Raw genomic sequence first — 143,781 nt, forward strand, 5'->3', positions numbered from 1 at the left:
TTTAGGTTCTATTGACTTTTTTTTCATTTTTTAAAACTAAATTACCCTTAAATAGTACTCTAGAAGGTAAATTTATACTACATTCAATCGTTTGGGGCGGCCACCCGATGGGGCTACATTGCAACTATCTAAAAATCATGGCGACCCAAAACCCGCCCGACTGCATTGCAATAGCCGCAGTTTTCTCCTCTTTTTTTTCTTTTTTCAAAAATTGTTTTAAATATCCCTATTTTATCTACTCCCCTATAGAAATATGTCATTTATGATTGACACGAGTTTTAATGCGTAATTGATAAAGTAAGAAAGAATGAAAAAAAGTAGTTGAAATTGAGCAGTGGATGATGGGGCCATAAATGATAAAGTCAAAGAAAAGAAAAAAAAAGGTTACCATAAATGGATATGGATTATTTCTATGGAACGGACAAAAAAAAGGAAAGATGGTCTATTTATATGGGACGGAGAGAGTATATACTAAAGTATATCTCAATTTCATCTATAAATACGTACTCCCTCCGTCCTTAAAAATAGACTGGTTTTACTATTTAGGGTCGTCTCCTAAAATTAGACAAAGTCTAAATATGGAAAGTTTTTAACCAATTACACACCACTAATAATATGGACTGCACAATCTGCTAACATACTTTCACTATATTTTCCTTTTCTCGTCTTTCTCTTACTCTACTAATTACATATTCCCTCCGTCCCCAAAGAGCATGCACTATTTCCTTTGTTCATCCGTCCCCAAAGAGTATGCACTTTCAATTTTGGAAACTTTTTTCTCTATAATGAGGTGAGACTCATTCTCCACTAACAATACTTAAAAAATTTCTCTATCTATCTTTCTCTTACTTTACAATAATGCATTAAAATCCGTGCCGAACCCAAAATGCACTCTTTGGGACAAAGATTATTAAAATCCGTGTAATTTACAAGTTAGTCTTTTTTTTATGATGTTTCGATCCATTTTTCGCACAAAAAGTTATACATTCATTTCTCTATTTTTTTTATTTTTTGGTATGTAATTTAGATTTTTTTGAAATGTTTGAAATTTTTTTTGCTATTTAAATTATAGCATTTTTATGGGTATTTATTTTCTTATTTAAGTTAACCTAGCTTTCAATTAAGATTCGGAGTATTATTTAAATGACTAAAAATCATGTTACAAGTTGTGGATTAATTTGGGTTCGGTTGCATTGCATCTTTTGGGGTTGGAATTAAGAAAACTAACGCGACAGTTGAAAAAGTGGTTAGTGGCTGGATTTTGAGATCTGCATTATGAATGTCCTTAAAAATTTAGACGCTATTTGATGCAAAGTTGAGTTTTACCTTGGCTAATTCCCATTTAGGTACCTTAGGGCTTAGAATGTATTTTTCATTTAAGTTTGTGTATGAAAAAAGATATTTGTTTGGTAATCATTCAATTAATATTCTATTTATTCGGTTTTTCATTAACTTCGAAGAGATGATTAAAAGAATAATTTATATAGTAATTTATAAATTTTATTTATTTATTACAATAAAAGAAATGCTTTCACTTTGTTCAAGTTCTTAATACCAAAATTCACATGGACATCAACTATTCTCTAACTTTCTTGTTAATAGAGACGTTTATTTTTTACGTAAAGTAAAAGAAAATAAAATAAAAGAAATGAAGAGGGAATAAAGTAAGAGAGGTGATTACTTTTTACCAAAAATAAAAATGGTTCAATTATTTTAAAATTTCTCAAAATAGAATCAATAGTGTTGTTATTACATGCAAGGTTTCCCAATTATCCCATTTTAACTATATTTTTTTCCTTCAAGAATAGTATCTTATTAAAAGCAAAAAAATATAATAACATAACACACATATATGAATTCGGTTCAGATAATTAACTTTTAGGTATTATTTAGACCTTACCCCAATTGTGTGTGCTTCTAAATATGTTGACTACATAACACATATATAAAAAAGTATTTACTACTGATAATCCTGCTGATATGTTCTTCAAGCTGATCCGGCATAACAAATTTCAACATTGTTTAGACTTGATCATGAGCTGTTATTTGCCCAAGGAGGGCAAATATGAGGTAAGAAAAGAGAAGTTTGTTTGTCTGGCATTGTAATGATGCATCTGCAAGGAGAATCTATACTAATCTAAAGTGCCAGAGTGGTGAAAAGACATTGATACCCTTTTTGGAGGGAAAATAGAAAGTGGTAGAAAAATGTGAGAAGAAAAATACATAGAGAAATGAATTGACTGTATTTGTGCAGAGCTAAAGTGGTTTTCTCAAAAAAAAAGTGGTCGTCCAAAAAATTTAGCTTAGAAGAAAAGCTTTGGAGCATTATCTATAAAAAAATGCACCATTGCTACAAAAGCTTAAGTTGTAGAGAGGGAGATCCAACTGCGAGAAACGACTATGGTCTTTTAATGTGCACATAGGTGGAGCAATGCGGCGAGGCAGACGGGTGGGTGAGCGTGGGGTGCTGGAGGAGGGTGGAGCAGCGAAGAAGACGTCGACGGCGGTGTGTTTAGGTGGGGCAGTGGCGGTAGTCAACCACCGTATGCAGCGGCGGCCACCACCGCCCGCAGCAACGGCGGAATGACGTACGATGTTGAGGTGGGGGTCGAGTTTGCGGGGACGACGAAGAGGCAGGCGGTGCTGTGGCTGACGGCGACCGGCGAGTGCAGGCAGCGGCGTTAGCTAGGGAATGGGAATGGAGGTAGAAGCCGAGAGAGAGATATATCCGGAAAAGAGAGATAACTAGAGAGGTTGAGAGAAATAAGATATTGAGAGAGAAGGATCGCTAGAGGAGGAGGCGTGGCGGGCAAAGGCAAAGACTGCGACAGGTTTAGAGAGAGGGAAGATCATCTCTCTCCAAAAGGTTGGGAATTGTTATGAAAAAAGATGAAGATAACTAGGTTGAGTATTTATATTTTGGGCCGGTGATTTATATTTCTCTTGGGCTGAAACCAATGCAAGAATTCAATTACAAAATTAATTAAAGAGTGTTTTCTTAAATTTTCGTAGTACTACTCTAAAATTTTATGTATGAATATGAGACCCAAATCGTGTTTCTTTTAATTGTTAAAAGATTTAAAAGAATTATATGAATTTTATATTACTGATTGTGATGAATTTTGAATATGGGATAGTTTGAAAATCATATATAAAATAAAATAGATTCATTTCATTGGATTTTGAAATGAAATTTAAGTAAATATTTTAATTTTTACATAAATCAACAATATTTAAATTTGTCTAATATTGTAGAGAAATAACTTTATTCTATCATCGGCTATCATCGGCTTTATTCTCTTCATCTCTATGTTTTGAATATTTTAATCTTAATGAAATAAGTAATTACTCCCTCTGTCCACTAAAAATATGACGCATTGTGAATGGCCGGGGTTATACACATGAGAGATAAATCATAAATGTTTTAAGTTGTGAGGTGCTATTAATCTAAATCTATATACCTTTTATAGGACAAATTAAGAACGTGAATAATCATAAAATTGAACAATCTATAAACCTAATGAAGCTTATAAAAAAAATTAAAAATCACAAGGTTTTGAATTAAATTTATAATTCAATCATATCAAATGAACTATATCTGTATGTGAAACTGCCGAAAATGACTTTAAACTGAAGCAATTTTTTTATATAAATTTAAATTAATATAATGCCATTCATGTATTTTTTATGAAAACTCTCCTTTTATATATGTATAAATAAATACATAGATAGATAGATAGATATAAATTATTAATGTACCAATTTATCATAAAATGGAAATTTGTGAAAAACAGAGTTCTGGTCTATTATTATTATTATTGTTGTTGTTGTTGTTGTTGTTGTTGTTGTTAATATTGTTGTTGTTGGGCGTAATAAAAAAGAGAAAAGAGAAATCCTAATTAAAGGAGAAGAAGCCCTAGAAAATTATCAATCCTTATTTCTCATCGCATTTACATATACTCCCTTCTCCCTCACGCCTGAACCCACCACCGGACTTCTCCAATGCCGGCAGCAGCCCGCCGAGTATCTTCCCTATATAATTTTTTTTCAAAACTTGTCTTTTATCTATTGATAGATGATATGAAGAGTTAATAGACAAATCTTACCAGTCTTCAGTCATGGACAGTTGTATGTTGCTATATCTAGAGTTACGAGTCGTGGAGGTCTCAAGATTTTAGTTTGTGGAGATGAAGATGATAATAGAAGCGATGCTATTGTTAATGTTGTTTACAAAGAAGTTTTTCAAAACTTATGAACTATTGGTTGGTTTGTTGTTGTTTTCTAATTTTTCTCTTTAACATCTACTCAAATAACATGTTCTTTATTTATGTATCTTATTCTAACTAACTCATACTCTTTGATTCATGTTATTTATATCTCTTATTTGTCATTTATTTATTCCACTTATATCATAAATTAAAATTGTATAAAATTAATTGCCAAATATGAAATATTTCATTTATAGTTGATGAGTAAGTTCTTCATTTATTATAAATGTTTTATTTATAATCACATTTATGTTTTTGTAAATCTTTATATTGTTTTTAATTCTTAGTTTCTATATTTCATTAAAATTTATATTCATTATTTAAAAATTATATGCCCCGTGCATAGCACGGGTGTAAATACTAGTTCAAGTAAAGGTGGAGATTTGTTAGTATACCTTGAATCTGTATTGTTTGCCGCTAGCCAAACGAGGGTCTCGCTATATTATATTTCTGTTTTGGTTTGTTATATTGGGCCTAGCTCATCTCGTGTGCCTATTTATATAGAAGTAGGACGCATAACTCTGTAATTCGGAGAGCAATCTGAATACAATCTGTTCTGAACACAACGTTGGTGCACCACTTAAATATGTGTCTCTTTACGGTTATGTTTGTCTCGATTACACAATTACTCTATTCTGTCACAGCAAAATAAATATCATATTTATTTCTATCCTCTCTTCCATTAAATAAATATGAAAACTGTCTAAGAACTAGTTCAGTGTGTTCGATAAAGCAAGATATGCACTAAAATCTTGGCATTAATTATTGTTCAGTGTATTAGATTAAAATATGTCCAGCCCTGAAATTAAAGCAAGCCAGCATTATTCAACAATGTGATGGCTCGAATTGAATTCCGCTGAAAATGGTACTACATCCGTTTCATAATAGTGATATCATTTTTCCCTTTTGGTACGTTGTATAGTAGTGGAGTCATTGCCCTTTTTAATAATGAAGTGGGCCATATTCATTGGCCTCCTATGGACGAGGCATCATTGTAAAAACAACTCATCCTTCTGTACACTGCCTGTTTCAGCCCGAACAAAAGGATGACTATTGCACGCCTTTTGAATCATGCGGAGGACGGGATTTCAGATCATTGAGCCCAGTTGTCCTTGAACACCTCGGTCTCATGGATGAAATCGTTCCAAAATCTGCTTGACCAGAACTCCCAAGGCGACTCGAACTCATCCGTTGTGATCCCATGTATGGCCTTGAGATCCCCCATGGGCAGCTCATACTCCTCGTTCCTCAGTCGGAACTTGATGGATGCCATCGTCGTTCTGTGCATCACCACCTTTAATGTGGTCAAGAATTTAAGTGTAAGGCGATGGTAGGAAACGATCTCCATAGTAAATATCCCGGTGAGCTGCCCCACCTCAAATAGCTCATCAAAGCATTGGAGTAGACCCATAGGTCCCTCTCCTTGGTACTTCTACGGTTGACCCCGCATGCACGTGCCGAAAGAGCCATTTTTGTACCTACAAATAGAAAGCATTAGATAGCAATGTGTTACAGACTCAATTCCCACATCGGTTGTGAACAACTGGTATGGGGTATATAGAATAAATGGGCTCTCTCCTAACAGACTAGTCTTTTAGGGCTGAGTTCTCTTGTTTGGTCTGTATCAATTGGTGCTTTCGTTGAGAGCCCAAACGGCTCGGAGTGGTGGTCGGGCAATAAACTCACCGTGACCAACGAGTACGTTTGAGGCCGACTCAGAGTGGTGACCCACGGAGTGGTGGCCGGGCAAAGAATCTGTCATGACTAACAAGAACTCGGAGTGGTGGTCTGGCAAAGAACCAGCCGTGACCAACGAGGACGTTAGCCCTTAAAGGGGGGTTGAATGTTACTGACTCAATTTCCACATCGGTTGTGAGAACAACTGGTGTGGGGTATATAGACTAAATGGACTCTCTCTCCTAACAAACTAGTCTTTTGGGGCTGAGTTCTCCTGTTTGGTCTGTATCACAATGTAACCAAAACCTAATAAATCAAACAACAATAACCAAGTGAAAGTACTCCCCCAAACTTAGCTCAAAGTCTAGCATATGAACAAGTTAGCCTCATCGAGTACAATTCACTATTCTCTATCATCAAACTACTAACTTTAATAACAATTGTAGATATCACCCCCACCCTCCCCCCCAAATATGTGCTTATACATCAACAATCAAAGTATACACCAATAAACTAAACACAAAATCCTAATGCGAAGCTCAAGTGATGCACAAATTTATCCTAGAACTTGGTCTAACATGTAAAGATCATATCTTTCACTCCAAAACATACCCAATACAACACTAATCCACATGTGTGTAGTTAAAATCTCTCCAAATGTCCTATTAATAGCAAGATATAACAATTCAAACCACAATCAACCACAATCTCACAACTTTTTCCAATAAATCAACTCTCCACAGTCTCAATTCTCTACGAAAATGAAGAATGTACATTATCCACAAAGACCACATATAAACTCATCCAAGTTCACATCATACAATGAATGCAAGAATTAACACCAACCCAAACCAAACAATCAACATATCCTAAAAAATCCTCAAATACCCCCAACTAAGCATAAAATTCACATATTCTTCCATAAATAACTCAATAGTCAACAATAATCCATGGGTAAAGAATAATAGAGGGAGAAATTCATACCTTTAGGGTTTAATTTGGTGGAACTTGAAAATTAACTCATTTCCTCGTTCTTGAAATTTCACCGATTAATCGGTTTAAAACGTGAAAAAGAGAGAGAGTAGAAGAGAGGTTAGAGTGTAGAAGTGAGATTGGAAGGGAGAAAGTCGTCGGAATTCGGATTCGGGAGCTAGGGCTCACGATTTGGGAGTGGTCAGGTGAAAATGACGCTGAGATGCACACCCAGCATATATATACGCGCCAACACACCTGGTCGGACGATCTGAAAGTTGGAAAACGGTCAGCCGCGCCAAAACTTTCCATGCATCCCAATGAGGCCAAGATTTGTTTGCGCATGTACCTCACAGTGTTGTATAGTGTTGTCATTCTAATCAACATCAGTAGATATAAATCGGGCAAATACAAACATGATAATACATAATAAAATGATAATCCTTAATGTCATGAAGAAGCAACTATGAAGCCCCTCAAACTACTGCATGATAATACTTAATGCCATGTTGGAATCAACCATATACGCACGTGCATAATCTGTTACCACTACTATTCATCGTAACAAACTATTTAGAAAATCATTGTGTACATTGAAACGCACTTTGCTCTGATCAAGGAGGCTAGAAAGTGAGTAATAGTTCTTCTTCCAAGCGGTGATCTTCAAGAGAATGTTGGGATTAACCTTTAGGTCGATGTTTGGAAATTCACGTTTCAAGGCTTCCTCCACTCATGTTAAATACCCCGCTCTAAAGGCATAATCAGATTTCTACCAATTTGCACCCAAGTCCTTAAGTGCAGCTAATAGCGTAGCCTCCTCAGCCTGATCAACATAGCCTAGACATATCTCTTTTCACACTTACTTTCTTCATAAGTTACACCAACAAAAACAATTTAATTCATCAAATTGAAATACACTAAACCTTCAGTGGTGGGACTCCCATCAAAATCATTGCTACAAAACTGAGAGTAAGCCATAGGTCCAACTAAAATTGAACAGTCGTCATAGCCTCCGTTCCCTAAAAAAGAAACATTTGAAACGAAATGAGTTTTAATGCAAAAATGATAAAGTAGAAGAATGATAAGAAAGAAAAGTGTGTTTGTAGAAAATGGGTCCCGCCTCATTAGAGAAAAAGAAATTTTCTAAAAATAAAAGTTTTTATTTTTATGAGACAAACCAAAAAGGAAAGAATTTCTATTTTTAAGGGACGAAGGGAGTACAAGTTTTAACCTAATTTCAAAATTTGTTCCTGATTTGCAAATTAGTTCCAACGATTAACACTAAACAAAACAAAAATGAGTCGAGAGAATCTATTTAGACGCTTATATATATACTTTGACTTAGGTAGAATCTCCTTCCCCCAAATCTTGTGCATTCAATTAAAAATCCATCATCCTTCCCTCCGAATCCCCTTTCCCCAAAATCCAAATCTTGCATTCGCTCCAAATTCAATTATCTTTGAACTGTGGATCCGATCGAGCCAATGGTGCAGAATGTCACAGATCTGAGGGAAACAAAAGCATAATTCGTGCGCAAAGTCAAAAGAGCTAATGAAACAGAGCTGGCAGTCGCCAATCGCAAGAAGTAAATCAGCTCTCTGTAGAGGCTTCTGAAAGAAGATGAGAAGATGATGAAGGACGCTGAAAGAGCAGGTTTGTGCAGGCTTGTGTATTCAACTGATCAGGAGGTGATTCCCAACCTAGTCGTGTCGCTGGCACGATGACCTTTCCTGCACACTTATGTAACTTTTTTTTTAAAGTGCACACTTATGTAACTTTTCTTGCAGAATATGCACATTAAGCTCATCATAATGACCAGTAACCAAGGCCTAGAATACAACTTATCAGACGCACATAAAAAAGTAGAGTTGGTTTCGAGAAAGCGAACTGCTCCCCGAAAGAGAATCGAGGCACATGGCGGAAATGTCTTCGCAAAATCCATTGCGGATGTTAATTTCATCGCAAAAGAGGTCAATACCTATGGAGAGGTCAATACCTACGCATTCGACTGCTTTGTACTAACTCCCAACAAAATAATTCTTCAGATGGCTTGTAACAACCCAAAAATGAGTTTAGACAGAATTCGATAATGTAATTAGAAACTTTGTGAATTTGAAATTTTACATGAATAATTTGGTATAAAAAAGGATGATGATTAAAATTTATATTTATATTTTAGTAATATTAATATACGAATTAATTAGAAGGGATATATTAGTAAATTCACATGAAATAAATTATAGTATACTCTTAATTAAATAGTGTCAAACTTACCAAATATCAAAGGAGCAATTGGAGGAATCAGTGAAGATTGCTTTACCAAAATCAGAGGAAGCATTAAAGGGAAAATATACATAATTGATATGGCATTCATTGTCCTAGAATAAAATTATCTTCTGCCTAAAATACGTTGTACTCCTATCTATATAAAGGAGAAGAATTAGTGTATTATACACACTGAAATAAACACAATCATCTTCTCCTAACACTTACAATATGCATAGCCCTTTCAATTCTCTCGATTACCATCGTTAAGATGGTATCAGAGCAGGTTTCCTCGGGATTGAGACTCAGAAAAATGTCATCATAGTCTCAAATACCTTTCCCGACCTTTTTTTTTTTACCTGCAAAACCAAACCGAAAACCATGTCAGATTCTGAAGACCCACCACAAACCAACCAACCGGTAACCCTTTCAGCCGAACAGTTCGCTGAGTTCATGAGACTAAGTATGTCTCAGAAAAACCAAACCCAACAGCCTCAATCCATTGAATCACTAGGCGAAGTGCGCCTGGCCGAAAAGCTCAATGGAGACAACTACCCATTGTGGGCAAAATTGATGAGACGAGGAATCCGCGGGAATGGTCTGACATCTCACATAACTGGAGTTACAGACCCTCCCCTACCGACGGACCCGAGCTACAACCGATGGCAGCAGCGTGATGACTGCTGCTTCAACTGGATTATAAGCAACATCGACGCCAGCCTCGTAAACGAGGTCTCCCAATACGAAACGGCTTTCGACCTATGGGATAGTCTAGCCACGACGTATGGGAGCGGCGCCGACCAATTCCAGATTTCAGATCTGCACAGGCAAGCATACACCATCAAACAAGGCGAACAGTCATTAGAGAATTTATGGCAGAAACTTCAAGATCTTTGGATATCGATCGACACCAGAGATCCAAACCCGATGGACTCGCCATCAAGCATTGAAAAATACAACCAAAACACACAGAGACACAGGTTGTATCAATTTGTATGGGCATTGGACGACCACAGATATAGCAAAATCAAGAGGGAAATCCTAAATATGGACCCAATCCCGTCGGCTAGAAAAGCATACGGACTGGTGAGACGGGAATCCGTAAACGAAAAGCTATTAAATCCAGAACCTGGAATCGGCGTAGGTCTTGCGGTGTTCGACCGCTTCCGAACACCCACGAGTCAACATCACCAACCGCAGCCACAGAGGAATCCCAAAGATGAAGATAAAAGTAAATTGGTGTGCAGCCACTGTGGGGGAAAGAAGCATACCAAGGAGACGTGCTTCCACATTCACGGCTTCCCGGAATGGTGGGAAGAGATGAAACGAGCGAGACAAGCCCGAAATGCTGGTCGGAACGGTGGAGGCAGAGGAAGTGGAAGAGCCTCATCGGCCGTTGCTCTCGAACACGCCACCTACACCGAGTTACCGGCGGGCGGCAGTGGAGGCAGCGGCGGAGGCGGAATCAACCCCAGGAGCGGCGAAACCCGAGCGGCAGAAAATCCCCAAATCACGTCCGTCGCGATAGCGAGGACATGGTCAGAAGGTAACGATTCACAAATCGGAGCCGCCATCGGTGGTGGCGACGCAGATGGGGCAGCAATGGACGCTAGGGTTCGGATGGGCCAAATGGGGGAGACGACGAGAGTGTGGGAGACGGCTAGGGTTCCAAAACCGTGTTTTAACAATCAACCTCCTCATTTTTCCGAAATCGCAAATCCACCCCCGAATTCCCCTTTATTCGGTCAAACACCCCATAACCCACCCATTTCAATTAATAGCCCCCATCCTGAAAATATCCACCAAATACCACCCCAGAACTCTCAAAAATTCCAAAATCACCCCAGCCGAGTGCCCATATCCCAGAAACAGCCCCAAACTTTCACCAAAGTTCAAACTAGACCCTTACTTGCAAAAACCTTACAAATTATACCCCAAGAGTCCACACTCGTCCACCATCAGCCCAACATACCGTGTCGAAACTCCTTCGACGCCTTAGCCTGCTCCTCTACTTCCACTTCCGGCCCAAAAGACCCACACTGGATTTTTGACTGTGGAGCGACCGACACAATTTCGTTCGAAGCCTCAGACTTTGTGTCCATCACCACTTCAAAAAAATCCTATGTCCAAACTGCCAGTGGGGACCTAGCACGTGTTATGGGGGCGGGCACTATACACATATCACCCACTCTTTGTCTCTCTAATTGTCTTTTTGTTCCGTCCTTGTCTCATAAGCTATTATCCATTAGTCACGTGACTAAAGAACTGAACTGTAAATTACTAATGCAACCTCGATTTTGTATGTTGCAGGATATCAAGACGGGGACGATAGTTGGGCGTGGCACTGAGCGAAGCGGACTGTACTATGTGGATGAGATAGCCCAACAAAGTGCTGCAATGATGCTGACTCCCGGACCGACAGACAGGCAGGCTTGGCTTTGGCATCGTCGGTTAGGGCATCCATCCTTAGGATATTTTCGCCTTCTTTTTCCAGAATTAGCTAGATCGTTGAACTCTTTTCATTGTGATACTTGTGTGTTGGCCAAAAACCATAGACACTCTTTTAAGTTAAACAATACGAGAGTCAAAACTCCTTTTGCATTAGTACATTCCGATGTTTGGGGTCCTGCTCCTATCACTGGGGGGCAAGGTTTTCGTTATTTTGTGCTTTTTATTGATGACTATTCCCGCATGACTTGGATCTATTTTCTGAAAAACAAGCATGATGTGTTTGATAAGTTCGTAGATTTCTATAACCTTATTCAAACTCAATACAACCATACCATTCAGACCCTTAGATCCGATAATGGGGGAGAATTTGTCAACAACAAAATGCAAGAATTTTTTAGGATAAAGGGCCTAATACACCAAACCTCGTGTGCTTACAATCCGGAACAGAATGGGGTAGCAGAAAGGAAAAACCGTTACATCCTCGAGATTACCCGAGCCCTCTTAATTGAATCAAAAATACCCAAGTCTTTTTGGCCAGAAGCCATATCCACTGCCGTATACCTCATAAATCGTCTTCCCACCGGTATTCTTGGCTTTAAGACTCCATTAGACATTTTTTCTCAACATTTTGAAATCCCATCATCCCTATCTCTTGAACCTAGAGTTTTCGGATGCTCAGTTTTTGTTCACATACCCAAACATGAACGCACCAAATTTGACCCTTGCGCCCTCAAGTGTGTCTTCCTCGGCTATGGAAAAAATCAAAAAGGATACCGCTGCTATGACCCAAAAACTCGTCGAATCCACACCACCATGAATTGTGATTTTGTGGAAGGAGAATATTTCTACGACCAATCTAGTAGTCAGGGGGAGACGTCAGACAATAGTCCAAAAGATGACCACCTAGATTGGCTACCAGACATAGGAAACCACTATTTAGAGGGAGAGTCACAGACAGGGGAAGAGTCACAGCCAGGCCCTGTCACAGACGTTGGTCCACCTGAGGAAGTTAGCAACACCGCCGGGCCGTCGAGTCCTGTAGTACAGAACGAAGACCAAAGTAGCAATGACCAATCATCAGCCCCGTCTTCGATTCCTGAGGTAAGCAGTTCAGATTTTGATAATACACCCTCAGAATGCACTAATCTTGATAGGGGCACTAATGAGGAATGTGGAGTTAGTGGAGAGACAAACGGCTCCTACGAGTTACCCCCAAGAAGAACAAGAGGAGTCCCTCCACGACGGTACTCACCGGAATGGAAAGGAAGAAAGACAAAGTATGCAGTATCTAATATCGCTCACAGCCACCTTTCAGAAATGGCTAAGGCATTCGAAACTGCCTTGTATGAGGAAGAAGATATTCCACAGTCCTTTGAAGAGGCCAGCAGACATAAACACTGGAGAGAAGCCATGAAAAAGGAGATAGATGCCCTAATGAAAAATGACACATGGGAGAAATGCGCACTACCAGTAGGAAAGAAGCCAGTTGGATGTCGGTGGATATTCACCATAAAGAGAAGAGCAGATGGTTCAATCGAGAGATACAAGGCAAGACTCGTGGCAAAAGGGTACACCCAAGTATATGGAGTAGACTACGACGAGACATTCTCCCCAGTAGCAAAGATGGAAACAGTGCGAACACTACTATCAGTAGCAGCATGTAAAGATTGGACACTACACCAGTTTGATGTGACCAACGCCTTTCTCCATGGAGAGCTAGAACAGAACAAGGAAGTATACATGGAGGTCCCACCAGGATTCTCCGAAGAGTTTGGAGGAGGAGAGGTATGCCGATTACGAAAAACTCTGTACGGGTTGAAGCAGTCTCCACGAATTTGGTTCGGAAGATTCTGCCAAGCTATGACTAAGCATGGATTCCAACAAAGTCATTCAGATCACACGCTCTTCACAAAAAGGAGAAACAACAAGGTAACATGTTTGATTATCTATGTTGACGACATGATTATCACTGGAGATGATGTAGAAGAAATCCAGAGGTTGAAGGAAAACCTGTTCAGAGAATTTGAGATGAAGGATCTGGGTGCACTGAAATACTTCTTGGGGATAGAAGTGTTGAGATCTCGACACGGAATATTCCTAAGGCAAAAAAAGTATGTCTTGGACCTGTTGGCAGAAACAGATCTCCTCGAAAGCAAGCCTGCAGATACCCCAATGGTTCCAAACCATGGTCTGAAGATAGAGGAAGGAGCAGAACTAGCAGACAGAGAAAGATACCAACGACTTGTCGGGAAACTCATCTATCTCTCACATACTAGACCAGACATCGCATATGCAGTGGGCATTGTGAGTCAGTTCATGCACCAACCTCAAGTTAATCACATGGAGGCCGCTTTGAGGATCGTACGCTACCTGAAAGGCACCGTAGGCTTCGGAATATTTCTAGCAAAGAGAGAAGACTTAGAAGTTGATGGCTACACGGATGCTGACTGGGCAAGCAATCCAGTGGATAGGAAATCTACAGGAGGTTACTTTACGTTCATTGGGGGAAACTTGGTCACTTGGAGGAGCAAGAAACAAAAGGTTGTAGCTCTATCTAGCGCTGAAGCCGAGTTCCGAGGAATGAAAAGTGGACTCATGGAAATCCTATGGCTTAGAAGATTGCTCACTGAGATTGGTTTCCCACCTACTCGGAAGAGTCAGTTGTTCTGTGATAACAAGGCGGTCATTAGCATCTCAGAGAATCCAGTGCAACATGACAGAACAAAACATGTGGAAGTGGACCGGCACTTTATCAAAGAAAAGTTGGAAGGAGGCATTATCGAATTTCCTTTCGTCCGATCTGAAGAACAACTTGCGGACATATTGACCAAGGCAGTTCACCCAAGGATCTTCAAAGAAGTATTGGACAAGTTAAGCATCGGAGATACCATTGCTCAACTTGAGGGGGAGTGTCAAACTTACCAAATATCAAAGGAGCAATTGGAGGAATCAGTGAAGATTGCTTTACCAAAATCAGAGGAAGCATTAAAGGGAAAATATACATAATTGATATGGCATTCATTGTCCTAGAATAAAATTATCTTCTGCCTAAAATACGTTGTACTCCTATCTATATAAAGGAGAAGAATTAGTGTATTATACACACTGAAATAAACACAATCATCTTCTCCTAACACTTACAATATGCATAGCCCTTTCAATTCTCTCGATTACCATCGTTGAGAAATAGTAGGGTAATTTCGATGGTTATTTAATCCAAATGATGTCTGGACTAAATAGAAAAACCTAAAGAGTTTGATATAGATTAATATTATAATGCCTTTGAGAGGAGTAGCATATATATATATAGAGAGATTAAAATCTAGAAGGATGGAGAAAGGGACGAAAATTGCTAAGGAATAAAATGAGGTATTCTTGTCTTCACTCTTATAGAATAACCTAGAAAAAGAAATTAAATAGAGATTAATAAAGAATTATAAAATAGAATTTTCTAGAATAGGAATTATGGGGGCTTTGGCACCCACTCCTTTCTTAGCATGGTTGGCTTGGCCACCTTAAAGAATGTTATTTAAGTTAATTTGGTAAGTTTAATTATTAAATTATGATTAAGAAATTAATGTTAGCCATGTGATAGAATATGAATGCGATATTGAAAAAGGTTTTAGATCCCTAGTCCTAAATTCGCATGGGAGGGGGCTCCCTTAGTCTAATTTAGGAGTGTTATTATAGTTTAATTCATGTTTTTAGTAAATCATGCTTGAATAATTAATTATGTTATAGAGTTTTATTATGATAATTATAAAGGACGTCGGCTCCCACTCATTTCTTAGCATGGCGGCTCGGCCCTCTTCGTCTAATTAAGAGATTATGGATAAATAACTAATATGCTTAAGTTCTACCACTACAAAAAAGTTTAAATTAGTGGCGAATATTAGTGGCGGAAATAATCCGCCTGTTTAGTGGTGGATAATCCGCTGTAAAATTTAGTGGCAGAATTCCCACATATCAGTGGCGGATTAATTCCGCCACTACAAATTATTTTTACAATAAAATATATAAATATTATAAAAAATAAATATTAGTGGCGGATTATTTTCCACCACTATTTACCGAATCTGAATTAAATTAGGGCACAGATTTTCGCTCTTCATTCTATTCACTCTAGCGCGAATTCTTCCCGCCGTTTCCTTCGCCACTCCAGCCCGTCGCTGCCGTTTGCCGCTCCTCGCCGCCGCTTTGCAGTTTGCAATTATTGGTCTCAGTAATTTGGCCGAACTGGATAACAAGGATCTAATTGAACCAATGAAAGTTTGAGAATTCTAGTTCTCTCATGGATCATCATATTATACACGTCACTTTGTGGCAAATGGTTGAGATGGTTACTGGAAAACATACGTTATAGAAACATGCATGGCTCGTTGCAAAAGCCAACATGTTTGTGGTTATCCACGTTACTGGAAGTTATGGTCCACATTTCATTGCTAATTTGGCAATCTTTTATCTTTTTCAACCACTTCTAGACTTATAATTTTAACTGTTCATGTTTTCTCCAGAAAGTACTATGTTCATTGCTATAAGTATAACATTCTCATTCCCATCAGCAACACTAGTTACTCATTAACAAGTCATATACATATGTTTCTGATTTTCACCATCAAGAGGGATATTTCTAATTGATATGGAATATGTGTGGTATTACTTATTAGGTGAACAAATAACAAATAATAGTGAAGAAAGGAAAATGGTGCGTGGCTGAAAGAAATAGCAAATCAAGGCTTTTGGACGTTATGGGGTAGAGTATCATGCATTAAAACTCATTTTCCTTACTTAGGTTAATGGTTATGTGTATATAAACAAATTTTATAATAATATGCCCATTGATGTAATAACTAGGCTTATGAAACTCACACCCTTTCATATTTGTTTTTGCAGATCTAGTTTTTAACTTATCTTGTCATACGCGCAGCTGCTGACGGATCAAGTCATCGTCGGTCTTCTAAGCAAGTTTTTAAACGGTTAGTTGTGGCATGTCAAAATTCCTATCAGGCGAATACTGAAGTGCTTTTTAAATATTGCCTTTGTTGTATGTTGGTAGAATTGTTATAAAATACAAAAAATTAGATCACACCTTTCAAAATAGAAAATTGTTGGAAGTGGCATCATTTGTTCGATTATTTTTCTGAATTGAATAGTGTTACATTTCTTGTGTGAACCAAGAAGATATGTTAGACCTATATATTATGCATTGCAAACCTGAGACTGAGAACTTTTTTGGTTTCTTTCCGACTCAAGAGATGAATAGAGACGAGTTCATGAGACTGAGAAGGAACAAGATATGTGTAGATGATGAATTTGCCAACAACAGTCATACTAGACATGAGACTGAAAAGGAACATGAATCGTTATTTGTAATTCACTATGTTTTAGAATTTGGACCGATTCTCAATATTATTAAACTTTGGTCTTATGAGTAATTAACGAGTATTCGTGTATCTATTGTTACTTTTACCATTAAAAATGTATTGCTTTATTGAAAAATTATCGTAACAAGGTGGGTAAATAATAAAATAAATAAAATTAAAATCTGAATAAAAATATAGTGGCGGATTCATTCCGCTACTAAATAGCATTATACGTTAGTGGCGGATATTCTGACACTAATAAGGGTGTCCCAAATCCGCCACTATTTTCAATTTTTAGTGGAGGAATTTCAGTGGCAAACTATTTTCTGTGGGTAATCCGCCACTACATTTCTGTGGCGGAAAATATTCCGCCAGTGATATTTTAGCGGCGAATATATTTTCCGCCACTGATATTTTAGCAGCGAATATATTGCTGCGGTTCTGTTCCGCCACTAACTCGTTTACTGGCGGAAAAATGAGATTTAGTGGAGGATATTTCCGCCACTAATTAGCGATTTTTTTGTAGTGTACGATTTGATCATGGAGTATAAGTGCGGTTGGAAATATATGGAAATTATCTGAATAAGATTAATGGTTTTAATACAATTAATCTACCTAAATATATACATTGTGAATAATAACCATAAGGTTAATGAATTTATGAGGAAAATTAATAAATTGATAATAATGAAATCTTGGAGGGAGAATGAAATAAGGACTCATGAGATTTACACAATTAATCTTGGAACTAATTATGGACATTTTCTATTAAAACGAGTCTAGATGGAAGCGGTGAATAGTAATTGAGTGTATTGATGATGGAAAAGAGTACAATATTAAGTTTGGAGTTATTAGAAATCATTTGATTATGATATTGAGATGATTTAAATCGATAAAAATATGTTGTGAATAGTAGTAGAATAGATGTGAGAAGTGACAATAATTATGAACATGTTAAGAAAATACTGTGTTAAAAGGGTAATAAAAATTGTGATTTTGTGAAATATGTATATGTGATACGAGATGATGTATGGGAAATACGCTATATATGATATAAGTGGTATATGACAATTGGAAGTGGTATCTAAACTAAATAAGTTAAAGTAAACATATAATGAAGGGTAATGAGAAAGTTTAGTAAGTACGAATGGCACACCAATAGGCTGATTGTACACCATGGTGTATGGCCCGAGTTCTTCTCGGACCCGATCGGTCTCCACGCGGGAGAAATAAGTAGGGCATCATGATGCAGGCTCGAGTTTTATACTCAAGTCCGATAGGTCCACACACGGTGAAAATATTTGTGTACCATGGTACATGCCCAAGACTCTCTCTACTGCCCGTATAGGGAATTAGATTTTTGTGTATATCTCGGTTAATAAGACCGAGCAAAATTAGTGATGCATACGATGCTAAACGGTATCCTCTGATGGTTAAGTGGTATTGTTTAATGTTTCTTGAAGTTACCTAAGGATATATGATATTGTCTGATGAGATATGACGCGATTATATGATATAAAGTGTTAAAGTGATAGTGAGTGACATAATATGACATTTTAGTGTAAAGATGATGATGTGTGAAAATTATGTGCTTATGCGAAACATATTCGATGAATGAATTATATCAGAACTAAGATAGGAATAACAATAGTCACTTGAAATCATCTCAATCACATGGATAAGAATGGCTCTACAAATAGATATTTAATACTACTTCATGATATCAAATTGTGGTATCTCCTATTCGGTCAATCGCTGGGCAAGTAGGGGGTGTTACAGGGCACAAGCTGCAGGGCTCCGATGCAATATTGTGGGGGATGATTGAAGGTGATGTGAAATTCGTATGCAGATAAGAATTCCATTTTTTTCCTTTTTTTTGTGGCAAGAAATATAAACCAAGATTTTAATACTTGGATTGTGAATATACTGTTTTCTTGCTATCAATGACATGTTCGAGTGGATGTGAGTGATCTTACTGAAAAATATTTTTTTTTTTTTTTGGTTTCTTGTTGTAAAATGGTGTTGTCTTACCATGTGATTGTTAATGCCATCTCTTAGAATCATGATGGAAGAATCGAAGAAGAATGATTCGGCTGGACGATACCAAATATCAATATCAACAACTCGGATAGTAATGGAGTGTTGGACGAGAATGACTCAACTATGAGGGAACTTCCCGAAATGAAAAAATGACTCAACTACGAGGGAACGGAGGGAATATCTTTTGGTGAACTGAATAAAATAATCGCCTTTGCACAATTGCCAATTTGCAGTCCTTTTGAAAAAAATATCATTACTCTCAACTGTGAATCCTTCCATTTTTTTAACTTGAGAAAGCCCTCAAATATCTAATGAACTAGAGAAAAAAATGCCAAATTGCAACTTTGGTTATTAGTACAGTAGAAAAACATTGATATTGATAATATGAAAAGTAAAGTTAATGGAAGTTTGCTAGATTGGATTAAATCGAAAAGAACCCTCTGATATCCAAGTGAAAATGTTTATTGGTGAAATGGGAACAATAGTCTTATGTTTCGAAGCGGATAAAGCATACTACACTATCAATACAATCGATAAGGATCACCTAAAACATCTCCTACGCGGGAGGTTTAGTGGATCTAGCTCGAGCTTCGTCTCCGTCTCTAAGAGTAAGAGGGGCAGGTTTAGTGGATCTAGCCCGAGCTTCGTCTCCGTCTCTAAGAGTAAGTGGGGCGAACGAGACCGAGCTAGTGAGCCTTCTGAAGAGACTAGGCTGCGCTCTCGGCACAGCCTTGGCCGTCTTCACTTTAGCTATGTGGAAACCAATCGCATCTACATACCAACCACACTTGCCTTTGAATCCCACAATCTGCCCTCCTTCCATCGGCAGACTGAATGGCGTCCCTTCTTCCACTCCAAACGCCCCCAATGTTCTGCGGTTTGTCCTGAACGTCAGCGACCGGATCACCGGGCTCCCCCCGTGCACCACCGGGGCGTAGTGCCCCCACACCGCAGTCAGGTACTCCTCTGGAAACTGCAGCTTCACCTATGCACCCAATAAGTATGGAGTCTTACTTCAATACCTTTAATACTACTATGTTGGAATAATTGGATGATGCAAATAATATTTATACCTCTGCAGTTTTGGTGCCTCCGCTACCTCCACGCTTCTCCGCTGCAATGGGCCTTCCGTTTCTATCATACACGACGCGTATTGAATCGATGCAACGACCATACATGAGCTTGATCTCCCTCACTCCATTGAAGCTCCCATCATCCCAATTGCTCCCTCCGTTTCCTCCCCATGGCCCAACCACGATCTCCTTTCCATCGCTCGCCTCGTCCTTTTCCCCTTGCTACAAGATCAAGATCACACCATAAATTTCATATGTTTTGACAAGATTATAGTAGTAGGACAAGCATGAAAATAGTAGCGTACCATGTTTAACCTGGGAGTACTTGCAAGAAAAGTAAAGAGCAAATATGCTAATTGCAATGCTTAAACACATACTACTATATATATATATATATACACATCAGCTAGAGTAGAAGAATGTTCCACTTTTGCTCCAGTATCTAATTCCAATACAGGCAAAGGGAATAAAGATTACCTTTTTAGTTTAGGGTACAACATTAGCGGTTTAGATTCAATATGATTGCTTTGAATCTGTGCTGAGATGATTAAATGGGGATATATTCCTTGTACTGTTCATCTTCGTGATAAAAGGTAGATGAGCTGCATCAATTTGATGATAATGAGTATATATTCTCACTATGTCAGACTGTTCATATATTCAAAGTTATGTGCAGCCACAGCAACAGAGCTGGCAAAAATAATTTTAGTTTTACCAAAAAATAAGTCGGACTCCAATTCTATGCACAGACACAATCCTTATGTCATTCAACTCTGGACTTCTTTATCTTAGGCGTCCATGTGAAGTCGTATAATGTCTTCCTCCGTACACACTCCTTGCTTGAAACTTTAACATCTTCAATGTAATGTCTCCAACATTTGTTGGAGTAGAATCCGCAGCAGCTCGGGCTATCTTCTCTGTCCATTATCAGCGTATTTATCAACTGCAACCACAGCCAAAACGATGAGCGTGCATATTACAGAAGAACATCGTTTATCATTTGCAGGGCACTAAATATCTGAACAAAAGATCAAATTACAAGACCATAGTTCCTCTATAGACAATTTCCATGGTTTCCATTCCTTCTCAAGGAATTGAAAGAGGTTTGTTTTGCGGAATTAAGCTCGAATAAATTGCAAGAGCAAGAAAAACACACTCGGATTGGTTACATAGTTTGCCTCTATGAGACTACATCTTGGGAGCACTGCCAAGACCGAGATTTTACATTATTTTTTTGAATTCAATTACGGGTCATTTCTAAGAGACAACAGCTTTAAATCTGCCCTAATTATGATTGTGCCCACAATGACAAGAACACTCTTACTGAGCGACAAAAGCCTTAAACCTGCACTAATTATGATTGTGCCCAAATGACACCCTTACTAACAAAGGGTAGGTTGAGTAATTTTAGGCTCCTCCATAACTAAATGCAGAAAACAACTACAAAACCCTTACTAACAAGTAACAACACATGTACGTTAAGACTCCATAGTTCAATAGTTCAACTAGAAAACATTCTTACGAAAATGAGACATTTATGCACAACTTGAGTGGAAGCATTGGCGTGAGTCTCCTATTTAACTCCAACTACCAAGTATTCATTCAATTTTGATGTTGTATATATATTATGTTCTTTCTCTTAATGTTCCAACCAAAGGGTAAATTTGATGCTTTGACAAGTTCATTCTTTTGCACATTAACTGTAATTATGACAAGCAACAACCATAAAAGAGACGGTATAGAGCATTAGAACTACATCTTATATACACAAGTCAATGAGAAAAACACTAGGGGCTCATTTGGTTGACAGTATAGAACTACATCTTATACACTACACACACAATTAACTACTATAATGCATTGCACAGTCGCAAGTTTTTACCTCGAGTAGCTCACCCTCGGCCGATGATACTAAAGCCAGACTCTTTCCATGGATCTCCCTCAACCAATTATCAACATTCTTCACAACTTTCGACGCTGATGCAATCAATTCTATCCTGCTAGCCTTAGCTTGCCAAAGATCCTTCTTTCTTGCTTCTTCGAAAATCTTCATAGTCTGCAAACAAAATTCAACATATAAATTGACGACAGACAAGGCATTACGATAAAACTCCATGTGCTGAACAACAAACAAGAAAATGCAGAACCTTCTTGGTGTATATGATCAATTTAAGCCCTGCTTTGGATCCATCCAAGTCCCAAGAGAAGCGGTCACACGAATCATCTGGTCTCTTGTTACATGAACTGGGAGAGAGCTTCACGTGAGATAAACGCGGAGCATTGAGAAGGGGGAAAAACCTCCCCTGGCCTTGGTATTCGAATGAGTGGAGATAAGGAGCAATTACATCGACTTCATTCAGCATGTAGCATTTGATCAAGGTCAAGCTCTTCAATGTTTGGCTACACATCCTAATCTTCTCTATTCTGGTGCAGTTTCGAAGCTCCAATTTCTCAAGCAACGGAGACATGGAAATGTGATTTTCAAAGGCAGAGTCTGTCATCCCACTGCCCATCAACGTCAAATTCCTCAGCTTTTCCGTGCAATTGAGGCGGATTTTGTACTTGAAGTTATTCTGCCCATGGAACCAAAATGTTTCAAGGTTAGGGGCCGTGATTTCAATGCGTTTCGTCAATGGGCAGTTGTGCACCTCGACTCTCTTAAGCTTAACGAGGGAGGAGATCTGCAAATAGTGCAGATGTGAGCAGCCAACAATCCTCAAATCCTCCAGCAACGGGCAGTTTTCTTCGAGTTTCTTCACCAACTTGGCATCAAGATACACAGCCTCTCTAATCAAAATCCCTTTCAAATTACACATCTTCAACGAAGCCAAGCCATACAATGAACTGCCCGTCAGTTTCAAGAAAGTAATCGAACTCGATTTAGCCAAACCAATTGGCATCTCGTGATATGTCCCGGCACAAACCTCAAGTTCTTTCACATTCTTAGCAATGGCGGCTCGAATCCATTCCGCCATTGACTGCACAGGCTGCTGCATAAATGGATCGATATCATTCGCGAACAATCTGAATTTATCCACGCATTCGAGGCGATCGAGCCTCGTAGCCAACGCATTCGTCACAAATCCCTTGAAACTATCCCAGTCCTCGCGTCTCTTCCTCTCGAAAATCCCTATCTCTCTCTGCGTCTTGAACCACCGATGGTCGAAGTGAAACGACTGGTACGAATCGAACACGCGCTTCCAATTCTTCGAGAGGACCGTGATCCGAGCCACGTCTTTGGGGCAGCGGAGGAAATTGAGGATGTGGTGGGCGATCGACTCCGGCAGCTCCGAAATACGATCCGAGACTTGGTCTTCTCCAGCGACCTTTCGCCTCTTTCCGGCTTTATCGCTAATCGAGTCCATATTTCGTTGCCTCTTTCTCGTCTTCTTCTTCTTCCCCAATTCGCGATCGTCAGAAACCCTAGGATGACGCGAGTGGAAAAGCATTTTTTTCTGATAAAATTCGATTTTTTTCCTCTATGCTGGAGGTATTACAAATCCAATACTACTATAAAATGAGAAAAAGAAGACAATCTAACAATATTAGAGAATTTTTCTACTACCATTTTGGCGGGAAAATTATGATATTTTTATCGTTATTTGATTTCACTGTTTTTCAATTTAATCATCCGAGCTGAACTTACTCACTATTTGAATCGAATGATGGCTAGATTCGCATGATTATGTCATCTGCAACGCTGTCTCTTAGGCCATCTGCAATAGGGCGGACGATGGCACGCCCGATGGCGCGCATCGTCCGCGCCCGCCATTATCTGCCCCATTACGGGTGCGTGACATAGGCCGCGGACGATCGTCGCGCCCTATACTAAGGGCGCGGAGTATATCGCGGACGATGTCCATCGTCCGCGCCATCGTCCGCCTCATTGCGGCCTACGCGGACGATGGCCGCGGACGATAGGCCATCGGCCATGCCATCGTCCGCCCCACTCTGGGCTACGCGGACGATGGTCGCAGACGATGGCATGCGTTTTTTATTTTCTATTTAAATCTCGTTTCTCATTCATTTGTACATACGAACATATCGACTATCTCTTTACATATTATCTCTCAACATCCAACCAAAATGAATCTCGGCGACGACACCAATAGTTCTAGTTCGTCTGAGTCCGATAGTTCGACGTCAGAAGTATTAGATGCAGCCGTTGAAGAGGCCATGGCGGCATGCTATGCGGCAATGCAGCGCGAGGAGGAGGCGGCGGCAGTGGCGGCTGAGCAAGTCCATAGGCCTATTCGACATAGGACGTATATCGGACGCGACCACCCGGAAGCTCATAGACGTCTGGTTGAAGACTATTTTGCCGATCAACCACGATGGGGCCCGACTGTTTTCCACCGCCGGTTTAGAATGTCGCGGTACCTTTTTCTCAGCATTGTTCGGACATTGTCTTCACGTGATGAATACTTCACGTTTCGGGAGGACGGCATCGGCAAACCCGGCCTTACACCATTGCAAAAGTGCACGACTGCTATTCGTCAGTTGGCATACGGCACCACGGCGGACCTTTTTGACGAGTACCTCCATTGAGGGGATTCTACAGGCCGCGAGTGTCTGAAGCGCTTTTGTCGAGGGATAGTAGAGGCATATGGCGACACATATTTGCGCAAGCCGACTGCCACTGATTGCCAGGGTCTGATGCAGATGCACGAGACGGCGCACGGGTTTCCTGGGATGCTCGGGAGCATCGACTGTATGCACTGGCAGTGGAAGAATTGTCCGACGGCGTGAAGAGACCAATTCACAAGTGGATACAAGGGCAGCCACCCGACGATGAACCTCGAAGCCGTCGCTGACCATCGACTCTGGATCTAGCATGCTTACTTCGGCGTAGCCGGGTCGAACAACGACATTAACTTCCTCAACTCGTCCACCCTCTTCATCGAGCAATGTAACGGCAACGGCCCGGCCATCGAGTTTACTGCCAGCAGACGCCAATACCATATGGGGTACTACTTGGCCGATGGCATCTACCCACGGTGGCCAGTTTTCCTAAAGACGATCAGCTGTCCAATTGGTGAGAAGAGGGTTTTATTTGCGCAAAAGCAGGAGTCGGCGCGGAAGGATGTCGAGCGGGCATTTGGTGTGCTCCAATCACGGTGGGCAATTGTGAAAGGGCCGGCTCGTTCCTGGTACAAGGAAGTCATCACCGATGTCATATATGCGTGCATAATCATGCACAACATGATAGTCGAGAATGAAGGCGGAAGCATCACCGATTGGAATGAAGATGACCGTGCATCTAGCTTGTCCGGTACGTCGACCGAGACACCCGATAGAGGGTTACCGTTAGGCTTCAATGAGGTTCTTTCTAGACAGGCCTCAATGCGCAACCAACATGATCATGCGCTGCTCATGAGGGACATGATTGAAAAAGTGTGGGCTCGTAACCGCCGTCGCTGAGTTTGCGTTTTTTTAATTCGCATTGTAATGTATTAATTTTTATTAAATGAAATGAAGTTTTTGAAATTCGTATTTTAATTTATTAGTTTTTTTAAATTCGTATGGATTTTGTAATTATTGAAAAAATGATGATGTGGCGCGCCTTAGGGCGCCCCACTGCAGGTGGGGAGGTAGGAGGATAAAACTGATGACGTGGCGCGCCTTAGGGCGCCCCACTGCTGATGCCCTTATCCGTCCCTTAAATTACTATTCATGGGCTTCACTGTACATTTTTACTTCATCTCTTAACTAAGAGACGGAATCTGCAACTCTCCATCTCTTATCCGTCCCTTAATCGTCTCTTAAATTACTATTCATTAAATTTCATTTTTTATTTTTATTTCCAACCAAATTCAATTAATAAAAACACACTTCATTAAATAAAATAAAATTACAACATAAAATAAAAATACAACTTAAAATTAAAAAAAATAAAAAAACACATAATTAAAATCCTAAAAAAATAAAAATTACATAATTTAAAATACAATTTTATAGAACCCGCTAGAGCCGCCACGGGCAGAGTTTCCGTCGCCGGACATTTTGTGATGAGAGGTTAGATGAAAATTGGAGATGAAATGAAGATGATTTGGTAAGAATAGATGCGTGTTTGTGTGTGAAATGAGGATGAATTAGGAGTATTTATCGAGTAAAAAAATAAAAAATAAAAAAGAAAGAAAAACTGTAATATTAACGGTAATATTACCATTTTTCTTTTTTTAATTTTTTTAATTCAATTTTTTCTAAAAAAATGATTTATTGCCTCAGCGTGACGATGCCCACTCGCAGGCCGGCGAGTGAGCGTCACGCATGGCGCCGGCGCGTGGCGAGACGTCTTGCCATCCGTCTCGGCGGGACGGAACGCTCGGCGGGCTAGGGACGAGATGGGGCGCTGCAACGCGTCACGCCGCCTTCTCGTCCCAGCGTGACGAATTACGGGCCACCCGCGTGACGCGTTGCGGGTAGCCTTAGAGGTCTTGATTGTTGGTTGACTCACATGACTTGTACGATTGGTGTCCCTAAGTGTGATGGAATGTATCTCTTGTGGTGGTTATCAAAGGTAAGTGACTATTATGAATTTTTTGACATCCCCCGGATGATCGTCAAAGTGTAGTTGCATTGATGTAAGAAGTTTCAGTTGTTGATTGGTTCCATTTGCGTATGACCAACGGCTTGATCGATGGCTTGGATGATTTTGTCAATACATTCAAAAATCGATTCGCTCCTCTTCGTTGGATGGTGGATGCGGAAGGATCACAGGACCCAAGCCATGAATCTTAGAGCATCCACAACCGTGCTCTTGCCAGCGGCACGGTTGTGGGCCCGGGCGGTACTATTCATGCATGCTCTCTGGCAAGAGCACAACACCCACAACTGTGCTCTTCCGCAAGGACGAGCACAATTAATATAAAATTCAATTACACAAAAACATTTCCATAATATTAAAATTCATTTAAAACCCACAATAAATATTACAAATGACAAATAAAATTAAACATTGCATAATTAAAATCCTAAAAATTAAAAATTACATAATTAAAATCCTAAAAATTAAAAATTACATAATTAAAATCCTAAAAATAAGATTTTGAGTGGGGGATGAATGTGTTGATAGTTTGTATGATAATTATGAATGAGAGATGAATGAGAGATGATTTGATGTGATAAATGGATGATGAATGTGTGTATTTATAGATGATTTTGGGGAAAAAAAAATAAAAAAAAATCAAAAAAATTCAGAAAAAACGGGAAAAAACGGCCATATTTTTGGGATTTGGAAAATATTTTTTTTTTATTTTTTAGCATTATTTATAATTAAATACCGATTTTTAAAAATAAAAAATAAAAAAAGTTTAAACACAACGGCTATGCCGTTGACGAATGGGAGCGCGCCACGTGTGCGTCCGCTGGCACGGACGTGCTCGATACATCGAGCAGCGCCGTGCCAGCGGCGCGGCTGCAGCGGCGGCGGTCCTGCGCCTTGCCAACGGCGCGGACGGCGGTGGCGTCTTTCGCCACCGCTGCGGATGCTCTTACGTGCAGTTGCATATGAAAAAAAAAAGAATCCAAAATGTAATGAACAAAACTTCGAATCTGAAAGTCTGAAATGGGAACCGGTAAATCTGAAATTGCATAAAAATAAATAAATTATTTAAAAATTATAATTCATGAATAAAAATAAATCTAAAATCTAAATTTATTTAACGGCAAATCAACAATGTATGCACTAGGTGCTTTATATTGTTAACTTTTGAAGTTGCTAACTCATCAATTTAGTAGTGTATTAAAAATGTCAACATGATAACATTAAAATATCAATACATTATGCCAACACAATATATTGAAATGTCAACAAAATTATATGTTGACATATTAATGTCATTGTGTTGACATTTTTAAACCTCGCCTGGAATATGACAATACTTTTTTATTTATCCACTCTGAGTAGAGTAGCTTCCAAGTTCCAACAAATAATAGAGATTAATTAATTTGTAAAGCTTACAATGAGAGTTAATTGGCAACACTAAACTCAAACGCATAAAACTTTTATATTAACAGATAAATACCTCACTTTGTTTATCTCTTTGCTTTTGGATCGTTTCTTCTTTTACTTAAAGTTAAAGCCCAAAACAACACTTGTGTAGTGTAGGATGTACAATACTTTTTATAAGAGTGCTGAATTAAAGATCACACCATCTACACATGATTAGTTTGTTATCTTAGGCACATAAACACACTATTACCCTTTATTTAAATTAATGTGAAAAAAGCTCCACTCTCATAGTCTCATTACACAACCAACATGATGCCATATTTCTCCTCAATTTCATCAAGAACACATCCAAAAATCATTTCAAGTACATCAAAATCCCAAAAACTTGAAAGAATTAGCCAACAAATGATCCACAGCAGTAGGAGCAAACTTCCTTGCAAACAGAAAACACACATTGGTAGCCTGGCCATTGTACAAGCATGATCCCTCAGCACCACCAACAGCCTCCTTGAAGAACTTCTCCGTCAGCTCCCCCTCGTCGTACGAGGCCGGGTGGGGCCCGCCCCTCGACCAGTCGACCCACGTGAGAGTCCGGTTGGCCAGGAGATGGGGCGACTGCAGGGTCATCATCGTGGGCAGGTAGTGCTCGTCCCCGTAGCATGTGTGGGGCCTACAGAACTGCTCAAACTTGGGGTGGTACAGGGTGTCCTGCACCACGTCGACCGCCAGCTTCCTGCTGAGCTCGAACCACTGGGACCCCTTGCGCCAGTCGGAGAGGTTCACCTCGGGGGCCATGCCCTCGTTGTAGCGCCCCCGGCCATAGGGGCCATCCTCATCAAAGGCGCCAAGGAAGCTGAATTGGGATTGGGATATGTAGGTGTAGATGTTGGTGAAGTTGTGGAGAGGGATGCAGGCCTCAGAGACGAGCACGAACCACTCGTTGGAGAAGTCCAGCAGCGCGTTCGCGAGGAGGCGCCTCTCTGCGTCGCACATGTTCATCCTCCCCCACTCAGCAACCTTATAAAAACAACAAGAAGAATAAGCCATTGTTACCAAAACTATGACATTTTAGACAACATTTTGTTAGGAAACATACCATTTAGATCAATGTAATAAGATCATTGTTACAAAAACTAAGACATTTTAGATAACATTCCATCTAAACATACAACTAATGAGGCAATGTGTAGATCACTTTGTTAGGAAACATACCATTTATATCAATGTAAATAGATCACAAAAATAATTCATTTCCACAAACATATATCATAACACAAAAATGTGGAATACCTGGCTAGGAATCTGCCTGCCATAGAAGGGTGAAGAAGGCTTGAATTCAGGGTCATAGCCAGGCGAGGAGTGAATGTAGATCGAGTAAAGCCTCTCGTTCCCGCTGAAAAACCTCTCCCACAGAGGTGCAAGGGGCAGAGGCCCCCTTGTCAAGAACATGAATGCAATCTTGGGAGTCCTCTTGAAAGGGTACTTGTCGATCTCAGGCACCACCGAGGCGCGCCAAAAGAGCTCCGTGTCATTCATCGCGTGCAAGAGGCTCGATGGGGGCCTAATCCAGCTCTCCAAGCCCTCGGATTCTTGGACACAGCCGTCGTGGGGAGTCTGGATCCTCGTGGCAGCAGTCGAGGAGGCAACGTTGTGGATGTTAATGTACCGGTACGAATACATACTGATGTAGATAAACACTAGACCTACCCCTAACAAGAGGAAGAGAAGCAGCAGCCTAAGAGGTAGTAGATGTTTGCTGTATTGGTGCATCATCCTTAGAGGAATTTGGCCTTCCTCTAATGAACTAAAGCTTCCCACCCTAGCTTGCATCTTCCTCTTGAAACTCCCTAACTATACTAACAAAAGTGTTTTTTTTTTAATTTCAAGATTCTTGCTCCCAATTCAGACATGAACAGAGCAACCACAAGAGTATTTAAGGATTACTGGGTGAAAAGATGCAGCATTTCAACCTCTCACTTCACCAATAAATCAAGAGTACTTAACAGCTCCAAGAATGATTTACTAAACAAGAATAAAGAGGAAATCCTAACTTTTGAGGGTATGGGCATTGAAGAAAACCAGTAAAAATTGAATCTTTACAGCAATAATTGAACAATCACAACAACCAAGAACATGCCTAGTTCCTCACCATATGGGAAACCTTGGAAAGTGCTGCAAAACATGTCATGAGAGATAAAAACCTAAAATGGTATAAATTAGAATTTATACTCCTACTACTTAAATTGAGGTGCAATTGAGGAATGATTGTACATAAACAACCACAAAATGACAACAACAAGAAGGAAAATTTTGAAATTTATTGATGCATCAAGAAATGAGAAATTCCGTTTGGGTTTGGAGAATGAAACTGATTCTGAGTTTTATTAATGCCTTAAATTTGTGGTTTTCATAACGTTGGAAGCACTTGTAATCGAGGATGCTGTAGTGTTGGGGCATTAAAATCGACATTGATGAGAGATGGCACGGTGATGATGCAATACAGAGATTCATGATTGGATTTGGGAAATATTTATGTGCTGATTTGAGAGAATGAAATTGAGAAAAATCTGGCCTAATTTATTAAGCGATCGTGTGTAATTACAACAGATTATCCTGTAGTAACTGATTTTTCGTGGTCAAATCAAAATCATGTTGCAAAGATTTAGCAAGGATTTTGAGGATGAAGCTCAATTCAACTATAGAAATGTTTTCCTTCTAATCGAAATATTTGGGATTCGAGTAATCATAAGAGTAGATGAAGATTTATTGTTTTATAATAGGAGATAAAAGTCATAAAACTATAATAATATGAGATTTTATTTGTCTTATATTTGATGTGTATTAAATTTACTTTCTTTTACTACCTCCATCTCATCACATTTTACATCTTACTTTGTTTCATAAAAAATGTCATACAGTATTTTTTTTATAAAACTCTCACATTAATAGAAATAAATATTGTTTTCTCTCTACATTTAACACACAAAATAACATCTTATAAAATCATGTGTCATTCTTTAAGTGTTACATCTATTATGGGACGGAATGAGTAATATTTTTGTTCGTCCCATAAACCTACATTCAAATTTTGAAAATATTCCACAACCATACACTAATAACAATATCGACTTCCCGATCCAATATCACTATTTTCAATCACTTATCTCATTTTTTTACTTTAGCACTTTTAATTTTCTTTTATCTATTTAGGGAATATATGGAGTATGGGACTATGGGCTATGTAATACTCTTGTTAAGTTAGTTGAATTGTATTTCATTATAGGTTGTCTAAAGTTTATTAGTTTTTAGGCAAAAGTTTTATTCTTTCTTTCTCTTTCTAATTTATCCTTTTTTCAATTATATTTCCTCTCCACTTTACCTTTAAATATAAATTATATTCCTCTTCACTTAACTTGTATTCCAAAAGAAATATCTCAATTAACTTATGGCGGAAGAAGTAGTATTTATTTGATGATATTATAATTTTATTTAGAGAGACATATTATAGTTATATAAAATATAGAACACTAATATTGCAATATTGTGAATAAGATCCTCTAATCCATATAATCCGGCTTCAGTGGAAACAAGTTTGAACTTTGAAGTGATGAGATTATTTTGGATATAGACAAATTAGACTGACTATATTTCCTCCCTTCCGGAAAAAAATAGATTTTGTTCTATTTATGTTATCTCCAAGATTATAGTAGTTGATTTCGCAATAAATTTATTTTCCTTAATAAACCCCTACTATATAGTAGCAGTTGACTTTCCTTAAAGAATTTTACTTTGACTAATAACCCCTGTTGATTTTTAGTTAGATCCCCCTAATATTGGATGACATTAACCTTATGAAAGATAAAGTCTAAGAACAAATTTAAATCTAACCACAACCAATTTAGTAGCTAACCACAACACATTGTCTTCAATCTTTGGCAAACTCCAATGCCATTAAATATATTGCATACTTTAACTCGGACTCATCAATTCGGTCCATTGGGACTTCATGATAATCTCACCGGCAACATTCGATAAAGACAGGACTGGTGATATTTTGGCTTTGTGCACACCTCCAAGCCTATGTTACTACATCGCACTCAAACTACAAGATCTTGTAGATCCGTGGCTTTGACATCATTTTTCTTAAATATGTATATGCTAGTTTATACTCCCTCAGTCCATGAAAATTTCTCATCTATTTTCATTTTCGCCCGTGCCTAAAAATTTGTCGGCGTTCACTTTTACCATTTGTGGCATTCCCCTAATCCATTCTCCCTCACATTTTATTATAAAACTAATATATAAAATTTTTTATTTTTCACAACCAAATAAAAAAATTATAAAAATTCTAACAAAATCCTAATTGCATTCATTTTAAGAATTTTGCTATGTAGTTTGGGGCAAAAAAAATTAATCAAGAAAGTAAGGCAAAGTTTCAAATTTCAAAATTTGAGAGAGAATGTGATAAATTTTTAAATCTAAAGAAAAAGATGATGCAAAGTTATTATGTGTTTGATTATACTCCCTCCGTCCCATTTTAGGAGTCTCATTTGAGTTCGACACAGATTTTAAAAATGTGAAAGAAAGTTGGTGAAAAAAAGATAGTGTAATGTGTGTTCTATTTTAACAAATTAGTTTTATAATAAAATGTGAGAGGAAAAAAGTTAGGAGAATGTTGGCCTATATCATTTACGGAATATTCCAATCGGGACTCCTAAAGTGGGACACCTAATAATGGTAAATCGGGTCTCCAAAAGTGGGACGGAGGGAGTACTATTTATATTTTTGACAAATTTTGGTCATCCAATTTTGAATCTAATACTCCTTCCGTCCACCAATACAAGGCGAATTTTGATCGGGCATAGATTTTAAGAAATATAGAAAAGTGTAAAAATGGTAGTAGAAGGTGGGTCCTACTTTTATATATTAGTTTTATATTGAAATGTGAATGAAATAAAGTTAGTGAAATATGAAGTCCATTAGAGCATCCACAATGATTTTCGCCCAGCCATAGCCTAGCCACAAACTCCTCCTGCCACATCATCAGCACTAAAAATCCTCCTGCCACATCATCAAAACAAGCAAATAGCCCAGCCATAGCCCAGCTACATCACTCAAAATTATATAAAACAAATAATGAACAATCACACAAAATACGGAATTAAATTTACGCCACAGATACGGGAAAATGCAACAATTTTATTTAAATTTTAAAAAAATTACATTTTAAAAATTACATAAATAAGATAGAGAGAGTACTCGTTAATACAAGTGGTGCGAATGAAAATGAAGTGCAAATCGCGTATATATAGTGTTTCGAAAATAAAAATAAAAAAACCGCTGGGCTATGCGCTGGGCGATCCGGGCGCTGCAATGGCGCCGAGCGGATCGCCCAGTGCATAGCCCAGCGGATTTTGACCGCCTAGCGCTAGACGAAATTCATTTCCAAAAAACCGCTCGGCGGTTTTCGGCTCCTGCAATGGTTCGCCTAGCGACCGCCTAACGCCGACGCTCGGCTAGGCGGTGCGCTAGGCGCCATTGTGGATGCTCTTATCAAAAATAGCAAAAAAGCAAATGGAACACTTATCGGTAGATGGAGAAAATAGAAAATGAAATACTTATTAGTGGACACAGGGAGTAATTTACATTTGATGATATCCAACATTTTAATGGATGATTTCACAATGTTACAATTTAAATTTTGGTTGAATCTGCTCGAGCCTGAATCGAAGGCTAAAACAAAAAAATACCATCAAAATTATTCATACACCTTAATACCTTATTAAAATTGTCAAATGAGTCGAGTCAACTCAGTCCAGCATGTACAACCCATCAGTGAACTGAAGCGGCATGAGTTGGACTCATAAATTGAATTAGCTCTAATTGGGCCTTTTTCAAACCCAACCCCAGGACATTTAAAAAACCAAGACCCACACCTACAAATCATAGTATGATTATTTTTCTCATAATCTTAACATAATTTTAATTATATTCACACTGAATTTTATATTACTTCTTCCGTCCTATTTTAGGTGTCATGATTAACCATATTTGGGTGTCTCAATTTAGGAGTCTCGATTGAAATATTTTATAAATGGTAAGAGCATTAGCAATGGGGCGGCGCCCTAAGGCGCGCCCTATGGCGCGCCACGTCAGCAGTTTTATCCTCCTACCTCCCCACCTGCAGTGGGGCGCCCTAAGGTGCGCTCTATGGCGCGCCACATCATCATTTTATTATTTTGTTTAATTAATTTAACTGTTTTCAAATAACAAGTAACGAGTAAATAAAAAACGGTCTAAATAACAAACAGCGAAGTTTTAATAAAAAAAAGTTACATCATTGAACTAATACTAATAAAAAAAACTAAGTCGGACCAATTCCCAACTTCCGACGCAGCTCATCGAGTAACGCCCGGAGATATTCGGCTTCGTCGGGGTCGGTACACTTCTTGAGGGCCCTGTGCGTCTGCAACATCGTCCTTGCCATCGACGCTGTTGCTAACGACTCAAACGCGGTGGCCGTCTGGGTCGAGAGCTCTACGGGGACCGGAGCTTGGGTTGCAGCGGTCGACGATGAGGTCGCGGTCGCCTTCCCCTTGGCCTTCGCAGCCTTGACGCCGGGAGGACGCCGGAAGGACACCGGTGTGCCGGAACTCCCTTCATCCACGTACGTCCGGTTGAGGTCAACCGGGTGACTACCGCTGCCGCTGCTTGTGTAGTCACCAACTTCGGTGACCTTCGTCCTCTTCGGCGCACCAGTGTGCAGAATTCCACCTTGGAACTTCTGCTTCTCCCTCAAGAGCGCCCAGATGGCCCCGTGCTTGAAATCACCGAACATCGACCGGTACGACAACATCGCTTTAGTGCGCACGTCGCTCGCGCTCTCGCCGCTCACCTGTGACCGCGTGAACTTCTCGAACTCCGCCGCGTACAAGTTCACTTGCTTCTTGACTTGATCCCAGTGCTTGCGGAGTTGCTCATGCTTGCGCTTGTACGCGGTCGGCGGCTTGACCGAATTGTAGAGGTCCGCGATGCGTTCCCATTACGCGATCTGTCGCTGGTTGTTCGCGAATATCGGATCTTCCGGTATATCTACCCAACACCGGGCCAAAGTGAGAGTTTCGTCGTCGTTGTAGTTCGTACGGCCGGGGGCGTACTCATCGCAATCACCGGGAGGCGGCAACTTCTGCGCCCGCTGCCGGTTCCGCTTCTTTCTAGCTGGGGCGGAAGCGGTCGCAACGGGGTCGGGATCGGCCGCTGCGGTTGGGCGGTGCGGAGACGGCTCCATGTCAGACAACCCATATGATTCCGTACTGAAATCGGGATCGTAATGGGTGTTGGTGTCGAACGAACGATAATCGCCGGGTTCTGTACCCGGCCAATGCGCCCCTGCGCTAAACGTAGGACTATTGGGGCTTGAATCCATTTCGTAGTAATTATGTAAATGTAAGTTTCGAAAATGAAATCGTGTGAAATGAAATGTTACAAATGAACGGTATTTATAAAAAAACGAAACCGCGTGCCATCGTCCGTGGTCGATCGTCCGCGACCTCCACAATGGGGCGGACGATGGCCATCGTCCGCGGCCATCATCCACGACAGCCGCAATGGGGCGGACGATGGCGCGGACGATGACCATCGTCCGCGCTATCCTCCGCGACCGAAGTATAGGGCGCAACTATCGTCCGCGCCCTATGGCGCACACCCGCAATGGGTGCGGACGATGGATGGTGCGGACGATGCGCGCCATCGGGCGTGCCATCGTCCGCCCATTGCGGATGCTCTAACATACCTCACATTCCACTAATCTTTTTCCACTCACATTTTATTATAAAATTAATATACTCCTGCCATCTCATGTCACATTTTGTCGTTTCGGTCTGACCCACAATAAGAGTCACATTTTACTTTTACAATAAATAGTAAGTAGACCCACATTCAACTGACTTATTACACTTACTATGCAACTAATATGTATAAGTGTGACTCATAGTCTACTAACTTATTCAAATCCACTTTTCTTTACATTTGTTAAAACTCGTGCACACATCAAATGTGACTTATGTTATGGGACGGGAGGGCTGGCTAAATATACGAAATACCGCACTTATCTTACCGAAAATATACCGGAAATACCGAATTTGCGGTATACCGCAAGTTGCGGTACGTTATGATACCTTACCGATAGATTTCAGTACGGTAAAGGCATAGATTTTCCTATACCGCAGTATACCGTAATATACTGCATTTACGATATTTACCAAAAATTCAATATATATGTTGTATTTAAAATTTATATAAATATAGTTAATATGTTAACATCCCTAACCCTGCTTTCATATTTTAGTTTAGCCGCCCCCATCCCCAAACACACTCATGCAGAGATGCAAATCAAGACTACTGTATAGATTTGATTGTGGTGTAGTTTTAATCTTTTGGACATTATTTAAATAAGTGAAATATTATTTTAAATATTTGGCTATAATAGAATTTTTTAGCATAAAACACAAGTATAACGGTATGCCATTCCTTATTTTGGTATACCGTACTCGGTATGCCATACCTTATTTCGGTATAACGTAAAAGTACGGTATACCGCATAGACGGAAGGTATGATAACGTATCAGAAATAATCATACCGAATTTTCGGTATACCGCAATGCGGTACAGCGAAAAATTCGATAAGGTATAGGTATGACATTTTCCCATACCGCAATTTGCGGTACGGTATGCGGTATGATATTCTCGATGCTGTATACCGCAACGTGTCACTCCTAGGATGGGGGTAGTATAAAAGAAGGACTTGCATTCCACTAACTTTCTGTTATATTTCATAAAACTGTGTCCAACACAAATGTCTTTCCTAAAGTGAAACGGAGAGAATTTTATAGTACGGAGAAGTTTTTTAAAATTCATTACATTTGATTTTTCTAAAATAAAATTGCAATAAGATAAGTATAAATGTAAATTTTTATTTTAGAGAAGTTTTTTAAAATTCATTACATTTGATTTTTCTAAAATAAAATTGCAATAAGATAAGTATAAATGTAAATTTTTATTTCATGCAATTTATTGAGTTATCGATGTCCAGGCAAACATCGTCGACATTATTGACTTAGGTAGCTCAAAACAGTCACATAAAAATATGTTTCCCGAAAAATAAGACCGATTTTTTTGGTGCCCAAGATCGAAATTTCGACGCCGGAAAATTTGGTCTTTCCAATTTATATTCATCTCTCTTCTAATTTGTAGGTGATGCAGTCTTTTTAGATCGTGAGGTGACCCGTGACCCTCTCTCTCCTTTCTGCAACAACCTGTTTTTACCTCTCTCTCCTCTTCTTCTTCTCTCTTATATATCCTCTTCTCTCTGTTTCTTGCTCCTGGATTTCACTCCCACTGTGTTTTCATATTTAAATTTTGTTGATTCGATTCTCTAATTCACGTTCGTTTTGTCGAATTTGCCATTGCTTATTATAGTTGGATTCTTTTAATTCCAGTGATTGTGCTGCATTTTCATGCATGTGATTATGTTAGCACTCTCTGTCTAAAGATCAGATTTTTACACATTTTGGGTGGAATATTTCATAAATTTCAAGAATTCATAGATTGTTGAAATGAAGGGGGCTTGTGATGGTTGGAGTAGGTTTTCAGTGTTTTCATTTGGGGGGAGGATTTTTTATGGAGCTTGTGATTTCACCTTTGGTTAATTTATATGTGATGGTGTGGAATAAGTGGGATTTTGTTATTTTGTTTGAGGGAGAGTGGAATGAAAGGTGAAAGTGATGAAGGGAAGCAAATGGTTCCTCTGTTTCCTTCCGGCCTTCGTATTGGTGATGGAGATAGAGGAGGGCCTAGTGCACCTCCTAGAAAAACGATGGCTCTTTTCGAAGAGTATAGAGTGAACACACAAGGTCCGAAGCTCAAATACGGACCTAGATTGCTTCCTGTGCAATCGGGCCATGGCTCTACTAACTTCGTGTCACAAACATCTTCGAACAATGTGAGTTGAGGAATATGTTTGTTTGGTTGTGCATTTTTATAGAAACATAATCTGACGTTTATGTGTGGAGTACAGTCGTGTATAGCAGAGTCATTAGTTGGATTTGAATTGTATTTCCCCCGCTCACAAGCATCTTCGAGCAATGTGAGTTGGGGAACTGGTTGTTTGTGCATTTATTTATCACGAAGCATGATCTTGCTTTTGTGAGTGGAGTAGAATTGTATGTAGTAGGCTCGTGTTTGTGCATTTATTTATCTCGAATCACATGCAAGAGAGTCATTAGTTGGATTTTGCAATTGCTGCTCATTGTTTTTGTTGAGAATATGGGCTTCTCTCACTGAGCTAGTTGCACTTGCACATTCCGAATTACATGATCCATCATCCGTTCTCAGATTAGGTTGAGTTCATTCTAATCAGCTCCGGCAAGAAGACTCTGGCATGAATTATGTGTTGAGGGGTCATTTGTTGGAGTTTCAGTTCTTGATTTTGTTTAATGTTAAAACTAGTTGAATTTCTCTACCACTTTTAGTAGAGTAGCATGCAGAAGATTTTTCGTTGGCGTTTTCTAAGTAGCTTCATAGAGAAGATCATACTAGTATAAATTAGGAACATGAAGATGGGGAGCATCTAGTTATCCATTTACTCAATCATGACAAAGAAATGAAAATTGAGTAAGTAGTCTTAATGTTTGTTTCACATGTTTTATGCATACTTACTACTTTACTAGTTTGTGTGATGAATAGGATCTAAAATGACTTGTTACTTTAAAATTAGAGTTCATATGCCCTCTCAAATTCGTGAATTTTTGAACCGTTGTAGGTTGCTGGTGTCAAACGAAAAGTACGGCCTGGATTGGCTTCTAACGAGTGTCCTAACTCGCCAGAGTGGTACTACTCTCACTGTTCTGCTGGGGCGTCGGTACCAGAAAACTATCCAGACCCAAGTTCCTCATCTAGTCTAATGATGAAATCCAAGTGTATCTCGGTCCAACCACCGCCTGTCTTGTCCAGCTATAGTAATTGTTGCACTAACGAAAAGGATTTTGGAGTTTTGCCATTTCTTCAGCCTGAGAAGATTCACAACTATGGAAATCCTCAGCTGCACGTGAAAAAAGAGAAGCTCGATACCATCATTTCAAGACTGTCGAAGGAAACAAAAACCAGAGATCATGAAAACAGCAAACTATCTCTGAATAACGGTGGAAATAGAATTTCCCATCCGAGCATTGCAGCCCTTCAACACGATCACCTAAAGAAAACCAGCACGGGAGATGATGAGATGAGCAGATTAGATTTCCCTCAAGCGATGAAGCTATGTCTAGAGTACAAGAATCTGCCCAAGAACAAGACTGTTTCTGCTGATTTGTCTGCTTTATCTAGCGTTGCCTCAAGAAAAAGCAGCTCTGCGATGGATGATAAGGCTCGTTCATCTCTCCTAGCTGGGGACTGCAACCTACAAGCCAACATCGACAGCGATTCTCTGTCGTTGAAAATAGGAGATGGTGTCAAAAGGGAGGAAACCTCAGATACTTTCGCCGGGAACTCTATCTTAGGTCTGGATATAGCTTCTGATGAAGTTGTGAGAGTTATTGGCCAGAGGCTGTTCTTGAAAGCAAGGAAAACAATGATCCAGTAAGCATTTTGACTAGTTTAAAATATCGATCTTTTTCTCATATGATGATCTGGATACTAACGCAGATAATTTTCCCATGCAGTCAACAGAAGGTATTTTCTTTGCAGAAGTTTGAGCTGCACAGATTGATAACTGTAAGCTCGTAGGCCTTTGAAGCCAGGAGGCCGTGTTAGAATGGGTAAATATCTCTTTCTAGCCCAAAGTATGCCCAATTTTTAACAAGTATCTGGTTCTTTGATAGTGATGACATATTAGTTCCTAAAATATTTGTCATTGGGTACAAATATGTCATTGTCAACACATTAATAATGGAATGTGTATACTTTGGGCTGGAAAGCGACGTTTGCCCGGTTAGTATATCCTAATCTTTGTCCGGTGCTGTGAAATAGGTGCAGAGACATATAGCGCGATCTCCGGACATTTTGCACGAAACCACCTTCGACCCATCCATCAAGTTTCCTCCTATCAACAAGTTGCTCTATGTCTCCCCACTCGATCCATCCCTGGCTACTGCTAAAGCGAAAATCGACCTTCCCAAGTCCAGTCTTGGATCGGAGGCAATATGTGGACTGCTTCCGTTGCCTCCAACTGATCTCGAGAAAAGGCTTCTCCCTCAGCAAACACCTCTCCCAAATCCTGCATCCATCCCCCTTGATCCTAAACTGGCACCATGGTGCTTGCCGGTTCCAACGGGGAATCAGTGGCTAGTCCCGGTGAGATCTCCCTCGGAGGGGCTCATATACAAACCTTACCCCGGGCCATGTTTCCCAGCCGTTCGTTTTATGGCCCCCGTCTACGGAAACTGCCCCCCGGTGAGCTTAGCCTCGTTGGGAGGGGGAACTTATGGCGGCATCCCCCCTCCCAACGAGGAAGGAAACGAAGGCTTCTGCAGGACCGAGCCCGGCCATGGTTACTTGCAACCGTATCCAATGCCTTTGGCGGGCGATATTGATAAAAGCTTGTCCTCTAACTTGTTCGTGCCACCTCCAATCCCGTGCAAAGTGTCAAGCCAGAGTGTGGCAGTGTCGGAGTGTGGTGGGAACCTGCATAGATCCAATGGAAGTGAAATGCAGGGCGGCACGGAGACGAGCGACCCCAAGAGATTGGAAGGAGACGTGCTCCCGCTCTTCCCCACCACGCCTTCGCTGCCGAGAAATGAGCAGAAGGTGCAGGCGATCAGGGTCGTCCCGCACAACCGTACGTCGGCATCAGCATCGGCAGCACGGATTTTTAAGTCGATACAAGAAGAGAGGAGGAACCATGAGTAACCACTCATTCACCTTTCCTTCATATGCACTTCATAAGTAGTCTTGATCATCAGTTTTGATCGAGTTTGTTAACCAACTGTATTTGTACGGATACACACACAAAGAGAGAGAGAGAGAGAGAGAGAGAGTATAATAGGAGATAGACGAAGCATTCATTCAAACTATACATACATTCAAATTTGTTTCGAGGTTTCAATAATGTTCCTCATGATAATTTTGATCGTATTCAAATGTACTATTGCATGAGAAATTTCAAATGCGACAGCATTAATTCTCTGTGGTCTGTGTTTTATTATACTCCACATATTATCATGTTAGAGCATCCGCAATAGCGGGCGGACGTCCTAGCGGACGAGCGACCGCCTAGCGGTTCGTCCGTCACGGACGTCCACTATTGCAACCGCCTAGCGGGTGACGGACGTCCGGGGCAGATGAGAGGTTGTCCGCGCCTAAACCGGATGTCCCGATTATTTAATTTGTTTTATTGGCTAGGACGTCAGCAAGTCCTAGTGCTAGACTATTATTGTGCAGTGGGATGTCCTAGTGACATGACATGAGGTATTTTTTGGATGTCCCAGTGCTAGGCTATTGGGACGTCTGTCCTATTGTGGATGCTCTTATGCCATTCGCAATAAGATCCGATTTTGTTGGCGGAAATCGCGGCCTTATTGTAGAGCACCGCAAATGGAGGCCATCGGAAAATCAGCCGCAGCTGCAGTAGTCTGTCGGGTTTTGCCGCTGATTTTCCGACCTTATTGTGGCGCTTTTCAGCCACAAAATGCGGCTGAAGTTAAATTTTTTATATTTAATACTATTCTATCTTTAATTATCTCCATTCTTCTTTTATTTAGGTTGTGTAACAACTGAATACTACTCTCTTTGTCCCTAAAATATCGATAATATTTGAAACAATACGAGTTTTAATGCATAATTGATGAGGTAAGAGAAATAGAAAAAAAATGATTGCAGTATTGTTATCCAGATTGAGACTCGCTTGAGAGGGAAAAAGTTTGCTTAAATAGAATTGGTGTATTTTTAAGGGACATCCACAAATGTGGTCTACTTATAAGGAAAGGAGGGAGTATTAATCTAGAAATTTTAAACTAATAAAAATATTATCATTATCATTATAGTGTTTTTTAAATCGTGTTGGTATTTTAATCTATATTATTTGTTTTATAAATTAAAAATTGGTATAAGAAAAAGACATGAAAAATGGTTAAATAAGTTGTCGCTGAAAGAGAGACCCTCTTATTACATGTGTTCAGATAACCTCTCGGACTTTCGATTCATCATGCATATTAATGAACCCTTATGTTTCAATTTTGAGAGCCTCTTCCATATGAACATATCATAAATAATACTTCCTCCGTCCTATAAGAAGATACATTTTGAGTTGGGCAAGAGTTTTAACGCACAAATGATAAGGTAAGAGAGATAGAAAGAAAAATAATTAAAGTATTGTTAGTGAATAATGAGTCTCACCTTAATAGAGAGTAAAGAGTTTCCATAATTGGAAATTGAATATTCTTGTGGAACGGGCAAGAAAGGAAATGGTGTATATTCTTATGTATTGATAGTATAGAATTGATCTTTGCTCTTGACCAAATGTTCTTCACAATGCATCGTATTACAATATACCATCTTCTGAAAAAGATCATGGACTTCAACCCGTGATATAATCGGAACTTTAGTTGAATTCAAATTATTTACTAGTATTTTTGTTCACCAATTGACCAAATTTCTAAATCGCACCAATTGATTTGCATCGTTATCAGATTTTTAAAATATTATTCGAAACCAACAAAGTCGACGAAACTTGATAAAATCTCCACGACTTAATATCCACACCCGAAAATACTCAAGTTCATTCATCCAAAAAAAATGACAAAACATGAACTCAAATGTTTTCAATATATTTTCCTAAAAGGGAAACCCTAAACATCCCTCACTCAATCTTCCAAGCATAGAGGAAGAGGCAAAACTCCACCCCGGCCTTTGCGTGACCATCCACCGAGAAATACCTACTGTTGCCACTACACTCACTTCCGTCGCACAAGCTCTCACTCAAGCTCGAATCGTTTTCATCGTCGTTACCCTCCAACTCGCACGATGACTTAAATATAAACAGCCCGTGGTGGGTCCCAGGCGCGCAGAATAGCCATGCGTGCACGTCCCAGAACACCTCCACGGGATGTTTATTCACCATCACCGTTTGGTTTCCCCTGAATTTCCATTGCAAATTCTGAATGTGGACCAAGATAATCCCATCTATGCTTATCCACATCTCCGGATCCTTCCCCCCTGTCGTCGCGCTCTCCACCACGATGTCGTGATCGCGCTTTCTTTGGTCAAACCGAGCTCGGGTCGAGAAAGACTTTTTTCCAAACACATTCTCTTTCTTGTAAAAAATAACCGGTTCGGCCAGGGGTGGTCTGGCTTTTGTCCTTTTATAGGCCTTCTTTTTGTTGTCCCCTAGTAGCAGGACAACTTCGTTGTCTGCCACTAGGGCAACATAATAATCTGAAACGGGCTCTGGGCTGCCCAAAAATTTAGCTGACTTGAGATCCCAATATGCCTCGAGTTGGCTACCATCCACCTCGAGACACTTGTACCCCTTCTTGGCCCAAAAGTGCCACGGCTTTATATCAATCTTGCATGTGTAAACGATGTTGTTCTGGTCCACACTGTCGACCGTTATACCTAATGAGTAATTCATGGCATTCTTGCCCCACGTGACGGTCACGTTGCGCCAATAGCCCGCAATGTGCGTTTGGTAAATGCTCGTGACCGAGGTTTGTGCAGTCTTCTGGGTCACTGGGTCTTTGCTATGGACAAAAGGCGGATCGGACGGGTACGAGGCCCACGATTGGGGCTTCCCGACATTGTATGCCATCTAATGGTGCCGGATTTTGACCCCAATCCAATCAAGGAGCAAATTGTTTTCTCGATCTTTTGTATTTGAAATATGATCTACGATACGAATAACTTCGAATCCGTGATCATGTCGGGAGGATTGAGAGAGTTGGTGAAGGATGCCAACGTTATCAAACCTGGGATCAAGACCAGGTTGAAATTGATGAAGATGTTTATGGAAAATGATGAAATATGGCATGAAAAAAGGGAAACTTTTTGGATGATACAAATTAGTATGTGTATTGCAAGAATGATGGAAATAATTCCATGTTAGATAATATTTGAGGAAAAAGTCAACGGAAAGGGATACTAGGTTAATTTCTGTGGAGGAAATACATAATTTTGTTCTTGTCCTAAAATCAAGGATCCAAAATTAGAAAGTGTTTCTCGGATTTCTGATCTCCTTCCATTTTATAATACAGTATGGTTTAAACTTTCATTATGCTGCATTCCCAAGTATTAGTAGCCAAATTAATGCATGTATAGTCAAAATTAATGTGTCTTAGGTTTTCTACATTAATAGTAGTACCTTTTTTCAACTGTAGTCTAGTCTCAAAATTTACTCAAAAATACAAATGATGTACATGTACGAATATCTTATTTTTCTTTTTTATATAGATAAATAAACATAATTTTTTCTCTTTTTGTAATTTTGTGGGAAAGATCAATGATAGCCCTACTTGTTCAAGATGTTAATATGGCCCAATAATAAAATTAAATTTGGGCACTACATACATGGCCCATTGCATATATACTTGCAATTTATCAAATAGATATAATAGCCCATTACCTATTTGTGTTAAAAAAATGGATGCTATAATAAGTTAATAAACACATATTTCATTGTTTATCATTTAATAATTTTTAAATTAACTCTCAAATAATTGAATATTCCAGAATCTCGACTTAGAATACAAAATTTTCGAAATGTAGATTTTGAGTATTAGATTGATTAGTTTAATAATCTAAATTCTCAACAGATGCCCCATATATTAATTTAAATTTTTAAAATCGGTAAATAAAATCTAGTTTTGAGCCTTAAAATTATAAATATTTTTCTTACATAAATATCAAAAAAAGTTATAAATGTTGAGCCTATGATGATAAAGAACTATCGTTTTTGGTCGCACCATTGCCACTAGCTTGAATCGATTGAGATTGACATCGATGTTTTAGACTTCACATCAACCTTGCGTAGAAAAACTTATAATCTTATTAAATGTAATATTTATTGAGATACGTAGAGTTCTAGAGAGATAAGATTTGGTGGTTTTATGCGTCTTGAAATATATAGGAATTGGCCCTATTCATAATATGGCCCCATTTTAAGGGCCCTAATGTTTAAGGTAGGAATATATATCTATCTTAATATGTGTCAAATATATCATTTTGCAAATGATAATGATAAGGGATAAGTAGCCTTGGCCAACTCTTTTTCTCTTATCTTTTCTCAATATTCATTTCTCCTCCACAATGATATCATAAGGGAAAAGCACACACGTTAAGACCATTCTATAGTATTTTAGATTTATTAAATGGTTGAAGAATAATTTTATATTCATCCAAGGGTTTATTAAGACAGACTTGGTACGATGGTATCAATTTAAGAAAATATAAAACATAGAAAATACAGTACATATTTTGAGTTTTAATTATTATTTTTAATTGATAAATGAGCATAAATTAGAGATCACATCAATGTGAATACGAATGCAAGACCTTTGGTGTCAGAGATTGACCACTCGACCACTGGCCCAACACATACACACGTGAGATCTTTGGCCTTAGACATTAATTTACTCTGTCTCTGACCGGCCTTTAAAACACACACACAACCATGTAAATCTGCAATGGTAATTTGAGCTATAGTTTTAGTACAACATTAGTTTGTTTTAGAAGCAATAATATGAGCATCTTGGATCAACTTTACACATGAATTATGGTATTGGTTAGAATCAAAGCCCATGATAGGGATGTGGGTGATAACTAAAGCCAGAGACAATAAACATAAAATAAAAATAAAATTAAATCCTAGTAGTTTGTAAAATGACTAGGATGATAAGATCAAAATGGCTGCTATATGATTATATATATTATAAATGCAAGTATTATCCTTATTCATATGGAGTATTATGTTAAGCATCCAATAATTCAAAAGTGCATGCCCCATTATTTATTAATTTTTGTGAATTGAGGAATGGATGGGTACACGATATTGAATTTTTTTTAACTAAAAGAAAATTAAAATTAATTTATAATTTATTTTAAATCTTAGTCACTCGCATTACATATATATCAAAATTAATGAGAGGAACATCCTTTCAATTTGATTTATCGTCCTTGCATTTTAGACATTTGTTTTTTTTCATAAATTCATTACTACTACGAACATACATTGTACTTGTAGTCAACAAATCTAACCCTCGTTTTTTTAACAAATTTATTAATACACACATACATGGTATTACCATAAAAACTATATGGCCCCATAGAAATTGAGCGATTTGACCAAAAGGAACAAGTTAAATATAACATGTAGGTTACACAATATGTAACTTCAAATTATTTATTATGGTTGTAAATAAGTAAGATTGGTTGGTTGGATCCAATTATATTCGATCTAGCTAGTTTATATTTTAATATAGTAATACTAAAGTTACTACATCTTTTTTCTTAAACATAAAATTTGTGTGATTTTCTTATGAATATGCATTTATATTTGTTCTTCAATTATCACTTCGATATGTTGATACTATTTAATTTTTGCAAATTGTTTGTTTGCATTGAAAGGAAACTATGTGGTCCTTTGCATTAGTTAGGTACTAATAAACGAAAGAAAGAAGGATTTTCCAAACTTGTATTTGGACTTTTCAATAATCCAATTATTGGAAACGGGTGAATTATTTGGTGAGTTCTAATTAAGAACAATTCCCACCTAATCTATTAGATTTCCTTTGAAATCAGTTAGTTAGGGAATAATATATGATCATTGGCATGGGAAAAATATTAGTTCTGGTAAGTAGCATCAAATATTGATTCTTTAAAAATAAGCTACTTAATTTTAAAGTCAAGTATTTTGTATCCATTTCAAGACGCGAGAATTAATATTACAAGTATTATAAAGAATTTTAAGTCCATTAATGAATATGAATTTTTGGCTATTTGTTGTCACACAAGATTTTACTAGTATAATTTTGTGTGGGCTATGAATCACATTTGCATGATTTTTTCTTAATTTTATGTACTTTCAAATATTTTATACTCATTATGGTGTAAGTTTGTTCTTGTAGATAATGGCTCAAGGCAAAATGAATAAATGATAAAGTTCAAGGTGTAAAGAAAGAGTTTTAGATGAGTTCCAATCTCTTTCTCTCTCTCAAGGAAACCATAGTATTCATCTTCCATAATAGAATTTTGCTTGAATCTTGATCACCTCAATCGAAGTCATGTAGATAAAATTTTGCTTGAATCTTGATCACCTCAATCGAAGTCATGTAGATAAAGTTATGGTTATATTACGAAAATGTTAATGAGTAGAGTCTAGGATATGTGTTCCACTTATGTTGGGTATATACAATTGTCTTTTTTGTACTTAACAGATAAAAAGCGTAAAACAAACACGATCTATAAACACAGATAATTAATTTGGGAAGAAATGTGATGACAAATTGAAGCATTTATAAATCATGTTAGGAGCATCCCTATTTTTATGAACTTTCTATTTAAACCGTCTTTCTATTGATTTGATCTCTAATTACTAATCTAATTTTTTTACTTTATTCTCTTACGGTATTTTACAATTTAAAATACACACCAGCGTGCAATATAATATTCCTTATTACATAAATAAATTAAAAGAACGCAATAAAGTAATACTCCTCAATTATGAATTAGAATATGTGCTTATTAGAGCATCTGCAACGGTGAGCACAAGCTCACCGTCCGTCCTTGCCGCTGGCAAGGACACGCTTGTCCTTCGCTGCGCCTTGCCGCTGGCACGGACGTGCTCTATGCATAGAGCACGTCCGTGCCAGCGAGCAGGGCGATGTGGCGTGTTTCTATTGGCCGTTGGCATTTTCTTTTTTTCTTTTTTAAAAAAAAAATCGAAAATAATACCAAAAATTAAAAAAAAATATATTTTCGGATTCCCAAAAATATAGCCGTTTTATTACCATTTTTTGAATTTTTTTGCAATTTTTTTAAAAAAATTTAATCCCGAAACCATCTATAAATACACACATTCATCATCCATTTGGACGAAATTCGGTCACTTATGAATTTAATTATGTAATTTTTAATTTTTAGAATTTTAATTATGTAATTTTTAATTTTTAAGATTTTAATTATGTAATTTTATTTTTTAGGATTTTAATTATGTAATTTTTTATTTTATTTGTAATTTTTAATAATATTTCAGTTTTTTTTAATGAATTTTAATATTATGAAAATATTTTTATTTAAATTGAATAATAGAATGGTGGAACCCTTGTGCTCGTCCTTGCGGAAGAGCACGACTGTGGGTGTTAAGAGCATCCACAACCGTGCTCTTGCCAGCGGCACGGTTGTGGGCCCGGGCGGTACTATTCATGCCTGCTCTCTGGCAAGAGCACAACACCCACAACTGTGCTCTTCCGCAAGGACGAGCACAATTAATTTAAAATTCAATTAAACAATAACATTTCCATAATATTAAAATTCATTTAAAGACCACAATAAATATTACAAATGACAAATAAAATTAAACATTACATAATTAAAATCCTAAAAATAAAAAATTACATAATTAAAATCCTAAAAATTAAAAATTACATAATTAAAATCCTAAAAATTAAAAAAACCACTACTCGTTGCCGAATTTCGCCCACATGTGGTTGATTAGGTCTTCTTGTAGTTGATTGTGGATTCGAGTATCGCGCATTGTGTGTCTTGTCTCGATCCTCTGGCCAACCGTCGTATGCTCGCCTCGGCGTGGGGGAGACCTCGCTGTTGAGCTTCCGGCTTCGTCCTCATCGTAGAAGCTAGCCGCCCTCGGCCCTTCGTCGGCTACAATCATGTTGTGTAATATAATACACGTGAACATGATGTCGGCGATATTATTCACGTACCACAGCCGAGCCGGGGCCTTCACAATGTTGAATCGAGCTTGAAGGACCCCGAAGGCTCTTTCGACGTCCTTCCGCGCTGACTCTTGACGCTGCGCAAAAAGAACCCGTCTCGGGTCGTGCGGGTTGTGGAGCGTCTTCACGAACGTCGACCACCTTAGGTAGATACCATCGGCGAGATAGTAACCCATGCGGTATGTATTTCCGTTGATGGTGAAGTCGATCGCCGGTGCTACACCATTCATCACATCATTGAAGAGTGGTGAAGAATAGAGCACGTTCAAGTCGTTGTTGGATCCGGCAACGCCGAAATATGCATGCCAAATCCATAGGCGATAGTCGGCGACCGCCTTAAGGATAAGTGTTGGGCCGCCGCCTTTGTGACCGCTTAAGTGTTGCCCCCTCCAAGCAGTCGGGCAATTCTTCCACCTCCAATGCATGCAGTCAATGCTGCCAAGCATTCCGGGAAAGCCATGGACTGATTCGTGAAGACGAAGCAACCGTTGGCAATCATCGGTGGTGGGTGCCCGAAGGAATTCATCCCCAAAAGCAGAACGAACGCCCTCGCAAAAATTCTTTAAACATAGGATTCCAGTGGACTCACCGATATGCAAATACTCGTCGAAGATGTCGGCCGTTTGCCCAGTAGCGAGTTGTCGGATGGCACACGTACACTTCTGCAACGCCGTGATACTTTGCCGGCCGGCGGCATCTACACCTGTTTGAAAGTATTTAACACGTGCGGACAATGTGTTGACAATTCGCATGAACAAGCGCTTTGACATGCGAAAACGGCGCCTGAAGTAATCTGCCGGAAACCGCGGATGGTCGGCAAAGTAGTCGGCAACGAGCCTTTCGTGGGCTCCCTCCCGGTCACGATGGATGTAGCGGCGATTTGATCTAGTGCGTTGAGGAGGATGAGCGGGGGTATTCGCCGCGACATATGCTTCGTAAGCGGCACGATGTTGTTCGCAGTATTCTTGTTCTTCGCGCTCCGCTTCCGCCATGAGATGAGTGAAATCCATTTGATGTTTTGAGTGAAGGTTGAATGTGTTGATAGTTTGTATAAGAATTATGAATGAGAGATGAATGAGAGATGAATTGATGTGATAAATGAGTGATGAATGTGTGTATTTATAGATGATTTTGGGAAAAAAAATCAAAAAAATTCAGAAAAACGGGAAAAAAACGGCCATATTTTTGGGATTTGGAAAATATTTTTTTAGCATTATTTATAATTAAATACCGATTTTTAAAAAACAAAAAATAAAAAATGTTTAAACACAACGGCTATGCCGTTGACGAATGGGAGCGCGCCACGTGTGCGTCCGCTGGCACGGACGTGCTCGATACATCGAGCAGCGCCGTGCCAGCGGCGCGGACGGCGGTGGCGACGGACGCCACCGCTGCGCATGCTCTTATGCTCTTGCCTAAGAGGAGACAGAAAAAGTGTGACTGGGCCCACAACCGTACTTGTTGGCAAGAGTAAGGTTGTGGGTGCTCTTATATGTAAGAAAGTGATAGGATAAGCATTTAATTTTGCTGACGTCATTTCAATGTGACAATGATAGAAACCTCCTCAATTTTGCATCTTTAACTGGCCAATTACACCAGGTATAAAAAAATATTCGTGCACTTCAAAATAAAAATTATTTTGTTTAGAGTAGTTGATTCGTGAATTGAACTTATCCATAATTTTTATTAATTAAATTGTATTATATATTCTTGCAATCTTGATGTTGCTTTCAGAACACCACATAATGACCACCCTCTACGCAATTTGTGCGACAAATATGAATTATTAGTTTGAAATTCTTTCAAATGGGAAAGGCGAACCAGCTAAGTTTAACTTGATATACCTATTAAATTGCTCATTTTCCCAATGTTTTTTTCAGAAAAAAAGGATTTCATAAAATTAGTCTAATTTTTTAAAAAGAAAACTCTATAGCTCATTACACTTACTACTAAGATGGAGTCCTATTATCTACTTATATTATTTTAACTACATTTTATATTTTATTATTTTATATTAAAACTCGCATATCTCTAAAATCTCATTGATGGAGTGAGCGTATGATTCTATTTTATTATGAATTATGATTATGGCTAATAAAATAGTTAAAAGTAATTCTAAAAACGTGTGCTGCTAGGGCCCAAAAATGGGCCAGTTAAGCCCATTTAGTAATTCACAAACGGAGGGCCCAACCAAATCCATGCATGCAGAGATAATTTAATTTATTTATTTTTCTATTATTTGCTTCCAGTATTTCGATGTCTATTTTCGTCTATTATGAATTTATGATAAAAACAATTGCAGCCACTTTTTTTATTTGGATAATATTTAGCCACACGCATGATACTCAAATTTATCGACTTTCATTGGATGTGATTTTGTCCACGATTCAACTGGGTCCCACTTTTTTGATGACGTGTGATCCCAATCTTTGATTGCAAATTAGCTTAAATTCTGAAAATGATCAAATTTTCAAGATTATAGGAACGGAAAATGAATTAAAATATCATATAATTATAGTGATTTTATGCATAAAGACAACTACATTCGATCTGACTGAAATATAAAAAAGTGCTCCTCAATAAATTGTTTTCAAACTGGTATGGTACATAATTCATTTAGGGATAGAATTTCATGAACAAAAATGACAAATTTGTTCATAAAATTTCATACCTAGATGAGTTACATACCCTATCAAATATAGTACTCCTATATAGTATATCAAGAACACGATATAAATTAAATATAAATAATTCAGAAATAAACAAATACTAAGAGATTATAAAAATTGCATAACTTCTTTGCTTCATGGAAAGAAATTTGGATAGCTCCATAATGATTAGGTCTGTTACGTGCGTAAATCAAACATGGGAAAATTAATGCTTTTGCTTATGAGATGGTTCTATAATATCGTGATGATCCTCAACAAGAAGATAGCTTTCATTTCATGTCACTATAAATAAATAGTTTGTTGAACAACTGTAAAATAAAAGGTCCGTAGCTAACTAGCTATAAAGTTTTTTGATGTGGGGACTCACCAATACTAGTTGCAACCAAGAATTTAATTTATCAATATTTTTTTGAATAATTTAATTAAATAGTACTTTGTTTTATCGACAATCAATATATGGTATTTTTATTTATTTGGTAATATAAATTTCGGAAGTGGATATAAACCGAAATATGGATTTTGTAATTGTTGCTTAACTTGGATGTCAAAAATCATCTCAATTTTCAGTGTGAAAGCAACATATAATGCGCGTCACAAGTTTGTTGGGGCAACAGCTTGATTCCATTAAATCCAGCTGAAATAAAGTATTTTAATTGTATTGTCAGAATTTGGCAATGAATTATTTCATTAATTGTTGAACTGTAATATGGGTTTATGTTGAAACTCTTAACATTTATTTATTGAATTGTCTCATGCGGAGTATGAGATATTTACCAATATAAAAAATTAAATAAGATCTTATAACAGTTTCATAAACCTTTTGGAATACAAGAGTAGTGAGGTTTTCAATTCACATACTAAAAAAACTTACTATTTTTTTAAGACACAAAATTAGAGACACAATTTTAGAAAATGACTACAATTTATGGTGCAAAAAAATGTTTATAAGTTGAAGATAAATTAGTTTAATCTTTCAAACTCCATTTTAAAGATACTTCCATTTATATCTCTTACTTTGGGACACTAAAAATGAAGACTAATTTTTAATCATTGGTAGCATTTTAAAAACATTGCATTATAAGATATTCTTACCCTTTTTTAGTGCAAAACAATTTGCGTCAATCTAAAACATACACAGTTTACTTATTAGTATTAAAAGATAAGCTTTTGTAAAGTATTGATAGAATAGTATTTTTAAAGAGAATTAATAGAAGAAACTATCTCTAGCTTATTCTAGATTGCAAATGGTAGGATTGTTAGCTTATATATTACACTAAAACATACTAAGGCATTTTATTTACTTATTTAAATTAAGTCATAATAATGTGTACTAACTTTATGCCTAATTTCAATAATACTTGAATCACACTGTCTCATTTCAAAGACGAGTATGTACAATTTTTTATAAATTCTAATTAGCCATATTTTATAAAATTAAGAGCTAACATGCATGTTGACTTTGATCTCATAATGCACCAACGTTGCTGCATGAAAATTAAATTAATCAACAACTCTGCACTTAACACTCACTATAAATTTCTGTACGGATATCCAAATCTACAAAAAAATGAACTAAAATCAATAGACATAATTTCTTATTATTTTATGATGTTTCTTGGAAGCTCGAGTCAATAATACTCACTCTGTCTCAATAAATATGAAACGTTTGCTTTTTAGCACGAAATTTTATGTAGTGTTGTTTTGTGAGTTAAAGAGGAGAGGGTAAAGTAAGAGAGAAAGAGAAAAATAGAGATAAAATTATTTCTATTTTAGGAAATATTTCATTTTTAATGGGATAACCCAAAAAGGAAAACGTTTCATTTTTAATGGATAGAGAGAATATATATAAATAAAATCCTCTCTCCAGCCCCATGCTCTAAGGTCAAATCAATTCAATAATATTCATGTTTTTTTATCATATCAATTCAATAATATTCATGTTTTTTTATCATAATTATAATTAATACGATATGTGTGTAATGTCTTCTATATAGTCTACATGCATGATTGGATTTATAGGATTAGCCGATTTTCCTATTAATATCTAAGAAAATAGTGCAAAGTAGTTGCCTGTAATCATGGAAACAATTAGCTAGTGGCATTAGGTGGCGGTCTGAAACCAAAGAAATAAAATTCGTGAGTTTTTTATTTTAATTAATTTATAATTATCATGTTATTGAATTGCATAGTATGGAAGTCGAAATCTTCTAGATTTATGATATGATGATTTTTTTGTTATTTATAAAATGTATGCAAGTGTCAATATTTTCCTTGACGCAAATAATTAGATTAAAATTTTAAACACTCTTACCATCCCTTTCCGGTAAGGATAGGTGGCGTGGGTCGGCCGGCGCACTATAGCCAACCCCCATTGCTTTTGTTTGTTGGAATTGCTTTATATATATACGCAACACATTTCAGATTATAGGCAACACATGTCATATTTATATTTAATTTATGTTTGATTGAAATTTTAAATTATTAATTAAAATACAAGACTAAATTTTATGTAGAATAAAATAATCTTAATAATATGTATGCACAAATTGAAAGTAAGAAAGATATAGGGTAATTTAAAAATTCTATTCTATTATCTTGGTTGCCAAATTATGATTTTCTAGATTTAAATATAAATTTAAGGCGGGCTTTCCCAGCCATAAAATAAATACCAGCTATCTAGTAATATTAATATGAGTACAAACGTCCACCAATGTTTGTAATTTGAATTTTATTTAGTTACAAAGTTATATGTATACTCGGTATGTTAAAAGTGATTGATTATGTCGTAATCCATTTCAAAATTTTCAATTTTAAATTTACTTGAGATTAAGTGTCCAACTCAATGTGTGTGAAATGAGAGATCAAATTTATACCCTGATTAAGTCAAGTATTTAAATTTTATGGGCATTAAATAGTACTTATACCCCAAAAATTTGATATAAAGTTTTAAATTAATAATGTGTTTTGGGGCAAGCAAACCACCATCGTAAATTAGAAAATATGTTAGGGTAATTAGTTCTAATCCAAAACTTTTGAAAAAAACAAAATTTATATTTACAATGCAAACACAATCCAAATAACAAAATTTAAAATACGATATAAAACAAATTTGAATTAAGTTTGTCAGAATTTGAGTAATCGTTTATTTGTTTATGGATTTGACGTTGGACTGATTAACTACAAACTATTCTTTTCCACATATCAACGCGTCGATATTGAGAAATAGAATCAAAGAATATAATTATGCACATATCTTTTATAGTATAATAAATTGCGATACAAAAATTAAAGCAGTCATGATGTTTGGATCTGAACGTGTCACTCCTAATTCAAATCATAAAAGTTAAATTGAAACATTAAGATCCATATTTAATTTCAAGAATCTTGACTAGTAACGCTTTATAATAATCAGTTTAATTGGTGCGTGATGATATCGTGATTATGACTCTTAAACTAATAGTAATGTTCTCCCATAATAATTAACTAAATAGAGGAGTAACAAAAAGACAATTACCATTACATGGCCTAATCCATTTCAAAATTATTTGTACCAATAATTTTATCTAAAGTTGCATTGAAGTTTTATAAAGATGAGCAATCCAAATAATTTGAAATCTGAGGAGAAACTTTTTGTTCAAAAATTTCAATAATCAATAATTTTTCTTGACGGAATTAAAGAAAAAAAAGTGAAGCGATGAAGAGAAGAAGCTCTATTGAGTTTGATGTCGTAAGTTGTTCGTCTTGTAGAATTGTAGTCTCATCATAATTAAAGTGTTGTGAATTCGAATCTTATTATTGCTTTTAGATCTTTTATTTATGCATTTCAAAGAATGTAGATATTAGTATAAGTAGAAAAAATAAGAATATTTTGCAATAATTTTTTTCCCTTTTAGAATATCTTCGAGATGTCTAAAAAAACACACTTATAAATAGATATTGCAGTTTACTATTCAGTGTCTGATTCTCATTTTCTTAAAGTAGGCTAATGAAGGGTGATATTTAAACTAACCCATGAGGCCGTGACACATGATTTTAAATATTATGGCAAGCTGATTTATTATTATACACTAACAAACCAACAAAAGAATGCACTAGTGTGTTCATTGCTTCTGTCAGAGCATCCTCAATCATTTAAACTTAACTAAAATTCATTTTAATGAAATTATCACATCAATATAATTTTACTTCAATTTATACTAAATTTAAATTTAAAAGAATAGTCTCTAGATTTATTCTTTTTTTTTAATTTACAAAATTTAAAAAAAATTGGGTTTGTGTTTAGTGTAAAACGTAAAGATATGTATTTTTTCCCTAAAAACCGAAAAAGAGATTGGTTTTATTTATCCTATTTTAAGTTTTAGTTTGCCCTTGGATATGGTCTTAAGTACGCATATGTGTGCTCCAGCGAGTCATTGAGCACGTCATACTAACACGTCTATTCATTCATGTTAAAAGCACAAGTTTTGTGCTAATTCTGAATACGTTAACCATTTTACTTTTTTATAATTTGAAAAAATCATAATACTATTTAATATTTTAAATCTTAATTCTCATTTAAATGGCCTATCGTCAATTTTTCACAACTCCATTAAAATTAGAGAAAAAAAGATCAAATCTATTAATGCAGAGTGAAGGTAGTACTACCAAACATAATCATGGATCAAATGGATCAAATGCTTAGAATCAGAAATGAACTTTACTCCAGATAAATTAACAGTTTAACTAGACCAAATTCCTCACACCCCAAATTTGAAATCGAAACAAAAAGTGATGATAAAAAAAGTTACCTACATATAATAAAATTTGCTAATATGGTCTGAATTGAATTTGGTACATTGGGGCCCATCTCGTTTCGATCTTTAACATTTTTCAAGTCTATAAAAGCAGAGGAGGCAGATGCCAGTTTCAAAATCCCACATTTACTGCAACAAAACAACAATACAACCACAACATACAAATATACACTCTGCCTAATTTCTCACTCATTCTTTATGACTCCTGCTTGAGAGGGAATCTAAGAAAAAGATAAAATCAAAGGGAGGCCAAGTTGATGCCTGCCATATTTTTCATGGTTTTTAAAGATTGAATTTTTTTTGTTCCATTTCGTCCAAAGGGAAGAATATAGGAAGAAAAAAAGTGGGTGTTGAGAAAAAGGGACATTTTTTAGTAAAGTTTCAAATTTGTGAAGGGCATTATGATTTTAAAGATTGCATTTTTATTTGGTGTGTTGGTTTTGCTGAGCTCTTGTGGCAAAGCTTCTGTTTCGTATGATCATAAGGCCATTTCCATTAATGGGCAGAGAAAGATTCTCATCTCTGGCTCCATTCACTATCCAAGAAGCACACCTGAGGTATTTTCTTTTGAATTTCTTCACTCTCTCTCTCACACTCACACACTCACTTTAAAATTTTAGTATTAACCTTTTTTATTGGGAAGTGTAGATGTGGCCGGATCTTATTCGGAAGGCTAAAGAAGGTGGCTTGGATGTAATTGAGACTTATGTTTTCTGGAATGGGCATGAGCCTGAGCCAGGAAAGGTCAGTTTTGTCTTTCCATCTTTTTGGAAAGTTTGTTAGTGAAGTATTGGTTTCAATTATGTTTGCTTTTTGTAGTATTATTTTGGAGGAAGATATGATTTAGTGAAGTTTGTTAAGCTGGTGCAACAAGCAGGCCTTTATGTTAATCTCAGAATTGGACCCTATGCCTGTGCTGAATGGAACTTTGGGTAAAAGTGCAATTGCAATTTCACAGATTCTTTTTCTTCTTTTATAAGCATAATAATACTGTATTTATTGTTTATATTGTTTGGTTCAACTTCAGTGGCTTTCCAGTTTGGCTTAAGTATGTCAAAGGCATTAGTTTCAGAACTGACAATGGGCCTTTTAAGGTTTGTATACCAAATATTTTGACATGTGAACTTTTACTTTTGTTATGATGAAATCATTAATTTATTCTTGTGTGATTTGTGTTCCCATCTTGAAAGGCTGCAATGCAAAAGTTCACTACCAAGATTGTTAATATGATGAAGGCTGAGAGGTTGTATCAAACTCAAGGTGGTCCAATTATACTGTCGCAGGTTGTCCAGCTGCTCTGTTGTACTTTTCCATTTTCTTGTTTTTATGCACCAGTTTATTCACAGTACTCAAAAAGTTGAAAGATTTGTTTTTTATGTTGCTGTGATAGATTGAAAATGAGTACGGACCAATGGAGTATGAGCTCGGTGCACCTGGCCGTGCTTATGCGCAGTGGGCAGCCAAAATGGCAGTGGGTCTTGGCACTGGTGTTCCATGGATCATGTGCAAGCAAGACGATGCCCCCGACCCTGTTGTAAGCATTTGACCTTTATTTGACATAATTTAACTAGATATTGACATCTCAACATTACCTTTGAATAAACTATTATGCATAGATATTCTGTGTTTCTTCTATTGGACTTAGATACTCGATAATAGTTTTATTGCACATGTATTACCTGAATCTGTGTTTGATGTTATCTTTCGACATGCAGATCAATACGTGTAACGGTTTCTACTGTGACTATTTCTCTCCAAATAAGGCCTATAAGCCCAAGATATGGACTGAAGCATGGACTGGATGGTAGGTTTCGAGCTAGTCTTGTGACGAGATGTTACAATCTTACGAAATTTCATTTAGTTCAAAATATCACTATTTTTGTAGTCACTTGAAATAATTTATTGGTGACATGTTTTGTACAGGTTTACTGAATTTGGCGGTGCAGTTCCATACCGACCAGCTGAAGATTTGGCGTTCTCGGTTGCAAGATTTATTCAGAAGGGGGGCTCCCTCATTAACTATTACATGGTAAATCGATCGCAGAAGAAATTTTGTGGTTAATTGCAATAAATCATGGATATGGCTATATATATCTGACAATTTTCGATTTTTATCAGTATCATGGAGGAACGAACTTTGGCAGGACAGCCGGTGGTCCATTTATTGCCACCAGTTATGACTACGATGCACCACTTGATGAGTACGGTATGCATTCAAAATCAGATCCACCCTTTTATTTATTTGGTTATGAGTGAATATTTATTTTAATGGTGCATGCAGCCATGCCTGATGTCTCCTAATATTCTGCTGACAGTGACCATCTAATTTGAAATGAATAAAGTGGGAGTTGACTAAACCTCTACTTAAATATTACTTCTGCATCTTTCTTACTGCCAATTCTATTTAGTTACCTGCAATATAATTAGTCTGTGATTTTTCTAACAAATAGATCCGATATATACGACAAAAATATTGGATTTTGTTTTCCATTCGTGATGACAAAGTAACGTAAGCAACCTTAACAGAGACATGGATGTCTTGTTTAAAACTTACGGACAAAAGTTGATTAGGACGTGTATCCATACAATATTCGTTTCCCTCAAGGTAGCCGGTTGTATCTGCTTCGTATCCAAAAGCCCCTGTCTCTTAGCTTTTGTCTATACTCTATCGTAAGATGTTGGATTTTTCAATGATTTTTTGCTGTCACTATCATAAAATTGCTGCGCTTCGTTTGACATGCTATCTTTCCAAAATGACGCGCAAAGCTAAAATTATGTATCGTTTTTGTGTAGGGTTACTGAGGCAGCCGAAATGGGGTCATCTAAGAGATCTGCACAGGGCAATTAAACTCTGTGAGCCAGCTCTGATTTCCGGGGATCCGACTGTCATGTCACTCGGACACAACCAAGAGGTTTGATGTTGTTTCCTTTTCTTAATCTGACTGAAATCTTGATGGTAAATCCTGACACGAACATCCATTATTTTTATGCAGGCTCATGTTTTCAGGTCGAAAAATGGAGCTTGTGCAGCTTTTCTTGCAAACTACGACCAACATTCATATGCAACTGTCTCCCTCTGGAATAGGCATTACAACTTACCTCCTTGGTCCATCAGCATCCTTCCCGACTGCAAGAACACTGTTTACAACACGGCGAGGGTAAGGATAAAGATCATTTGTATGTTTATTCGCATTTTTTTATGCTTTAAGGTGAATTTTAATAATCATACCGTTTTGAATTTTCCACGTCAAGATTGGTGCTCAAAGTGCACAAATGAAGATGACCCCTATCAATAGAGGATTTAACTGGCAATCATATATTGAAGATACGGCATCATCGTATGATGAGCGTTCGTTTACACTGGTTGGATTAAGGGAGCAGATCAATACAACCTGGGATAAATCTGATTATCTGTGGTATACTACAGAGTAAGTGCACATGTAGCTTTTGTTAAAATGGAGTTCGATTTCTTTCTTGACTTCTTGTACTTAACTTTCCTCGCTTGTTGCTAATAACCAGTGTGAGGGTCGATTCTCATGAAGGGTTTCTGAAAGGCGGCAAGTGGCCTGTTCTTACTGTCAATTCTGCTGGCCATGCCTTGCATGTATTCATCAATGGTCAATTATCAGGCAAGTTATCCAACTTGCAATAAACTCGACAATCTTTATCTATTGAATTTTGGTTAAAATTGATGCCTAAGGATCGGAACAAGTGAATGCTCGACTGAAGTTAATATCTCCATTTACCCCAAGCATTTTCTTCACACCCATCCAATTAGATTTTAAATCAATGCTTATGATTCCGATCAGGTTTCTCCATTTCATGTTCAGACTCTTGTATTTCATGAAGCCTAACACCTGCCATTTCGGCTTTTGAGGCTTCATTTTGGTTGATTTTAGCTCTAAGAAACATCTAAAAGGATAATTATGAATACATATTTACTCGCCACATATTTGTAAGTTCTTGCAGGAACTACCTATGGAAGTCAAGATAGGCCTAAGTTAACTTTCAGTAAAGGTGTGAATCTAAGAGCAGGTGTTAACAAAATCTCTCTCCTGAGCATTGCGGTTGGGCTCCCGGTTCGTCTCCTATTCCCTTTCTCAACTACATCCAAACATATACACTATGATATATTGTTGAAGAAAATGGGTTTTTTGGATTATTTGTTCATACTTCATAGTCTTGATATTCTTATCTTTCAATGTTTTTCTCAGAACGTGGGGCCTCATTTCGAGACGTGGAATGCTGGCGTCCTAGGCCCTGTTTCACTCAGTGGCCTTAACGGAGGGAGAAGAGACTTGACATGGCAGAAATGGACTTACAAGGTGATATTTTTATCATTTCAACACCCTCTTTTCATCATTTAGTTCTTTCTCCCCCTCATTTGCTTCGTGGCTTTGGTGGACAGGTTGGTCTGAAGGGGGAATCTCTAAGTCTTAATTCTCTCAGTGGAATCTCGAACGTTGAGTGGGTTGAAGGATCCTATGTTGCACAAAGGCAGCCATTAACATGGTACAAGGTGAGTAAATTTTGCTTAGAGAACTTTGGTGCTTTGCTCAGGTTCGTGTTAGGTAGGTTCATCTAAGCATGTTTGGCTGTTGACAGACGACTTTCAATGCTCCGGGAGGAAACGAGCCCTTGGCTTTAGATTTGAACACGATGAGTAAAGGTCAGATATGGATCAATGGTGAGAGCATCGGGCGCTACTGGAATCAGTACAAAGCATCCGGCAGCTGTGGTGAATGCAACTATGCCGGTTGGTTCAATGAAAAGAAATGCCTAAGAAACTGCGGCGAAGCTTCTCAAAGATGGTAATTCAAAAATCTTTGTGCAACATCTGCTTGTTCGTCTAGTTTTAGATTCGTCGATCAAACCGAGATTCCTAACTCTAGCTTACAGGTACCATGTTCCTCGCTCGTGGCTCCGTCCAACTGGCAATCTTCTCGTTGTCTTTGAGGAATGGGGAGGTAATCCAAGCGGCATCACTCTAACGAAACGAGAAGTAGCAAGCGTATGCTCGGACATATACGAGTGGCAGCCAACCCTAGTGAACTATCAGCTACAAGCATCAGGAAAAGTGGACAAACCGTTGAGGCCCAAAGCTCACCTCTCTTGTGATGCAGGGCAGAAGATCTCATCCATCAAATTTGCTAGCTTCGGAACGCCTCAGGGCTCTTGTGGCAACTTTCGACAAGGAAGCTGCCACGCGTTCCATTCCTACGACGTTTTTGAGAAGGTACTCTTAAATCTCCTCTCTATGTCATTACTACTAGATCTTATTGAGATGTTTCTTGAACTAATTTTCAACTTCTCCTTACCCTAACCGGGTTTTGCAGTACTGCATCGGCCAAACTTCTTGCACGGTGCCCGTGACACCCCAGATCTTTGGAGGTGACCCATGTCCAAGTGTGATGAAAAAGCTCTCCGTGGAGGTCGTCTGCAGTTGAGTGATTATGAGACGCGCTAGCTGCCGTGGTGCAGGTGTTCGTCGTGCTTTAGATGTGATTGTTTTTTCTTGGGGGCTTTGGTGAGTGAAGTTGTGCATACATACAACACACTGTCAAGTCCAGAGCCTCTGAAGATTTTCTAGGTAATCATTTGTATGTATATAGCTATACTTTGATTTTTCTGCAAATGTAATCACGGAGATGGGATGGAGTGTGCGTCGAGACGACAAAGTGAGTCCGCGCACACGTTCATCTCTTCGTGCTTCGACCAAGATGCAAGCTACCTTTGCTTTGCAAGATTTGGAGATTTGTATGTTTGAATGTGAATGGAGCAATTATTCATTGCTTCACTTCTCTATAAAATATTTTATGGAAGATACAACTTCTAGTTGATAAAATGCTCTCTTGTAGCTTTGAATTAGAACTATTACAAACAAATCTTGACTAAATTTCATATTTTATTTGGGCAATTTGCAATTCCTAGAAGTAGATTACATTCAAAACTACAGAAGTCACATTTTGGAAAATATAACATAATTCCACTTCACTCAATCTTCACGGATGAATAGATCATCCTGACAAACCATAAGCAGGCGTAGAAGCCGGCTGAGCTAGTCACAACGTAGAAAGCGCACAACACGATAAATATATAACCTGCGTACCATATCCCACATACCCGCATTACGATCTACACTTAGCGAAGAAGTAGAAAACTGAATACACAAGAAGGTAGAATGCAGAGGAGACACCATTCAAGAAGGCTCTCCACCACCACTTGTAGTCTTCACTGCACAACTGCAGATAGCAGAAGACCACTGCTATTTCCGCGCACAATATCATCAAGACAACAAAGATTACTAAGAGGAAGCCGAACAGAAAACCCAACTGGTTCATCCATAGGTAGGTCTGGATGAACTGAAGCTCAATGAGAACCGATACAAACGGAATAATGCCTCCCACTAGTATAGAAATGACAGGTCTGAGGTACCATGGCTGTTTAGGAATCTTTCTTGGGATTTTACAGGTTTCCAAAATAGCCACCAAGAAACACTAATGGACCTGAAACTCCAAACCACAGGATAGAAAGTGCAAGCACTGTTTCAAAGGGTACGCCCGAAGATAACATTTCACCCCAAATGAGAGTTCTTACTGCAAAAGAACACTCAGAGAACAATAACGGGGAGGAGGAGGGCTGTTTTCAAGGCACCCCTCTTCCAGTCTGTGGTCTTGAACATTTTGTGGAGATGAGAAGAGGAATAGCCACCAAAGAAGCTCATGAGAAGCCATGGCAGTCATGAGCCATCCATGGTTGAAATAGGAGAAGCAGCCTAGCAACACAAAGATCATTGTCGCAAGTGTCGTCCCAAGCGTCTGAAGTTCGGATCCTGCACAGACGCACACCACTTCCACATTCAAAGGTGGTCTGAAAACATCGCTATGGACCAGCTTCCACCCCGTTTCTTCATGAGCTTCGTCTTTGCTTTCCAGTTGATCATAGCTTGCAATGCCCTTGCGCAGAGTCCGTATCATGATCATTGCCACTGTGCCACAGAGGAAGAGCATGATCAACAAGGAGTTGGCAATTGAGAACCAGTGGATTTGTCCATCATTGACCAAGAGGTAGGCATCCCACCTTGATGCCCACTTGATATCACTCTCCTACACCGGAGATTTGCTGAAGGATGATTCATATGGAAAAATAAAACCATTCCAAAAATCAAGAAAAGAAAAGGAGATACCTTGTAGGCAACATCATATGAAAATATGATATCTGCGCCTGCATAAATTTCCTGTAGAGAAACACCACCACCCTTTTCAAACATGTATCTGTTGCTATTGTTGCATGTCGACACATTCAATCTATTAGTATTATCCCACTGGACCTCGTGCTTAATGCTGAAGGAAAAAAGCAATGCATCAAATCCTGAAGGAATGAAATAATAACAGTCTTTGAACAAGTCCAACAACACAATTAAAAAGGTAAACTGTTAGGAGTAACTTCAAACCCCACAATTCTAACAGAATTCACTTCTTCATCTCTATGATACATCACTTTGAAGCTTAAGTGATTATTGATATAATATGGATACACTTCATCAGTCTGCAAAAGAAGGTACACTCATACACACATTTGGTAGTTGCATGATATCACGAATACATGAGTCTTCAAGAAAAGTAACAAATTAAGATACTAACCCTGATTGTTGACGGCCTGCAGTTTTTCAAGTAGTAATAGTCATATGGAAGAAGTGTCTTTGCAGATAACAGCTTGTTCACTTTCACTTGAAGTCCATCACCCTGTTGAGAATGCACAAACTTACAAACACAAAAGTTGCATAAAGCTGATTAAGTGAATTCATTAAGCAAAAACCACTAGAAGAAAAAATTAATGACAAATCAGCCAATTTTACAATTAGCTGATCACACATGTATGAGATCATTGCATCTGCCATATCCCCTTGCTCTTACTTTTCTAGTTTGCTTTAGTAGGATTTGCACCTTTATACAGTACTATATAATTAAACTACCAATCAAATGATAAAACAGATTTAATAGGTAAAACCATACATATAAAAGGAAACTGCTGCCCACGATCAATTCACATAACAATTTAACAGTAACTAAAATTTATATATGTGAAATATATATTGATTAGTAATTATTTTTCTTTTTGATCCTTTGTTGCATATTTTTCTTTATTTGTACTTCATCTGTCATTGTGGTAGAAGCGTTTCATTTTAAACACTCGTTTTGCAAAAATAATAATAAATAATTAAAGTGAAGATAAAGTAAATTAAGAGAGATAATAAAGTAGAAAAGACTCTTATCTATATCAATATCTCTCTTACTTTATTTTCTTTTCACTTTAACTACTCCCTCTGTCCCGGCTAAGATGATACGTTTCTTAGTCGACACAAGATTTTAGGAGTTGTTAGTTAATGTATTTAATTGAAGATATAAAAGGTGGGTGTAAGTATTAAATGAAAAGGGAAAGAAAGTTGAATATTTTAACTATGGTGAGAAACTGTGATTGTGTATATTAATTGGAGAGAGAAAATCACCAAAAATAGAAATGTGTTATCTTATTTGGGACAAACTAAAAAAGAAAATGTGTTATCTTAGCTGGGACAGAGGGAATATTTATTATTATTTTCTAAAACGAGTGCTCAAAATGAAACGCATCTACTATAGTGGGACGGAGTGAGTATTTCTTATTGTAATGTACACCTATATGTAAGCATACAATTTATTTATTCCATTCATAACCGAATTTAGAACTGTATGAAATTTTTTGTCGATGGTAAAATGCTTCATTTAGAATAATATGAAAAAACGCATAAAAGATATAACGTTTTATATCTTTTATTAAACATTTTTTTTCTGAAATATAAATATAATTATACAATCTTTATTATCTGAATTAATTATACAATCTTTATTATCTAAATTTTTTTAATTCATTTTTCTCAAGAGTTACATGAAATAACATGGCAAGTGCATAGCAATAATAGTTGGAAAAATGCAAGACTAAGTCCAAGTCAACTTCATATACTACTGTGAATCTCTCTTTCTTGCCTGATTAATTTCTCTTTCACTTCCTCCTTTTTGCACCACACATTCAAACATCTTGTGATTTTCTCTTTCTAGATCTACAAATCTATTCAATTTTAATCTCAGCTCAGACGTTCACATCTCTCAGGTAACAATTCTCATACTTAATTTACATCTCTGCTTTTATTTGTTCGTTTAGAATTTAACAAGATCTTGCTAATATTCCCGGAAATGAAAGTTTTAATTTCTTGAACATGTAAAATGAAGGAAATTTTGAATAATTATCGTAAACTCTAACAATCATGCTTGTAGATTGCTAGTGCTTACTATCATGCTTAACATCGTGCTTGTAGATTAATAGTGCTTAGCATCATTTTGAATAATTATGGTAAACTCTGAAATCTTGCTTTGTTCATTACTTGCAAATTCATTTTCGGACTGGATAGATGCTTGCTAGAAAAATGAGTTGTAGCTATTTTTCTCATATAATAATTCTTGTTTTTGGTTTATGTTTACTCAAGGAAAAGCAAAGTGGTGAAAATGTTAAGCCGGGTTTTAGAGTCGATTTTGACAAAGCTGGGAGAGTCATTTTTGTCAAAGTTGGTGGATCAAACGGCGGATAATGCACACAACAATGTGAAAAGTATAAAGGACTTTGAGCTCATTTTAAAGGCTCTGCAGAAAAAGTTGGAGTCATTGTGTGCTAAGGCATCTGATGTTGAGGAGGAAATCAAGAACTCAGAGCGTTCTGGTCGAAAGAAAAGGAAGCGCGAAGTTGAGGAGTGGTTGGAAGAAGTGAGGTCCGTTAAAAATCAAGTTGTTGAGTTGGGGACTAAAGTGGAATCTGAAGGATTTATTGTGAGATTGATTGATGGAGGGTTGCCAGCTAAACTAAATGAAAAGGTTGACTTGCTTGTTGAGCAAAGTCAGAATTTTGGTGAACTTGCCCATGATGTTTGTGGAAGTGGGGGAGATTCTTGACAAATGAGATGGTTGGTGAAGCTTTTAATGAAAATTTGGAAACGATTTTGAAACATTTGGAGAGTGGGCAAGTGTCGAGCATTGGTATTCATGGTATGGGTGGTGTGGGCAAAACGACACTGGCAAAGCACATTCACAATCAACTCCTCCAAGACCCTCAGGGACGTGTGATTTGGGTTACAGTCTCTCCAGAATTTAGTGTTACGAAGTTACAAGATAAAATAGCTCGTTTCATAGGTCTGGACTTTGGGGGTGAGGATAATGAAGACATAAGGGCAGCGAGACTCCATACAACTTTGTCTGAGATGAAGAATTCAGTGCTGATATTAGATGATGTGTGGGAAAATATTGATTTTTTAAAGGTTGGATGTCCCGTTTCTGTCGAGTGTTGTAGGCTGATTGTAACCACTCGCTCCTTAGAAGTGTGTCGTCAAATTTGTTGCCAAAAAGTGATTCCAGTGCAAACTCTACATCATCTTGAGGGGCGAGAGAGCAGTGGCGTATCCGGGGCGTAATTTGGGAGTTTTTTTCATCTGAATTGGTACTTATGTTTTTGCTGAATAATTTGTACGACTGAATAATTTGTCAACTCTTTCTTCTTTCTATCCTATTATCTTTTGATATAAATATAAGGGTAAATTGCTTCAAATGTAGTCAACTTTGCAAATAGTTTGGTATTTCCCGTAAACTTTAAAAGTTGCATGAAAAGTCATGAACTTTACCAGGTGTTGCAAATTTCCCGTACGACCCGACCCGGTACATTTCTGGCAAAAACTAATCCTACGTGGCTCGCCGGAGGCGTGACATGGCAAAATCTCCGGCAGAACAATAAAACGACGTCGTTTTTTAGTTTCAATTAAATTAAAATGTATATCAATTTAGGGTTTATGTCTCTTCTCAATTCCCGTAGAGATTTCAACTCTTTCTTCTCCATTGCGCATGTAACTGGTCACGATTCGTCAATCTACAATCCCATCGTGTTTCCTCCACAGGTAGGGTGGCGATTCCTCCATCTACCGTCGCGATTCCTCACGATTTCTCCTTCAATCAAATACGAGGTTAGATTTAATCAAACCAATGAATTTGATTTACGAAATCTGGATGTATGTCTATTCGAAATCGATTGTTGGATCTAGGGTTCGATTTCTGGTTGGGTTTTCGAATATAGGGTAGGGTTCGATTCCGATTCCGATTCGATTCAAACTCGAATTGAAGCATGAATTCGAAATCGATTTGTCTATTTGTTTGCAGATTTGTTTACTTGTTTATTCGAACTCGAATTGAGGCATAAAATAGATTGTTTGCAGATTTGTTTATTTGTTGTGGGTTGAATTTAGGTTTGCAGATTGTTTGAAATCAGATTTGCAGGTTGAATTTAGGTTTGCAGATTCAAAAATCAGATTGTTGCAGATTGGGTTTTGGTTGAATTTAGTGGTTGAACAAGTTGAATTAATGTTCAGATTTGCAGCTTTGCATTGACGATTTGAACATAATGTTGAGTCTCTTTGATGATTTGTTGTTTGCCACTGTCCAACAGCTATAATTTGAGCGTAATTTTGATTTGATTTAGAATGTCCACATCGTCGCATAATTCGAGCCATAGAAGTTGGCCAAGGCTAGAAGTCGTGGTTTGTAATCACGAAATTGAAGCTGAAGTTGTTACATCTAAGATGGATGCCAATCCAGGACGACGTTTTTATCGGTGTAGCACTTGGAAGCATGATGACTGCAAGTGAATTTGAGTTTTTTGAGCAGTGAGTTTAGTTAGTAAATTAGGGGAAGGGAAACGAAAATTAAAAAGAAAGAAAAAGTCATTTAATGCATAGTCAACATCCTAATCATCCGCCACTTCAGCATAAAATTTACACGTCAGCACCCGGATGGCCGGGATACCCGACACGGGAAATCGGCACCCAAATGTAAAGTTCATGACTTTTCATGCAACTTTTAAAGTTTACGGGAAATACCAGACTATTTGCAAAGTTACGACTTTTGAAGCAATTTACCCTAAATATAATTTAGATAAACAATATAGGATTATATCACATTGAATAATTATTGTAACATAAATTGCTAAATAAATTGCATTACACGTGTTATTTATTGTAGAGTTTTATTTTAAAGATTATTTAAGGAGTACTAAATATAATTATCACAATTTATATATTCACATCGCATGAATTTGTCGTAAAATTGTTAGTTTAACTTTATTATAAAAAGTGTTATTTGTACGTTAAAACATGCAATTTAAAAATCGAATAGTATTTAAAGATGTACTAGTATTATTTAATGAGTTATATAATTTTGTCTTATATTTCGCACACCCCTGAATCAAATATTCTGGATACGCCACTGCAAGAGAGCCAATTATACATGGAGAAATGCTTATGCAGAGCTGAATGAACGTGTTTCACTGAATGATGGCATGGGATACGGAGATGTTTATAAAGTATTGAAATATAGTAGCGAGTAAGTAGTAACAATAGTATAATTACTTTTTTTATCTCTCTCTTACTTTATTAATTATATATTAATTTTCGTGTCATTTTAAATATTTATATTTTTATGGGACGAAGAGAATTAAAATCATGATACTTCGCAATTGATAATGGAAAATCAAATACAAACACAAGGCATGGAACTTTTGAGAGGTGGGACAAATATACGGGATTCCTTCAATCCCTCGTCCACATTTCAATTTAATATATTATGTCATAGGAGTATGTGTTGGGACTCCATTTACTCTTTACTATCATAGTGTACAAAATATGAACTAATTATGAAATTTTTGTGCCAATATAAGATAATGATATACTTTCTGTACCAATATAAGTAACAAACTTTTTTGTACTTTAGATAGGTAAAGAATGGAAAATATTAAGATGCATTGTGTATAATTTTTTTTATATGATTTGTGCAAACTTCAAATTTTTTATATTAATATAAAAATAAGGTAAAATATTTTATACTCTTTCCATTTCATAAAAAAATATTTGGAGCGACATGAGTTTTAATGCATAATCGATAAATAATACGAGGTATATAAAGAAAAAGTTATTGAAATATCGTAATGGAGAATGAAGTCCACCTCATTAGTGAGAAAGAAGTTAGCATAAAAAAAACTATTTTTTTTTATTAAATTTACCAAAATTGAATACCTCTCTATTTTTATCGAACATAGGAAATACTATTATTTATGTAATTACCCTAATAATGTAACATTACTTTTGGAGAATTGCAAAATTGCTAGACATAGTCAAGTCAACTTCATATATACTATTGTACTCCTTCCGTCCCTAATAATTTGTTACCACTTGATCTAGCATGTGTTTTAAGAAATGTAATAGAAAGTTAGTTCGAAAAAATTAGTAACATATGTGCCCTACTTTTATATATTAGTTTTATAATAAAATATAGGTAAAAATGAGTTAGTAGAATATGAGGTTTATTACCAAAAATGGTAAAAATAAAAAGTGACATAATTTTTAGAGAGAGACAAAAATGAAAATAAGTGATAAATTTTAAGAGATGGAGAGAGTAGTAATTTGTTAATCTCTCTTTCCTGCATTCGAGTCAAGTCAAGTCAACTCTCCTTTTTGCTCGATCATATCTTTACATATTGGAATTATCTCTTTCTAGATTAACAAATCCATTTGACTCAACTTATTTTAACACAGTGATCATCTAAATTTGAAATGAATAAAGTGAGAGTTGACTAAACCTGTATTTAAATACTACTCCATCTTTCTTACTGCCAATTCTATTTAGTTACCTGCAATATAATTAGACTGATTTTTCTAACAAATAGATCCGATATATACGACAAAAATATTGGATTTTGTTTTCCATTCGTGATGACAAAGTAACGTAAGCAACCTTAACAGAGACATGGATGTCTTGTTTAAAACTTACGGACAAAAGTTGATTAGGACGTGTATCCATACAATATTCGTTTCCCTCAAGGTAGCCGGTTGTATCTGCTTCGTATCCAAAAGCCCCTGTCTCTTAGCTTTTGTCTATACTCTATCGTAAGATGTTGGATTTTTCAATGGTTTTTGCTGTCACTATCATAAAATTGCTGCGCTTCGTTTGACATGCTATCTTTCCAAAATGATACGCGAAGCTAAAATTATGTATCGTTTTTTGTGTAGGGTTACTGAGGCAGCCGAAATGGGGTCATCTAAGAGATCTGCACAGGGCAATTAAACTCTGTGAACCAGCTCTGATTTCCGGGGATCCGACTGTCATGCCACTCGGACACAACCAAGAGGTTTGATGTTGTTTCCTTTTCTTTCTCTGACTGAAATCTTGATGGTAAATCCTGACACGAACATCCATTATTTTTATGCAGGCTCATGTTTTCAGGTCGAAAAATGGAGCTTGTGCAGCTTTTCTTGCAAACTACGACCAACATTCATATGCAACTGTCTCCCTCTGGAATAGGCATTACAACTTGCCTCCCTGGTCCATCAGCATCCTTCCCGACTGCAAGAACACTGTTTACAACACGGCTAGGGTAAGGAAAAAGATCATTTGTATGTTTATTCGCATTTTTTATGCTTTAAGGTGAATTTTAATAATCATACCGTTTTGAATTTTCCACGTCAAGATTGGTGCTCAAAGTGCACAAATGAAGATGACCCCTATCAATAGAGGATTTAACTGGCAATCATATATTGAAGATACGGCATCATCGCACGATGAGCGTTCGTTTACACTGGTTGGATTGAGGGAGCAGATCAATACAACCTGGGATAAATCTGATTATCTGTGGTATACTACAGAGTAAGTGCACATGTAGCTTTTGTTAAAATGGAGTTCGATTTCTTTCTTGACTTCTTGTACTTAACTTTCCTCGCTTGTTGCTAATAACCAGTGTGAGGGTCGATTCTCATGAAGGGTTTCTGAAAGGCGGCAAGTGGCCTGTTCTTACTGTCAATTCTGCTGGCCATGCCTTGCATGTATTCATCAATGGTCAATTATCAGGCAAGTTATCCAACTTGCAATAAACTCGACAATCTTTATCTATTGAATTTTGGTTAAATTTGATACCTAAGGATCGGAACAAGTGAATGCTCGACTGAACTTAATATCTCCATTTACCCAAAGCATTTTCTTCACACCCATCCAATTAGATTTTAAAATCAATGCTTATGATTCTGATCAGGTTTCTCCATTTCATGTTCAGACTCTTGTATTTCATGAAGCCTAACACCTGCCATTTCGGCTTTTGAGGCTTCATTTGGGTTGATTTTAGCTCGAAGTAACATCTAAAAGGATAATTATGAATACATATTTACTCGCCACATATTTGTAATTTCTTGCAGGAACTACCTATGGAAGTCAAGATAGGCCTAAGTTAACTTTCAGTAAAGGTATGAATCTAAGAGCAGGTGTTAACAAAATCTCTCAGCTGAGCATTGCGGTTGGGCTCCCGGTTCGTCTCCTATTTCCTTTCTCAACTACATCCAAACATACACACTATGATATATTGTTGAAGAAAATGGGTTTTTTGGATTATTTGTTCATACTTCATAGTCTTGATATTCTTATCTTTCAATGTTTTTCTCAGAACGTGGGGCCTCATTTCGAGACGTGGAATGCTGGCGTCCTAGGCCCTGTTTCACTCAGTGGCCTTAACGGAGGGAGAAGAGACTTGACATGGCAGAAATGGACTTACAAGGTGATATTTTTATCATTTCAACACCCTCTTTTCATCATTTAGTTCTTTCTCCCCCTCATTTGCGTCGTGGTTTTGGTGGACAGGTTGGTCTGAAGGGGGAATCTCTAAGTCTTAATTCTCTCAGTGGAATCTCGAACGTTGAGTGGGTTGAAGGATCCTATGTTGCACAAAGGCAGCCATTAACATGGTACAAGGTGAGTATATTTTGCTTAGAGAACTTTGGTGCTTTGCTCAGGTTCATGTTAGGTAGGTTCATCTAAGCATGTTTGGCTGTTGACAGACTACTTTCAATGCTCCGGGAGGAAACGAGCCGTTGGCTTTAGATTTGAACACGATGAGTAAAGGTCAGATATGGATCAATGGTGAGAGCATCGGGCGCTACTGGAATCAGTACAAAGCATCCGGCAGCTGTGGTGAATGCAACTATGCCGGTTGGTTCAATGAAAAGAAATGCCTAAGAAACTGCGGCGAAGCTTCTCAAAGATGGTAATTCAAAAATCTTTGTGCAACATCTGCTTGTTCGTCTAGTTTTAGATTCGTCGATCAAACCGAGATTCCTAACTCTAGCTTACAGGTACCATGTTCCTCGCTCGTGGCTCCGTCCAACTGGCAATCTTCTCGTTGTCTTTGAGGAATGGGGAGGTAATCCAAGCGGCATCACTCTAACGAAACGAGAAGTAGCAAGCGTATGCTCGGACATATACGAGTGGCAGCCAACCCTAGTGAACTATCAGCTACAAGCATCAGGAAAAGTGGACAAACCATTGAGGCCCAAAGCTCACCTCTCTTGTGATGCAGGGCAGAAGATCTCATCCATCAAATTTGCTAGCTTCGGAACGCCTCAGGGCTCTTGTGGTAACTTTCGACAAGGAAGCTGCCACGCGTTCCATTCCTACGACGTTTTTGAGAAGGTACACTTATATCTCCTCTCTATATCACTACTACTAGATCTTGTTGAGATGTTTCTTGAACTAATTTTCGACTTCTCATTACCATAACCGGGTTTTGCAGTACTGCATCGGCCAAACTTCTTGCACGGTGCCCGTGACACCCCAGATCTTTGGAGGTGACCCATGTCCAAGTGTGATGAAAAAGCTCTCCGTGGAGGTCGTCTGCAGTTGAGTGATTATGAGACGCGCTAGCTGCCGTGGTGCAGGTGTTCGTCGTGCTTTAGATGTGATTGTTTTTTCTTGGGGGCTTTGGTGAGTGAAGTTGTGCATACATACAACACACTGTCAAGTCCAGAGCCTCTGAAGATTTTCTAGGTAATCATTTGTATGTATATAGCTATACTTTGATTTTTCTGCAAATGTAATCACGGAGATGGGATGGAGTGTGCGTCGAGACGACAAAGTGAGTCCGCGCATACGTTCATCTCTTCGTGCTTCGACCAAGATGCAAGCTACCTTTGCTTTGCAAGATTTGGAGATTTGTATGTTTGAATGTGAATGGAGCAATTATTCATTGCTTCACTTCTCTATAAAATATTTTATGCAAGATGCAACTTAGTTGATAAAATGCTCTCTCGTAGCTTTGAATTATAACTATTCAATGTGTGTGGGCATATGTTAGCACTAAGTCAGAGTTGAGGAAATCCTTTCTTGTTACAAACAAATCATGACTAAATTTAATATTTTTTGGGCAATTTGCAGTTCCTAGAAATAAAGTAGATTACATTCAAAATTACAGAAGTAACAGTCAGCCACCACAAAGAAAGCACACACCACGATAAATATACACCCTGCGTACCAAATCCCACACACCCGCATTACAATGAGTGATATATAAAAATCTAAATTTGAATGTAGAGAAACATAAAGTCGACGACATGATTAAATAAGAAAAAAAATATATTAGTAGAAGTCTTTGGTATAGTACTGTGACAGTGAGTTTCTCGGTTGGTTCTTCGCTCCTTCCTTTGTTAATTACTTGCAAATTCATATTCTGACTTGGTAGAATAAATGCTTCCTAGAAAAATGAGACTGTAGCTATATTGACTATATTGTCATTTTGAGGGGTCAATGAAAAATATATAAAATAAGAAAAAAATATATAAAAAATAATAAATATATTGCTTTGTTTAAAAAATACTCCTCTTTCCATGAAAATTATTGACTATATTGTCATTTTGAGGTGTCTATGAAAAATAGTCTCATTTTTAATATTGAAACTTTCTTTTATATTTTGTCTAATTTTTCTTCTTTCTCTTTTCTTCCTCTTCTACTTTCTCAACTCCTCTTTACTCCTCCATATTTCTTTGTTGAGTAAATTATTTATAAGTAGAAGTCTTTGGTATACTACTGTGACAGTGAGTTTCTCGGTTGGATCTTCGCTCCTTCCTTTTTGTAAGATCATATTTACATCTTGTGATTGTCTCTTTGTAGATCTACAAATCTATTCAATCTCAAGGTAACCCTTTCACATCTCTCAAGTAACAATTCACATACTCATTTACATCTTGTGAATCAGTCCTTCACTCATATTTACATGTGACTCTCTCTTTGTAGATCTACAATTCTATTCAACTCTGCCTTTCACATTTCTCAGGTGACAATTTCATACTAATTTTGACATCTCTGCTTTTATTTGTTTGCTTAGAATTTTACATGATCTTGCAAATATTACCACAAGCCTTCGGGAAATGGAAGTTTTTATCTCATTAAAAATAAAATATTCTTCTTTTTAGATTGCTTTATTAAAAATAAAACGTTTCTAAAGTGAAAATATCTCTATATTTTTTCAATCTCTCCTACTTTATTATTTTTTCATTAACTTATAAAACAACACTGAATAAAAATCCGTGCCGATTCTCAAATATTACATATTTAATGGAACAAAGGGAATACTATATTATTATTTGATTAAAAAAGGGAATGATAACGAGACTTAGAAGTCTAAGTCAACCTAACTTTTTATGTCGGTTCTTCGTTCTTGCCTGATCAATTTACATCACGTGACTCAATCTTTTGTTACAAGAAAATATTTACATCTTGTGATTCTTCTCTCTTTTCAGATCTACAAATCTATTCAATCTCAGTTCAGCACTTCACTATGCCTCTGGTAACTATTCTCATAATAATGTACATCTCTGCTTTTATTTGTTTGTTTAGAATTTTACAACATCTTGCTAATATTACCACAAGGCTTGGGAAAATGTATGTTTAAATTTCTTGTATATGTAAAAGTGTCAAAACATTCCTTAAATGAAATACACAATTATAGGAGAAAGATTTGTAATTGATTGAGAATTAATATTCATTACATTGTCCTAGAATAGGTTGATGCTTTACCTAAAATACTTTGTACTGCTCTCCTACTTAAGGGGGTAGAAACCGTGACATACATACACAGAAATAATACAATCTTCTTCTCCTATAGCCTATCTTCTCATACACTATGAACTACTCCATAACTCTCGATGATTAGCTTTAAGATGGTATCAGAGCAGGGGTGAGACTCAGAGTAGTCTCATCACTGTCTCGGACCAATCTCGAACCAAGAAGCCAAAACCGGCAGACCCTGAAACAAACAACCAACAACCATGTCAGATTCACCGAAAAACAACCCACCAATTACTCTCTCAGCCGAACAATTCGCTGAGTTCATGAGACTAAGCTTGTCTCAGAAAAGCCAAAACCAACAGCCTTCATCCACTGAATCACTAGGCGAAGTCCGCCTAGCCGAAAAGCTCAACTGTGAGAACTACCCACTATGGGCGAAACTGATGAGTCGGGGGATACGAGGGAAAGGCCTGGCATCTCACATCACTGGAGTTCCAGACCCTCCCCCTCCGACAGATCCGAGCCACAGTTGATGGCAACAAAGGGACGACTGCTGCTTTAATTGGATCATAAACAACATCGAAAACAGCCTCGTTAATGAGGTTTCTCAATACGAAACAGCCTACGACTTATGGGACAGTCTGGCTACAACGTATGGAAGCGGAGCCGATCAATTTCAGATTTCGGACCTGCATAGGCAAGCATACAGCATCAAGCAAGGAAATCTGTCATTAGAACAACTATGGCAGAAACTACAAGATCTCTGGATATCTATCGATACCAGGGACCCAAATCCGATGGATACCCCATCAAGCATCGACAAGTATAATCAACATATACAGAGACACCGATTATATCAATTCATGTGGGCACTCGACGACAACCAACATAGCAAGATCAAGAGGGAGATCCTAAACATGGATCCTATTCCAAACGCAAGGAAGGCGTACAGTTTAGTCAGAAGGGAGTCCGTAAATGAAAAATTACTCAACCCGGCAATGAAGGAACCTGGAATCGGAATGGGTCTCGCAGTATATGATCGAAACCGAGCACCCACGCCGCAACATCACCCCCATCCATCCAGAAACCCTAATTATCAGAAAGACGAAGACAAGAGCAAGTTAATATGCAATCACTGTGGAGGAAAGAAACACACCAAAGAGACGTGTTTCCACATCCATGGGTTCCCGGAATGGTGGGATGAGATGAAGAAGGCGAGGCAAGCCAGAAACGGAGGTCGACCCGGCGGCGGAAGGGGAGGCGGTAGAGCCTCAGCCGCTGTCGCTCTCGACCACGCCTCCTACGCCGGCAATGCGACGGGTGGCAGCGGCGGTAGCGGCATCGCTGGAAGCGACGGAGAAATCAAAAAGGAGGACAAGCCCCCAATCGCCTCCGTCTCCATAGCAAGATCGTGGTCAGAAGGTAATAAGTCACCAAATGGAGACCGCGCCGGCTATCTCGCCAGCGGAAGTGGCGGAACAAGTGGAGAGGAGGCGGCTAGGGTTCCCACAGACGAAGGGGGGAGGCGGCTAGGGCTCGATCAAAAAGCCCCAAATGAGCCAAAACCCACTAAATTCGAACACCCCCCCACTCCCATAATTTGTTCCCAATTTCAACCCCCAAACTTCTCTAAATCCCACATTGACCCCCGCCCCAAAAGATTACCTCACATTGACCCCAAATCTTCCGTAAAACTCCCATTCGACCCCCACCGAACCAAGTATTCACAAAATCCGCCCCAAACTCTTACACTTCACAAAATTGACCCCCAACTTGCAAAAACTCTTCAAATTACACCCACACCTTCCGAAAACATCACACATCAGCCCATGATACCCTGTCAAAACTCCTTCGATGCCTTAGCCTCCGCCTGTTCCTCCATATCCACCTCCGGCCCTAAGGATCCTCACAGGATTTTTTACTGTGGGGCCACCGACACTATTTCATTCGAGGCCTCAGACTTTGTATCCATTACCCCACCAACGAAATCATATGTCCAAACCGCCAGTGGGGACCTAGCCAGAGTAATGGGGGCAGGCACAATCAATATTTCGCCAACTCTCTGTCTCTCTAATTGTCTTTTTGTCCCGTCTTTGTCTCATAAGTTGTTATCCATTAGCCATGTGACCAAGGAACTGCACTGCAAGTTACTAATGCAGCCCCGTTTTTGCATGTTACAGGATATCAAGACGGGGACGATAGTTGGGCGTGGCACTGAGCGAGGCGGACTGTATTACGTGGACGAGATTGCCCAACAGAGTGCTGCGATGATGCTAACTCCAGGACCGACAGACAGACAGGCTTGGCTTTGGCATCGTCGGTTAGGGCATCCATCCTTGGGATATTTTCGTCTTCTTTATCCAAACCTAGCTAGATCTTTGAACTTTTTTCAGTGTGATACATGTGTTTTGGCTAAAAACCATAGACATTCTTTTAAGTTGAACAATACGAGAGTAAAATCTCCTTTTTCTTTAGTACACTATGATGTTTGGGGTCCTGCTCCTATCACTGGGGGTCAAGGTTTTCGGTATTTTGTACTTTTTATTGATGACTATTTCCGTATGACTTGGATCTATTTTCTGAAAAATAAGAATGATGTGTTTGATAAGTTCGTAGATTTTTACAACCTTATTCAAACCCAATACAAAACCACCATCCAGATCCTTAGATCCGACAACGGAGGAGAGTTTGTCAATAATAAAATGCAAGAGTTTTTTAGGACTAAAGGCCTAATCCACCAAACCTCATGTGCTTATAATCCAGAGCAAAATGGGGTAGCCGAACGAAAGAACCGATACATCCTCGAAATTACTCGAGCCCTCTTGATTGAATCCAAAGTACCCAAATTCTTTTGGCCAGAAGCCATAGCCACCGCTGTCTATCTCCTTAATCGCCTACCCACCGGCATACTTAACTTTAAGACACCCTTAGATACTTTCTCCCAGCATTTCGAAATCCCATCCTCCCTATCCCTTGAACCCAGAATCTTTGGATGCTCAGTCTTTGTCCACATTCCCAAACACGAACGTACCAAATTTGACCCATGCGCCCTGAAATGTGTTTTCCTAGGATATGGAAAGAATCAAAAAGGTTACCGATGTTATGACCCAAAGACCCGAAGGATCCACACCACCATGAACTGTGATTTTGTAGAAGGGGAATACTTCTACGCCCAATCTAGCGGTCAGGGGGAGACACAATCTTCAGACAGTAGTACACAATATGACCTTCTAGATTGGCTACCCGATATTCAAAACCATCACCTAGGGGGAGAAGCACATGGGGAACCACAGACAGGGGGAGAGTTACATCCAAGCCCTGTCACAGACGTTGGTCCACCTGAGGAAGCTAGCACCACCGCCGGGCAATCAGATCCGGTAATACAGAATGTCGAGCAAGGTGTAACGAACCAACCGTCAGACCCGTCTTCGATCCATGAGGTAACTAATTCAGTTCCAAGTGATAATGTACAATTGGATGATACTAACATTGATAGGGACAACAATGAGGAAAGTGAACCTACTGGAAGAAATGATGACTCATACGAGTTGCCTCCGAGGAGGACAAGAGGAGTACCCCCTCGACGATACTCTCCAGACTGGAAGGGTAGAAAGGCAAAGTACGCGGTATCCAATATTGCGCAAAGCCACCTATCAGAAATGGCCCGGGCCTTCGAGTCTGCCCTGTATGAGGAAGAAGACATTCCACAGACATTTCTTGAGGCAAATAAACATAAACACTGGAGAGAAGCCATGAAGAAAGAGATTGATGCCCTAGTCAAGAATGGCACATGGGAGAAATGTTCGTTGCCAAAAGGAAAAAAACCAGTTGGATGTCGGTGGATTTATACCATAAAACGAAGAGCTGATGGATCAATAGAGAGATATAAAGCTAGACTCGTGGCGAAAGGGTACACCCAAGTGTATGGGGTAGACTATGAAGAGACATTCTCTCCTGTGGCTAAAATGGAGACTGTGCGAACACTGCTATCTGTTGCAGCATGCAAAGACTGGAATCTACACCAATTCGATGTGACTAACGCCTCCCTTCATGGAGAGCTCGAAGAAAACAAAAAAGTATACATGGAGGTCCCACCAGGTCTTTCTGAAGAATTTGGAGACGGAGAAGTATGTCGACTGCGGAAAACTCTGTATGGGTTGAAGCAGTCCCCACGAGTCGGTTTGGAAGGTTCTGCCAAGCTATGCTCAAGCATGGATTTCAACAAAGCCAGTCCGATCATACTCTTTTCACAAAAAAAAGAGGCAACCAGGTAACTTGTCTGCTTATCTACGTTGACGATATGATTATCACAGGAGATGACGTAGAGGAAATCCAGAGGTTGAAGGAGAATTTGTTCAAAGAATTCGCAATGAAAGATCTAGGAGCACTGAAATACTTCTTGGGGATAGAAGTGTTGCGATCCCGACACGGAATATTCCTAAGGCAGAAAAAGTATGTTCTAGATCTGTTGGCTGAAACAGGTCTCCTAGACTGTAAACCAGCAGACACTCCAATGGTTCCTAACCATGGTTTGAAGATAGAAGAAGGAGCAGAGCTTGCAGACAGAGAAAGATACCAACGGCTTGTGGGAAAACTCATCTATCTCTCACACACCAGACCCGACATTGCCTACGCCGTGGGTATTGTAAGCCAGTTCATGCACCTACCCCAGGCTAATCACATAGAAGCTGCGTTGAGGATTGTACGTTATTTAAAAGGAACTATAGGATATGGGGTGTTCCTAGCAAAGAGAGAAGACTTGGAGATCGATGGATACACCGATGCCGACTGGGCAAGCAACCCGGTGGACAGAAAATCTACGGGAGGCTACTTTACCTTCATAGGGGGGGAACTTGGTGACATGGAGAAGTAAGAAACAAAAGGTTGTGGCACTATCTAGTGCCGAAGCTGAGTTCCGTGGAATGAAGAGTGGACTCATGGAAATTCTCTGGCTAAGAAGACTGCTCACAGAAATAGGGTTCCCACCTACCCGAAAGAGTCAGTTGTTTTGTGACAACAAGGCTGCCATAAGCATATCAGAAAACCCAGTGCAACACGACCGAACAAAGCACGTGGAGGTAGATCGGCACTTCATCAAAGAAAAACTAGACGGTGGTATCATTGAGTTTCCATTTGTCCGTTCTGAAGAACAACTCGCGGACATACTCACCAAAGCAGTTCTGCCAAAAGTCTTCAAGGAAACATTGGCCAAGTTAAGCATTGGAGATACCATTGCTCAACTTGAGGGGGAGTGTCAAAACATTCCTTAAATGAAATACACAATTATAGGAGAAAGATTTGTAATTGATTGAGAATTAATATTCATTACATTGTCCTAGAATAGGTTGATGCTTTACCTAAAATACTTTGTACTGCTCTCCTACTTAAGGGGGTAGAAACCGTGACATACATACACAGAAATAATACAATCTTCTTCTCCTATAGCTTATCTTCTCATACACTATGAACTACTCCATAACTCTCGATGATTAGCTTTAAGAAAAAGGAAGGAAATTTTGAATAATCTGTAAGCCATATCCTAAATGTTATTATAATTTTGATAATAAAATCTTAGTCTAGATTTGAATTAATTCAAATCCATAACAATAGCTACTTGAGAAGATAGAATCACCAACCTTTATTCATACGTTTTTTTCTTTTGATGTAGAGGTTGAATCCATCAATTAATTTTTGTCATCTCTTTAATTTCAGAACTTTAATAATTTTTTTGAAGGATAAAGAATAGAGAAATTTAATAGCAATATAACACTCCATATATATATATATATATATATTTTCCTATATATATATATAGATATGGGTCATGATAAACTACAAACCCTCTATAATACAAACTATACAAACTTTAATCCTACTCACTTAATACAATTAATCAACGGTTAATATAAGAAAATTTTCTAATGTCAACATTTCCTACAAATCTGTACACTCCGTTGACATCGAACAATCAGAATTTGTACACCCCCATTGACAGAATTTGTACACTCCATTGACATTAGCCCCCGTTGACAGAATTTGTACACTCCGTTGACATCAGCCCCCCATTGACAGAATTTGTACACTCCGTTGACATCAGCCCATGTTGACATCAGCCCCCGTTGACAGAATTTGTACACTCCGTTGACATCAGTTTGTAGTTTGTATTATAGATAGGAGTTTGTATTTGATCACACCTCATATAGGGTGGTGATAATATACAAACTCCCTAAGATACAAACTATGCAAACTATAATCTCATCCATTAAGTATATTTAATCGACGGTTCTAATTTATGGGCTCTCAACATGTCAACATAGCTTATAAAAGATGTCACCAAGGGTTATTTTTTGGACAAAAATTATAAGCTAAAATCACAAAATCCGTTTAGATTAAGGAATCCCAATAATATCGGCTATTCATCGCACCTCTCATTTCTCACGTCTTCCCCTCTCTCTTCCATTCCATCAATTAAGCATGTTCAACGCTCCACCCATTAAACACGTCTCACCTCTCCAATTTCCTCCATTCCACCGTTTCGAATCTGTACTCCACACAATCGCCGTTCTTCAAGGATCGCGTTAACATGAGTTCTGCGAGGCGAGCGGGTCAAGCGGCTGGAGCGTCAGCCGGAGGTGAGGTTTCCGTTGAAAACCCCAATGTTCATCAACAATGTCAAAAATGTCAACAACAATGGAAAATCATACATTTCCAATAATGTTAACACCAAATGTCAACAGCAAACTAATAATGTCAGCAACCCACCTTCAGCAATGTCAACAACAAAAATAACAGGAGGAGCAACAACAAAATCAAAGCAGAATGTGATCAACACACCATCAACGATGTCAACAACAATGTAAACAACAACTCTAAAATAATTCGTTTGGCAACAATGACAACACCAACTCTAAAAATGTGCATTTCCAATAATGTTAACACCAAATGTCAACATCAAATTAATAATGTCATCAACACACCTTCAGCAATGTCAACAACAAAAATAACTGGAGGATCAACAACAAAATCAAAGCAGAATTGGAGTGAAATGAGGATGTATGTAACTGCCGGCAAAAAATATTTCCATATACACCCCCCGCTGACATAAATTGTACTGCCCGGTGACATCGAATTTGTAACCTCCTAACAGCCGTAGATTAGCTACAATGATGGTGTGTGATTAGAGTTTGTAGTTTGCATGATAAATGAGAGTTTGTATTTGATCACACCTATATATATATATATATATATATATGGGGATGTATTCATTTCCTTTTTGTGTCTTTTGTTCTTTGTTCTTTTTAATCTCAGCCCCACGATTTTATCATCCGACGGTTAGATTGATGCCACGTGTCATTTAACAATGCAGATTTTCTGTTGAATAATGCACACCAACTAATAATGCACCATTATAGTGTAATAATGCAGATTTTCAGTTGAATAATGCACAACGACTAATAATGCAAATTTTACGTCAAATAATGCAGATCATCACAACCATCCAATTCAAGGATCCAAATATATATATATATATATATATATATATATATATATATATATATATATATATATATATATATATATATATATATATATATATATATATATATATATATATATATATATATATATATATATATATATATATATATATATATAGGGTAGTGATCAATGTATAACTAATCTTAAGTGTATAACTAGAGAACAAATCTCAGCCACACATCTTAATGGAACAAATATTATTTATTTTAATTATAGAAAATATGCTGAGGGTAATTTTGGAAATCACTTTCTGAATTAACACATGCGATCAAATTACACGAAATCTTTCAAATCTGCGATCCTTTCTTCTTCCAAATCGTAATTCTGAGCTGGGGGTGGCGCCGGAGAGGATACTGGCGGCGGTGGGGAAGCTGGCAAAGGCGATCGGGGCGGAGGGGCTGTTGGCGGATTCAATCGTCGCGCCAATGCTGAAAAAACCCCAAATCAAAACCTACATCTACGTCGGACTCACCGGAATCAGCGTCGGCGGGTAAGGAGACGCAACGATGAGCTGCCGTAGAAGAGAAGCGGAGTTTCGGAACAAGAGCGGGGCGCGGTGGCTGTAGGCTCTAAGATTCGTCTTCGATATAGTTAGTTTCCGTCTACGTTTAATGTTACTGATGTATCTTGTGATTTTACTTCACTCTTATTTACAAAACATCACTCTTGTTCTGATTTTACTTCACTCTTGTTCACAAAACACATCACTCTTGTTCTGATTTCACTTCACTCTTGTTCACAAAACACATCACTCTTGTTCTGATTTCACTTCACTCTTGTTCACAAAACACATCACTCTTGTTCTGATTTCACTTCACTCTTGTTCTGATTTTACTTCACTCTTGTTCACAAAACACATCACTCTTGTTCTGATTTCACTTCACTCTTGTTCACAAAACACATCACTCTTGTTCTGATTTCACTTCACTCTTGTTCTGATTTTACTTCACTCTTGTTCACAAAACACATCACTCTTGTTCTGATTTCACTTCACTCTTGTTCACAAAACACATCACTCTTGTTCTGATTTCACTTCACTCTTGTTCACAAAACACATCACTCTTGTTCTGATTTTACTTCACTCTTGTTCTGATTTTACTTCACTCTTGTTCACAAAACACATCACTCTTGTTCTGATTTCACTTCACTCTTGTTCTGATTTTACTTCACTCTTGTTCACAAAACACATCACTCTTGTTCTGATTTCACTTCACTCTTGTTCACAAAACACTTCACTCTTGTTCTGATTTCACTTCACTCTTGTTCACAAAACACATCACTCTTGTTCTGATTTCACTTCACTCTTGTTCTGATTTTACTTCACTCTTGTTCACAAAACACATCACTCTTGTTCTGATTTCACTTCACTCTTGTTCACAAAACACATCACTCTTGTTCTGATTTCACTTCACTCTTGTTCACAAAACACATCACTCTTGTTCTGATTTCACTTCACTCTTGTTCTGATTTTACTTCACTCTTGTTCACAAAACACATCACTCTTGTTCTGATTTTACTTCACTCTTGTTTACAAAACACATCATTCTTAGCATGATTTTACTTCACTCTTCACTCTTAGCATGATTATTTTTGGGACAATTCAACATTGATATTATAATTAGATCAGAGCAAGAAGAAACAGAAAGGGGCTACATCTGAAATGCATAGCTAAAATCTCACAAAATTCAAATACTACACTACATCCCATCATAAAAATTGCAACGATAGCTTATCACCTAATGTTAATTCCCTAATTAAAGGAAATCAAAACTAAGAAAAACAGAAGATAAATTGGGAAATGCAGGCTAAATTATATCATAGATCTGTGTGTTTCCGCTCGGGGTCAGATGCCACGATCATGTGCGACAAGATGTCGTAGAGCGGCCCGCCCTTGGCCATCGCCTCCTTCTTCTCCTTGATCACCGCGATGAGCTCCTTCCGGAGCGCCGCCGCCGCCTTGTTGACGGTGGCGGTGTTGTTGGCCGCTGGAAGAGTGATGATTGGAGACACCGATGCAGATTCCTTCGTCGGGGAAAGAGAGTCACTTGAATCGCGAAAATATTGATAATTTCCAATCGAATTCCTCTTCAATCGGACGAATCGGCGGTAGGAGAGCTGAGAACTATTTTGCAGAAGAAGGAAGATGAGGAGAAGAGAAGAATGCGGTTTCTTTTTCAAATGCCAATGATGTAATCTAATTTTGGATGTGCAATGACCATTATACCCCTGACTTGTTATTATGGAGTAAATTTGTGATTGAGGGAGCTAATATCCCATTAAATTCGAAAATTAATATTAGCCCTTGATTTTTTTGATCTTGTGGCTATTATTTGTTCTCTAGTTATATATATATATATATATATATATATATATATATATATATATATATATATATATATAGGGTCATGATCTATGGCAAACACCTCTTAACTATATATATATATATATATATATATATATATATATAGGGAGATGATCAAAATAAGTATGTGTTTAAATCCAGAAATGCAGACCAAATCTTGGCCCTAGGATTAGATGATCTAATTGTCAATAATTAACCAAAAACACGGAAGGTCATAATTAAGCAATTTTAGGTCATATTATAATATTTGGGTTTAATGTCATGCTAAGATCGTTTTAGGTCATGCTTTGTTAGCATGACCTAAAAATTACCTAATTATGACCTAAAAGTGACCTAATTATGATATTGTTCTGCGTTTCTGTATTTAAATCTAGTTTTGCATAGATCAAAACCCTATATATATATATATATATATATATATATATATATATATATATATATATATATATATATATATATAGGGTCATGATCTATGGCAAACACCTCTTAACCATATAACTAGAGAACAAATAATAGCCACAAGATCAAAAAAATCAAGGGCTAATATTAATTTTCGAATTTAATGGGATATTAGCTCCCTCAATCACAAATTTACTCCATAATAACAAGTCAGGGGTATTATGGTCATTGTACAGCGAATTAAATCCAATTTTGAAAATTGAATTCAATTAGCGTCTCGTCTTCTTCTCTCCTCCTCTCTTCTCCTCCTCTCGTTGGCGTCGCCATCGCAGTAGCAGGAATCGGACGCTGAATTGGGGAAAAAGGCGTCGCTGAAGGTGGAATTGGATGCTAGAGATGAGCGAATCCAGGTTTTGGAAAGGATTGTGGAGAAATTAGAATGAGAAGATTTGGCGGAGGAGGAAATGCATAGGTGCTTTGATGAGAAGGAGATGGTGATTAGGGAGATCGGCGGAATCACGGTTGATCACCTGTATCTCCTTGGATACGAATTAAATGTATAGGTGCTTTGATGATAGGTGCTTTGATGCATAGGTGCAGTTGATGATATGAAATGCATAGGTGCTTTGATGATAGGAATTAAATGTATTTGTGTGAATAGTAAGCAGGCTGCAGTTGTTGGTTTAATGGATTTGTATTCAATGAATTCGGCAAATTGATTTTTCTGCGAATGTGTGTAGAGAGAGAATCAGTGAACTGAATAGTTGATGTGTGTGTTGGTTTCCCACATTAGTGAAGTAAAATTAGAAGTAAAAAACTGAATCATTCTAATAGTGATGATATTTTAAACAATAGTGAAGTAAAATGAGAATAAGAGTGATGTGTTTTGTAAACAAGAGTGAAGTAAAATCAGAACAAGAGTGATGTGTTTTGTGAACAGCAGTGAAATAAAATCAGAATAAGAGTGATGTGTTTTGTGAACAAGAGTGAAGTAAACTCATAATAAGAGTGATGTGTTTTGTGAACAAGAGTGAAGTAAAATCAGAATAAGAGTGATGTGTTTTGTGAACAAGAGTGAAGTGAAATCAGAACAAGAGTGATGTGTTTTGTGAACAAGAGTGAAGTAAAATCATACTAAGAGTGATGTGTTTTGTGAACAAGAGTGAAGTGAAATCAGAACAAGAGTGATGTGTTTTGTGAACAAGAGTGAAGTAAAAACATACTAAGAGTGATGTGTTTTGTAAATAACAGTGAAGTAAAATCGTAATAAGAGTGATGTGTTTTGTAAACAAGAGTGAAGTAAAATCAGAATAAGAGTGATGTGTTTTGTGAACAAGATTGAAGTGAAATCAGAACAAGAGTGATGTGTTTTGTGAACAAGAGTGAAGTAAAATCATACTAAGAGTGATGTGTTTTGTGAACAAGAGTGAAGTAAAATCATAATAAGAGTGATGTATTTTGTAAACAAGAGTGAATTAAATCATGCTAAGAGTGATGTGTTTTGTAAAACTAAAACCCCCCAAATTCCATCAAATAATGAACTCACTGTGACATTTCATCAAACACATACTGTGCTCATATTAATATACATCTATTCTTCTTTGTCTTACAATGAATCTAACCGAAAGATTTATAGGAAACAAAAAAACAATAACAAAATTTACGAATAATCAAAAATACCAACTCTCATTTCTCGATCAATGTGCATTTACAACATTCATTCCCTTAATCTACATTGACACACCAATATTCATTTCATACTTTTTGTATATATTACAAAAGCATAGCCATGAGCAATATTCAACGTAATTGCTGTGTAGTGACAATATTCGACGCCGGCAGCGACACATCCATCCGCGCCTTGAAATGCAGCACCACCGTCGGCACCTTCACCCCCGTCTTTACGGATAGATCGAAGCACGTGTCGAAGAGCGAGAACTCCGAATCACGCTTCAGATGATGAGTTAACCGTCCAGGCGGCGATCGCCGGATGTTCCTCACCTCCCTCGCCGCACTTGGTCGCAGTTCCATAAAATTAACCGTCCAGGCAGCGATCGCCGGATGTTCCTCACCTCGCTCACTTGGTCGCAGATTTGGAAATATAAGGAACGAAAATGCTTAACTGATTTTAATCTCATAATGAATTTCCAAAAATACCCTTGGGCTATTTTATATTATTAAAATAAATAATATTTGTTCCATTAAGATGTGTGGCTGAGATTTGTTCTCTAGTTATACACTTAAGATTAGTTATACCTTGATCACTACCCTATATATATATATATATATATATATATATATATATATATATATATATATGTGGAGTATTATATTGTTAACTCAACACTTAATTGCTAACTACAATTAAATAATAGCCCTTAGAGCATCCACAACCGTGCTCTTGCCAACGACAACGGTTGTGGGCCCGACCCCACTTATTATGCCTGCTCTCTGGCAAGAGCACAACACCCACAGCTGTGCTCTTCCGCAAGGACGAGCACAATTCAATTAAACAAAAACATTTCCATAATATTAAAATTCATTAAAAAACCACAATAAATATTACAAATTACAAATAAAATAAAAAGACATAATTAAAATTCTAAAAATTAAAAATTACATAATTAAAATCCTAAAATATAAAAATTACATAATTAAACTCCTAAATTGTTTTTGGAGACCCAATATCTTGGTCTCGTGCGTTTGAAGTTGCGTGGGGGTCATAGTTGATCTATCGGCCATATTGAGTTGGCCTAAGAGCATCCACAACGAGTTGTTCTGGGGTGGAGGTGCCGCATAGGGATAGGGTTCGAGAGCGGGTTCGGATGGAGTCGCGGCGCGACGGCGGTTGACCGGCGCCTTCTTCCTTCCTTGCGGTCGGCGTTGGGAACCGCTCGGTCCGGCGTCAGGGCTACCCAAGTTAGCTCAGGCGAGTTGGCTAGCCACTTCTTCAGAGCCTGCGTCGGATAGGGATACCGACCTTGACCGTTTGGAGGAGCAGCTAGAGGAGGATGTTACGCCTCCCATATACTTCGGGTGCGTCCGCGTCTCCTGCCAAGCGTTGAGGTACTTGAACGGCTTGTAGTTCAAGGATTGGTAGGTGCTCATCGCGGCAGTGATGAAGTCGACCTAGTTCCGGCCGCTCCCCGTATTCCGCTCTTCCTGGAGGAAATAGCCATTGAACTTGCCAATTTCCTCTTTGGCTCTGAAGATGGCGTTGCGCACCATACTCTCGTTGCGCTCGACTGTTCCCGGCGGCCGGTTTTTATTGTACCGGCGAACGATGCGCCACCAATAGTGATCGCCGGCTTGGTTCGTGCCAACCACCGGATCTTCGGAGATTTCCAAGTACGCCTTGAACAATTGATCCATCTCCGCCGGAGTGTACGGTGTGCGGACACCGCGAGTAGGAGGAGTCGGAGTTTGGGTGGGGGCGGTCGGCCTAGGCTCCGGTGTCCACCCGTATCGCCCTTCGGATGCACCTTGGTCGTCGAATGGGTATGGCCGGTAGTCACCCGGTACGCCCGAACTTTGGGAGGGGCCAAGTATTCCATTTCCGGACTAGGAAACGGTTGTGAACCGAACCATTCGGGGTTCCAACCGGAGCCCGGGGGGTTATCGCCATGGCCGGACATAATTATGGTGTAGGAGTGGAAGAAAAGTTGAGAATGGATATGAGAAAATGAAGATGAGAATGGATGATGGAGAATGAAGATGTGAATGGATATGTGATGAGAATTGTGTAGTTTGATGTGATTTTTTTGGGGAAAGTGAGTGTATTTATAGATGAAAATGTGTATTTTTGGGGGAAAAAAATAAAAAATAAAATTAAAAAGTGGGAAAAAACGGTAATAAACGGATATTTTTTTGGGAAGTGATTTTTTTTATTTTTTATCGGTTTTTTTAATTAAAAACCGATTTTTAATTAAAAAAATTCAAAGGCAACGGCTATGCCTTTGCCCAATCGCTAAGTGCCACGTCGTCTGCTCGCTGGCATGGACGTGCTCTTCGCAACGAGCAGCGCCGTGCCAGCGGCGCGAGCGCAGTGGTGGCGGAGCTCGTCCGTGCCAGCGGCACGGAAGGACGGGCAGCGTCCCTGTTACCGTTGTGGATGCTCTTAGATATTCAAATCAAGGGCCTAGATCATCAGCTCCGAAATGTCAATACGATCAACACAAAACGTCAATAAGGGTATTAAGATCAATTTACAACAAATTAGTTGTAACTAACTTTTGAAAAATATCACATAACTTTAAAATGCATATAACTTTCTCGATTTAAATTATTTTTTCGCACATATATCAAATTAAAGATAATTTCATAAGGATTCTAACGAGATCTCACCTGCTTATGTTCCGATGTCAAAATTTGAAAATAATTTTGAAAATTTTCAATTTTTTCGTACATCAACATGTCAACATAGTATATAAAATATGTCAATATAATACATGTAGAATGTCAATCTTAAAGTAATGTGTTGACATAAGCAATGTGTTGATATTCTCAAAGCATTGTGTTGATATTTTCAAAACACTATATTGACATTTTCATCAAAAACTCTAATTTTGTAGTTTTTTATTTATTTTTTTCAATTTATTCAACAAAAACGAAAATTACACGTGGAAAATTTTAGACCACTATATTTCTAAAATCCTATGGTCTTAAATTAGTTGTAGTTAGCAATTAGAGAATGAATTAGCAATTGATTACTCCCCTATATCTATATATACACATGATAATGATAAAATGCAAACTGCATCTTTCTACAAACTCCAAACTATGATCTGGATTGTTAGATTTCAAGATTTGATGTCAACAGATGACAAATAACATCAACAGAAAATGTCAACACAATGTCAATCGGTTGACAATGTTGACGTTGTGTTGATATTTTCTATTGACGTTATTTGTCATCTATTGACATCAAATATTGAAATCTAACGATCCAGATCATAGTTGGAGTTTGTACAATATATAGAATTTGCATTTTATTACATCCATATATATAAATATATTATATTATAACATCCTCTCATATATACGTACATTATATACTCCATTCGTTGCATAAATAAATAGAGATATTCCATTTTAGAGGTAAGAAAGGAGGGTTATCAATACACATGATTCTAATTCTTTAATCGAATTTGATCCATCATTGTATCGTCTTTAATATATACTAGAATCCTTAGCATCTAATGGTATAAACTTGATCGTTAATATTAAACCAGTATAGACATAGTTCACATAAGAATATAAATATTGTTACATAATCATCGTCAACTCTAACATCTTGCTTGTAGATTGCTAGCACTTAGCATCATATTCACATAAATAGTCAACATATATTGGATTTATACTTTGTTCATTACTTGCAAATTCATTTTCGGACTAGATAGATGATCGCTAGAAAAGTAAGAGTGTAGCTATTTTTCTCATCAAATAATTGTTGTTTTTTGTTTATGTTTTCTCTGGGAAGAGCAATGTGGGGCAAATGGCAAGCTTGTTCATCGAGACGATTATGTCGAAGGTGGGGGAAATAATATCGGGTGATGCACTCAACTCTGTGAAAAGTATAATATACTTTGAGCACAATCTAACAGCTTTGGAGAATAAGTCGAAGTTATTGTGTGCTAAGGCATCTGATGTTGAGATGGAAATCAAGAGCTCAGAGCTTTCTGGTACAAAGAAAAGGAAGCGCGAAGTTGAGGTATGGTTGGAAGAAGTGAGGCCCATTAAAAAGAAAGTTGCTGAGTTTAGGAATCGAAAGGAATCGGAAGGATTTACTGTGAGATTGACGGATGGAGGGTTACTAGCTAAACTAACTGAGGAGGTCGATAGGCTTGTCGTGCATGGTCAGAATTTTGGTGAACTTGCCCTTGATGTTTGTGGAAGTAGGGGAGATAAGTTGTTGACAAATGGGATGGTTGGTGAAGCTTTTAATGAAAATTTGGAAACGATTTTGAAACATTTGGAGAGTGGGCAAGTGTCGAGCATTGGTGTTTATGGTATGGGTGGTGTGGGCAAAACGACACTGGCAAAGCACATTCACAATCAACTCCTCCAACACTCTCAGGGACGTGTTATTTGGGTTACAGTCTCTCAAGAATTTAGTGTTACGACTTTACAAGATGAAATAGCTCGTTTCATAGGTCTGGATTTTGTGGGTGAGAATAATGAAGACAAAAGGGCAGCGAGACTCCATACAACTTTGTCTCACATGAAGAATTCAGTGCTGATATTAGATGATGTGTGGGAAAATATTGATTTTTTAAAGGTTGGATGTCCCGTTTCTGTCGAGTGTTGTAGGCTGATTATAACCACTCGCTCCTTAGAAGTGTGTCGTCAAATTTGTTGCCAAAAAGTGATTCCAGTGAAAACTCTACATCATCACGAGGCATGGAAATTGTTCAATGAAACGCTAAGAAATGAGATAGAACTTGATTCTTTGGCAGAAGAGGTTGCCAGATCTGTGGCAGAATTGTGTGGTGGTCTGCCCCTAGCAATTGTTACGGTGGCTGGAAGCATGAGGGGCGAGAGAGCCATTTATACATGGAGAAATGCTTATGTAGAAATAAAAGAACGTGTCTCAGGGAATGACGGCGATGTTTATAAAGTATTGAAATATAGTTTTGATCGGTTGAATAGGAATCGTCATAGCCAGAGTAATGAGTTCAATGCATTGCAACATTGTTTCCTGTATTGCGCGTTATATCCTGAAGATGAAGAAATAAGGAGAAAGTGTTTGGTTAGAGAGTCATTTTGGGAGGGTTGGTGGATGAAAGAAAGACAAGGAGAGCGCAAATTGAGCAAGGACATTTCATATTGGATAAATTAGTGAATGTGTGCTTGTTGGAAAGTTGTCATACTGAACGGGTGAAGATGCATGATCTGTTAAGAAGTATGGCATTGAAGATATGTGAGGGGAAATATATGGTAAGAGCAGGTGAAATTCCCAAAGAAGCAGAATGGGCAAAGGATCTGGAGAAGGTGTCCTTTATGAACAGTGGCATAATGAGAATTGAACAAGGAATGTCACCCGATTGTCCTAAGCTCTCAACCCTTTTATTGGGTAATTGTTGGTTGCAGTTCATCCCAGATTCATTCTTTTCTAAAATGCAAGGACTATGCACTCTTGATTTGAGCGGGGCTAGCATAACGAAGCTGCCAAACTCAATCTGTGCCTTGAAGAGCCTCAAGGCATTGCTCCTTAGGTCGTGTCGTAATCTAGAAAATGTGCCATACTTGGGAGAGATGAAAGAACTCAGGGAGTTAGACCTCTCGAATACAGCCATCAAGGAAGTCCCTCAAGGAGTTGGGGAATTAATCAATCTCAAATTCCTCGCATTGGATGCGTTTGAATTAGAGATGCTTTCAGAAGGATTGTTCCTTAAACTTGGGAAACTCCAGCACTTGGAATTACGATTGCATATAGAAGTAAAAGTTGAAGAAATTAAGAATCTGAAACTGCTTGAGGAGTTTAGTGGAAGAATGGAAAATGTTAAAGCTTTGAAGTCTTTGATGGGGTACGAACTAAACCCTAATGGCAAGCCCAATAACAGTGACGGCCCATCAGCCCAGAGCCCAAGAAAGAGTATCTGTTCGGCACCAAAGAGTTCGGCACGACCAAAGAGTTCGGCACGACCAAAGAGTTCGGACTCAGCCTACAGCTCGGTAAAAGCCGACCAGTCAAGCTCTCCTCTCAGATCGGCAAGAGCTGATCGGTAAAGTCCAGCAGTTCGGTCTCAGCATTCGACCGAACTAGGAGTTGGTGGACTCACGAAAGGCCTCCACGACCTCCACTATACCCACGATCTATTTAGTGGTATGAAGCAGTTATTGAGCAGTTATTGCTCACCCACGATCTTGTTAGTGGGGCTGCAAACCACGATCCTAGTTCAATGTATAAATAGAACTTAGATCTGATAGAAAAGGGTTAAGCTCTCTAGAGATAAAATAGCATATAGCAAGTCTGTGTTGTAAGCTGTATTTTCGCAGATCAAGCAATACAAACCTGCCCTCATTTCTCCCCGTGGACGTAGATTTACCTCAGTAAATCGAACCACGTAAATTCATTGTGTCATAATTCTCTACCAGCATTTACTAACATCAATAATTCGCGGAATCATCACTGGCGCCGTCTGTGGGAAACAGAGAATAAAATTTGTGATAAAGCGAATTTTTGATCCATTTTTTCCACCCAAAAAATGCATACCAGATCGCAGAATACCCGTATTCCAGCCCGTGAGAACCAGGAGGAAGCCAATCCATCCCATAGGTCGGGAAAACAGCCTAGGGATAAATCCACCACCAGTTCTCATGGCGAAGGAACAAGCCGCTCCAAAAATCGTCCCACTGAGTCTTCCCAGCAGCCCGATTTGAATGAGGCTGTTAAGCAGTTTTTGGCTGAAAAGCAGGAGGAATTCTTAACCTTCCTGCGAAAAAGCCAAAAGCAGCCGGAGACGAAAACGACGGATTCTCCTTCTCCCTCCGCACAAGAAAGTCACTACCGCAGTAGTGCCGTGGCTTCCAGGAAGAAGAGTCCTCAGCCCCGACATATTCCTGTTCCTCCTCGGTACCGGAATCACAGGAGAACTCAATCTCCTCCATACCGACGAGATATCGGATTCGCCGTGTACGGAGCACTGAAGACTCCGTTCTCGGACGACATCACCCGAACTCCCCTACCACAGAACTACCGAACTCCGTCGATGACTTACGACGGGCTCGTGGACCCTCACGATTTCTTGGGGCGCTATCAATATAACATGGCGAACCAGGGTCTCAACGAGGTCCACATGTGCAAGCTGTTTCCCGAGCTGCTCATCGGGAACGCGAGAAGGTGGTTCGATAGCCTCCCCCAAGGCAGCATCAGATCTTACCGAGATCTAATGGATGCCTTCCACAGGAGGTTTTTTCAGAAAGCGGAAGCCCGAATCACTTCGGCTCAGCTGCTTTCCATTCGTCAAGGTCGCGACGAAAAAATCAGCGACTTTATGACAAGATTCCACAAGGAATGCCTGCAAGTAGACGATCTCAACGATCTGCTTGTCATTTCGGCATTCCAAAATGGAATCCTGCCCGGAGCTCTCTACAGGAAGCTCGTTGAGTGCGGTCCGCAGACAGCTCAGGAAATGTGGGACATTGCGGACCAGTACTCCCGGGCCGATGAGGCAGACCGTCGCAAACGGTCGTTAGACAGCTCATCGTCCCGAGGAGACAGAAGGAAGCCCGATCATAGCGATCAGGGGCATCCTCGCCGGACTCCATTTGAAAGAATTCAAAGGGCTCCGGTGCAAGACAGATTGGGACCTCGTCTCAATCCCGAGAAGCCGCCCGCTCAGTTCGTCCCGCTGAACAAGCCGAGAGCGGAAATTTTCGAATTGCACTCTGACCTATTCGAAAAGCCAAAGCGGATGACGAAATCAGCCGCGCGCCGACCACAGGATAGCTACTGCTCCTACCATCAAGACCACGGTCACGATACTGAGGAGTGCAGAAACTTGGCTGCAGGTATCGACGTTCTTGTGAAGGCAGGGACATTGAAAAAATACCGAAGCAAGCAGCCAAAGAAGAATAAAAAGCAGAGTGGTGCGAACTGCGCTCCTCAGGATCCGAAAAGGCAGCCGGATCCCGAAGACGATGACGAGCCGCAATATGATGGAGTAATCCAGACTATTGACGCGCTCCCTGCCGGGAAGACCAAGTCGTCCCTAAAGTCAGAACGCAGAGGCTCCAATCGAGAGGAGCCAACGCATAAAAGGCTGAAGCAGGACGAAGTGATTACGTTCTCGGCTGCTGATCCCGTCCCGGCCATCTCTCCTCACCAAGACGCCATTGTCATCCAAGCCGGAGTGGCAAACAAACTGATCCACAGGGTGTTTGTGGATACAGGAGCGTCGGTTAGCATTCTTTTTAAAGAGTGCTTCGACAAACTAGAAGTGGACCCAGCTCGGCTCAGTCCGGCTCCGCTTCCCCTGAAGAGCTTCACCCAGGAGGACACCCGCCCTGAAGGTATTATCAGCCTTCCGATCACGGTGGGGAAAGCGCCTACTAGCTCCAGTACGATGATTGAGTTTTTCGTGGTGAAAGCTCGGTCCCCGTACAACGTCATCCTGGGAAGAGACTGGCTCAACACAGTTCGGGCCGTTTGCTCCACCTATCACCTCACCATCAAGATCCCCACTAAAGGAGGGATAGCGGTCATCCGAGGTGACCAAAAGAGAGCAAAGGAATGTCTGCAAATTGCGCTTAGAAGTGCCGAGCAGTCAGATCGGCACCACCAAGCATAGCAATCACAGCAGCCGGAGTCAGAGGCGATGACCGAAGTCATACCGGAGCCGAACTCGATGACAGTTCAGCTGTACGAAGACGATCCATCCCGAACGGTTAAGATCGGCTTCGCGGGAACGCCCCTACTTCGGGAAAAAACCATCCAGCTCCTCAAGGAGTATAAAGACGTCTTTGCATGGTCTCCGTTGGACATGACCGGAGTGCCCCCCGAGGTAATCACTCATCGGTTAAATATTGATCCTTCAGTCCGGCCGATAAAACAGAAGCAAAGACTCTTTGCGGCAGAACGAAATCAAGTCATCCATGACGAAGTCCGTCAATTATTGAAGGCGGATGTGTTATTCGAAGTGAAGTACCCTTCGTGGGTAGCCAATCCTGTCATGATCAAGAAAAAGGAAGGAGGATGGCGGATGTGCATAGATTTCACCGATCTAAATAAGCACTGTCCCAAAGATTGCTATCCCCTTCCGAACATAGATAAAAAAGTAGAAGCTTTGATAGGCTTTGAAATTTTTTGTTTTCTTGATCTGTACAAAGGATACCATCAAGTTTTAATGGATGAGATTGACGCTTCAAAAACGGCCTTCATTACTGATTTCGGCATTTTCGCTTATAAAAAGATGCCATTCGGTTTAAAGAATGCCGGAGCCACTTATCAAAGGATGGTAGACAAGCTTTTTCGGCACCTGATTGGAAAGGAGGTCGAAGTGTATGTTGACGATATAGTCGTCAAAAGCAAAAGCACTTCGGAGTACGAGCACAACCTCAAGTCCACTCTCAACGTGCTCAAGAAAGCCAACCTCAAACTTAATCCCCAAAAGTGTACCTTTTTGGTAGATTCGGGAAAGTTTCTGGGTTGTTGGGTTTCAAAGGACGGACTCAAGGCAAACCCCTCAAAAGTTCAAGTTGTTCAAAACATGGCAATGCCGAAGTCCATACATGACGTGCAAAGGCTAACCGGATGTCTAGCCGCACTGAATCGATTCCTTTCTCAAGCAGCCGAAAAGCAACTGCCGTTCTTCACGGTGTTGAAAAAGGCACCAAAGTTCGAGTGGGGAGCCGAGCAGAAAAAGGCCTTTGACGAGCTCAAAAGTTATCTAGCCGAGCTTCCTATGCTCTCTGCTCCAACCGAAGCCGAAGTAATATTCTTATACTTAGCGGCATCGGATCAAACCATCAGCGCGGTGCTTGTACGAGAAGAAGGCCTAAAGCAGCTTCCCATCTACTTTACAAGCCGAGCATTAAGAGGTCCAGAAACAAGGTATCAACCACTGGAAAAGATTGCTCTGGCATTAGTAAATGCAGCAAGGAGACTGCGGCCATACTTCTATGCTCACAAGGTATGCGTCTTAACTGATCTGCCACTTCGGCAAGTGTTGACCAAACCGGAAGCATCAGGCAGAATCGCCAAGTGGGCTATAGAGTTGGGAGAGCACACAATTGAATATCTACCTCGGAAAGCCATCAAGGGACAAGCCTTGGCAGATTTTCTTGCAGAAGCAAAGTTCGATCAAGCAATTCCTGTTATTGCCGAACAGAAGAATTCTGCCAATGCCGAACTAGCACAGCCCTTGGAATCCGAAGTAGAACCGCCGGACTGCTGGAGCGGATTCGTAGATGGAGCTTCAAACAAGATGGGAAGTGGAGCTGGTATTCTACTTGTCGCTCCCGACGGACACGAGGTAACCTACTCACTTCGGTTCCTATTCCCCACTACTAATAATGAAGCCGAGTACGAAGCCCTCCTGGCCGGACTCCAGCTAGCGCAAAGTCTGCTCGTCAAATCTCTCAAAGTCCATTGTGATTCACAAGTCATAGTAAATCACATGTTGGGTACAAGTGAAGCTCGTGACGAGAGAATGAAGAAGTATTTGGACAAAGCGCAAAGCATCAGCCGAAGTTTCTCCTATTTTCGGATAATCCGCATTCCCAGAGCGGAAAATAGCCGAGCAGATACCTTAAGTAAGTTGGCCTCAGATCCGAGCTCAAAGGCGGAAGAATTAATGCATCGAAGCATTGATGAAGCCGAGGTACATTCAGTATCCAGCTCGCCGAACTGGATGACGCCGATCTTGCAGTATCTGGATCAAGGACAATTGCCCGAGGATAAGAGAGAAGCTCGGAAGATCACGTGACGAGCTCTTCGGTACGAACTTCATGAAGGAGTCCTCTTTAGAAAGTCTTACCTCCAGCCGTTATTGCGGTGCGTAGGACCAGAAGAGACGGACTACATCCTCAAAGAAGTTCATGAAGGATCGTGCGGTAGCCACATCGGAGCCAGAGCTTTAGCTAAAAAAGTTCTGAGATGGGGATATTATTGGCCAACCATGGTACAAGAGGCAGTGCAGCTCGTCAAGAAGTGTACGAAGTGCCAAATTCATGCAAATGTCCCAAGGATGCCGCAGACCGATCTGTACACTATGCAAAGCCCTTGGCCTTTCATGCAATGGGGCATAGACATAGTGGGACCACTTCCTCAAGCTCCTCGGCAAATGAAATTCCTTATCGTTGCCGTGGACTACTTCACGAAGTGGGTGGAGGCTGAACCATTAGCTACGATAACGAGCTCAAAGGCATTGGACTTCGTCTGGAAGAACATAGTGTGCCGATTTGGCATACCCCACATCCTCATCTCGGATAATGGGACTCAGTTCACCGACAAGACGTTCAAGAATTGGTGCCAAGAGCTGAACATTCAACAGCGGTTCACTTCGGTCTCCCATCCCCAAGCAAACGGACAAACGGAAGTAACGAACCGGATTCTGGTGAAAGGGTTAAAAGCTCGGTTAGAACAAGCCAAAGGACAATGGGTAGAAAATCTCCCTCAAGTCCTATGGTCCTACCGAACTACACCCAAAACCTCCAACGGTGAAACTCCGTATAGTCTGGTGTACGGCACTGAAGCCGTAATTCCGGTGGAGATCGGCGTACCCAGTCCCCGAACTCTAAACTTCTCCTCAGAAATGAATGACGACGGACTGAGAGCCGAACTAGATCTCGCCGAAGAAAGAAGAGAATTGGCGTGCATAAAAGCAGCCAAGTATAAGGAGCAAGTAGCCCGGTATTATAACCAAAGGGTGAAAAAGCTTCAATTTCAAGTGGGAGATCTCGTCTTGAGAAACAACGAAGTAAGCCGAGCAGAAAAGCTGGGCAAACTCGAGCCCACATGGGAGGGTCCGTATCGGGTGTCAGAAGTCCTCGGCAAAGGGTCTTATAAATTGACTCACATGTCAGGAGAACAAGTACCCCGAACATGGCACGTCTCCAACCTCAAGAAGTTCCACTTGTAAGAGACAAAGTCCGGTCAGTCTGTCTTGTGTCTAGTTCGGTCATAGGGGTACATGTTTTTATTTGTTTGTTTTTTTACTTGTACCTTTTACTTGTCGTTTTATGAAAAGTTTAAAGTTTTTTTCTTTCGTCTTTTTCATTTTTTCTCTATGTGTTTTGTCTCTATGTGCTTGTCGTCTCTTACAAATGGTACCAAGGTATATCGTTCTTTAAAGACTGATCCCCTTTTTAGATCGATTATTAAAGACTATTGTGAGTCCAAGCTTCTAAGGAGGATATAAGACCACAATTCAGCTTAACAAGCAGTCCGTCTGAAACGAACTGCAATAAGCCAACGATTGTGCGTCCAAGCTTCCAAGGAGGATACAAGACCGCAATTCAGCTTAATAAGCACTTCGTCTGAAACGAACTGCAATAAGGGAAAGTCCGATCCACGCGATAAACCTCGCCGAATTAGGACGACCGAGTTCGGTCAAAGAAGTTTACCTCATAAGACCGAGGACGACCATGTCTAGTCAAAGAGGTTTACTGCATAAGACCACTTCGGTTAACTGGGAAAGTCCGATCCACGCGATAAAACTCGCCGAATTAGGACAAGGGAAAGTTCGATCCCGGCGACAAAAATCGCCAAATTAGAACACAAACCAAGTCCGGTCAAAGATGTTTATTTCATCAGACCAAAGACGAGTCCGGTCAAAGATGTTTATTTCATCAGACCAAAGACGAGTCCGGTCAAAGATGTTTATTTCATCAGACCAATGACGAGTCCGGTCAAAGAAGTTTATTTCATAAGACCAAGGACCAAGTCCGATCAAAGAAGTATACTTCATAAGACCGAGGACAAGTACGATGAAATTTTTTCGCTAAGCTGTAAATACAGTGTTAGAGGCGGAAACAAAATTTCATTTTTCAAATCTTGTTCAGCATACAACTCCGCTACCCTACTATTACAAAGGACTATTCTACTGTCCGGGGTTGCTAAAGTTGAGCCACCTATTCACAAAATCCTCTGGAAGCCGAGTTCGGTCGTTCCGAGCAGATGAAGAATAAGCAGGTCGACGAGATGCTATCCTCGACCCAACGCCTCTTCCCCGAGCCCGAGAAGTCCTAACACCTCGGCGATGAAGAGTCTCTGCAATAAGCATCTGCTGATCTTGCTCGCTCATAGTCACAACTCCTCGGCGAATTTCAGTCCGTCCCTGTCTTGACGATTCCGGTTGCTCCTGAGCCCGTTCTCGTCTAGACGTTTCCGGCTGTTCCGGAGTTCGTTGTTGACTTGGAGTAGGATTTTGAACAAGGGAACCAGAGGTTTGATCTGGAGTGCGAGCATCTGTTGGCACGATATGCCGAAGGAATCTTTCTATGGAGGGGCGCCGAGAAAGAACAATGTTGTACCGAGAAGCCCAACGCCGTAGTGATTTCACAACTTGTTGGCAAGCCGAGCTCTCCAGCGCATTGTTCCTCCGGAGTACAAGATATTCCTCCCACAGTTCGTCAACTCGACTCTGAACATCTGATATGGTCAATCCCCCGCGCACACGGATGTAATCCTCGTACGCAGTCCTCTCAGCAATGGTCGTATTCAGCTCGGCCTCCAGATCTTTCTTATCGGACTCTAAGTCCTTGATATCGGCCTCCAGCTTCACTAAACGAGCCAGAAGCTCGTCATTCTTCGTCTGATCGGCTATAGCTCTTCTCTCAGCTTCGTCCAAAGCCGAAGAGTACAGCCGTTTCCAGTGAAGTATCTCCATCTCCTTGGGTACAAAGCAGCTATATTAGTTCGGCAGTTGTACCGAGCAGATAGTAAAATACAACAGGAATAAAGGCGAGTACGAAAAGCTATACGAAGACAAGTGTAGAGAATTTTTCATTCACAAGGAAAATTTTACACTAGGAGGGCATCAAGGCCATTTTACAAGGAAGAAACTAGACTAAGAGAAGGGAGACGAAATCATACTCCGCCAGCTTCGTCTCCGGCTCCTCGGTCTGGTACAGCTTCTTTCTCCTGGGCTACCTCAGCCTCAGCCTCGCCTCCTGCCGGCCTCGCCTCCGCCTCCTGATCGGCCTCCTTCTCCGGATGCCCGGCCCGCTCGACTTCGGCTTCCTTCTCCGGATGCCCGGCCTGATCGACTTCGGCCTCCCGCTCCAGCGGCTCGGCCTCACCCTCTCCGTTGTAAGTCGAAGCGGGTGAAACGGGTCCCACGGAGGCAAAGATAGCCTCCAGGTTCTCGTCCCGATCAGCTCGACAACTCCGGACTCGGTCTGCAGAAAGCAGGACCGAAGATGAAGCGAGCTCCTCAAGGAGCGGCAGATTCTGAAGCCGAGCTGCTATCTCTCGGCTGTACAGAGGCAGCACGACGTCGGCCCCCTGCTCGCCCTTATCGGCAATTAGCCTTACCAGACTACCGACAAAGGCCGAGAACTGGCTGCTCAAAAAGAGTCTCTCCGTGTAGGCACGGAGACCCTCTCCTTGGGCAACCACGGCGGCAGCATCCCTCTGTTTCGTCTGCTCTCGCTGGATGACGAGCTGGTTTTTGGCAAACTGAGCTTCATCCTGGGCCGAAATCCTAGCAGCCCTGGCTTTCTCAAAGTTTGCCTCAGCCTGCTCGGCCCGGTGACAAGCAGCCGCCAATTTCCTCTGCATCTCGGCATAGTCGTTGGACGCTTTGGAGAGTTCGACGGCGACGAGCTTGGAGAGCATATCATTCCTCTGAAAATGGATAAGGAAAAAAGTTAACAGAGGGCACCAAAAATACAGGACAGAAGCCAAGCCAAGGAATCAAGAAGACAATTCACCTCGGCGAAGTCCGTGGGCCATAGAAATGGCTCACAGATATGCTCCGAAGGAGGCGCCAAGACCATGTCTTTCTCTGGCGCTCTCGGGGGCTTCTGGGTCTTCCCCTTCCTACTTGCCGAAGTCGACTCCGGCTTCTTTGGACCCGAAGAGGTCTTTTGCCTCTTCGGATTCTTCTCGGCATCAGGCGCCGAGCTGGTAGCCTTCTCTCTCTCCGGCTCCACAAGCTCGGAGGACTTTCTGATAGCCTTATTCAACATGAACACTGCCAAAAAGCAAGAAAGCAAAGTCAGATTTTCTTCGTTAAAGCAGTAGAGCATAAAGATAAAGAGAAATCCTCACCCTCGGCCTCTTCGTCCGAAGACGAGATGTCGAACACGACGTCGCCCTTGACGAGCTCAGACTCCGTGTATTGTTTCCTAACTATGGGAATCTTGTTGAGCTCGCCATCGAGCTCGTCCAACGGTTCAGGCCGAGGGTGACGGATAACGGACTCCGGCCCTCTCCAGGGAAAACTAGGAGCCGCGGTCCTATCATAGTAGAAGAAGCGATTTTGCCACTTCGGCCACTTCGTTTTACAAAAGGCCCTAAAAGGCTGTAAAGGGATCAAGTAAAACCAAGACCCCTTCCTCTTAAATTGAAAGAATTTAAGGATCGCCTTCAAAGACAAATCCCTTCCTAACCTACGGAGTTCGGCAGCGAAGGCCGACAAGTGCCTCCAAGAGTTCGGAGTCACCTGGCCTAAAGGAAGCTGAAAAAAATCTAGTAAATCTATAAAGGCAGAAGGGAGGGGGAAACGAAGCCCGCATTCTAAGCAGGCCTCGTACACGGTGACGTAACCCTCCGGCGGGGAGTCAGCCCTGTGATCACCGTCAGGTACCACCGCCTTCCCCCCAGGAAAAGAGTATTTTTCGTAAAGGGATATCACAGTATCCTTACTCAAGATACTGTGAAAATACTCTACGGTCTTCTCCCCGGATTCTTTCCGGCTAGAAGACCCCTTACCCCCTTTCCTAACGCTACCCGACTCCGAAGAAGAAGAAGAAGACATTTTTCTTACTTTTTGAAGGTGAAGATAGTCTGAAAAAATTCTTGAAAGCGGAGAGAGAATTTTCGCAAGAAAGAGAGTATAGAAGACGCAACAGCAAAAGTGCTTCAATGATGAAGAAAGAGCGTATTTATCAGATACGGGAAAGATTTCGAAATCGTTGCGCCGTTTCGAATCCCACCTTTTCAGGAATCAACGGCCGGATTTTACTGTCGCATTTAATGCAGGCATGCGCTAGGCACGTCCCCTGACGTCAGCCTCCCCCTTACCGTTATCCAGAATGCCGAAGTGACTCACCTCGCCGAAGTGATCCACTTCGCTTTTCGGGGGGGGTAGTGATGGGGTACGAACTAAACCCTAATGGCAAGCCCAATAACAGTGACGGCCCATCAGCCCAGAGCCCAAGAAAGAGTATCTGTTCGGCACCAAAGAGTTCGGCACGACCAAAGAGTTCGGCACGACCAAAGAGTTCGGACTCAGCCTACAGCTCGGTAAAAGCCGACCAGTCAAGCTCTCCTCTCAGATCGGCAAGAGCTGATCGGTAAAGTCCAGCAGTTCGGTCTCAGCATTCGACCGAACTAGGAGTTGGTGGACTCACGAAAGGCCTCCACGACCTCCACTATACCCACGATCTATTTAGTGGTATGAAGCAGTTATTGAGCAGTTATTGCTCACCCACGATCTTGTTAGTGGGGCTGCAAACCACGATCCTAGTTCAATGTATAAATAGAACTTAGATCTGATAGAAAAGGGTTAAGCTCTCTAGAGATAAAATAGCATATAGCAAGTCTGTGTTGTAAGCTGTATTTTCGCAGATCAAGCAATACAAACCTGCCCTCATTTCTCCCCGTGGACGTAGATTTACCTCAGTAAATCGAACCACGTAAATTCATTGTGTCATAATTCTCTACCAGCATTTACTAACATCAATAATTCGCGGAATCATCAGTCTTTGATTACAAGTTGGGGAAGTCGGGTACGTGACACTTGCTACAGAATATTAGTGGGATCATATTATGAAGAACATGAATTCTATACAACAGGAGGAACGTGTCATGATAAAGAGTTGTTCTTGTCTGAATGCAACCTTGAAGAAGAGAGAGTATTAGCAGAGGGTCTGGGCATATGCTTTGTGGAAGGATTGAAGATTTTGACAATTCAAAGTTGTGAAGGAATAGAGTACATTTGGAGGAGTGAGGCAGGATTATCATCTCAAATATCTGCTCTTGAAAAAATTGAACTGCTTGAGTTGGATGGTATGAAGGGGTTGATCGAACAGGGGGAAATTGGAGCATCAGCTGCACTTGCACAACCTGTGTTTTCCTCTCTGACACGGCTTTCAATTAGTAACTGTAACAAGATGAGGATACCATTACCAGGAGCTCCCAACCTCGAAGATATTCATATAAGCGAGTGTGAAGAAATAGAAGAGATATTCGAAGATGAAGAAAGACATTGCCTCGCCCTCCCAAAATTAGAACGAGTACGGTTACATGATCTTCCAAGACTGAGGAAGGTGGGGATATCACTATCACGAGTTCCCAACCTTGAAGCTATTTGTGTGACTAAGTGTGGAGGATTAGAAGATGTGTTCGATGATGAAGGAACAGGTTCCCTCACCCTCCCCAATTTAATAAGGTTGAGGTTGGAAGAGCTTCCAAAATTGAAGAGCCTATGCAAGGGAACAACCATCATTTGCAACTCCATTGACTCTATCTATATAAGAGAGTGCCCAAGATTGATGAACAAACTTCCTGTGGTTGTGGATTCGGCTATGCCTCGACGATGTAAGATAGAGGTGAACACAGAACTGTGGGAATCATTGATGTCGGACAATCCCAACCTCTCTCTATTTTCCAAAGGCGGTGAATATTTTATCTTATATTTTTGATGCATTGTTTTTGGCACAAATGTTTCTGGATTCATGTTTTATAATAAGTTAATAACACGACACGTATCCTTTGCTTATGCGTCAGCACACGCATATCCATATTTCCACAAATTCAGAAATTGATGATAGCCAATAATGTAATTACAACATTCATACAAAATGTTACGTTATTATTAGTACAAAAGTTTGAAGTTTGCATAAAAATATAAGAAATTTTATTTTCATTTTATTTTAATATATTATGTTAACATTATGTTAAGTATGTGTATTTTTAAATGTTACCAATCAAAATTTATACATTTCTATTGTTTAGGGACTAAAAAGACAGTCCCTATAATATAAAATAATAATGGATTTTTTTGTATAAATATATGAGAATGATTTTTTGACATAATGACATTGTCATAATTAGTAATTTGATATTATATTATATTATATTATATTATATTATATTATATTATATTATATTTAGTATTAAATTTATATTTTACATATATACTATTTTATCCTTATAGTTATAAAACGTGTGTTTCTTTTTAATTAAGGAATATGAGTTTCTTAATGAGATTTGTTAAACTAAGTGCCTTGCATTTAATTACATTTCAAAGATTTTTATTTCATTATTTGTCAAGTTCTTTCACCTTTTCTCTAATGACTAATTATATCACTTTCTTCTTCTTTAATTATATTTCTTTTATTAATAAATTCTCATTTTCTTCTTCTCCGGTTATAATTATCCATCAACAAATTATCTCTTTCCCAATTGGCTCAATTATGATTTTCTATAATATTTACATCATTTTATTACATACAGATTACAATAGTCATTTCATTAATTCCCTTTGCTTTCTCTCTTCCTAAATTAAAAGTCTTTATGTAAATTAAAATCCTATTTTGATTTATTCATTTCCCTCTGTAGCTTCTACAACAAATTTCAAAAAATTATTTTTTTGCACAATTTTTAATTTCATGATTCTTAATTTTTAGAATTTTATAAATGACACTCAATAAAAAAAATAGTTGCACGTTCTTAACCCATCATATAATTTTTAACATATTTTAAGTTATATACTTGCTTCTCTTTAAATAATAGAGCTTTAAGCTTAATTCATAAAATTATGAAACAAATTAAAATTTGATATACGATATGTTATTACTAAATGAGCTTACAGTTTTGATTTGAATTCTTTGCTTTCCAAAACTATAGTTTCTTTAAATTTTTAACTTTTCGGAATGTTACAACCATATCTCGATCAAAAAAATAATGGCATGTTCTTAGCTCAATTCAATATAATATGTAACACATTTATATTTGATATATGATTTATTAATTCTAAATGAGTTTACAATTTTGATTTTAACAATTCATAATTTTGATTTTTATTATTTACGTTCCAAAATTTTAATATCTTTAAATGTCTAATTTTTTGGAACCTTTACGATTGGACATCGATCAAAAAATAATCCCATGATCTTAACTCATTTATTTAATATCTTAAAAATATTGGTTAATATTTTCTTTTATTTATAAAATAGAGTTATTTGCTCAATTTGCCACAACATGCAATCAATAAAAATTTTTATATATGATTTATATTTATTTATTTAGGGAGTTCAAGTTTATGAATTTCATAAATTCATATTTAATGATTTACTTTCCAAAATATTAACTTCTATAAATTATTGATTTTGGAATGTTATGACGAACCTCTATCAAAAAAATTATCACATATATTTTTAACTCATTTATTAAAAGTTTAGAGCTTCATAGTTAATATTTACCCTTTTTTTGTAAAATATAGTACTAGAGTCTTAGCCTAATTCACCATGCAATGAATTATAATTTGATATATGGTACTTAGTATATTAATAATAATTGAGTTCACATTTTTAATTAGAAGAATTTCAGAATTATGATTTTAATTTTAAAATTTTGATTTTTTAATTCTTAAAATTTTAAATAAGGAGAAATATTGTACAAAATTGTAGAATACACCCTAAAAAAATACGAATAAAAATAGAAAGAGAAAATGAAAAAGTTTGTAGTTACATTAATTAGATATGACTTTAATGTATCATATTAATTGAAATTTTCTTCACATTAAAATTCCCTAAATTAGAAATATCCATAATTACTTTATAAAGGGTATATTAGTCAAGATTGGATGTCCCATTTCTGTCTAATATTGTAGGCTGATTATAACTAGTCGCTCCTCAGAAGTGTGTTGGCAAAAAGTGGTTCAAGTAAAAAATGTATACGCATGGGAATTGTTGAATGGCTGAGGGGCGAGAGAGCCATTCATACATGGAGAGCGTCAAGGCATTACTCCTTGAGTCGTGTTGTAATCTAGAAAATGTGCCATAGATGAAAGAACTCAAGGAGTTAAACCTCTCGTATACAGCCATCACGGAAGTCCCTCAAGGAGTTGGGGAATTATTCAATCTCAAATTCCTTGCAATGGATGCACAAGAATTAAAGATGCTTCCAAGAGGAAGAATCTTAGAATTACCATTCCATGTACAAGTAGCTGTTGAAGAAATTGAGAATCTGAAATTGCTAGAGGAGTTTTGTGGAAGAGTGGAAAATGTGAATGATTTTAATTCTTTGATTTCAAGTTGGCTAAGCCGGGTGCATGACACTTGCTGTCACAATACGAGTGGGATGTTGTATCTTGTAGTTGATAGAATCATCATACTACAGCAAATCAAAAGAGTTTTTTCTTCGATTTTCTCATTCAATTTCCTACTGTGATTTCCTTCTTGATTGTTCCTTCTTGTTTTCTTGCTCGGCTTTACCTCAATTTGTAACAGTGGATGGATTGAAGAGATTGAGAATTGAAAGATGCGGAAGAATAAAGTACATTTTGAGTAGTGAGGCAGGATTATCATCTCAAATATCTGCTATTGAAAAAATTGAGCTGGTTGAGTTGGATGATATAAAGGGGTTGATCGAAAAGGGGGAAATAGGAGCATCAGCTGCACTTGCACAACTTGTGCTTTCCTCTCTGATAAAGTTAACAATTTATAAGTGTAACAGGATGAGGATACCATTACCAGGAGCTTCCAACCTCGAAGATATTCGTATCATCAAGTGTGAAGAAATTAGAAGAGATATTCGAAGATGAAGGAACAGGTTCCCTCACCCTCCCTAAATTAAAAACCTTACGGTTAAAAGAGCTGTCAAGACTGAGGAAGGTGAGGATACCACTATCAGGAGTTCCCAACCTCGAAGATATTCATACCAGCGTGCGAAGAAATAGAAGAGATATTTGAAGATGAAGGAACAAGTGCCCTCAACCTCCCTAAATTAAAATACATAAGTTAGATAAGCTGCCAAGACTGAGGAAGGTGGGGATACCACTATCAGGAGTTCCCAGCTTTCAAGTTATTTCTATGAGAAAGTGTGGAGAAATACAAGAGATATTCAGAGATGAAGGAACAGGTTCCCTTACCCTCCCTAAATTAAAAAAAGTTGAAGTTGAAAGAGCTTCCTACACTGGAGAGCCTATGTAAGGGAACAACCATCATTTGCAACTCCATTGAAGCTATCTCCATAAAAGAGTGCCCAAGATTGATGAACAAACATCCTGTGGTTGTGGATTCGGCTGTGCCTCGACCACGTAAGATAAAGTTGAACCCAGATTTGTGGGAATCATTGGAGTCGGATGATCCGAACCTCTCTCATTTCTTCTATACTACCCCCATTACCCAAGGCTGATCAAGTTTTAATGTAAGTTTTTGGCACAATTGTTTTCTGTATTGATGTTTTGCAAATCTGCCTTTTGCTTATGCATCAGAACACACATATTTCCACTAATGTAATTTCTAGCAGGAACTACCTATGGAAGTCAAGATATGCCTAAGCTAACTTTCAGTAAAGGTGTGAATCTAAGAGCTGGTGTTAACAAAATCTCTCTGCTGAGCATTGCGGTTGGGCTCCCAGTTAGTCTCCTTTTCCCTTTCTCAACTACATCCAAACGTGCTAGGCCATCTTTCTGATAAACATATAGTAGGATATATTGTTGAAGAAAATTCTTTTTTGATTACTTGTTCATAGTCTTGATATTCTTATCTTTCAATGTTTTTCTCAGAACGTGGGGCCTCATTTCGAGACGTGGAATGCTGGCGTCCTAGGCCCTGTTTCACTCAGTGGCCTTAACGGAGGGAGAAGAGACTTGACATGGCAGAAATGGACTTACAAGGTGATATTTTTATCATTTCAACACCCTCTTTTCATCATTTAGTTCTTTCTCCCCCTCATTTGCTTCGTGGCTTTGGTGGACAGGTTGGTCTGAAGGGGGAATCTCTAAGTCTTAATTCTCTCAGTGGAATCTCGAACGTTGAGTGGGTTGAAGGATCCTATGTTGCACAAAGGCAGCCATTAACATGGTACAAGGTGAGTATATTTTGCTTTGAGAACTTTGGTGCTTTGCTCAGGTTCATGTTAGGTAGGTTCATCTAAGCATGTTTGGCTGTTGACAGACGACTTTCAATGCTCCGGGAGGAAACGAGCCGTTGGCTTTAGATTTGAACACGATGAGTAAAGGTCAGATATGGATCAATGGTGAGAGCATCGGGCGCTACTGGAATCAGTACAAAGCATCCGGCAGCTGTGGTGAATGCAACTATGCCGGTTGGTTCAATGAAAAGAAATGCCTAAGAAACTGCGGCGAAGCTTCTCAAAGATGGTAATTCAAAAATCTTTGTGCAACATCTGCTTGTTCGTCTAGTTTTAGATTCGTCGATCAAACCGAGATTCCTAACTCTAGCTTACAGGTACCATGTTCCTCGCTCGTGGCTCCGCCCAACTGGCAATCTTCTCTTTGTCTTTGAGGAATGGGGAGGTAATCCAAGCGGCATCACTCTAACGAAACGAGAAGTAGCAAGCGTATGCTCGGACATATACGAGTGGCAGCCAACCCTAGTGAACTATCAGCTACAAGCATCAGGAAAAGTGGACAAACACCTCTCTTGTGATGCAGGGCAGAAGATCTCATCCATCAAATTTGCTAGCTTCGGAACGCCTCAGGGCTCTTGTGGTAACTTTCGACAAGGAAGCTGCCACGCGTTCCATTCGTACGACGTTTTTGAGAAGGTACACTTATATCTCCTCTCTATATCACTACTACTAGATCTTGTTGAGATGTTTCTTGAACTAATTTTCGACTTCTCATTACCATAACCGGGCTTTGCAGTACTGCATCGGCCAAACTTTTTGCACGGTGCCTGTGACACCCCAGATCTTTGGAGGTGATCCATGTCCAAGTGTGATGAAAAAGCTCTGTGTCGAGATTGTCTGTAGTTGAGGGTTTATGAGACGCTCTAGCTGCCGTGGTGCAGGTTGTTCGTCGTGCTTTAGATGTGATTGTTTTTTCTTGGGGGCTTTGGTGAGTGAAGTTGTGCATACATACAACACACTGTCAAGTCCAGAGCCTCTGAAGATTTTCTAGGTAATCATTTGTATGTATATAGCTATACTTTGATTTTTCTGCAAATGTAATCACGGAGATGGGATGGAGTGTGCGTCGAGACGACAAAGTGAGGCCGCGCACACGTTCATCTCTTCGTGCTTCGACCAAGATCTACCTTTGCTTTGCAAGATTTGGAGATTTGTATGTTTGAATGTGAAAGGAGCAATTATTCATTGCTTCACTTCTCTAAAAAATATTTTATGGAAGATACAACTTCTAGTTGATAAAATGCTCTCTTGTAGCTTTGTATTAGAACTATTACAAACAAATCTTGACTAAATTTCATATTTTATTTGGGCAATTTGCAGTTCCTAGAAGTAAAGTAGATTACATTCAAAATTACAGAAGTAAAAGTCACATTTTGTAAAATATAACATAATTCCACTTCACTCAATCTTCACGGATGAATAGACCATCCTGACAAACCATAAGCAGGCGTAGAAGCCGACTGAGCCAGTCACCACGAAGAAAGCACACAACACGACAAATATATAACCTGCGTACCAAATCCCACATACCAGCATTACGATCTCCCACTTAGCGAAGAAGTAGAAAACTGAATACACAAGAAGGAAGAATGCAGAGGAGCCACCATTCAAGAAGGCTCTCCACCACCACTTGTAGTCTTCACTGCACAACTGCAGATAGCAGAAGACCACTGGATGAACTGAAGCTCAATGAGAACCGATACAAACGGAATAATGCCTCCCATTGGTATAGAAAAGATGGGTCTGAGGTACCATGGCTGTTTAGGAATCTTTCTTGGGATTTTACAGGTTTCCACCGGAGCTTCAAAGGCAGTCTTTCTGTTACCAAAATAGCCACCAAGAAACACTAATGGACCTGAAACTCCAAACCGCAGGATCAAAAGTGCAAGCACTGTTCCAAAGGGTACGCCCGAAGATAACATTTCACCGCAAATAAGAGTTCTTACTGCAAAAGAACACTGAGAGAACAATACCGGGGAGGAGAAGGGCTGTTTTCAAGGCACCCCTCTTCCAGTCTGTGGTCTTGAACATTTTGTGGAGATGAGCAGAGGAATAGCCACCAAAGAAGCTCATGAGAAGCCATGGCAGTCATGAGCCATCCATGGTTGAAATAGGAGAAGCAGCCTAGCAACACAAAGATCATTGTCGCAAGTGTCGTCCCAAGCGTCTGAAGTCCAGATCACACACCACTTCCACATTCAAAGGCGGTCTGAAAACATCGCCATGGACCAGCTTCCACCCCGTTTCTTCATGAGCTTCGTCTTTGCTTTCCAGTTGATCATAGCTTGCAATGCCCTTGCGCAGAGTCCGTATCATGATCATTGCCACTGTGCCACAGAGGAAGAGCATGATCAACAAGGAGTTGGCAATTGAGAACCAGTGGATTTGTCCATCATTGACCAAGAGGTAGGCATCCCACCTTGATGCCCACTTGATATCACTCTCCTACACCGGAGATTTGCTGAAGGATGATTCATATGGAAAAATAAAACCATTCCAAAAATCAAGAAAAGAAAAGGAGATACCTTGTAGGCAACATCATATGAAAATATGATATCTGCGCCTGCATAAATTTCCTGTAGAGAAACACCACCACCCTTTTCAAACATGTATCTGTTGCTATTGTTGCATGTCGACACATTCATTCTATTAGTATTATCCCACTGGACCTCGTGCTCAATGCTGAAGGAAAAAAGCAATGCATCAAATCCTGAAGGAATGAAATAATAACAGTCTTTGAACAAGTCCAACAACACAATTAAAAAGGTAACCTGTTAGGAGTAACTTCAAACCCCACAATTCTAACAGAATTCACTTCTTCATCTCTATGATACATCACTTTGAAGCTTAAGTGATTATTGATATAATATGGATACACTTCATCAGTCTGTAAAAGAAGGTACACTCATACACACATTTGGCAGTTGCATGATATGACGAATACATGAGTCTTCAAGAAAAGCAACAAAGATACTAACCCTGATTGTTGGCGGCCTGCAGTTTCTAAGTAGTAATAGTCATATGGAAGAAGTGTCTTTGCAGATAACAGCTTGTTCACTTTCACTTGAAGTCCATCACCCTGTTGAGAATGCACAAACTTACAAACACAAAAGTTGCATAAAGCTAAATAAGTGAATTCATTAAGCAAAAACCACTAGAAGAAAAAATTAATGACAAATCAGCCAATTTTACAATTAGCTGATCACACATGTATTAGATCATTGCATCTGCAATATCCCCTTGCTCTTTCTTTTCTAGTTTGCTTTAGTAGGATTTGCACCTTTATACAGTACTATATAATTAAACTACCAATTAAATGATAAAACAGATTTAATAGGTAAAACCATACATATAAAAGGAAACTGCTGCCCACGATCAATTCACATAACAATTTAACTGTAACTAAAATTAATATATGTGAAATATATATTGATTAGTAATTATTTTTCTTTTTATCCTTTGTTGCATAATTTTCTTTATTTGTACTTCGTCTGTTACTGTAGTAGAAGCGTTTCATTTTGAACACTCCTTTCCCACATCGGATGAGTGAGGGAAGTTGGAAGGTGTATATAATTCATGTCCAACCCCAATTAGTTTGAGGCCTTTTGGGAGTGACCCCAAAACAAATCCGTGCGGGCTTGACCCAAAGCGGACAATATCAAACTAATGTTGCAGTCGACGATCCTAACAATTTTAACTAACAATTTTAACTATGATGAGAAACTGTGATTGTGTATATTAATTGGAGAGAGAAAATCACCAAAAACAGAAATGTGTTATCTTATTTGGGACAAACTAAAAAAGATAATTTGTCATCTTAGCTGGGACAGAAGGAATATTTATTATTATTTTCTAAAACGAGTGCTCAAAATGAAACGCATCTACTATAGTGGGACGGATGGAGTATTTCTTATTGTAATGTACACGTATATGTAAGCATACAATTTATTTATTCCACTCATAACCGAATTTAGAACTGTATGATTTTTTTTGTCGGTGGCAAAATGCTTCATTTAGAATAATATGAAAAAACGCATAAAAGATGTAACGTTTTATACCTTTTATTAAACATTTATTCTGAAATATAAATATGATCATACAATCTTTATTGTTAGAAAATATAATGCAGAAAATAAAAGATTATTGCAGAAAGTAAAAGAAGGGGAGAACTTTAAACACTACATTGTGAATGAATTGAATTGATTATCTCAATGGTTACACAACCTTTTATAGGCTCTAATTCTAGCTATACATGGAAAATATATTCTAATTATACTAATATCCTTTGTATTTGATTTTCCATAATCTTTAATTGCTTTCCTTCTTTATTCTTGCCATAACTTCATCATTTGCCTTCTTGTTCTCCAATTAATTGATTTCCTTATTCCAACATTTATTATCTGAATTAAGAGCATCCACAATGGAGGCTAGCGGATAGGCTAGCTGATCGCGGGCGCTAGCCGATCCGCTAGCCTCCATTGCGACAATTTAGGCTAGCCGATCGGCGAGCTCTAATCGGCGAGCTCTAGCCGATTCGCTAGCCGCCATTGCGGGCTCGGAATCGGCTAGCCGATTTTTTTTAATCATGTAATTTTTTTTATAATTTACTTTTTTTTTTAATTTAAATAAAATTATTGCATTTTCCCGTATCTGTGTCGTAAATTTAATTCCGTATTTTTGTGATTGTAATTTTTAATTATGTAATTCCGTAATTTGTGTGTGGAAGAGGAGTTTTTTTTAAATTAATGTACTTTTTTTAATTTTAATATTATTATTGAATTTTCCTGTATCTGTGTCGTAAATTTAATTCTGTATTTTGTGTGATTGTTAATTATTTGTTTTTATAATTTTGTTTATTGTGGCTGGGTTATGGCTGGGCTATTGCTTGTCCAGTTGCTTGTCCTGATGATGTGGCAGGAGGAATTTTTAGGGCTGCTGATGTAGCAGGAGGAGTTTGTGGCTAGGCTATGGTTGGGCTATTGCTTGTCCAAAACCATTGTGGATGCTTTAATTATACAATCATCCACAATAAGAATAGCACAGTCATAGCCTAGCCACAAACTCCTTCTGCCACATCATCAGCACTAAAACTCCTCCTGCTACATCATCAGGACAAGCAACTAGACAAGCAATAGCCTAGCCATACCCTAGTCACAATAAACAAAATTATAAAAAATAAATAATTAACAATCACACAAAATACGGAATTAAATTTACGACACAGATACGGGAAAACTCAATAATAATATTAAAATTTTAAAAAGTACATTAATTAAAAAAAGCACATTAATTAAAAAAAATTACAGAAATCTAAAAAAACTCCTCCTCCACACACGAGCCCCTCGCCTCCGCCTCACTCCTCGCCGTCGTCGCCGCCGTTGTCGCCGCTATCCGGGACCCCCAAATCTGCGGCATCTGAGCCCGCGTCTGAGCCCCCCACCTGTGCCGCGGCGGGATTCAAATCGCCTCGCATACTCACGAGCAATGCGTGAAGAAAACTCTTCTCCTCGGGGTCAGTTACCGCCCTCCATTCAACTATGATCTTGTACATCTGAGCTCGCGTTTGTTGACGCGCGAAGAAGAGGAGCTTGGCTGTCGACCCGCTAACATGGGGGATGCCGACTTGACCTCCTGGGAGGCCTAGCGAGCCCGTTGCGCCCGCCTTTGACCATCCGGGCGAGTGCGGCGAGCAAACGCGGGAGGGGACGGGAACTCCTGTACATCCTCGGGGAGGTCGTGGGAACCGCCGCTGCTGCCACCGCTGTAAGCACTGGTATAGCTCATGCACTGCTTCTTCGGCCAACCAGCATCTACACCTGCCTGAAACTTCTCGGAGTCCATCAGCACCTCATAGTTCCAGTAGGTGAACTCCTTGTAAAGCCCGGGCTGGGGGAAGGCTTTCTCCGCTATCCTCCTGCAGTCCTCGTCAGTTTGGCCACTGGTCTGCATTCGGAGGGCGTTGGTGTACAAGCCAGAAAATCGGGAGACCCCAGCCCGGATTCGGTCCCACCCCTTGTAGGCTGCTGCTATTTTAGTCCACAAGTTGACGATCCTCTGATTATTCGAGGCGAGGGGATCATCGCAAACACTCACCCACGCCTTGGACAGCCCGACGTTCTCCGCGTCCGTCCACTTCCTCCGTGCCGGGCTGTCGTCACCAACCGGCTGCGACGACTCGCCGACCATCCTCTTCCCCTTCTTTTTCTTTGGCGCGCCCCGACCCCGCCCTACTCCCCCCGTTTGAAAGGGAGTGTCCGCATCCCCGAGATCTATCCCCAACTCCTCTAAGGAGAAGGTTTCAAACCCAGTGCACTGCGTCTCCGCTGGGGTCGATGTGTGCGAAGAAGCAGTAATAAAATCAAAACGGGGCGATAGACGTTGTCCCTCCCTGGCGTCCCCTGCATCCCCGGGTACCCCGGCATCATCTGCATCCCGGGTGCCCACCCCGGCATCATCTGCATCCCGGGTTGCATCCCCGGCCAACCCGGCATCCCCTGCCATCTCGGCATACCACCCCCAGGTGCCATCTCGGGCATCATCTGCTGCCAAGGGTACATGTTGTAGTACCCGGCCATCGGACTCCATCCACCTCCCACGGGTACCGTGGGCGTTTGAGACCCGCTCGTCCCTAGAGTAGGCTCATTGTTGTGCTCCATTTCGCGTTGTTGTTCTTGTACAAAAATTAAGATAGAGAGAATACTCGTTAAAACAAGTGGTGCAAATGAAAATGATGTGCAAATCGCGTATATATAGTGTTTCGAAAATTAAATAAATAAATAAATAATCCGCTGGTCGATCGGTCGCCGATCGGGAGCCTGCAATGGCGGCCAGTCGATCGGCGAGCGCATCGGCCAGCGCTCGGGAATCGGCGTGCGCTTGCCGTTTTTCTCGCCGATTTGGCGCTCGCCTGCTGTAATGGTTCGGCGAGCGGACCGGCGAGCGCCAGTGATCGGCTAGCCAGTCCGCTCGCCGTCATTGTGGATGATCTTATCTAATTTTTTTTAATTCATTTATCTCAAGAGTTACATGAAATAACATGGCAAGTGCATAGCAATACTAGTTGGAAAAATGCAAGACTAATAGCATCAGCAATGGCGCCCGTCCCGGTGGAATTCCGCGGCGGACGTCCACCATTGTGCATGGTATGCACGGATACGGAATTCCGCCGAGGACACCGCAGTTCCGCGGCGTTACGCGGAATTCCGTCGCGATGGGCTTGCGGACGTCCGCCATTGCGTTGACTCCCACGGACGTCCGCGCGGAATTCCCGTTTATTGCATTATTTTTTTTAAATTTCTATATATACGGCTCGTTGAACTGCATTTCATTCGCACCACTTTTTTTAACAAGTTTCTCTCTCTCTACATTTCTTTTACATATCCGGAATAGCTGGTAGTGGTAGTGGTGGGCATTATGAACACATGATGCGCCTGATTCATGCACGTGTGCGGGAATCAGCGGAGAGGGAGGAACAAGCGGCCTTGGCGCCGGCGGTACCTCGACCCATCCATCGTCGAACTATTATACCCGGGACCACCTCGCTGCCCACACTTGGTTGTATGAGGATTACTTTGCGCCGGAGCCACGGTTTGGGGAGAACCTGTTCCGGCGACGGTTTAGGATGCATCGTCCGCTCTTTCCGCGTATCGTGGGCGCTTTGGAGCATCGATACGGGTATTTCAGGGTAAGGGAGGCGCAATCCGGTGTCGCGGCCGACATGTTCGACGAGTACCTCCACATCGGCGAGACGACTGCCCGCGATTGCCTGAAGTATTGTTGTCAGGGCGTTAGGGAGATATTCGGGGATAGGTATCTTCGGAGGCTTACCCCCGAAGATTGTCAGGCTCTGCTGGATATGCACGGGAATCAGCACAGGTTTCCGGGGATGTTAGGCAGCATAGATTGTATGCATTGAGAATGGAAGAACTGTCCCGCTGCCTGGAAATGGATGTACACTACTGGTTTCAAAGCCAAGAATCCCATGATGATCCTTGAAGTAGTAGCTGACTACCGGCTGTGGATTTGACATGCATATTTTGGAATAGCCGGGTCTAACAACGACATCAACGTCCTTCAGTCGTCGCCCCTTTTCAACGAGCAGTGCATGGGCGTTGGTCCGGCCGTCAACTTCGTCGCCAACGGCAACCAGCACAATATGAGCTATTATTTGGCGGATGAGATATACCCTATGTGGCCCGCCTTTGTGAAGACGATCAGATGCCCAGCAGATGAAAAGAAGATATATTTTGATGTGCTCCAGGCTCGATGGACGGCAGTGAAGGGTCCAACACGGTTGTGGTATGTTGACAGCATCGCCGACATCATATACGCATGTATTATCATGCACAACATGATTGTCGAAGGTGAAGGTCCAGCACTGACTGATTGGACCAATGATGATGCTGGTGCTGCGGGTCCAAGCCACGGCGTGGCCACTAGCAATGTACGCATGAGGATTAGACATGCCCACCGGTTCCGGTTCCGGCGGTTAACCGCCGAACCGGAACCGGCGGTTCCGGAACCGGAACCGGAACCGGCGCAATATTCCCGAACCGGAACCGGCGCAATTCGGTTCGCGGTCCGGTTCAGGTTCAAGATATTTCGAACCGGAACCGTCACCGAACCGGCGGTTCGGGACGGTTCGGAACCGGCGGTTAACCGTGGAACCGCCGGTTCCGGCGCTTAAATCGAGGCAGGGGGATGGGGGCCGGTGGTGATCTTCAAAAACGGTCGAAACCGCCGGTTTTTCGGCGGTTAACCGGCGGTTAACCGGAAAAACCGGCGGTTAACCGCCGGTTTAGTGGCTTTCGAGGCGGCGCGGAGCACGAGGCGACAATGGAGCAGCTTTTGCAGACGGTTCGTTGACCGAACCGGCGGTTTTATTTCGGAAACCGGCGGTTTTGGCCCGGAAACCGGCGGTTCCGCCGGTTCCGGCGGTTTTCCGCCAAAACCGCCGGTTTTGTGAAAATTCAATTTTTTTTTTTTTTTTTAAATTTCAAATTCGAATTCTTCCATTTTCCCCCTCATTTTTTTCTATAAATACCCCCCTCTATCCTCATTTACATTCACCCCACTCTTGTGTTAATAAGAGTTTCTCTCTTCAATCTCTCAATTCTCTCTCTTTGTCTCCAATTTCTCATTTGTGCTATTGTGCTTCCATTTAATTACGCAATTGCTACTCTTATTACGCATTGTTATACACTTATACAGTTATACTTGTTCCCGTAGTTCTATAAGTTGTCTTTCTTTCTCAATTACTAAAACAAAAAAAAATATATTATTCCATATTTCTACATTTCTACATACCATTCCAATAAAATTGTGGATACGTAGGCAACTCAACTTAAATTTGAAAAGTTTAACTTTGAAAGTTTAAGTTGATCTCAAGCCCTTTTCAATTTTTCCTTTTTCCCCCCCATTTCATTTTTTTTTAAATTTACCTTCCGAGTCCGACGAGGCGACGAGCCGACGCCCGACGACACTTGTAAATTATATTACATTGTTGTATGTTGTTGTATTGTATACTTATGTATTGTAAATTGTAATGTATCGTTGTCCGTTACAACTCAAAATCAATAAAATTTATTTCATTTTCTCCTTATTCGTCTTATTTGTGCTTGAATTATGCATTGTCTTGTTCCGATTTGTTGTATAAAGCCAAATTTCAAATTTAAAAAAAAAAAATAAAAATAATTGAACCGGCGAAACCGCCGGTTCAAAAACCGGAACCGCCAAAACCGCCGGAAAACCGGCGGTTCCGAACCGGAACCGGAACCGCCCGGTTTTCGAACCGGAACCGGAACCGTGAAATAGCCTCACGGTCCGGTTCCGGTTCCGCTTCCGCCAAAACCGGAACCGGCGGTTTCGAACCGGAACCGCCGGTTTTCGAACCGTGGGCATCTCTAATGAGGATACCCCATGACGATATCGATCGAGTCCGTGCATTTGCCGACATGCGCCAAAGACAAGCCCATGTTCGGCTCCAGAACGATTTTATTGAAGAAGTATGGCAGCGGAGGGGTCGTCGTTGATGTAGTTTTTAATTATTGAAATGTTTTTTTTTTTTAATTTGGTGAAATGTACTTTTCTTTTTTTATTTAATGGAATTTTTTCTCTATTTGTGTCGAAATTTTAATTCCGTAAATTGTTTAATTTGTGAATTTGTGATTTTTTTAATTGTTGGAAGTCCTTGGGGATGTCCGCCACGGTGCATAATGACGTGGTTGTGCAGTGAGAAGTCCGTATGACATGTATCTCTCTAGATCTCTTTCTTGCCTGATTAATTTTTCTTTCACTTCCACCTTTTTGCACCACACATTCAAACATCTTGTGATTTTCTCTTTCTAGATCTACAAATTATTTTAATCTCAGCTCAGACGTTCACATCTCTCAGGTAACAATTCTCATACTTAATTTACATCTCTGCTTTTATTTGTTCGTTTAGAATTTAACAAGATCTTGCTAATATTCCGGAAATGAATGTTTGAATTTCTTGTACATGTAAAATGAAGGAAATTTTGAATAATTATCGTAAACTCTAACAATCTTGCTTGTAGATTGCTAGTGCTTACCATCATGCTTAACATCGTGCTTGTAGATTAATAGTGCTTAGCATCATTTTGAATAATTATCGTAAACTCTGAAATCTTGCTTTGTTCATTACTTGCAAATTCATTTTCGGACTGGATAAATGCTTGCTAGAAAAATGAGATTGTAACTATTTTTCTCATATAATAATTCTTGTTTTTGGTTTATGTTTACTCTGGGAAAAGCAAAGTGGTGAAAATGTTAAGCCGGATTTTCGAGCCAATTTTGACAAAGGTATGTGAGTCAATTTTGTCAAAGTTGGTTGAACAAACGGCGGATAATGCACACAACAATCTCAAAAGTATAAAGGACTTTGAGCTCAATCTAAAAGCTCTGCAGAAAAAGTTGAAGTCATTGTGTGCTAAGGCATCTGATGTTGAGGAGGAAATCAAGAACTCAGAGCTTTCTGGTCGAAAGAAAAGGAAGCGCGAAGTTGAGGAGTGGTTGGAAGAAGTCAGGTCCATTGAAAAGCAAGTTGTTGAGTTGTGCACTCAAGTGGAATCCGAAGGATTTATTATGAGATTGATGGATGGAGGGTTGCCGGCTAAACTAATTGATGAGGTTGACTTGCTTGTTGAGCAAAGTCGGAATTTTGGTGAACTTGTCCTTGATGTTTGTGGAAGTAGGGGAGATAAGTTGTTGACTAATGGGATGGTTGGTCAAGCTTTTCATGAAAATTTGGAAACGATTTTGAAACATTTGGAGAGTGGGCAAGTGTTGAGCATTGGTGTTTATGGTATGGGTGGTGTGGGAAAAACGACACTGGCAAAGCACATTCACAATCTACTCCTCCAACACTCTCAGGGACGTGTGATTTGGGTTACAGTCTCTGAAGAATTTAGTGTTACAACTTTACAAGATAAAATAGCTCGTTTCATAGGTCTGGAGTTTGTGGATGAGAAAAATGAAGACATAAGGGCAGCAAGACTCCATACAACTTTGTCTCAGATGAAGAATTCAGTGCTGATATTAGATGATGTCTGGGAAAAAATTGATTTATTAAAGGTTGGTTGTCCCATTTCTGTAGAGTGTTGTAGGCTGATTATAACTACTCGCTCCTTAGAAGTGTGTCGTCAAATTTGTTGCCAAAAAGTGATTCCAGTGCAAACTCTACATCATCATGAGACATGGGAATTGTTCAATGAAACACTAAGAAATGAGATAGAACTTGATTCTTCAGCAGAAAAAATTGCGAGATCTGTGGCAGAATTGTGTGGTGGTCTGCCCCTAGGAATTGTTACAGTGGCGGGAAGCATGAGGGGAGAGAGAGCCATTCATACATGGAGAAATGCTTATGAAGAACTAACAGAACGTGTCTCGGGGAATGATGGCATGGGAGAAGGTGATGTTTATAAAGTATTGAGATATAGTTTTGATCGGTTGAAAAGGAACCGTCATAGTCAGACTAATGAATTCAATACATTGCAACATTGTTTCCTCCATTGCGCGTTATATCCTGAAGATAAAGAAATAACGAGAGAGCGTTTGGTTAGAGAGTTCGTTTCAGGACGGTTGGTGGATGAAAGAAAGACAAGGAGAATGCAAGTTGAGCAAGGACATTCCATATTGGATAAATTAGTGAATGTGTGCTTATTGGAAAGTTGTGTTGGTCCTGGTTCTACGGAATGCGTGAAGATGCATGATCTTGTAAGAGGAATGGCATTGAAGATATGTGAGGGGAAATATATGGTAAGAGCAGGTGATTGGTCTTTGAAGGAAATTCCCAAAGAAGTAGAGTGGGCAAAGGATCTGGAGAAGGTGTCCATAATGTACAATGGCATAACGAGAATTGAAGAAGGAATGTCTCCCGATTGTCCTATTCTCTCAACGTTGCTTTTATGTTATAATGTTTGGTTGGAGTTTATCCCAGATTCATTCTTTTCTAAAATGCAAGGACTATGCATTCTTGATTTGAGCATGACTAAGATAACAATGCTGCCAAACTCAATCTGTGCCATGAAGAGCCTCAAGGCATTGCTCCTTAGGTCGTGTAGTAAGCTAGAAAATGTGCCATACTTGGGAGAGATGAAACAACTCAGGGAGCTAAACCTCTCGGATACAGGCATCAAGGAAGTACCTCAAGGAGTTGGGGAATTATTCAATCTCAATTTCCTCGCAATGGATGCGTGGAAATTTAAGATTCTTCCAAAAGGATTGTTTCTTAAACTTGGGAATCTTCAGCACTTGGAATTACCATCGCATATAGAAGTAGAAGTTGAAGAAATTGAGAATCTGAAACTGCTAGAGGAGTTTAGTGGAAGATTAAAAAATGTGAATGAATTTAATTCTCTTATTACAAGTTGGGGAAGTCGGGTGCATGACACTTGCTACACAATAGGAGTGGGATCATATCATGAAAGTTTCTATCAGAATGTTGGAAGAGAAGTATGTTACAATAAAGAGTTGATCGTGTCGGAATGCAACCTTGAAGATGAGAGAGTATTAGCAGAGGGAATTGTGGATGGATTGAAGAGATTGAGAATGGAAAGATGTGGAGGAATAGAGTACATTTGGAATAGTGAGGCAGGATTATCATCTCAAATATCTGCTCTTGAAAAAATTGAACTGGTTGAGTTGGATGCTATGAAGGGGTTGATCGAAAAGGGGGAAATAGGAGCATCAGCTTCACTTGCACGATCTGTGTTTTCCTCTCTGACAAAGCTAAGGATTGAAAAGTGTAACAAGATGACGACACCAATATTAGGAGTTCCCAACCTCGAAGATATTGATATGAGAGAGTGTGAAGAAATAGAAGAGATATTCGAAGATGAGGGAACAAGTTCCCTCACCCTCCCTAAATTAAAAACCTTAAGGTTATATTGGCTGCCAAGACTAAGGAAGGTGGGGACACTATCCGGAGTTCCCAACCTCGAAGTTATTGATATAAGCAAGTGTGAAGAAATAGAAGAGATATTCGAAGACGAAGGAACAAGTTCCCTCACCCTCCCTATATTAAAAACCTTAAGGTTATATGGGCTGCCAAGACTGAGGAAGGTGGGGATACTATCAGGAGTTCCCAACCTTGAAGATATTCATATCACCAAGTGTGAAGAAATAGGAGAGATATTCGAAGACGAAGGAACAAGTTCCCTCACCCTCCCTAAATTAAAAACTTTAAGGTTATATGGGCTGCCAAGACTGAGGAAGGTGGGGATACTATCAGGAGTTCCCAACCTTGAAGATATTCATATCACCAAGTGTGAAGAAATAGAAGAGATATTCGCAGATGAAGGAACAAGTTCCCTCAACCTCCCTAAATTAAAATACATAAAGTTAGATGAGCTGCCAAAACTGAGAAAGGTGGGGATACTACTATCAGGAGTTCCCAACATTCAAGTTATTTCTGTGAGAAAGTGTGGAGAAATAGAAGAAATATTTGAAGATGAAGAAACAGGTTCCCTCACCCTCCCTAAATTAAAAAAGTTGAAGTTGAAAGAGCTTCCCACACTGGAGAGCCTATGCAAGGGAACAACCATCATTTGCAACTCCATTGAAGCTATCTCCGTGAAAAATTGCCCAAGATTGATGAACAAACTTCCTGTGCTTGTGGATTCGGCTGTGCCTCGACGATGTCAGATAACGGTGAACCCAGAATTGTGGGAATCGTTGAAGTCGGACAATCCCAATATCTCTCTATTTTCCAAATCTGATGAAAAGCTAATCATACTCCCTACTATATTCTTTTAAAAATAGAAACTTTTCCATTCTCTATTAGTAGGAGTATTAGATAACGGAAGGGAGGGGAGTATAATGCAAAGTTTTTGGCGCACATGTGCGTCTTTAGATATTAGCTGTCAGTGTGCGTCTTTTCTCCATCCTCAGACACGCTAACAATGGTCCACGGATCTGCTGCATTCCACTGAAAATCAACCACCTTGTCCCTGTCATAAATATTACTACTTGAAGTTGAAGGCAAAGATAGCAATGGCATTTTTCGGGCAACACCAATGCAAAGGAATGGTAATTTTTCATGCTTCTGATAATAAAAAATGAAGTTGGGAAGGAGTGATTTTTGCTTGAGCAAGAAAAGGATAACTGGGGACAAAGTTTGAAAGTTGTGGCTGTTTTTAAGTTGGTTCATAGAGAATAGTCATGGCACATGGAGAGTAATCGCTCACCTTTGCATGATCCCATATATTTAAGATGCCATCCTCTGCTTTAGCCGGAGACCACTAAAAAAATTATATGTCAGTTAAAATAGATCTACAACTTTCCTGGGAAAAGAATATATGGAAAAGGAAGGAAAAAAATAACTAGAACCCAAAAGGTAGCTTCAAATCAGGTAACAGCTTGTTTACTTTCACTTGAAGTTCATCACCCCTGTTAAGAATGCACAAACTTCACAAACAAAAAAGTTGCTTGACACTAAATAAGTGAATTCATTAAGCAAAAACCAATAGAAGAATAAATTAATGACATGTATGAGGACGTATTCAACATATATTGGATTTCTACTTTGTTCATTACTTACAAATTCATTTTTGGACTGGATATATGATCGCTAGAAAAGTGAGATTGTAGCTATTTTCTCATCAAATAATTGTTGTTTTTGGTATGTGTTTTATCTGGGAAGAGCAAGGTGGTGAAAATGTTAAGCCGGATTATCGAGCTGATTTTGACAAAGGTATGGGAGTCAATTTTGTCAAAGTTGGTTGAACAAACGGTGGATAATGCACACAACAGTCTCAAAATTATAAAGGACTTTGAGCTCAATCTTAAAGCTCTGCAGAAAAAGTTGAAGCCATTAGGTGCTAAGGCATCTGATGTTGAGGAGGAAATCAAGAATTTGGAACTTTCTGGTCGAAAGAAGAGGAAACGTGAAGTTGAGGAATGGTTGGAAGAAGTCAAGTCCATTGAAAAGCAAGTTGTTGAGTTGGGGACTCGAGTAGAATCTGAAGGATGGAGAGTTACCAGATAAACTAAATGGCGAGGTTGACATGCTTGTTGAGCAAAGTCGGAATTTTGGTAACTTGTCCTTGATTTTTGTGGAAGCAGGGGAGATAAGTTGCCGACAAATGGGATGGTTGGTGAAGCTTTTAATGAAAATTTGGAAACGATTTTGACACTTTTGGAGAGTGGGCAAGTGTCGAGCATTGGTGTTTGTGGTATGGGCGGTGTGGGCAAAACGACACTGGCAAAGCACATTCACAATCAACTCTTCTAACACTCTCAGGGACGTGTGATTTGGGTTACAGTCTCTCAAGAATTTAATGTTATGACTTTACAAGATAAAATTGCATGTTTTATAGGTTTGGACTTTGTGGGTGAGGATAATGAAGAATTAAGGGCGGCGAGACTCAGTACAACTTTGTCTTTGTTGAAGAATTCAGTGCTGATATAAGATGATGTGTGGGAAAATATTGATCTATTAAAGGTTGGATGTCCCATTTCTGTCGAGTGTTGTAGGCTGATTATAACAACTCTCTCCTTAGAAGTGTGTCGTCAAATTTGTTGCCAAAAAAAGATTCAAGTGCAAAATCTAAAAAATAATGAGGCTTGGAAATTGTTCAATGAAACTCTAAGAAATGAGATAGAACTTGATTCTTCGGTAGAAGAGATTGCGAGATCTGTGGCAGAATTGTGTGGTGGTCAGCCCCTAGGAATTGTTACAGTGGCTGGAAGCATGAGGGGAGAGAGAGCCATTCATACATGGAGAAATGCTTATGCAGAACTCAAAGAACATGTCTCAGGGATAGATGGCATCAGAGATGGAGATGTTTATAACGTATTGAAATATAGTTTTGATCGGTTGAAAAGGAACAGTCATAGCTAGGGTAGTGAGTTCAATACATTACAACATTGTTTCCTGCATTGTGCGTTATATCCTGAAGATGAAGAATTAATGAGAGATCGTTTGGTTAGAGAGTTCATTTCAGGAGGGTTGGTGGATGAAAGAAAGACAAGGAGAATGCTAGTTGAGCAAGGACATTCCATATTGGATAAATTAGTGAATGTGTGCCTATTGGAAAGTTGTGCTTTTCCTGGTAGGTTTGGTCCTACAGAATGCGTGAAGATGCATGATCTTGTAAGAGGTATGTCATTGAAGATATGTGAGGGGAAATATATGGTAAGAGCAGGTGATAAGTCTTTGACTGAAATTCCCAAAGAAGCAGAATGGGGAAAGGATCTGGAGAAGGTGTCCTTTATGAACAGTGGCATAATGAGAATTGAAGAAGGAATGTCTCCCGATTGTCCTAAGCTCTCTACATTGCTTTTATTCGGTAATCATTGGTTGGAGTTTATCTCAGATTCATTCTTTCCTAAAATGCAAGGACTAAGCACTCTTGATTTGAGCTCGACTAACATAACAATGCTGCCAAACTCAATCTGTTCCATGAGGCATTGCTCCTTAGGGCGTGTTTTAAGCTAGAAAATGTGCCGTACTTGGGAGAGATGGAAGAACTTAAGGAGTTAGACCTCTCAGAAACAGACATCAGGGAAGTCCCTCAAGGAGTTGAGGAATTATTCAATCTCAAATTCCTCGCATTGGATGCGCGTAAATTGGAGATGCTTCCAAGAGGATTGTTTCTTAAACTTGAGAAACTTCAGCACTTGGAATTACCATTGCATTTAGAAGTAGAAGTTGAAGAAATTGAGAATCTGAAACTGCTAGAGGAGTTGAGTGGAAGAGTGGAAAATGTGAATGATTTTAACTCTTTTATAACAAGTTGGGAAAGTCGGGTGCATGACACTTGCTACACATTAGGAGAGGGATCATATCATGAATGTTTCTATCCGAAAGTAGGAAGAGGAGTATGTTATAATAAAGAGTTGTTCCTGTCAGAATGCAACATTGAAGATGAGAGAGTATGAGCAGAGGGAATTGTGGAGCTAACAATTAGTAAGTGTGAGGGTTAGAGCATTTTTCTTTGTGGATGGATTGAAGAGATTGAGAATTAAAAAATGTGGAGGAATAGAGTACATTTGGAGGAGTGAGGCAGGATTATCATCTCAAATGTCTGATCTTGTAGAAATTGAACTGTATAGCTTGGATGGTATGAAGGGGTTGATCGAAAAGGGGGAAATAGGAGCATCAGCTGCACCTGCACAACCTGTGTTTTGTTTTCCTCACTGAAAAACCTATCAGGAGTTCCCAACCTTGAAAACTATTTTTGTGAGTAAGTGTGGAGAAATATTTGAAGTTTGTTGTTTTGATGAGATTATTGTGTAATTAATTATACAGATATGCATCAGTGTGTCTAAGAAGAAACCTGCGTGGTTTGGAGATTATGTCTCCAAATGACATTAGTTGTTCTTTTTATGGTTATTTTAATTATTTATTTTGATTGAATATTTTATTTTATAGACTTTTTGAGTTGAGCATACTATAATCTATAAGCTCCGTTTCAGGTTTTCTTGTTGGTTCTTTCCCGGAATGATCGAGTCGAACCAAACCTAGAGTCCTTAGATAATATAAATAGAGATTCCGTTCACCAATCAATATATCAGAAATTTTCCTACTTTTATCGCCTTTTTTTCCTTTCTCTGCAAGTTTCCATAATAACAAAACCCTAGTTGAAGAGAAGCTTGGCTGCTCAGGAACGATCCCGCGAACGAACCAATACTTCCTCGACGAACTATCGGTTCCCCTCTGATACGTCTAGAGTCAACTCTAACATCTTGCTTGTAGATTGCTAGAGCTACCAATATTACCTATAGCATGGCACCATGTTTACATATTCAACATAGATTGGATTTATACAGTAAATAATACACCGGAAATCAAAACAAGAAAACGAACTCTCGAAAAATTGTATTGGTGATGATGTAAACGAACTACTGGATTCAAATTCACATTAATCGCGAAGGAGAGTAATAGTAAATCAGCTAACAACACTCAGAACTAGCAAGCTGAAAAACTGATCTAATGCTAGTTAGATCCTACGGCTCAGATTAAAACATCTAAACTAAAACGCCATCAGACGGCTCCTGAATCTCCTCGCATCTTCGATTAACAGAACTTGATCTTGCTCTTCTTTCTTTCTTTCTCTCTCTAATCGAAGACTTCATTTGTTGATTTACTCCCATTGAACAAACCAACAAATCTCCACCTTGAGTGCTTAATTGGCATCATGCACTATCTTGCACAACCAATCAGCCTCATACATTTCTCAAACTTTTCCCTCATTGTGAGCATGTTAGCTAGATTCTCAGCCGTCGTATCAACCTTGAATCCTTTCACTGCATCTTTTTCATCTCTTCTCAAACTTCTTGTGATTCTCTCTTTGTAGATCTACAAATCTCTTCAATCTTTCACATCTCTCAGGTAACAATTCTCCTACCAATTTTATATCTCTGCTTTTATTTGCGTAGTATATTATACTACTAAGTTCATGCAAATTATTTTTTATTTTACCAATTATGCATTTAAATCATAATGTTTTAAAAGATTCTGCCACTCCTTTTTTTCAAAGGTGGATGCAGTAACACAATAAAGTTTCGCCAAAAGTTTGGAATTGAGGTACTAAATAGTTGGGCTAGCTGTTATATTGCTAACCTAATAATGCTAACCTAATACTTAATTGTTAACTACAATTAAATAATAACTCTTAGATATTCAAATCAAGGGCCTACATCATCATCCCAGAAATGTCAATACGATCAACAAAAAATGTCAATAAGGTTATTAAAGTGAATTTACAACAAATTAGTTGTAACTAACTTTTGAAAAATATCACATAACTTTAAAACGCATATAACTTTCTTGATTTAAATTATTTTTTCGCACAACATTATATCAAATTAAAGATAATTTCATAAAGATTCTAACGCGATCTCACTTCCATATGTTCCGATATCAAAATTTGAAAAAAATTCGAAAAATTTCAATTTTTTCGTACAGCAACAAATATTAACATAGTATATAAAATATGTTAATATACATGTAGAATATCCTTCTTAAAGTAATGTGTTGACATACACAATGTATTCACATTCTCAAAGCATTGTGTTGATATTTTCAAAACACTATATTGATATTTTAATTCAAAACCCTAATTTGATAGCTTTTTTTATCTTTTTCGATTTAATTAATAAAAATATAAATTACACGTGGCAAATTTTAGACCACTAGATTTCTAAAATCCTATGATCTTAAATTAATTGTAGTTAGCAACTAGATATTGAGTTAGCAATTGATCACTACCTTTTTTGGGCGAGTATGTTAACTTATTTTGAGACCATTTTTGGGGAGTTTTTTATATATTCAAATTTTCTAATTTTATAGTATAAGTTAAGTATTATGCTAATTGTTAGTATTAAATATTATTAATTGTATAGTATATAATTTGCATTATTTTGGAATTTGATAAAAATTTATAAAATTAATTATATTTTACTTACATTTATTGTACTAATTTTAATTTATTTTTTTTTGCTAATTTGGGTGGGTGGTGAAGGTACTTCATTTATTGTGCATCAGAGTAACTCCCTTGCATCGACTTTGAATGTGAATGGAGATATTTTTTTATCACTTTTTGTTTTGAATATCTTTCATTTTATAAATGCATTTATAACGTTATTTTTTAAGAATCATAGTTTTGCAATTTTTATTAACTGTTTATTGAAATCATTTTAACTGTAACTAAATTTTATATATACGAAATATATATTGATTAGTAATTATTTTTCTTTTTGACCCTTTGTTGCATATTTTTCTTTATTTGTACTTCATCTGACACTGTGGTTGGTAGAAGCGTTTCATTTTGACCACTCGTTTTGCAAAAATAATAATAAATAATTAAAGTGAAGATAAAGTAAACTAAGAGAGATAATAAAGTAGAAAAAACTCTTAACTATATCAATATCTCTCTTACTTTATTTTCTCTTCACTTTAACTACTCCCCCTGTCCCAGTTAAGATGATACGTTTCTTAGTCGACACAAGATTTTACGAGTTGCTGGTTAATGTATTTAATTGAAGATATAAAAGGTGGGTGTAAGTATTAAATGAAGAGAGAAAGAAAGTTGAATATTTTAACTATGGTTTTGTGTATATTAATTGGAGAGAGAAAATTACCAAAAATAGAAATGTGTTATCTTATTTTGGACAAACTAAAAAAGAAAATGTGTCATCTTAGTTGGAACAGAGGATATATTTATTATTATTTTCTAAAACGAGTGCTCAAAATAAAATGCATCTACTATAGTGGAACGGAGGGAGTATTTCTTATTGTAATGTACACGTATATGTAAGCATACAATTTATTTATTCCACTCATAATCGAATTTAGAACTGTATGAAATTTTTTGTCGATGGTAAAATGCTTCATTTAGAATAATATGAAAAAACGCATAAAAGATATAACGTTTTATATCTTTTATTAAACATTTTTTCTGATATATAAATATAATTATACAATCTTTATTATCTGAATTAATTATACAATCTTTATTATCGAAATTTTTTTAATTCATTTATCCCAAGAGTTACATGAAATAACATGGCAAGTGCATAGCAATGCTAGTTGGAAAAATGCAAGACTAAGTCCAAGTCAACTTCATATACTACTGTGAATCTCTCTTTCTTGCCTGATTAATATCTCTTTCACTTCCTCCTTTTTGCATCACACATTCAAACATCTTGTGGTTTTCTCTTTCTAGATCTACAAATCTATTCAATTTTAATCTCAGCTCAGACGTTCACATCTCTCAGGTAACAATTCTCATACTTAATTTACATCTCTGCTTTTATTTGTTCGTTTAGAATTTAACAAGATCTTGCTAATATTTCCGGAAATGAAAGTTTTAATTTCTTGTACATGTAAAATGAAGGAAATTTTAAATAATTATCGTAAACTCTAACAATCTTGCTTGTAGATTGCTAGTGCTTACCATCATGCTTAACATCGTTCTTGTAGATTAATACTGCTTAGCATCATTTTGAATAATTATTGTAAACTCTGAAATCTTGCTTTGTTCATTACTTGCAAATTCATTTTCGGACTGGATAGATGCTTGCTAGAAAAATGAGATTGTAGTTATTTTTCTCATATAATAATTGTTGTTTTTGGTTTATGTTTACTCTGGGAAAAGCAAAGTGGTGAAAATGTTAAGCCAAATTTTAGAGTCGATTTTGACAAAGCTGGGAGAGTCATTTTTGTCAAAGTTGGTGGATCAAACGGCGGATAATGCATACAACAATGTGAATAGTATAAAGGACATTGAGCTCATTTTAAAAGTTCTGCAGAAAAAGTTGAAGTCATTGTGTGCTAAGGCATTTGATGTTGAGGAGGAAATCAAGAACTCAGAGCTTTCTGGTCGAAAGAAAAGGAAGCGCGAAGTTGAGGAGTGGTTGGAAGAAGTGAGGTCCATTGAAAAGCAAGTTGTTGAGTTGGGCACTCAAGTGGAATCCGAAGGATTTATTATGAGATTGATGGATGGAGGGTTGCCAGCTAAACTAATTGATGAGGTTGACTTGCTTGTTGAGCAAAGTCGGAATTTTGGTGAACTTGTCCTTGATGTTTGTGGAAGTAGGGGAGATAAGTTGTTGACAAATGGGATGGTTGGTGAAGCTTTTAACGAAAATTTGGAAACGATTTTGAAACAATTGGAGAGTAGGCATGTGTCGAGCATTGGTGTTTATGGTATGGGTGGTGTGGGCAAAACGACACTGGCAAAGCACATTCACAATCGAATCCTCCAAGACTCTCAGGGACGTGTGATTTGGGTTACAGTCTCTCAAGAATTTAGTGTTACGACGTTACAAGATAAAATTGCTCGTTTTATAGGTTTGGACTTTGGGGGTGAGGATAATGAAGACATAAGGGCAGCGAGACTCCATACAACTTTGTCTCAGATGAAGAATTCAGTGCTGATATTAGATGATGTGTGGGAAAATATTGATCTTTCAAAGGTTGGATGTCCCATTTCTGTTGAGTGTTGTAGGCTAATTATAACTACTCGCATTTTAGAAGTGTGTCGTCAAATTTGTTGCCAAAAAGTGATTCCAGTGAAAACTCTACATCATCACGAGGCATGGAAATTGTTCAATGAAACGCTAAGAAATGAGATAGAACTTGATTCTTCGGCAGAAGAGATTGCCAGATCTGTGGCAAAATTGTGTGGTGGTCTGCCCCTAGCAATTGTTACAGTAGCTGGAAGCATGAGGGGCGAGAGAGCCATTTATACATGGAGAAATGCTTATGCAGAACTAAGAGAGCGTATCTCAGGGAATGATGGCATGGGAGACGGTTATGTTTATAAAGTATTGAAATATAGTTTTGATCGGTTGAATAGGAATCGTCATAGTCAGAGTAATGAGTTCAATACATTACAACATTGTTTCCTGCATTGCGCGTTATATCCTGAGGATGAAGAAATATTTAGAGAGTGTTTGGTTAGAAAGTTCATTTCAGGAGGGATGGTGGATGAAAGAAAGACAAGGAGAGCGCAAATTGAGCAAGGATATTACATATTGGATAAATTAGTGAATGTGTGCTTATTGGAAAGTTGTGCTGGTCCCAGTAGTTTTGATCCTACGGAATGCTTGAAGATGCATGATCTGTTAAGAAGTATGGCATTGAATATATGTGAGGGGAAATATATGGTAAGAGCAGGTGATATGTCTTTGATTGAAATTCCCAAAGAAGCAGAATGGGCAAAGGATCTGGAGAAGGTGTCCTTTGTGAAAAATGGCATAAGGAGAATTGAAGAAGGAATGTCTCCCGATTGTCCTAAGCTCTCAACATTGCTTTTATTCGGTAATTATTGGTTGGAGTTTATCCCAGATTCATTCTTTTCTAAAATGCAAGGACTATGCACTCTTGATTTGAGCTGGACTAGCATAACGAAGCTGCCAAACTCAATCTGTGCCTTGAAGAGCCTCAAGGCATTGCTCCTTGAGTGGTGTAAGTATCTAGGAAATGTGCCATACTTGGGAGAGATGAAAGAACTCAGGGAGTTAAACCTCTCGAAAACAGCCATCACGGAAGTTCCTCAAGGAGTTGGGGAATTATTCAATCTCAAATTCCTCGCAATGAATGCGGATAAACTGAACAAGGTTCCAAGAGGATTGTTTCTTAAACTTGGAAATCTTCAGCACTTAGAATTACCATTGTATATAGAAGTAGAAGTTGAAGAAATTGAGAATCTGAAACTGCTGGAGGAGTTTAGTGGAAGAATGGAAAATGTGAACGATTTGAAGTCATTGATTACAAGTTGGGGAAGTCGGGTACGTGGCACTTGTTACAGAATATTAGTGGGATCATATCATGAAGATAAGTTCAATATAAGAGAAGGAATATGTGATAATAAAGAGTTGTTCTTGTTCGAATGCAACCTTGAAGATGAGAGAATATTAGCAGAGGGAATTGTGCATCTAACAATTAGTAAGTCGGGTACGTGACACTTGTTACAGAATATTAGTGGGATCATATCATGTAGATGAATTCAATACAAGAGGAGGAACGTGTCATGATAAAGAGTATTAGCAGAGGGAATTGTGCAGCAATGTGAGGGTCTGGGCATATGCTTTGTGGATGGATTGAAGAGATTGAGAATTGAAAGATGTGGAGGAATAGAGTACATTTTGAGGAGTGAGGCAGGATTATCATCTCAAATGTCTGCTGTTGAAGAAATTGAATTGTATGAGTTGGATGGTATGAAGGGGTTGATCGAAAAGGGGGAAATAGAAGCATCAGCTGCACTTGCACAACCTGTGTTTTCCTCTCTGACTAAGCTATGAATTGAAAAGTGTAACAGGATGAGGATACCATTACCAGGAGCTCCCAACCTCGTAGTTATTGATATCAGCAAGTGTCGGGAAATAGAAGAGATATTCGAAACAAGTTCCCTCACCCTCCCTAAATTAAATACCTTATGGTTAAAAGAGCTGCCAAGACTGAGGAAGGTGGGGATACTATCAAGTGCTCCCAACCTTGAATATATTGATATAAGCGAGTGTGAAGAAATAGAAGAGATATTCGAAGATGAAGAAAGAGATTGCCTCGCCCTCCCCAAATTAAAATATGTACAGTTACATGATCTTCCAAGACTGAGGAAGGTGGGGATATCACTATCACGAGTTCCCAACCTTATAATTATTTCTGTGACTAAGTGTGGAGGATTAGAAGATGTGTTCGATGATGAAGGAACAAGTTCCCTCACCCTGCCCAAATTAATAAAGTTGAAGTTGAAAGAGCTGCCAAGAATGAGGAAGGTGGGGATACTACTATCAGGAGTTCCCAACCTTCAATTGATTTCTGTGAGAAAGTGTGGAGAAATAGAAGATGTGTTCGATGATGAAGGAACAGGTTCCTTCATTTGCAAGAGCTTCCAACGCTGAAGAGCCTATTCAAGGGAACAACCATCATTTGCAAGATTGATGAACAAACTTCCTGTGGTTGTGTATTCGGCTGTGCCTCGACGATGTAAGATAATGGTGAACACAGAACTGTGGGAATCATTGATGTCGGACAATCCCAACCTCTCTTTATTTTCCAAAGGTGGTAAATATTTTATCTTTAATATTGAAACAAGTTTTTGGAGCAAATGTTTTGATTTGAATTCTTTGCTTTCCAAAACTATAGTGTCTTTAAATTTTTAACTTTTCGGAATGTTACAATCATATCTCGATCAAAAATAATAATGGCATGTTCTTAGCTCAATTCAATAACACATTTATATTTGATATATGATTTATTAATTCTAAATGAGTTTACAATTTTGATTTTAACAATTCATAATTTTTATTTTTATTATTTACGTTCCAAAATTTTTAATATCGTTAAATGTCTAATTTTTTGGAACGTTACGATTGTACATCGATCAAAAAATAATCACATGATCTTAACTCATCTATTTAATATCTTAAAAATATTAGTTAATATTTTCTTTTATTTATAAAATAGAGTTATTGGCTCAATTTGCTACAATATGAATAAATAAAAAATTTATATATGATTTTTATTTATTTATTTACAGTGTTCAAGTTTATGAATTTCATAAATACATATTTAATTATTTACTTTCCAAAATATTAACTTCTATAAATTCTTGATTTTGGAATGTTACGACGAACCTCTATCAAAAAATTATCACATCTATTTTTAACTCATTTATTAAAAGTTTAGAGCTTCATAGTTAGTATTTACCCTTTTTTTGTAAAATATAGTACTAGAGTCTTAGCCTAATTCACAATGCAATGAATTATAATTTGATATATGGTACTTAGTATATTAATAATAATTGAGTTCACATTTTTAATCATAAGAATTTCAGAATTTTGATTTTAAATTTTAAATTTTAATTTTTTAATTCTTAAAATTTTAAATAAGGAGAAATATTTTACAAAATTGTAGAATACACTCTAAAAATACGAATAAAAATATAAAGAGAAAATGAAAAAGTTTGTAGTTACATTAATAAGATATCACTTTAATCTATCATATTAATTGAAATTTTCTTCACATTAAAATTCCCTAAATTAGAAATATCCATAATTACTTTATAAAGGGTATATTAGTCAAGATTGGATGTCCCATTTCTGTCGAATGTTGTAGGCTGATTATAACTAGTCGCTCCTCAGAAGTGTGTTGCCAAAAAGTGGTTCAAGTAAAAAATGTATACGCATGGGAATTGTTGAATGGCTGAGGGGCGAGAGAGCCATTCATACATGGAGAAATGCTTATGCCAAACTCAATATGTGCCCTGAAGAGCGTCAAGGCATTACTCCTTGAGTCGTGTTGTAATCTACAAAATGATGAAAGAACTCAAGGAGTTAAACCTCTCGTACACAGCCATCACGGAAGTCCCTCGAGGAGTTGGGGAATTATTCAATCTCAAATTCCTTGCAATGGATGCACAAGAATTAAAGATGCTTCCAAGAGGAAGAATCTTCAGCACTTAGAATTACCATTCTATGTACAAGTAGCTGTTGAAGAAATTGAGAATCTGAAATTGCTAGAGGAGTTTTGTGGAAGAGTGGAAAATGTGAATGATTTTAATTCTTTGATTGCAAGTTGGGTAAGCCGGGTGCATGACACTTGCTGTCACAATACGAGTGGGATCGTATGTTGGATGTCTTTATACAAGAAGAGAAGCATGTTATAATAAAGAGTTGTTCCTGTCAGAATGCAACCTTGAAGATGAGAGAGTATTAGCAGAGGGAATTGTGGAGCTAACAATTAGGAAGTGTGAGAGTCAGAGCATTTTCTTTGTGGATGTGAATACTAAAAGAGCATAACAGCTCGTGAGTCATCATGCTTAGAAGAAAAAGGCCGTTGAAGAGGCTTCACAAGGTTAGTTAGAAAGGAGTTCAGAATAGAGCCGTTGGCTCGTCTGTTGTTTTCAGCTCAGTTTGTTGAGAGCAGTTTATCTTTGAGTCTTAGCCCTCTAGATACAAGTCCCAATGTTGTATCTTGTAGTTGATGGGTTTTTCTTTTTTTGTTCTAGAATACAAATAGCATTTCTCGAGTGTACTAGACTTTTTTTTTATTCCGCCTTTGGGAGAGACGCATGACCCTCATGCGTCTCTTTTTAATGAAACGCATGACGGAGATGCGTCTTTTATAGAGACGCATGAGGGACATGCGTCTCTCAATTTTTTCGAATTTTTTTTAACGACGCATGAGGGCAAAGACGCATGAGCGTCATGCGGCGCTATTTTTATTCGATGGCTGAGAATGGAAGAGGGAAACGGGGAGGTCACATCCGGCGGGGTCCGCAGCTCAGAGTAGCTTTCTGCAATTGTCAGATTATTTCCATTATTAATTCAATTTATTACAATTATTATAATTTAATAATACTGCAAAGCAGCTCATCGCTTTCATCATGATCTGCCTCTTCTATTCTTATTTTTCCAGCACCAAAATCGAGATTTTCACTTCCTTGTACAAACACTAGATTAATAAATTCAAACATTTTCACTTGCGCCGGTCAACATGTTTTTCCATTTCTTATTCAAGCGTGATAACTCCGTCCTATACAAATACGCATTTTTTACTTATGTCATCCCACAAGAATATACATTCTTTAATTGCCGCCCCACAAAATGGAATTAAATCCCTAGTTATGTCATTCACAGGAATATGCATTCTTTAGTTGCCGCCCCACAAAATGGAATTAAATGGATTTTAAAATACTGATTGTGTATTGTATCTGAAACAATAGTTTCATTTTTATCGTGATTTTCAATTAGTTGATTTGATTTGATTTGATTTGATTAGATGAATTATGATTGAAATGAAATTAAGTAATTGTTTGAGATGGTAGAACTCACTAGTAATAATAGACTATGAACACACATAATGACAAATTGTCAACTGTACAACGTGGTACTACTGTTTATCTGACAATTGCAGAAAGCTACTCTGAGCTGCGGACCCCGCCGGATGTGACCTCCCCCGTTTCCCTCTCCATTCTCAGCCATCGAATAAAAATAGCGACGCATGACGCTCATGCGTCATTACCCGTGACGCATGACGCCCATGCGTCGTTAAAAAAAATTGAAAAAATTGAGCTCTATAAAAGATGCATCTCCGTCATGCGTTTCATTAAAAAGAGACGCATGATGATCTTGCGTCTCTCCCAAAGGCGGAATAAAAAAAAGTCTAGTACACTCGAGGAATGCTATTTGTGTTCTAGAACAAAAGAAGAAAAAACCCTGTAGTTGATAGAATCATCATACTAAAGCAAATCAAAAGAGTTTTTTCTTCGGTTTTCTCATTAAATTGCCTACTGTGATTTCCTTCTTGATTGTTCCTTCTTGTTTTCTTGCTCGGCTTTACCTCAATTTGTAACAATTGGCGCCGTATGTGGGAAACCCTAGTTCTTTGATTGGGTTTTTTCTGTCAAGATCAGCGTAGGAGGGAGATCGAGCGAGATCGATGGCTTCTAGATTGGAGGCTGAAAAGTTCACAGGAGCCAATGACTTCGGGCTATGGCGGATGAAGATCCGGGCCATGTTAATCCAGCAAGGGCTGACTGCTGTGCTCGACAAGGGCAGTGATAAATCGAAGGAGATTGGAGGCGATGAGAAAGCAGCTGCGAAATTGGCAGAGATTCAATCTAAAGCTCACAGTGTTGTGATCTTGTGTTTAGGAGACAAGGTGCTTCGAGAAGTGGCTAAGGAGACTACTGCAGCAGGTATATTGGCAAAATTGGAGGGTCTTTATTTGACCCGCTCTCTTGCTAATAGATTGTGCATGAAGCAGAGGTTATATTCCTATCGATTCCAAGAAGATAAGGGAGTTTGTGAGCAAATGGAAGAATTTTCTAAAATGATTGATGATCTTGAGAATGTGGATGTTACAATTGATGATGAAGATCAAGCTATACTTCTTCTGAATGCTTTGCCTAAAAGCTTTGATAATGATGGTTTGGCGAATTTTTGATGATGATGAATGCAGGAAAATACAGATCACGACACAATGAATTTACGTGGTTCGATTTACTGAAGTAAATCTACGTCCACGGGAAGAAGGGGGGGGCAAGATTGTATTGCTTGATCTGTGATTACAGCTTACAACACAGACTTGCTATATGATATTTTATCTCTAGAGAGCTTAACCTCTGTCTATCAGATCTAAGTTCTATTTATATATTGAACCAAGATCGTGGCATGCAGCACCATTTACTAGGTAGTGGATGTCGTGGAGATCGTGGCGATCTTGCATGGGTCCACTATCCTGCATGAGTTACTGACTGCTTGACACCACTAAATAGATCGTGGGTGTAGTGGAGGTGGAAATCCTGCATGAGTCCACTATCTCCTAGTTCGGTCGAATACTGAGACCGAACTGCTGAATTATTGCCGAGCAGCTTTTGCCGATCTGAGAGTAGAGCTTGATGCCGACCTGAGAGCAGAGTTTTGATTGGTTGGCTTTTACCGAGCTGTAGGCTGGGACCGAACTCTTTGGTTGTGCCGAACTGAACTCTGATACTCTTTAGTCATGCCGAACTGATACTCTTTCTTGGGCTTTAGGCTGATGGGCTTTACTGCTGTTGGGCTTGTTTAGTACGTACTCCATCACTACCCCCCCCGAAAAGCGAAGTGAATCACTTCGGCATTCTGGATAAAGGTACGGGGTAAGTTGATGTTTGTCCTCGGTCTTATGAAGTGAACTCTTCTTTGATCGGACTTGGTTTGTGTCCTAATTTGGCGAGTTTTATCGCTCGGATCGGACTTTCCGTTGTCCTAATTTGGGGATCGGACTTTCCCTTGTCCTAATTCGGCGAGTTTTATCGCGTGGATCGGACTTTCCCTTGTCCTAATTCAGGCAAGTTTTATCGCGTGAATCGGACTTTTGTTGCAGTTCGTTTCAGACGAAGTGCTTGATTCTTAAGCTGAATTGTGGTCTTGTATCCTCTTTAGAAGCTTGGACTTCACAATCGTTGGCTTATTGCAGTTCGTTTCAGACGAACTGCTTGTTTAAGCTGAATTGTGGTCTTGTATCTTCTTTAGAAGCTTTGACTCACAATCGTTGGCTTGTATATGTTCTAAGAAGGGGATCAGCCTTCGAAGAACAAGATACCTCAGTAACATTTGTAAGAGACGACACGCACAGAGACAGACAAAACACACAGACAAAACGCACAGAAACAAACAAAGACCAAGCAAACCAAAGAAAGCACATTGACCGAACAGGACTCAAGACTGACTGACCGGACTGTCTCTTACAAATGGAACTTCTTGAGGTTGGAAATGTGCCATGTTCGGGGTACCTGTTCTCCTGACATGTGAGCCAATTTGTAAGACCCTTTGCCGAGGACTTCTGACACCCGATACGGACCTTCCCATGTGGGTTCGAGCTTGCCCAGCTTTTCTGCTCGGCTTACTTCGTTGTTTCTCAAGACGAGATCTCCCACTTGAAATTGCAGCTTCTTCACCCTTTGGTTGTAATACCGGGCTACTTGCTCCTTGTACTTGGCTGCTTTTATGCATGCCAATTCTCTTCTTTCTTCGGCAAGATCTAGCTCGGCTCTCAGTCCGTCGTCATTCATTTCTGCTGAGAAATTTAGAGTTCGGGGACTGGGTATGCCGATCTCCACCGGAATCACGGCTTCAGTGCCGTACACAAGACTGTACGGAGTTTCACCGTTGGAGGTTGTGGGTGTAGTTCGGTAGGACCATAGGACTTGAGGGAGATTTTCTACCCATTGTCCTTTGGCTTGTTCTAACCGAGCTTTTAACCCTTTCACCAGGATACGATTTGTTACCTCCGTTTGTCCGTTTGCTTGTGGATGAGAGACCGAAGTGAACCGCTGTTGAATATTCAGCTCTTGACACCAATTCTTGAACGTCTTGTCGGTGAACTGAGTCCCGTTATCCGAGATGAGGATGTGGGGTATGCCAAATCGGCACACTATGTTCTTCCAGACGAAATCCAATGCCTTCGAGCTCGTTATCGTAGCTAATGGTTCAGCTTCCACCCACTTCGTAAAGTAGTCCACGGCAACGATTAGGAATTTTATTTGCCGAGGAGCTTGTGGTAGTGGTCCTACTATGTCTATACCCCATTGCATAAAAGGCCAAGGGCTTTGCATAGTGGATAGATCGGTCTGCGGCATCCTTGGGATATTTGCATGGATTTGGCACTTCGGGCATGTCTTGACGAGCTGCACTGCTTCTTGTACCAAGGTTGGCCAATAATATCCCCATCTTAGAACTTTTTTAGCTAAAGCTCTAGCTCCGATGTGGCTGCCGCACGATCCTTCATGAACTTCTCTGAGGATGTAGTCCGTCTCTTCTGGCCCTACGCACCGCAATAACGGCTGGAGGTAAGACTTTCTAAAGAGGACTCCTTCATGAAGTTCGTACCGAAGTGCTCGGCATGTGATCTTCCGAGCTTCTCTCTTATCCTCGGGCAATTGTCCTTGATCCAGATACTGCAAGATCGGCGTCATCCAGTTCGGCGAGCTGGATACTGAATGTACCTCGGCTTCATCAATGCTTCGATGCATTAATTCTTCCGCCTTTGAGCTCGGATCTGAGGCCAACTTACTTAAGGTATCTGCTCGGCTATTTTCCGTTCTGGGAATGCGGATTATCCGAAAATAGGAGAAACTTCGGCTGATGCTTTGCGCTTTGTCCAAATACTTCTTCATTCTCTCGTCACGAGCTTCACTTGTACCCAACATGTGATTTACTATGACTTGTGAATCACAATGGACTTTGAGAGATTTGACGAGCAGACTTTGCGCTAACTGGAGTCCGGCCAGGAGGGCTTCGTACTCGGCTTCATTATTAGTAGTGGGGAATAGGAACCGAAGTGAGTAGGTTACCTCGTGTCCGTCGGGAGCGACAAGTAAAATACCAGCTCCACTTCCCATCTTGTTTGAAGCTCCATCTACGAATCCGCTCCAGCAGTCCGGCGGCTCTACTTCGGATTCCAAGGGCTGTGCTAGTTCGGCATTGGCAGAATTCTTCTGTTCGGCAATAACAGGAATTGCTTGATCGAACTTTGCTTCTGCAAGAAAATCTGCCAAGGCTTGTCCCTTGATGGCTTTCCGAGGTAGATACTCGATTGAGTGTTCTCCCAGCTCTATGGCCCATTTGGCGATTCTGCCTGATGCTTCTGGCTTGGTCAAAACTTGCCGAAGAGGCAGATCGGTCAAGACGCATACCTTGTGAGCATAGAAGTATGGCCGCAGTCTCCTTGCTGCATTTACTAACGCCAGAGCAATTTTTTCCAGAGGTTGATACCTTGTTTCTGGACCTCTTAATGCTCGGCTTGTAAAGTAGATGGGAAACTGCTTTAGGCCTTCTTCTCGTACAAGCACCGCGCTAATGGTTTGATCGGATGCCGCTAAGTATAAGAAAATCACTTCGGCATCTGTTGGAGCAGAGAGAATTGGAAGCTCGGCTAAATAACTTTTGAGCTCGTCAAAAGCCTTTTTCTGCTCGGCTCCCCACTCAAACTTTGGTGCCTTTTTTAACACTTTGAAGAACGGTAGTTGCTTTTCGGCTGCTTGGGAAAGGAATCTATTCAATGCGGCTAGACATCCAGTTAGTCTTTGCACATCGTGTATGGACTTCGGCATCGCCATGTTCTGAATAACTTGAACTTTTGAGGGATTTGCCTTGAGTCCGTCCTTTGAAACCCAACAACCCAGAAATTTTCCCGAATCTACCAAAAAAGTACATTTTTGGGGGTTGAGTTTGAGGTTGGCTTTTCGGAGCACGTCGAGAGTGGATTTGAGGTTGTCTTCGTACTCCGAAGTGCTTTTGCTTTTGACAACTATGTCGTCGACATACACTTCAACCTGCTTTCCGATTAGGTGCCGAAAAAGCTTGTCTACCATCCTTTGATAAGTGGCTCCGGCATTCTTTAAACCGAATGGCATCTTTTTATAAGCGAAAATGCCGAAATCGGTAATGAAAGCTGTTTTCGGAGCGTCACTCTCATCCATCAACACTTGGTGATATCCTTTGTATAAATCAAGAAAACAGAAAATTTCGAAGCCGATCAAAGCTTCTACTTTTTTATCTATATTCGGAAGGGGATAGCAATCTTTAGGACAGTGCTTGTTTAGATCGGTAAAATCTATGCACATCCGCCATCCTCCTTCTTTTTTCTTGATCATCACAGGATTGGCCACCCAAGAAGGATATTTCACCTCGAATAGTACATCCGCTTTTAGTAATTGGCGGACTTCGTCATGGATGACTTGGCTTCTTTCTGCCGCAAAGAGTCTTTGCTTCTGTTTTACTGGCCGGATTGAAGGATCAATATTTAACCGATGAGTGATTACCTCGGGGGGCACTCCGGTCATGTCCAACGGAGACCATGCAAAGACATCTTTGTACTCCTTGAGGAGCTGAATGGTCTTTTCCCGGAGTAGAGGCGTTCCTGCGAAGCCGATCTTGACCGTTCTGGATGGATCATCTTCGTATAACTGAACGGTCATTGAGTTCGGCTCTGAAGTGACTTCGGTCATCTCGCTTGCCTCTGACTCCGGTTGCTGTGATTGCTATGCTTGATGGTGCCGAACTGATTGCTCGGCACTTTTAAGCGCAATCTGCAGACATTCTTTTGCTCTCTTTTGATCACCTCGGATGACCGCTATCCCACCTTTAGTGGGGATCTTGATGGTGAGGTGATAAGTAGAGCAAACGGCCCGAACTGTGTTGAGCCAGTCTCTCCCCAGGATGATGTTGTACGGGGACCGAGCTTTCACCACAAAGAACTCGATCATCGTATTGGAGCTTGTAGGCGCTTTTCCCACCGTGATCGGAAGGCTGATAATACCTTCAGGGCGGGTGTCCTCCTGGGCGAAACTTTTCAGAGGAAGTGGAGCCGGACTGAGCCGAGCTGGATCCACTTCCATTTTATCGAAACATTCTTTAAAAAGAATGCTGACTGACGCTCCTGTATCCACAAATACTCTGTGGATCAGTTTGTTTGCCACTCCGGCTTGAATGACAATAGCGTCTTGGTGAGGAGAGATGGCTGGGACGGGATCGGCATCTGAAAATGTAATCACTTCGTCTTTCTTCAGCCTTTTATGTGTTGGCTCCTCTTGATTGGAACCTCTGCGTTCTGCTTTTAGGGACGACTTAGTCTTCCCGGCAGGGAGAGCATCAATAGTCTGGATTACTCCATCATATTGCGGCTCGTCGTCGTCTTCGGGATCCTCATGCCTTTTCGGATCCTGAGGATTGCAGTTCGCACCTCTCTGCCTTTTGTTCTTTTTCGGCTGCTTGCTTTGGTATTTTTTTAGCGTTCCTGTTTTCACAAGAACATCAATACCTGCAGCCAAATTTCGGCACTCCTCGGTAT

At 39.2% G+C, this 143,781-nt stretch overlaps 11 protein-coding genes and 3 pseudogenes across 14 annotated transcripts; 8 read left to right on the top strand and 6 right to left on the bottom strand.

Moving 5' to 3' along the window:
- Window positions 1–19,592: 19,592 nt before the first annotated feature.
- Window positions 19,593–20,484, bottom strand: LOC121782743 (jacalin-related lectin 19-like). The gene is made up of 3 exons (XM_042180691.1): window positions 20,425–20,484; window positions 20,110–20,331; window positions 19,593–20,021 (listed from the first exon to the last, which is right to left on the bottom strand). Exons 1-3 carry the CDS (start codon window positions 20,482–20,484, stop codon window positions 19,593–19,595), a joined length of 711 nt encoding a protein of 236 aa, XP_042036625.1.
- LOC121783036 (F-box/LRR-repeat protein At3g59200-like) lies at window positions 20,309–23,669 on the bottom strand. The gene is made up of 5 exons (XM_042181073.1): window positions 22,257–23,669; window positions 21,992–22,165; window positions 20,825–21,052; window positions 20,587–20,711; window positions 20,309–20,331 (listed from the first exon to the last, which is right to left on the bottom strand). Exons 1-3 carry the CDS (start codon window positions 23,556–23,558, stop codon window positions 20,873–20,875), a joined length of 1,656 nt encoding a protein of 551 aa, XP_042037007.1. The 5' UTR covers window positions 23,559–23,669; the 3' UTR covers window positions 20,309–20,331; window positions 20,587–20,711; window positions 20,825–20,872.
- Window positions 23,670–28,319: 4,650 nt separating this feature from the next.
- LOC121780844 (glycosyltransferase BC10-like) lies at window positions 28,320–30,730 on the bottom strand. Its single transcript, XM_042178484.1, has 2 exons — window positions 29,354–30,730; window positions 28,320–29,080 (listed from the first exon to the last, which is right to left on the bottom strand). The coding sequence occupies exons 1-2, from the start codon at window positions 29,891–29,893 to the stop codon at window positions 28,433–28,435; spliced, it is 1,188 nt and encodes a 395-aa protein (XP_042034418.1). The 5' UTR covers window positions 29,894–30,730; the 3' UTR covers window positions 28,320–28,432.
- Window positions 30,731–37,181: 6,451 nt separating this feature from the next.
- On the top strand, window positions 37,182–41,188 carry LOC121781011 (protein HEADING DATE 3B-like). 3 transcript variants are annotated; one of them, XM_042178688.1, is made up of 4 exons: window positions 37,182–38,063; window positions 38,883–39,694; window positions 39,778–39,829; window positions 40,085–41,188. In XM_042178688.1, the coding sequence occupies exons 1-4, from the start codon at window positions 37,830–37,832 to the stop codon at window positions 40,961–40,963; spliced, it is 1,977 nt and encodes a 658-aa protein (XP_042034622.1). In that variant the 5' UTR covers window positions 37,182–37,829; the 3' UTR covers window positions 40,964–41,188. The 3 variants fall into 3 exon arrangements, with proteins under 3 accessions (XP_042034622.1, XP_042034623.1, XP_042034624.1); XM_042178689.1 differs by having other exon boundaries at window positions 39,778–39,787; XM_042178690.1 differs by lacking the exon at window positions 37,182–38,063 and adding an exon at window positions 38,083–38,734.
- Window positions 41,189–42,911: 1,723 nt separating this feature from the next.
- LOC121781995 lies at window positions 42,912–44,043 on the bottom strand. The gene has a single exon (XM_042179694.1). It carries the CDS (start codon window positions 43,857–43,859, stop codon window positions 42,912–42,914), a length of 948 nt encoding a protein of 315 aa, XP_042035628.1. The 5' UTR covers window positions 43,860–44,043.
- Window positions 44,044–56,588: 12,545 nt separating this feature from the next.
- On the top strand, window positions 56,589–62,303 carry LOC121782758 (beta-galactosidase-like). Its single transcript, XM_042180703.1, has 19 exons — window positions 56,589–57,015; window positions 57,107–57,202; window positions 57,278–57,390; window positions 57,486–57,552; window positions 57,649–57,741; window positions 57,849–57,992; window positions 58,174–58,262; window positions 58,382–58,487; window positions 58,577–58,664; window positions 59,252–59,370; window positions 59,452–59,616; window positions 59,711–59,886; window positions 59,978–60,087; window positions 60,428–60,537; window positions 60,673–60,783; window positions 60,867–60,977; window positions 61,064–61,269; window positions 61,358–61,694; window positions 61,795–62,303. The coding sequence occupies exons 1-19, from the start codon at window positions 56,860–56,862 to the stop codon at window positions 61,903–61,905; spliced, it is 2,508 nt and encodes an 835-aa protein (XP_042036637.1). The 5' UTR covers window positions 56,589–56,859; the 3' UTR covers window positions 61,906–62,303.
- A 146-nt stretch (window positions 62,304–62,449) lies between these two features.
- LOC121782745 lies at window positions 62,450–64,358 on the bottom strand (annotated as a pseudogene).
- Window positions 64,359–66,446: 2,088 nt separating this feature from the next.
- Window positions 66,447–73,606, top strand: LOC121782747 (beta-galactosidase-like). Its single transcript, XM_042180692.1, has 11 exons — window positions 66,447–66,800; window positions 70,553–70,708; window positions 70,790–70,954; window positions 71,048–71,223; window positions 71,315–71,424; window positions 71,766–71,875; window positions 72,011–72,121; window positions 72,205–72,315; window positions 72,402–72,607; window positions 72,696–73,032; window positions 73,133–73,606. Exons 1-11 carry the CDS (start codon window positions 66,447–66,449, stop codon window positions 73,241–73,243), a joined length of 1,947 nt encoding a protein of 648 aa, XP_042036626.1. The 3' UTR covers window positions 73,244–73,606.
- An 18,004-nt stretch (window positions 73,607–91,610) lies between these two features.
- LOC121782748 (probable disease resistance protein At4g27220) lies at window positions 91,611–105,016 on the top strand. The gene is made up of 6 exons (XM_042180693.1): window positions 91,611–92,443; window positions 92,563–92,692; window positions 92,792–93,202; window positions 97,783–97,792; window positions 98,543–98,571; window positions 104,075–105,016. Exons 1-6 carry the CDS (start codon window positions 91,626–91,628, stop codon window positions 105,014–105,016), a joined length of 2,340 nt encoding a protein of 779 aa, XP_042036627.1. The 5' UTR covers window positions 91,611–91,625.
- A 2,365-nt stretch (window positions 105,017–107,381) lies between these two features.
- Window positions 107,382–110,337, top strand: LOC121782749 (beta-galactosidase 1-like). The gene is made up of 9 exons (XM_042180694.1): window positions 107,382–107,631; window positions 107,828–108,009; window positions 108,074–108,211; window positions 108,419–108,525; window positions 109,074–109,218; window positions 109,302–109,412; window positions 109,499–109,704; window positions 109,793–110,111; window positions 110,212–110,337. The coding sequence occupies exons 1-9, from the start codon at window positions 107,382–107,384 to the stop codon at window positions 110,320–110,322; spliced, it is 1,569 nt and encodes a 522-aa protein (XP_042036628.1). The 3' UTR covers window positions 110,323–110,337.
- Window positions 110,338–110,873: 536 nt separating this feature from the next.
- Window positions 110,874–112,550, bottom strand: LOC121782752 (annotated as a pseudogene).
- A 7,242-nt stretch (window positions 112,551–119,792) lies between these two features.
- LOC121782757 (probable disease resistance protein At4g27220) lies at window positions 119,793–123,852 on the top strand. Its single transcript, XM_042180702.1, has 2 exons — window positions 119,793–119,868; window positions 120,248–123,852. Exon 2 carries the CDS (start codon window positions 120,261–120,263, stop codon window positions 123,747–123,749), a length of 3,489 nt encoding a protein of 1,162 aa, XP_042036636.1. The 5' UTR covers window positions 119,793–119,868; window positions 120,248–120,260; the 3' UTR covers window positions 123,750–123,852.
- Window positions 123,853–124,212: 360 nt separating this feature from the next.
- LOC121782753 lies at window positions 124,213–127,369 on the top strand (annotated as a pseudogene).
- A 3,188-nt stretch (window positions 127,370–130,557) lies between these two features.
- LOC121782759 (probable disease resistance protein At4g27220) lies at window positions 130,558–134,566 on the top strand. 2 transcript variants are annotated; one of them, XM_042180704.1, is made up of 2 exons: window positions 130,558–130,715; window positions 131,096–134,566. In XM_042180704.1, the coding sequence occupies exon 2, from the start codon at window positions 131,109–131,111 to the stop codon at window positions 133,404–133,406; it is 2,298 nt and encodes a 765-aa protein (XP_042036638.1). In that variant the 5' UTR covers window positions 130,558–130,715; window positions 131,096–131,108; the 3' UTR covers window positions 133,407–134,566. The 2 variants fall into 2 exon arrangements, with proteins under 2 accessions (XP_042036638.1, XP_042036639.1); XM_042180705.1 differs by having other exon boundaries at window positions 130,591–130,715; window positions 131,101–134,566.
- Window positions 134,567–143,781: the final 9,215 nt, after the last annotated feature.

The sequence above is a fragment of the Salvia splendens genome, chromosome 20, assembly GCF_004379255.2.
Source record: "Salvia splendens isolate huo1 chromosome 20, SspV2, whole genome shotgun sequence".
NCBI classification, from domain to species: Eukaryota; Viridiplantae; Streptophyta; class Magnoliopsida; order Lamiales; family Lamiaceae; genus Salvia; species Salvia splendens.

Bases quoted from the DNA above. Each gene is read 5' to 3' on its own strand.
- LOC121783036 (XM_042181073.1), bottom strand. From the start codon at position 23,558: ATGCTTTTCCACTCGCGTCATCCTAGGGTTTCTGACGATCGCGAATTG. The intron at 22,166-22,256 runs GTTCTGCATTTT...TTTTGTTTGCAG, and splicing joins TGATCATATACACCAAGAAG to ACTATGAAGATTTTCGAAGA. The intron at 21,053-21,991 runs GTAAAAACTTGC...CTGTGGTTGCAG, and splicing joins CCGAGGGTGAGCTACTCGAG to TTGATAAATACGCTGATAAT.
- LOC121782743 (XM_042180691.1), bottom strand. From the start codon at position 20,484: ATGTGTTTAAGCATTGCAATTAGCATATTTGCTCTTTACTTTTCTTGC. The intron at 20,332-20,424 runs GTTAAACATGGT...TTGATCTTGTAG, and splicing joins TTTCTTGCAAGTACTCCCAG to CAAGGGGAAAAGGACGAGGC. The intron at 20,022-20,109 runs GTATAAATATTA...TTGGGTGCATAG, and splicing joins GAGGCACCAAAACTGCAGAG to GTGAAGCTGCAGTTTCCAGA.
- LOC121782747 (XM_042180692.1), top strand. From the start codon at position 66,447: ATGGTTGGTGAAGCTTTTAATGAAAATTTGGAAACGATTTTGAAACAT. The intron at 71,224-71,314 runs GTAAGTGCACAT...GCTAATAACCAG, and splicing joins TATCTGTGGTATACTACAGA to TGTGAGGGTCGATTCTCATG. The intron at 72,316-72,401 runs GTGAGTATATTT...GGCTGTTGACAG, and splicing joins AGCCATTAACATGGTACAAG to ACTACTTTCAATGCTCCGGG.
- LOC121782748 (XM_042180693.1), top strand. From the start codon at position 91,626: ATGGTTGGTGAAGCTTTTAATGAAAATTTGGAAACGATTTTGAAACAT. The intron at 92,444-92,562 runs GTGTTTGGTTAG...CTTGTTGGAAAG, and splicing joins GATGAAGAAATAAGGAGAAA to TTGTCATACTGAACGGGTGA. The intron at 92,693-92,791 runs GTGTCCTTTATG...TGTTGGTTGCAG, and splicing joins GGGCAAAGGATCTGGAGAAG to TTCATCCCAGATTCATTCTT.
- LOC121781995 (XM_042179694.1), bottom strand. From the start codon at position 43,859: ATGGCATACAATGTCGGGAAGCCCCAATCGTGGGCCTCGTACCCGTCC.
- LOC121782757 (XM_042180702.1), top strand. From the start codon at position 120,261: ATGTTAAGCCGGATTTTCGAGCCAATTTTGACAAAGGTATGTGAGTCA.
- LOC121782749 (XM_042180694.1), top strand. From the start codon at position 107,382: ATGAAAGAACTCAAGGAGTTAAACCTCTCGTATACAGCCATCACGGAA. The intron at 107,632-107,827 runs GTTGGCTAAGCC...AATTTGTAACAG, and splicing joins TTTTAATTCTTTGATTTCAA to TGGATGGATTGAAGAGATTG. The intron at 109,705-109,792 runs GTAATTCAAAAA...TCTAGCTTACAG, and splicing joins GGCGAAGCTTCTCAAAGATG to GTACCATGTTCCTCGCTCGT.
- LOC121781011 (XM_042178688.1), top strand. From the start codon at position 37,830: ATGAAAGGTGAAAGTGATGAAGGGAAGCAAATGGTTCCTCTGTTTCCT. The intron at 39,695-39,777 runs GTAAGCATTTTG...TTTCCCATGCAG, and splicing joins GCAAGGAAAACAATGATCCA to TCAACAGAAGGTATTTTCTT. The intron at 39,830-40,084 runs GTAAGCTCGTAG...GCTGTGAAATAG, and splicing joins AGCTGCACAGATTGATAACT to GTGCAGAGACATATAGCGCG.
- LOC121782758 (XM_042180703.1), top strand. From the start codon at position 56,860: ATGATTTTAAAGATTGCATTTTTATTTGGTGTGTTGGTTTTGCTGAGC. The intron at 58,263-58,381 runs GTAGGTTTCGAG...TGTTTTGTACAG, and splicing joins ACTGAAGCATGGACTGGATG to GTTTACTGAATTTGGCGGTG. The intron at 59,887-59,977 runs GTAAGTGCACAT...GCTAATAACCAG, and splicing joins TATCTGTGGTATACTACAGA to TGTGAGGGTCGATTCTCATG.
- LOC121782759 (XM_042180704.1), top strand. From the start codon at position 131,109: ATGTTAAGCCAAATTTTAGAGTCGATTTTGACAAAGCTGGGAGAGTCA.
- LOC121780844 (XM_042178484.1), bottom strand. From the start codon at position 29,893: ATGCAAGCTAGGGTGGGAAGCTTTAGTTCATTAGAGGAAGGCCAAATT. The intron at 29,081-29,353 runs GTATTCCACATT...TGTTTTTATAAG, and splicing joins GCAGGCAGATTCCTAGCCAG to GTTGCTGAGTGGGGGAGGAT.